This window comes from Nothobranchius furzeri, chromosome 11, assembly GCF_043380555.1.
Source record: "Nothobranchius furzeri strain GRZ-AD chromosome 11, NfurGRZ-RIMD1, whole genome shotgun sequence".
Classification (NCBI taxonomy): Eukaryota; Metazoa; Chordata; class Actinopteri; order Cyprinodontiformes; family Nothobranchiidae; genus Nothobranchius; species Nothobranchius furzeri.
The window spans coordinates 45,792,815-45,936,993 of record NC_091751.1 but is presented as its reverse complement, the minus strand read 5'-3'; the positions used below and the strand labels follow the sequence as shown (position 1 = coordinate 45,936,993).

The 144,179-nt window shown below is 40.5% G+C and overlaps 4 protein-coding genes and 1 long non-coding RNA gene across 13 annotated transcripts; 2 read left to right on the top strand and 3 right to left on the bottom strand.

Annotated features, from left to right (window-relative positions):
* Positions 1–30,398: 30,398 nt before the first annotated feature.
* Positions 30,399–34,759, top strand: ackr4a (atypical chemokine receptor 4a). Its single transcript, XM_054741936.2, has one exon. The coding sequence runs from the start codon at positions 31,715–31,717 to the stop codon at positions 32,810–32,812; it is 1,098 nt and encodes a 365-aa protein (XP_054597911.1). The 5' UTR covers positions 30,399–31,714; the 3' UTR covers positions 32,813–34,759.
* Positions 34,760–34,813: 54 nt separating this feature from the next.
* On the bottom strand, positions 34,814–50,569 carry e2f5 (E2F transcription factor 5). 4 transcript variants are annotated; one of them, XM_054741920.2, is made up of 10 exons: positions 50,429–50,569; positions 50,210–50,345; positions 48,966–49,075; positions 48,641–48,802; positions 48,099–48,207; positions 44,756–45,092; positions 42,008–42,145; positions 38,998–39,036; positions 36,215–36,252; positions 34,814–35,306 (listed from the first exon to the last, which is right to left on the bottom strand). In XM_054741920.2, exons 2-10 carry the CDS (start codon positions 50,336–50,338, stop codon positions 35,205–35,207), a joined length of 1,164 nt encoding a protein of 387 aa, XP_054597895.1. In that variant the 5' UTR covers positions 50,339–50,345; positions 50,429–50,569; the 3' UTR covers positions 34,814–35,204. The 4 variants fall into 4 exon arrangements, with proteins under 4 accessions (XP_054597895.1, XP_070412179.1, XP_070412178.1 ...); XM_070556078.1 differs by having other exon boundaries at positions 44,768–45,092; positions 48,099–48,208; positions 48,642–48,802; XM_070556077.1 differs by having other exon boundaries at positions 48,099–48,208; positions 48,642–48,802; positions 50,448–50,563.
* A 44-nt stretch (positions 50,570–50,613) lies between these two features.
* lrrcc1 (leucine rich repeat and coiled-coil centrosomal protein 1) lies at positions 50,614–68,392 on the bottom strand. Of its 3 annotated transcripts, XM_070556076.1 has the most exons (20): positions 67,892–68,392; positions 67,707–67,786; positions 66,376–66,581; positions 66,157–66,222; positions 65,892–66,059; positions 64,766–64,935; positions 64,289–64,498; positions 63,554–63,753; positions 62,771–62,945; positions 62,147–62,295; positions 61,101–61,305; positions 59,611–59,750; positions 57,751–57,985; positions 55,219–55,404; positions 54,825–54,999; positions 54,337–54,500; positions 53,920–54,128; positions 53,533–53,670; positions 53,097–53,232; positions 50,614–51,230 (listed from the first exon to the last, which is right to left on the bottom strand). In XM_070556076.1, the coding sequence occupies exons 2-20, from the start codon at positions 67,763–67,765 to the stop codon at positions 51,114–51,116; spliced, it is 3,108 nt and encodes a 1,035-aa protein (XP_070412177.1). In that variant the 5' UTR covers positions 67,766–67,786; positions 67,892–68,392; the 3' UTR covers positions 50,614–51,113. The 3 variants fall into 3 exon arrangements, with proteins under 3 accessions (XP_070412177.1, XP_070412176.1, XP_054597881.1); XM_070556075.1 differs by having other exon boundaries at positions 67,707–68,392; XM_054741906.2 differs by having other exon boundaries at positions 57,751–57,952; positions 67,707–68,392.
* LOC129163702 (uncharacterized) lies at positions 56,677–57,255 on the top strand. Its single transcript, XR_008563504.2, has 2 exons — positions 56,677–56,862; positions 56,998–57,255. It is a non-coding gene; the product is annotated as an uncharacterized lncRNA (long non-coding RNA).
* A 15,186-nt stretch (positions 68,393–83,578) lies between the features above and the next one.
* On the bottom strand, positions 83,579–130,888 carry ralyl (RALY RNA binding protein like). 4 transcript variants are annotated; one of them, XM_015956377.3, is made up of 9 exons: positions 130,750–130,888; positions 109,367–109,641; positions 91,671–91,746; positions 89,663–89,710; positions 88,903–89,093; positions 86,977–87,090; positions 86,610–86,767; positions 85,630–85,667; positions 83,579–84,431 (listed from the first exon to the last, which is right to left on the bottom strand). In XM_015956377.3, exons 2-8 carry the CDS (start codon positions 109,620–109,622, stop codon positions 85,635–85,637), a joined length of 876 nt encoding a protein of 291 aa, XP_015811863.1. In that variant the 5' UTR covers positions 109,623–109,641; positions 130,750–130,888; the 3' UTR covers positions 83,579–84,431; positions 85,630–85,634. The 4 variants fall into 4 exon arrangements, with proteins under 4 accessions (XP_015811863.1, XP_015811865.1, XP_054597915.1 ...); XM_015956379.3 differs by having other exon boundaries at positions 109,367–109,644; positions 130,750–130,879; XM_054741940.2 differs by lacking the exon at positions 130,750–130,888 and adding an exon at positions 130,334–130,737 and having other exon boundaries at positions 109,367–109,644.
* Between the last annotated feature and the right edge of the window lie 13,291 nt (positions 130,889–144,179).

Below are 144,179 nucleotides of genomic sequence, written 5' to 3'. Positions count from 1 at the left end.
TCCAAGAGCGGGCAGGTGAGCGCAGGAGAGCAGGCGGCCAAGAGAAGCGGTGTGGCTGGTGGACAGGAGATCCAGAGGCTCCGTGTAGTAACTGGTGAGAGTGCAGGTTGAAGAGCTGGTAACAGGCAGATGATGAGAGTACCTGGGCGGGAGAATGGAGGAACGGGACAGGTGATGACGAGGCTTAAAACAGGCAGAACAGGATGCAGAATAATCCGAAACAGGTCTAGAGCTGTAGTAAACTACCCAATGTGAGTAATCATCCAGCACTGGTGAATTGTCACACCGCTCCTTAAATCCCCTGCGAGCTGATGAGGGAATTTGCAGCAGCTGCTCTCCGGGCGCACCCACCTGCAAACAGGAAAACTCAGAGCGGTTAGCTACACCCATTGTGACAGTACCCCCCCCCCCCCCCCCCCCCCTCAAAGGCCGCCACCCGGCGGCCAGGCAGAGGAGGAGGAGGACCGCGCTGCATCAAGGTCCCGGATGAGGGACGGGTCGTCGATCCAAGATCCTGGAATCCATTGCCGATGTTCCGGACCATAGCCCACCCAATCGACCAAGAACTGGCGGCCCCGACCGCGGGGTCTGGCCTCAAGGAGGCGCCGGACACGATAACCGAGATCGCCGTTAGACAGACGAACAGGAGGAGGAGCAGGGGCTGGGGAAGGACACAATGGACTCGATGAGACGGGCTTAAGGAGGGAGACGTGAAAAACAGGGTGGACCTTCAGGGAGGAGGGCAGCGAGAGACGAACTGACCAAGGGTTGATGACTTTGCTGATGGAGTAGGGACCGATAAACCGGGGAGAGAGCTTCTTGCTTGTGTCCTTCAATTTAATGTCTCTGGTTGACAGCCAGACCTGTTGCCCAACCGTGTAAGGAGGAGCGGGACGACGGTGGCGGTCTGCCAACCGTCGGTTGCGATCAGCAGTTCGCTGGAGGGCCGCACGGGTCTGGGTCCACATCCTTTTTGCTCTGCGAATGAACTGGGGTACTGTGATAGTGGGGGGAAGATCTGAAGGGAAAAGTGGAGGTTGGTAGCCCAGAGATGATTTGAAAGGTGACTGACCTGTAGCTGAGGAAATGTGGGTGTTGTGAGCATACTTAATCCAGGGCAGTTGGGTACTCCAGCTGGAAGGGCTGGCGGAGCACACACAACGGAGCATGGCTTCGAGCTCCTGGTTGAGCCGCTCACACTGGCCGTTAGTTTGGGGGTGGTAACCGGAGCTCAGAGAAACCGTGGCTCCCAGGGAGGCAGCAAACTCCTTCCAGACTCTCGAGAGGAACTGGGGGCCACGGTCGGACAAGATCTCGTCCGGGATGCCGTGAAGTCGGAAGACGTGCTTGACCAGAAGTTCAGCGGTTACTGAGGAGGAAGGCAGAGATTTTAGTGGGACGAAATGACAAGCCTTAGAGAATCTGTCAATGATGGTAAGTATGACTGAGAATCCCTTTGAGGGGGGTAGACCGGTGACAAAATCTAGGGCGATGTGAGACCAGGGACGAGAGGGAATGGAAAGGGGACGGAGTAGTCCGGCGGGAGGCTGGTTCTCTGATTTATTGCGGGCACAGACCTGACAAGCCTTGACGTACTCCTTGATGTCCTTGAACATGGATGGCCACCAGAAGGACCGGTGGATCAGAGCGAGGGTGCGGGCCACTCCCGGGTGGACAGAAAATCTAGCTGTGTGGGCCCAGTGGATTACAGCGCTTCGGACCTGCTGGGGCACGTATAGCTTCAGGGGCGGTCCTTTACCTGGTCCGGGGTCCGTTCCTTGGGCATCCAGGACCTTCTGTGTGATCTCCCAGGTGATTGCCCCGAGCACACAGGATGAAGGAAGGATGGTTGCAGGTTCTTGATCCTTGTCGGATGCATATTGTCGGGACAGGGCGTCGGGTTTGACGTTCTTTGTGCCTGGACGAAAGGAGATGACAGAATTGAACCGGGTGAAGAACAGAGACCAGCGAGATTGCCTGGGGTTTAGTCTTTTAGCCTCCTTGAGATAGGCAAGGTTCTTATGGTCAGTCCAGATCACTATGGAGTGCTCAGCTCCCTCCAGCCAATGGCGCCACTCCTCAAGGGCCAATTTCACCGCTAGCAGTTCCCGGTCCCCCACATCAGAGTTTTTCTCCGCCGGGGTCAGTTTTCTAGAGAAAAAGGCACAGGGATGAAGTTGGTTATCAGAGGGGGAGATTTGAGAGAGAACGGCACCTACACCCGAATCGGAAGCGTCCACTTCAAGGGTAAACTGGCGAGCAGGCTCGGGGCGAGAGAAGACAGGGGCTTGAGTGAAACGGTCCTTCAACTCAAGAAAGGCGTTGTTTGCAGCCTCGGACCAGACAAAAGGGTGTTTAGTGGAGGTCAACTGGGTGAGTGGTGAGGCCACTTGACTGTAGCCACGAATAAAACGTCGGTAGAAATTGGCGAAGCCGAGGAAACGCTGCAATTGCTTGCGGGTGGTAGGGGTCGGCCATTCTCGGACCGCTTCCACCTTCTCGGGATCTGTCCGTAAGCGCCCACTCTCCAGAATGAAACCCAGGAACTTGACTGAAGGGGCATGGAACACACATTTCTCCGCTTTAACAAAAAGGCGGTTTTCAAGGAGGCGTTGCAGGACTGCTCGGACATGTTGGTAGTGTTCAGATGGGGTGTTGGAGAAGATCAATATGTCATCCAGGTATACGGTAACAAATTTATTTATGTAGTCACTTAAAACGGAGTTTACCAGGGATTGAAAAACGGCGGGTGCGTTGGTAAGGCCGAAGGGCATGACGAGATACTCGAAATGACCCAGGGGAGACTTGAAGGCCGTCTTCCACTCGTCTCCCTCCCGGATCCTGATGAGGTGGTAGGCATTTCGTAGGTCCAGTTTAGTGAAAATGGTTGCATTCTGGACTGGGTCAAAAGTTGAAGACAGCAGGGGTAATGGATATTTGTTTTTTACCGTGATTTGGTTGAGCCCTCTGTAATCAATGCAGGGGCGCAGGGATCCAGCCTTCTTAGACACAAAGAAGAAGCCGGCTCCAAGTGGAGAAGTGGATGGGCGAATGATGCCTGCAGCCAAGGACTCAGAGATATAGGTGGCCATACACTCTCATTCAGGCTTGGACAGGTTGTACAGTCTGCTGGAAGGTAGAGTGGCTCCTTGGAGGAGATCGATGCAGCAGTCGTACGGTCGATGAGGAGGTAGTGAGGCTGCTCGGTCCTTACAGAAAACTGCTTGCAGGTCGTGGTATTCAGGGGGTATTAGAGACAGGTCAGGAGGAGTGGGGGGTACGGGTGCCGGAGCCTGGGAGGACAGATTAGCAGATAAGAGACAGTGAGAGAGACAAAACGGACTCCAAAAAAGTATCTGGCTGGTCCTCCAATCAATGTGAGGGTTGTGGGTAGTGAGCCAGTCATGTCCCAGGACAATAGGTGACTGGGGTGAGGGAAAAACAAAAAATGACAATGTTTCATGGTGGTTACCCGAAACCTGCAGCTTGATGGGTACTGTTTGGTGAGTAATAGTGGTTAGGGAGCTGCCCTCCAGTGATGAGACTCTGATGGGGTTGGACAGGGGCGTCGTGGGTATTTTAAGTTGATCCACGATGTTCAGGTCAAGCAGGTTCCTCTCGCACCCGGAGTCCACTAGGGCTTTAGCGGGAATACTCTGCTGGTTAAAAAGGATGGAACAGGTTAACAGGCACCGAGATATCTTAGAATCAAGATTTCCACCCACCAATAATCTCGGTCCTACTGGTGGACTCTCCCTTTTGGACGAACGGGGCAGTTGATCAGGAAATGTCCGGACAGCCCACAATAAAGACACAGCCGAGAGGTGATCCGATGCTGCTTCTCCTCCGGAGTCAGACCGGCCCGGCCTATCTGCATGGGCTCCCCCTGGTTGGTTGGGGCCGAGGCTGGGCTGACTGGTGGCGATGAGTGGGTCGGCCGGTTGGGATGAAGTGGCTGGAAACACTGTTGGGAACGTGGTTGATGAGTCTTAAGCCTCTTCTCTATCCGTACTGCAAGACTGATTAGGTCCTCCAGGTTCTCTGGTTCAGGACAGTACGCGAGCTGATCCTGAATTCTCTCACTGAGAGCCTGGGTGAATGCTCCCTTCAATGAGTCGGCATCCATACTGGAAGTAGTGGCCAGCGTCCTGAAACTTATGGCAAAATCCTGAACTGTTTGTTTACCTTGTTTAAGGTTCCAGATGGTCCTCGATATTTCTGCTGGGGTTTCTGTGTGGTCAAAAGTTAGTTTAAATTCTGACAGGAATTCGCGCAGTGTACCTTTAATGAATGACGGGTCTCTGCCTCTAGCCTCCGCCCATTGTAATGCACGGCCCCGAAGCAGACCAATTATGTGCGAAATTTTTATCTGATCAGTGCAAAACACTTCAGGGTAGGTTTCAAAATGTAACGTGCACTGAAACAGAAAACCCCGTACCTGCTCAGGCTCACCGCTGTAGGTGACAGATGGGGAGGATTCTGGGACCCGGAAGTGCAGACGAGACGTTGGAAGCGTTTGAACGGGGGTTTCTTGGGCAGCCGATGAAGGCGCAGGAGGAGAGATCTTTTCGTGGAGTTGCCGGATAAGACTCTCCAGTTGGAACAAATGCTGATTGGTGTTAGCTTGCTGATCATGGAGGGACCGAATGGAGCTCTCGTGTTGGGACAGAGTTGTGGCGAGATCAGGCGGATGTGATTCAGCGAGTGGGTCTGTGTTTTGGCTGGATGATTCTGTCATGGTGTGGTCGAGTCTTTTGACCCACGACATGCAGAATCACGAAAGAGACAAGGTGAGTAAAAATAATATATAATTTATTGAGGTTGATGAGGCTGGGGAGACGTCGGAGGGGGACGGTTCTGGCAGCGTTCTGAGATAGAGAACAAGAATGAGAAATGTAATGCAAACGGGGAAGGTGCGATCGAATAGAGGCTTACGGATTCCAGGAAGGTAGTGGAGCGCGGAGAGGAGGGCGTGTCAGGTCTGAGTGGTAGCTGGTGGAGGAGGCTGGGAGCTGAGCACCGGTTCCAAGAGCGGGCAGGTGAGTGCAGGAGAGCAGGCGGCCAAGAGAAGCGGTGTGGCTGGTGGACAGGAGATCCAGAGGCTCCGTGTAGTAACTGGTGAGAGTGCAGGTTGAAGAGCTGGTAACAGGCAGATGATGAGAGTACCTGGGTGGGAGAATGGAGGAACGGGACAGATGATGACGAGGCTTAAAACAGGCAGAACAGGATGCAGAATAATCCGAAACAGGTCTAGAGCTGTAGTAAACTACCCAATGTGAGTAATCATCCAGCACTGGTGAATTGTCACACCGCTCCTTAAATCCCCTGCGAGGTGATCAGGGAATTTGCAGCAGCTGCTCTCCGGGCGCAACCACCTGCAAATAGGAAAACTCAGAGAGGTTAGCTACACCCATTGTGACATAAATGTTAATTAAAATGTTAAAATGTTCATGAAAACGTTCAAATGTCCATTAAAATGTTAAATTCTTCATTAAAACATTAAAATCTTCATTAAAACATTAAAATCTTCATTAAAACGTTAAATTATTCATTAAAACGTTAAAATGTTCATTAAAACATTCAAATGTTCATTTTCAAAAACGTTAAAATCATCATTAAATGTTTAAATGTTCATTTTTAAAAACATTAAAATGTTCATTAAAATGTTTAAATGTTCATTAAAACATTAAATTCTTCATTAAAAAGTTTAAATGTTCATTTTTAAAAACATTAAAAGGTTCATTAAAATGTTAAAATTTTAATTAAAACGTTAAAATGTTGATTAAAATGTTAAAATGTTTTAAAACAAGCAGACTCTTTCTGACATCATGTAAAAACAAGCAGATTCTTTCTGGCATCATGTAAAAACAAGCAGACTTTCTGACATAATCTAGAAACAAGCAGACTTTATGACATCATGTAAAAACAAGCAGTCTCATTCTGACATCATGTAGAAACAAGCAGACTCTTTATGACATCATAAAGAAACAAGCAGACGCTTTCTGACATCATGTAAAAACAAGCAGACTCTTTCTGACATCATGTAGAAACAAGCAGACTCTTTCTGACATCATCTAGAAACAAGCAGACTCTTTCTGACATCATGTAGAAACAAGCAGACTCTTTCTGACATCATGTAGAAACAAGCAGTCTCATTCTGACATCATCTAGAAACAAGCAGACTCTTTCTGACATCATGTAGAAACAAGCAGTCTCATTCTGACATCATCTAGAAACAAGCAGACTCTTTCTGACATCATGTAGAAACAAGCAGACTCTTTCTGACATCATCTAGAAACAAGCAGACTCTTAATGACATCATAAAGAAACAAGCAGACTTTCTGACATCATGTAAAAACAAGCAGTCTCATTCTGACATCATGTAGAAACAAGCAGACTCTTTATGACATCATAAAGAAACAAGCAGATGCTTTCTGACATCATGTAGAAACAAGCAGGCTCTTTCTGACATAATCTAGAAACAAGCAGACTCTTTCTGACATAATCTAGAAACAAGCAGACTCTTTCTGACATCATGTAGAAACAAGCAGACTCTTTCTGACATCATGTAGAAACAAGCAGTCTCATTCTGACATCATCTAGAAACAAGCAGACTCTTAATGACATCATGTAGAAACAAGCAGAATCTTTCTGACATCATGTAGAAACAAGCAGACGCTTTCTGACATCATGTAGAAACAAGCAGACTCTTTCTGACATCATCTAGAAACAAGTAGTCTCCTTCTGACATCATAAAGAAACAAGCAGTCTGCCTCTGACATCATAAAGAAACAAGCAGTATCTTTCTGACATCATGTAGAAACAATCAGTCTCTTTCTGACATCATGTTGAAACAAGCAGTATCTTTCTGCCATCATAAAGAAACAAGCAGTCTCCTGACATCATAAAGAAACAAGCAGTATCTTTCTGACATCATAAAGAAACAAGCAGTCTCCTTCTGATATCATGTAGAAACAAGCAGTCTCCTTCTGATATCATGTAGAAACAAGTAGTCTCTTTCTGACATAAAGAAACAAGCAGACTGCCTCTGACATAATAAAGAAACAAGCAGTATCTTTCTGACATCATAAAGAAACAAGCAGTCTCCTTCTGACATCATACAGAAACAAGCAGTCTCCTTCTGATATCATGTAGAAACAAGATATATATGTCTGATATATATCAGAATATATATGTGCTTGTTGAATATAAATCTTCATTAAAACATTTAAATGTTCGTTTTTAAAAACATTAAAATCATCATTAAAATGTTTAAATCTTCATTAAAACGTTTAAATGTTCGTTTTTAAAAACGTTGAAATCATCATTAAAACGTTAAAATCTTCATTTAAACATTAAAATGTTCATTAAAACGTTTTAATGTTCATTAAAACGTTAAAATCTTCATTAAAATGTTTAAATGTTCATTTTTAAAAACGTTAAAATGTTCATTAAAATGTTAAAATGTTCATTAAAACCTTAAAATGTTCATTAAAACGTTAAATTCTTCATTAAAACGTTTAAATGTTCATTAAAACATTAAAATGTCCATTTTTAAAAACGTTCAAATGTTCATTAAAATGTTTAAAGGTTCATTAAAACGATTAAATGTTCATTAAAACGTTAAATGTTCATTAAAACTTTTAAATGTTAATTAAAATGTTAAAATGTTCATTAAACGTTTAAATGTTCATTAAAACGTTAAAATCTTCATTTTTAAAAACGTTAAAATGTTCATGAAAACGTTCAAATGTCCATTAAAACGTTAAATTCTTCATTAAAACATTAAAATCTTCATTAAAACGTTAAATTCTTCATTAAAACGTTAAAATGTTCATTAAAACATCAAAATGTTCTTTTTTTAAAACGTTAAAATCATCATTAAAATGTTTAAATGTTCATTTTTAAAAACATTAAAATGTTCATTAAAATGTTTTAATGTTCATTAAAACGTTAAATTCTTCATTAAAACGTTTAAATGTTCATTTTTAAAAACATTAAAAGGTTCATTAAAATTTTTAAATTTTAATTAAAACGTTAAAATGTTCATTAAAACGTTAAAATGTTTTAAAACAAGCAGACTCTTTCTGACATCATGTAAAAACAAGCAGACTCTGTCTGACATCATGTAAAAACAAGCAGACTTTCTGACATCATGAAGAAACAAGCAGACTTTCTGACATCATGTAGAAACAGGCAGACTCTTTCTGACATCATGTAAAAACAAGCAGACTCTTTCTGACATTATGTAGAAACAAGCAGTCTCATTCTGACATCATAAAGAAACAAGCAGACTCTTTATGACATCATAAAGAAACAAGCAGACTCTTTCTGACATCATGTAAAAACAAGCAGACTCTTTCTGACATAATGTAGAAACAAGTAGTCTCCTTCTGACATCATCTAGAAACAAGTAGTCTCCTTCTGACATCATGTAGAAACAAGCAGTCTCTTTCTGACATCATGTTGAAACAAGCAGTCTCCTTCTGACATCATAAAGAAACAAGCAGTATCTTTCTGACATAAAGAAACAAGCAGTCTCCTTCTGATATAATGTAGAAACAAGCAGTCTCCTTCTGATATCATGTAGAAACAAGCAGTCTCCTTCTGATATCATGTAGAAACAAGCAGTCTCCTCCTGATATCATAAAGAAACAAGCAGTCTCCTTCTGATATCATGTAGAAACATGCAGTCTCCTTCTGATATGTAGAAACAAGCAGTCTCTTTCTGACATCATGTTGAAACAAGCAGTATCTTTCTGCCATCATAAAGAAACAAGCAGTATCTTTCTGACATAAAGAAACAAGCAGTCTCCTTCTGATATCATAAAGAAACAAGCAGTCTCCTTCTGATATCATGTAGAAACAAGCAGTCTCCTTCTGATATCATGTAGAAAAAAGCAGTCTCCTTCTGATATCATAAAGAAACAAGCAGTCTCCTTCTGATATCATGTAGAAACAAGCAGTCTCCTTCTGATATCATAAAGAAACAAGCAGTCTCCTTCTGATATCATGTAGAAACAAGCAGTCTCCTTCTGATATCATGTAGAAACAAGCAGTCTCCTTCTGATATGTAGAAACAAGGAGTCTCCTTCTGCCATCATAAAGAAACAAGCAGTCTCCTGACATCATAAAGAAACAAGCAGTATCTTTCTGATATCATGTAGAAACAAGCAGTCTCTTTCTGACATAAAGAAACAAGCAGACTGCCTCTGACATAATAAAGAAACAAGCAGTATCTTTCTGACATCATAAAGAAACAAGCAGTCTCCTTCTGACATCATACAGAAACAAGCAGTCTCCTTCTGATATCATGTAGAAACAAGATATATATGTCTGATATATATGAGAATATATATGTGCTTGTTGAATATAAATCTTCATTAAAACGTTTAAATGTTCGTTTTTAAAAACATTAAAATCATCATTAAAATGTTTAAATCTTCATTGAAACGTTTAAATGTTCGTTTTTAAAAACGTTGAAATCATCATTAAAACGTTAAAATCTTCATTTAAACATTAAAATGTTCATTAAAACGTTAAAATGTTCATTAAAACGTTAAAATCTTCATTAAAATGTTTAAATGTTCATTTTTAAAAACGTTAAAATGTTCATTAAAATGTTAAAATGTTCATTAAAACCTTAAAATGTTCATTAAAAGGTTAAATTCTTCATTAAAACGTTTAAATGTTCATTAAAACATTAAAATGTTCATTTTTAAAAACGTTCAAATGTTCATTAAAATGTTTAAAGGTTCATTAAAACGATTAAATGTTTATTAAAATGTTAAATGTTCATTAAAACTTTTAAATGTTAATTAAAATGTTAAAATGTTCATTAAAACTTTTAAATGTTCATTAAAATGTTAAAATCTTCATTAAAACATTAAAATCTTCATTAAAACGTTAAATTCTTCATTAAAACGTTAAAATGTTCATTAAAACATCAAAATGTTCTTTTTTTAAAACGTTAAAATCATCATTAAAATGTTTAAATGTTCATTTTTAAAAACATTAAAATGTTCATTAAAATGTTTTAATGTTCATTAAAACGTTAAATTCTTCATTAAAACGTTTAAATGTTCATTTTTAAAAACATTAAAAGGTTCATTAAAATTTTTAAATTTTAATTAAAACTTTAAAATGTTCATTAAAACGTTAAAATATTTTAAAACAAGCAGACTCTTTCTGACATCATCTAGAAACAAGCAGACTTTCTGACATCATGTAGAAACAAGCAGACTCTTTCTGACATCATGAAGAAACAAGCAGACTTTCTGACATCATGTAGAAACAAGCAGACTCTTTCTGACATCATCTAGAAACAAGCAGACTCTTTCTGACATAATGTAGAAACAAGTAGTCTCCTTCTGACATCATCTAGAAACAAGTAGTCTCCTTCTGACATCATAAAGAAACAAGCAGTATCTTTCTGACATCATGTTGAAACAAGTAGTCTCCTTCTGACATCATAAAGAAACAAGCAGTATCTTTCTGCCATCATAAAGAAACAAGCTGTATCTTTCTGACATAAAGAAACAAGCAGTCTCCTTCTGATATCATGTAGAAACAAGCAGTCTCCTGATATCATAAAGAAACAAGCAGTCTCCTTCTGACATCATCTAGAAACAAGCAGTATCTTTCTGCCATCATAAAGAAACAAGCAGTATCTTTCTGACATAAAGAAACAAGCAGTCTCCTTCTGATATCATGTAGAAACAAGCAGTCTCCTGATATCATAAAGAAACAAGCAGTCTCCTTCTGATATCATGTAGAAACAAGCAGTCTCCTTCTGATATCATAAAGAAAATAGCAGTCTCCTTCTGACATCATGTAGAAACAAGCAGTCTCTTTCTGATATCATGTAGAAACAAGCAGTCTCTTTCTGACATCATGTAGAAACAAGCAGTCTCCTTCTGATATCATAAAGAAAATAGCAGTCTCCTTCTGACATCATGTAGAAACAAGCAGTCTCTTTCTGATATCATGTAGAAACAAGCAGTCTCCTTCTGATATGATGTAGAAGCAAGCAATCTCCTTCTGATATCATGTAGAAACAAGCAGTCTCCTTCTGATATCATGTAGAAACAAGCAGTCTCCTTCTGACACCATAAAGAAACAAGCAGTCTCCTTCTGACATCATAAAGAAACAAGCAGTCTCCTTCTGATATCATGTAGAAACAAGCAGTCTCCTTCTGATATCATGTAGAAACAAGCAGTCTCCTTCTGACACCATGAAGAAACAAGCAGTCTCCTTCTGATATCATGTAGAAACAAGCAGTCTCCTTCTGACACCATGAAGAAACAAGCAGTCTCCTTCTGACATCATGAAGAAACAAGCAGTCTCCTTCTGACATCAGAAAGAAACAAGTAGTCTCTTTCTGACATAATAAAGAAACAAGCAGTCTCCTTCTGATATCATGTAGAAACAAGCAGTCTCCTTCTGATATCATGTAGAAACCAGCAGTATCTTTCTGACATCATACAGAAACAAGCAGTCTCCTTCTGATATCATGTAGGAACAAGATATATATGTCTGATATATATCAGAATATATATATATATATGCTTGTTGAATATAAATCTTCATTAAAACGTTTAAATGTTTGTTTTTAAAAACGTTAAAATCATCATTAAAACGTTAAAATCTTCATTAAAACATTAAAATGTTCTTTAAAACGTTAAAATGTTCATTAAAATGTTTAAATGTTCATTTTTTAAAATGTTAAAATGTTCATTAAAATGTTAAAATGCTCACTAAAACGTTAAAATGTTCATTAAAACGTTAAATTCTTCATTAAAACGTTTAAATGGATCTCTGGGACTTGGAGCTCCCCCCCCCGTCTCCTACGCGTCTTTGGGGGGCAGATCTGTGGTCCCTCACACTCTCTATTGGACGCTCCTATAGATAAACCTTACATAAACAAGCGCATGTACACACACAGGTGCTCACATGGTGCTCTCATAAGTATGGGCTTGGGCACGTTCAACACATGTCTTAAGACTATGGTGGGCACTCAATGCACTGTGGTATATTATCGTGTGACTGTTTAGTTAAACAATGATTGATTATATATTTCTTCATCAAGTTGATGCAGTGATAGCTTGATTTTGTTATATTGGTGTTGTGTCCCATTTTTTTGTTATGTTTTGCTTTTTTCTCGTCTCATTTTGCAGGTCTAGAAGCAGACTCTTGTTCATTATTGTTTATTTTTGTTGAATCCCCCCCCCACCTAACCCCCTCTCTCCCCACCTTTTCTCTTTTCCTTTCTCTTTCACCTCTGTCTCCGTGTCTGGTCGAAATTACAAAGCATTCAAAAACAATAACAATAAAGTTTTAAAAAAAAAAAAAAAAAAAAAAAAAAAAAAAAAAAAAAAAAAAAAAACGTTTAAATGTTCATTAAACCATTAAAATGTTCATTTTTAAAAACGTTAAAATATTCATTAAAATGTTTAAAGGTTCATTAAAACATTTAAATGTTCATTAAAACGTTTAAATGTTCATTAAAACGTTAAAATGTTCATTAAAATGTTTAAATGTTCATTAAAATGTTAAAATGTTCATTAAAACGTTTAAATGTTCAGTAAAACGTTAAAATCTTCATTAAAACGTTAAAATCTTCATTTTTAAAAACGTTAAAATGTTCATGAAAACGTTCAAATGTCCATTAAAACATTAAATTCTTCATTAAAACATTAAAATCTTCATTAAAACGTAAAATCCTTCATTAAAACGTTAAAATGTTCATTAAAACATTAAAATGTTCATTTGTAAAAATGTTAAAATCATCATTAACCTTTTGATGCATGAATTATGAAATCTTCAACCAGGATTTTTTTAACAATTTTTTTCATTTGTTTTTAGGTGTGAATGAAACAAATTTCAACAAATATTTTTTGAAAATTTTTTATAATTTACAAATAATTTAGTACATGTCCACTTCAGTGGACAGCGTGCATTCTGAGCATGAAATATGTTGGCTTGGATTACTGAAGTCCAAACGGAGGAGCTCAAATGCAATAAAGTCTTCAACAGCTGTGCTTAATAGCAAAAACAAATAAATAACAATTTTGAGTACCTGTCCACTGTAGTGACCATTATGCATCAAAGGGTTAAAATGTTAAAATCTTCATTAAAACGTTAAAATCATCATTAAAATGTTTAAATGTTCATTAAAACATTAAAATGTTCATTAAAACGTTAAAAAGTTCATTAAAACGTTAAAATCTTCATTAAAATGTTTAAATGTTCATTTTTAAAAACATTAAAATGTTCATTAAAATGTTTAAATGTTCATTAAAACGTTAAATTCTTCATTAAAACGTTTAAATGTTCATTTTTTAAAACATTAAAAGGTTAATTAAAATGTTAAAATGTTCATTAAAACGTTAAAATGTTCATTAAAATGTTAAAATGTTTTAAAACAAGCAGACTCTTTCTGACATCATGTAAAAACAAGCAGACTCTTTCTGACATTATGTAAAAACAAGCAGACTCTTTCTGACATCATGTAGAAACAAACAGACTTTCTGACATCATGTAGAAACAAGCAGACTCTTTCTGACATCGTGTAAAAACAAGCAGACTCTTTCTGACATTATGTAAAAACAAGCAGACTCTTTCTGACATCATGTAGAAACAAGCAGACTTTCTGACATCATGTAGAAACAAGCAGACTCTTTCTGACATCGTGTAAAAACAAGCAGACTCTTTCTGACATCATGTAGAAACAAGCAGACTCTTTCTGACATCATGTAGAAACAGACTTTCTGACATCATGTAAAAACAAGCAGACTCTTTCTGACATCATGTAAAAACAAGCAGACTCTTTCTGACATCATGTAGAAACAAGCGGTCTCATTCTGACATCATCTAGAAACAAGCAGACTCTTCATGACATCATAAAGAAACAAGCAGACTTTCTGACATCATGTAAAAACAAGCAGACTCTTTCTGACATCATGTAGAAACAAGCAGACGCTTTCTGACTTCATGTAGAAACAAGCAGAGTCTTTCTGACATCATGTAAAAACAAGCAGACTCTTTCTGACATCATGTAGAAACAAGCAGACTCTTTCTGACATCATGTAGAAACAAGCAGAGTCTTTCTGACATCATGTAAAAACAAGCAGACTCTTTCTGACATCATGTAGAAACAAGCAGACGCTTTCTGACATCATGTAGAAACAAGCAGACGCTTTCTGACATCATCTAGAACACATATGTCAGAGTCAAGGCCCGCGGGCCAAATGCGACCCGCGGAGCATTTTTATGTGGCCCACGAGATAAATATCAAAAATATATTAAAACTGGCCCGCTGGCCGATTTTACCGCAAAGACTTCAACTCCCATGATGCTTTGCGGCGTCAGCGCGGAGCCGACGAAGCCCCCTCCTTTGTGTTTTTTCCACCTGCTGCCGGTCTCTGCAGCTCCTCTGTCTCTGACAAACTGCACTCCTCTCACTCAGCGCCGAGTTCACTCAGCTATTTTCTGACGTTGAAGCCCAGAAACGGAGATTTTAATCGCTCAGTAATGTGTTCACGACTGAAAGAAAAAGTGTTCCAACTAACTTCCAGACAGAGCTGATAAAACTCCAGCGAGCAGCGACACGCTCAAACCAGCACGACTCTGTGGTTGTGTTTCCTCCCCGACACACAGCAACGTGGTCAAGCTGCTCAGACATGTTCATCAGCACAAACCTATGTGAGCACCTGTTCATCTAATGTTGTCATTATTATGATGAAGATGAACAAAACAACAGGAGTCTCCTCCTCAGCTCAGATCAACCCCATGATGCAGGTATCTGGCTGGAACAGGTGAGCATCACAGTAAACCAGTGGAACAAACTGAGCTTTAAATATGTTGGTTTTATGCTCTTTTTCTGCTCCAAAACATGAAAGTTAACAGGTGAGATGTTGCATTTTCATTTAAGATAAAATGATATTTTTATTTTGTTGTTGGCCCGTGAGAAAAGATTTAACCTACAGTAAACAGGAAGTGGAAAGGCTGCAGATAGATGAATAGAATAGAAAATCCCTTTATTGTTCCTCAGTGGGGAAAGCTAGATGTCACAGCAGCGATGACACGTATTACAGGCTAGGCTCCGTTTGCTAGGCTCCTGATCTTTTTTGGTTATTTGGTGTTTTTTTATTGTTTCTTCTTTATCTGGTGCAGAGTCCCTGCTAACATATGATCGAGACTTACTGTTGTTGATCAGGTCCGCGATGATCAACCTCCAGAACTCCGATACCAGACCCGCTTTCCCACCACCTCTGGAACCTGGCGTTAACCCAGGTCTCGGCCCTCTGTTACCTGTCGGCCTGCCGCTGCCCAGGAGGCCATGGAAGAGGAAACGGGGGAAGAGAGCCGGCTTCTTCACTCAGCTTCGAAAGATCCTGAGAGGCGAAGCTCTACCTGAACGCTGCTCCGCGGCCGTGTTGTGGCAGATCCAACAGAAACTTAACGGAGTTGGGCTGATCTCGCTGCTCAGTGGAGCCCCTGATGCGGGACGCTACCTGAAGGCGTGGGAGACAAAGAACCTCCGCGGGCGTAGCCTGGAGTCGCTACGTAGCTTAGCCCGCCAGCCGCCTGCCATTATCGAGCCTGCGGCACACACATCGCCAGATTCCTCCGCGAAAATGATGTTAATTAGCGCGCGCTCCATCGCCAACAAGTCTCACATCCTCAATGATCTGTTCCGGACAAAAAAATGAAACTTTTTGTGGATTTCTGAGTCGTGGCAGCGCGAAAATGACATCACTCATCTCCGTGAACTCTGTCCTCAAGACTGCTCTTTCTTCTCTGCTCCACGATTCACAGGCCGCGGTGGAGGAACAGCTGTTATCTTTAAGAAACACTTTTCGTGCCAAATTATATCCTCAAACTCCTACAGCTCATTCGAGATGATCATGATAAAAATTGGTCGAGTTCAACCAGTTTATGGAATTCTGGTCTATAGCCCACCTGGATCTACTTCATCCTTCCTGTCTGACTTTCAGGATCTCCTATCTTCAACTATTAAACTAGACAGGATAATCATTGTTGGAGATTTCAACATCCACGCTGAGGATCTATCTAACAGCTCCACTAGGGAGTTCCTAAACATGATGAACTCTTTTAACTTCTCTCAACACGTGTCTGGTCCCACTCACAGAGCAGGCCACACCCTGGATCTGGTCTTTTCCTACGGACTTCTTGTTGATAAGCTGCAGATACATGATGTTGTGTTCAGTGACCATAAGTCAGTTTCTTTTTATATCAACTTAAATTCTGAATCTCTTTTACCAGACTCTGCTAAGCAAAGACGTATTATCAACAGTTCTACCATATTAAATTTCTCCTCCCTCTTTGACTTTGTACCTCCTTCCTCTGATGACGTAGAGCTCCTTACTAACTCATTTAATGATCACTGCCTCAAAATTCTAGATCAGGACGCCCCTTACAAAACCAGCCGCAATTCCAGTGCCTCCAGTTCACCCTGGCTGAACAACCCGATTCTTAAACTTAGACGCTCCTATAGAAAAGCGGAATGATGGTGAAAGAGGACAGGTCTGGTTGTTCATCGCAAACAGGCCCGGAGTGGCTAATCGGGAGGGTCTGGAGAATTCCCGGTGGGCCGCGCGATGTTTGGGCCGCATGGGGCCGGTGCTCTCGTTTTTGTTTTTTATCATTTTATTTTTATTTTTTGGTGCCGGTGTTCAGTCATGGCACTGAGGCCGCCGGGCTGATCACATACGCTCCTCCCGGCTGTCTCTGGCTGGCTCTACCTGCAGGCTGCAGCTCGTTTTTTTTCCCCAGTATGCGCCTGTGCGCACCACGTGACCACGCAGTTGACGGAAAGATGGAAAGTAGAAAGAGCAAGGGTGGCGCGGAGAAGGCAAGAATTAAAAAGAGGAAAGCGTTGGAAACAGATGCAGCCAAGGCCGGATTAACCATATGGGCAACTGGGCAATTGACCAGGGCCCACGAACTCTAAGGGGCCCAGGGCAGCAAGCGCACGAGCAAAATACTGTAGGCATGTCTGTAATCTCCCGCATTATATTAAACTAGGGTGACCGTATGTCCGGTTTTCCCCGGACATGTCCACTTTTCACTCTCTGTCCGGGCGTCCGGACTGCGGGTTCTTGTATTGATGAAAATGTCCGGCTTTTCATCCAGGAGCAGGGATCGAATTATGGGGGAGCTGTATATCTTACACATCCAGGGGAGCCGGAAACAAGTTTTCTATCTATAGTACATCATTTATGGACTCTTCTGAGCAGAGAGCACAAAGAGCGGCACAGCGCGTTATTGCGCAGCGATCCAGGCAGCTGCGTCCAGCGCACGGTCCATTCTCAAAGTGGCGCAACCAAAAAACTATAATTAGCACACGATCGTTCATGTCCGCACATATTCTCTATTTTCTGTCTTATTTGTGCCTGAAGCGCTCTGCTGCTGCGCAGCTCATCACCTGTGCTGCACGGTGCTGCGGTGATTTCACCTCACTGACGCAGCATCGAAAGGCGCACTCCGCTTTGCGGTCAGGAGATCCATTTGATCTGCTCAAAAGTAACTGATGAGGTGAAAAAGTAAGAATCCTGGCAGCAGTTTTTTCTGGAGAGTTTAGAGGAGACGCAGGAAGACGAGAGACAGACAGGACAGGAAATAGTTCAATAAAAACAAGAAAACAAAACTAAGTGTAAAGTAAAATGTAGGTAGATTTATCTCCACTACAAGTTTTTACCAGTATAAAACAATAAGTTATACACATGTCATAGTTATACATCTGATACAATTCAAATCACCTTCAAAACTCAGTCACACACCCAGGGCCGTTTCAAGACATTTTGGGGGCCAAGGCAAAATGACCCCCCCCCCCCACCCACCCCATAACTGGGCTCCCCAGAAGCCTCTGTGTAATTGTTACCCTCTCCAGTATTGTTAGTTATCCAGTGTTTATAAAAGCTCCTCAGACATTACTGACATGTTCTAATATTATCAGATGAAATTGAAAGCCACTATTTGTGGATTCTCTGAAAGTTTCCATGGAGTGTGTGACAACTTATTTTATCATTGATCCTATCGTCTAATCTCACAGCTGAAACAAGCACCCTTAATAATCTGTGCACAGGAAGCGTACCGATGCTGTAGTAAAAAAAAAGTTATAATTTATTATTATTAAAACCTTGTTGCAGCACTAAAGCAGAAAAATGAGATTTTGCAATACATATGCTAAATATTTACATATGAATTGTTTTAGAGCCCTTTTATTGGCAGAATCTGATATTAATTTAGTTCTTACAAGAAAATGGGTCCCAACGTGGTTTGTGTGGTGTTGCCATAGAGTGACGTCATAGGCACAGATCCCCTGTTCTCTTGTTTGGAAATGGAAATATGATCACCCTGTACTAAACAAACTGTCCACCCGGGCTTTTGTGCTGCACAGACGCTTCGCTGCCTATGACTAAACGTCAGTTGAGAGTCAGTCTCATGCAGACTGACCAATGAAGAGAGGGCCTCAAGTTAAGACCCTCTCCTCATTGGTCAGTCCACACAAGGTGGGTCAAAGGTTACCCTGAGCGGGTTACGTGATGTCAGGCATTCAAGCATTGAGTATATTTACTGCATATTACAGTAAAATATTCTGTATGTGACCATATTATGGTGATCCTTGGGTCGTGATGATGGGGCCCTTGAATATTGTTGCCCAGGGTACAACGAAGTCTTAATCTGGCCCTGGATGCAGCTAAATGTGCAAAAATGAGCACCTTTTTTTCTCAAACAAGCTTGCGGTCTTTAACTTCAAATGAAGATAAAACGGGTAAGGCAAGTCAAGATGTTAAACTTTACCGGCTGCAAATCACCATTCAAGTTAATTAAGCATCAGTAATGAATTATATGGCATCATGACATAACGTTATGTAATATAATTTACAGTATGATGTGACTGATGCCACCAAACTGTCTTGTCAGAGTCAAACACAAGATCCAGTAGACCTAATAAGCACCAGGCAGAAACCCACAATTCCAGAGCGGGCATGTACTGGTAGGATTACTTATTGAGTCAGTGAACTGAATATTATTGAAATTTATATGATGAAAACTATCCTGGCTCTATATGAAAGTGTCCTAAAATGCTAGATGATTCAGCATTGATCAGAAAGCATGTAAAAAAAAGAAAATGAATGCTGAATTGTGACAATTTTCACACAATGTAGTGTCAGAAGAAGAGCCAGGAGCCAGCAGTGAGGGTATTGCTCCTGTTGGGATAGAAGGTGAGCCAACTCATGTGCAAACAAGCAAACATCAGTTTCATTATAATAATTTTAATGCCCAAATAATAGTAGTGACCTGATGTATTTCTGTTAGTAAATGCACAAAGCCCACAACAGATCGTTATTAGAATGAAAGTAAAATTAAATAAGCCTGCATATTTTGCCATAGAAAATATTTTAATTGGTTACAAAGATGTGTTTTCCATATCAAATGTGCCAAAGCTTTACAGATGATTATTTTAATTGTGTGCAGGTGAGTCTAGGGAAACTGGAAAAAGTGTGAAAGGGAGTGCTGAGTCATTTCATTTTAAAGGTTTGAAAATCTCAGAACAGCTGTTTGAACAGAATGTAGATTGTTATATTGTTAGAGAATGTGTTGTAAAGAACAATGGAGATGTGCACTGATGTTCAAATAAACCTACATTGTAAAGCAACTCTTTCTTGCTTTACAAGAAAGAGTTGCTCTTTCTTGTAAAGCAACTCAACTCTTTCAACTCTTTCTTGCTTTACAATTACAAGGCTTTACCGAGTAGTGTGCTTTTGTAGACTATACATATAAAGTTCTAACATGATTTTAATAATAATTCGTTAAGTGGGCCGGTCTGGGGTCTGAAACTCCAGGGCTGAAAATGTGTCCCACTCCGGCCCTGATCGCAAATATTTTAAAGAACTTCTAGAGTCATACAACGAAGCTGTAGAAAATGCCAGGTCTTCTTTCTTCAGCAACCTCATATGCCAAAATAAGAATAATCCTAAGGTTTTGTTTGATACCATCTCCAGCATCATGTCTTCTCCTCCGCAGCAGGCTCAGCTATCTTCAGCTGATGACTGTAACAGATTTCTCCACTTTTTTGCCAACAAGGTGCTGAATCTGAGATCCAGCATTCCACCAGCCCTCCCCCCCCCCTCAGGAGGGGAAGCCCCTCAGTGCTCCGAGTCTTTCACCTCCTTCTCCCCAATTACACTAAATGACTTAACCTCAATAATCAGTCAGATGAAACTCTCATCATGCTCATCAGATATCTTAACTCCCTCTGTTTTAGTCGGGTCCCTTGCCTCTATCAGTCCATCTCTGTTGACTATAATCAACAGCTCACTGAGCCAAGGCTGTGTTCCATCTTACTTTAAAAATGCACAACTGACTCCTCTCTTAAAGAAACCCAACCTTGACGCCAGCTCCACCAGTAACTTTAGGCCCATTTCTAAGCTACCTTTCATCAGCAAAGTACTTGAGAAGGTTGTTGAAACCCAACTCAGATCCTGGTTTTCTAAGTCAAAGATCTCTGACCCCTTCCAATCTGGCTTTCTGAAGCAGCACTCAACTGAGACTGCTCTAGTAAGGGTGCATAATGACCTCCTGATGGCTGCTGATGCAGGGAAATGCTCTGTCATGGTCCTGCTTGACCTCAGTGCAGCTTTTGACACTGTAGACCACAACGTTCTACTAAACAGGTTAAAGGCCCTGGCTGGGATTCTGCTCTAGACTGGCTCTCTTCTTATCTCACCAACAGAGCATTCACAGTGAAGTCCGAAACCTTGTCTTCAGATACTGCCTCTCTAACATGCGGGGTCACACAAGGTTCAGTTCTAGGGCTATTCACATTCTATATTCTTCCCCTAGCTGGCATCATTCAGTCTTTCCCAGACATCTCCTACCACATCTACGCTGACAATATTCAGCTCTATATGTCCTTTGTGCCACACCAGTTGGACAGGCTGGCCACCCTTGTACTCTGCCTGACCCAGATCAGTAACTGGCTGTCCAGCAACTTTCTTGTCCTCAATGCTAACAAGACAGAGACCCTGATCGCTGCACCCCCGGAACTTCAGCCAAAAATCGAGCAAGAAATTGCCTCTTTTTGCCCATCAGCCAAGGCCAACATTAGAAACCTGGGAGTTATTTTTGATCCAGCTTTAAGTTTAGGCTCACACGTCAAAGCTGTCTCCCGCTCTTGTTTCTTTCAACTGAGAAACATTTCAAAAGTCCGTAAACTGGTTTCTATTGCAGATCTGGAAAAAATCATCCATGCCTTTGTGTCATCATGCTTAGACTATTGTAACGCTCTTTTTACTGGTCTCAGCAAAACCTCCCTCTCACGCCTTCAAGCCATCCTAAAATGCAGCAGCCAGACTCCTAACCAAATCCAGCAGACAAGCTCACATCACTCCAGTTTTACAGTCCCTCCACTGGCTCCCGGTAGAATATAGAATTCAGTTTAAAGTTTTAGTCCTGACCTATAGAGCTCTTAACAACCAGGCTCCAAGCTACCTATCTGAGCTTTTATCCCCACACATAACCTCTCGGAACATTAGATCCACATCTGAAAACCTCCTGGCTATTCCTCGAACCAGACTGAAAACCAAAGGGGACAGGGCCTTTCAGACTATTGCACCCAGACTTTGGAACAGTCTACCTTCAAATCTCCGTCTCTCTAACACTGTAGAGGTCTTTAAAAATCATCTAAAAACTCACCTTTTCATCCAGGCGTTCCCTCCCTAAATGTTCAAAAAGATGGCTTTGTTCGGGTTCACACCTTCACTTTGTTTATACTCATGATTTTATTTTCTATTTTATCACTGCTATTGGTTTTCTGATGTTTTTATTGGTTAGAGGTATTTGCCCTGATCTTTATCATGTTGTACAGCGCTTTGTGATTTATATCTGTGAAAGGCGCTCTATAAATAAACTTTTACTGACTTTACTTACTTTACTTACAGGAGAAAAAAGGAGAATAAAAAATAAGAAAAATGAATAAACAACAAGAAAAAAAAATCCTGAATAGATTTTTAAAATGCTGATTATACCACAAGTAATGAATACCACTGATGCCTTTTATTTAAAACTGACTTGCTCGTGTGTAATTTGGTTATTCCACATTCAGTGTTAATACAGGAATATGTTTGTTTTCCAAATTTAAAGGTTCAAAATTGCATATATGTTGATAAAGAAAATGTGCAAATTTGCCGTCACTTTTTCAAAAAATATTAAGTTTGGCCCTCGACTCCGTCCCAGAGTTTCATTTCGGCCCCGTGTGAGTTTGAGTTTGGCACCCCTGCCCTAGAGGCTCTTCCCCCGGGCAGGCCAGTCCAGAAGTTGGCAGGCCCTCCTGCAGCGGCTCCGCCTCCACTCCAGACGTCGATGGTTTGGTCCAGAAGTCGGCGGTTCTGGCCCAGAAGTCAGCGGTTCCAGCCCAGAAGTCGACGGTCAAGAAGCCGGCGGCCCAGAGGCCGGCGGTCCAGAAGCCGACGCCCACGGACCAGATGTCGACGCCCCCGGACCAGAAGTCGACGCCCAAAGACCAGAAGTCAACGGTCCAGAAATCGACGATCCAGAAGTCGACGGTCCAGAAGCCGACGGTCCAGAAGCCGATGGTCCAGAAGCCGACGGTCCAGAAGCCGACGCTCCTGGACCAGAAGTCGACGCCCCCGGACCAAAAGTCGACGGTCCAGAAGTTGACGGTCCAGAGGTCAACGATCCAGAAGTCGACGGACCAGAAATCGACGCCCCTGGACCAGAAGTCGACGCCTCCGGACCAGAAGTCGATGGAGGTCAACGCCCCCCAGTCCTGAAGTCGACGCCCCTTCCAGTCCTGTGGTCGACGCCCTTTCCAGTCCTGAGGTCGATGCTCTCTCCAGTCCAGAGGTCGACGCTCTCCCCAGTCCAGAGGTCGACGCTCTCCCCAGTCCAGAGGTCGACGCTCTCTCCAGTCCAGAGGTCGACGCTCTTTCCAGTCCAGAGGTCGATGCTCTTTCCAGTCCAGAGGTCGACGCTCCTTCGTATCCAGAGGTCGACGTTCCTTCGTGTCCAGAGGTCGATGCTCCTTCGTGTCCAGAGGTCGACGCTCCTTCGTGTCCAGAGGTCGACGCTCCTTCGTGTCCAGAGGTCGACGCTCCTTCGTGTCCAGAGGTCGACGCTCCCTCGTGTCCAGAGGTCGACCCCCCCTCCAGTTCACGTTCCCTCCAGTTCAGAGGTCGACGTTCCCTCCAGTCCAGAGGTCGACGTTCTCTCCAGTCCAGAAGTTGACGTACCCTCCAATCCAGGGGTCGACGCCGTCTCCAGTCCCGTGGTCGACGCCGTCTCCAGTCCCGTGGTCGACGCCGTCTCCAGTCCAGTGGTCGACGCCGTCTCCAGTCCATTGGTCGACGCCGTCTCCAGTCCATTGGTCGACGCCGTCTCCAGTCCAGTGGTCGACGCCATCTCCAGTCCATTGGTCGACGCGTCTCCAGTCCCGTGGTCGACGCCATCTCCAGTCCCGTGGTCGACGCCGTCTCTAGTCCCGTGGTCGACGCCGCCGCCTCCAGCCCTGAGGTCGTCGCCGCCGCCTCCAATCCAGAAGTCAAAGACGTGTCCTCTGGTGTCTCTGCCTCCGGTCACCGCCAGTCCTGCCCTCACCAGGCGCAGGGCCCCAAGAGCCTGTCGTCGCCTCCTCCTCTGCCACAGACGCAGGCCCCCAAGAGCCCGTCGTCGCCTCGTCCTCTGCCACAGATGCAGGCCCCCAAGAGCCCGTTGTTGCCGCCTCTTCTGCCACAGACGCAGGCCCCCAAGAGCCCGTCGTCGCCTCCTCCTCTGCCACAGAGGCAGGCCCCCAAGAGCCCGTCGTCGCCGCCTCCTCTGCCACAGACGCAGGCCCCCAAGAGCCCGTCGTCGTCGCCGCCTCCTCTGCCACAGACGCAGGCCCCCAAGAACCCATCGTCGCCGCCTCCTCTGCCCCAGGCGCAGGCCCCCAGGAGCCCATCGTCGCCTCCTCTGCCCTAGGCGCAGGCCCCCGGACTCTACAGGTCCCTGCCTCCTCTCCATCGATCCCTTGGTCCCTCTTGACCCTCCCTCAGGTTCCCCCTCCTCCCGCCCTGCTCTGTGTTCCTGTGGGCGTCTGGAATCCGCCCTTTGAGGGGGGGTACTGTCACACCCTGTCCTGTCTCCCCATTCTGTTTAGTCCTGTGTCCATGTTAATTGCTCCCACCTGCCTCTCGTCTCCCAAACACTCAAGGTCCCAGCTCCTCCTGTATTTAAACCCTGTTAGTCCATTCTGTCTGGCTGGCTCATTGTTTCATTGTCTGCGTGTTCCTGATTAAAATCCCTGTTTTACTGTTCCTGTCTGCCTGCCTGCCTCCTTCTTCACCCGCGTGTGGATCCTCACTTCCATTTCACTCACCAGCACGCCTGACACTTTAAGCTAACACAAATTAAAAATGGAATAAACTTGTAAAGAATGAATAAACAGATTAGTACTGCTAAAATTAATAATTTATACTACTTTTGTTTATTTATTCCTGATTATAATAACAATTTGGAAAAACACTAAACAACTGATTGTTTTGAAGGGACATTTGATCTTTGTAAAGATTTAGTTGTGAAATGTTGTGAAAATGTAATAAAAATGTGCATGGGTCATAGTCTAATCGATCTAATCGATGAATGTTTGAATGCAAACATGGTCACAGGACAGTCACCCCTTCTCTCGGGTATCTTCTAGAGGTGGGAAAAATGATCGATTCTAAGATGCATCGCGATTCAGCCGTGCACGATTCCACATTGATGCAGCAACGTGACATAATGAGATTTTCTCCCTATGTCTATGTCTATGTCTATGTTCTGGACGCGCAAGGACAATAAAGTTTTGAGGTTTTACAACTACTTCTGGGGGCAGAGTTGCAATGACATGCGCACTGCGTTGCCCTAGCGCCAATTTAAAACAGAAATGGCGGACAGGGATACAGGGCGAACATTACCAGTGATCACAGATGTACCCGTTACATTTAAATCGAATGTCTGGGCTAATTTCGGTTTTGGGATCCTGGATGTGAAAGAATCGCTTAACACAGAATTTGTTTACTATTTTTAAGTTCAGTAGTATTCTATCTTAAAGCTGCTCTACCGAAAACATTATTTCTTATATTATTTAAGTAATTATAGGCAGCACACTTTAAAAAGTATTGCTCACTATAGTGAATAGATGAACGTTCTGTTTTTCAGGGATATCGAAATAAAAAAGAAATTGAAAACTATTCTACTGCTTATATTAAGTAATGAAAAATTTTGTGTGAAGAACCGTGATGCATTTCAGACTCAAATCGAATCTTTAGGCAGATAATCGGAATCGGTTCGAATCGTGAGGCAGGTAGAGATGCACACCACTCTTCCCTGAGATGCTTCTCCCTAACTGAAACCCATGATGCCAGGGGAAACGAGAGAACGCTAAACACCAGTCACTGTTTTCTAGGTCCTAACGTCTTTTGTTGTCCGTGACTTCAAATGGTGTTTTTCTTTATGAGACTCTGGTAGTTTGTCCTAAAGTTGAAGTGGTAGCAGCTGGCTGTTTCTTCTTGTTGTTGAGCTGTAAACATCTCACACTAGTGGTATTCTGTTGCTAAATATGTGAGTGCGTAATGAATGGAGGACCCAGGAAAGTGTGGAAGTGCCGTGGTTCTGCAAGAACAATAACCGGATGGTCTAATAGTTGCTTTTGGTCCAAAACATGTTATTGGTAGAGGTTCCATTTTTGGTTCTTTTATAAACACAGACAAACGGTGTAGGAAGTGACGCCACCATCAGCGTCAGCTCTGAAGATGTTTGCAGCCGCAAACGAAACGTCGGCAAGGTAAAGAAAAAACTTATCTGTGTTTAAGAAAAATGGAATTTGAAGACAAACACGGCAAGAACATACGAAAGATTGGTAGAGGTTAATAAACAAATGCGAGAGAACAACTTTGTTCACTTTTTTTTAATCTCCACAATATATTTATAGCTATAGTATGTTAAAACATCTGTTACAGGATTTGTCTAACTGGCTAAATTGTGATTGGAAGCTCTATGTGAATAGTGCGGGCATGATTTGTGCATGAGATGAACGTCAGGATGGGTGTGGGAAAAACGGCATTCGCAGAGGGCAGGGGAGAGCGCGGGAGTGCTCTGGTGTGAGTGAGTAGACGTAGAAGGAAGCGGTAGCGACCAGAAAAACAGTCTGTAAAAGTTGGGTTGATGTGCGTTTCAAAAAAAAAAAAAACCTGAAGTCTTCAGCAAACTCCATGTGTCTCCAGCAGTGTGTCACCACTAATTCAGCAACTTGTGGAACAGAAAGGGGGGTTAACCCCCGAAGAGGACAACTTCGGCCCTGGAGGTATTCTCCCCTGTGTCTTCCGTTCCGACCATGGTCAGGCGACTGAAACAGGAATGGTTAACACATCATTAAATGGCATGAAATAAAGTTTGAAGCTAATTTGTTCTCCAAATTTGTCATTGCAGCTCGCTGACGTCATTAGGTCCGTTTTAGGGGGGCTTCAGCCCCCCTAAAATAATCACAAGCCCCCCTATCATTTTGGTTTATTTTATTTTATTTTTTTCAGTTAACTTTTTTTTATTTGTTCACATCTACATGCTCAACACAATCACGACATGTGTAGTTGGTACATGAGTTTTTTTAGTCTGAAACAGAAATAATAATTAATGAATATAGAACTACACCGTCGCACACAGGAAGTATCAAGAAAGAACTTCCTCCACTTCCCGCAGCTTTGTTGACAAGTCAGGGGGCGGGGCGATACAGCAAAACCTATATGTCGATGAGCAAACCCTGCTCAGCGCTCATGTAAGTCACTGAACATCACATTAGGGTAAGACAGCAACAGCAGCACACCGTTAATATTTCAAGGTTATAGTTCAGACTTCAGAGAGAGGAAAATGCTACCGCACCGACATGCTAATGCTAACTCCGCTAGCATGTTTACATGCCGCAAACCATAATGAAAAGCTTTGATGTCAATTAAAATGGTCGGAAAACTCCCCTGAAGTGACATGATTAACGGGTCAGCCAGTTCATTGAGTGACTTAGTGCCACCAACTTGAGCTACAGTAATGAGTCTGCACAAACAGAACCTGCTCTGTGCTTGTGTGCAGCAGCTGCAGCCCTCTCTGTGGGCTCAACTCTGTCTCTGCGCATGCAAATCTCTCCCTTCTTTCAACAAGTAGCCTCTCCAACAGTCAATCACAGACAGCTCTGTTTTATCCAATCAAAGCATGTCCAGGGAACACTGCTTTACAGAAAAACACCCATTTAACAGCTTATTGAACTGCTTTCTGCTGCTGGTTAGCTACCAGTCACCATTCACTGCCTGCAAGATACTTTGTTGTAATTCATGTGTCATGATTAGGGTGACCATATTTGACTTCCAGAAAAGACACATTGCCTATTCCTAAAACTGTTAAATTGCACTCTTTTCAGTTAAAGAGGGCTTTTAATTTCAACATGTAAAGTGTTTCTTCTCTGTTTGGTTAGACATAAATGATCCCTTGATGTGTAAAAGGAAGTGAACAGTGGAAATGTCCCAGGAAAAGAGGAGGGTTAATCAACCTAATTAAATATAATTATATAAAGTCCTCTTTATCTGAAAAAAGTGCAATTTTCCTGGCAGTATTTCCTGGACATGCTTTGATTGCATAATGGAGAGCTGTCTGATTGGCTATATTGGTTATTCATTTGTTCTTTATTGTCACATTTCAGTAACATTTATAATTAAACAAGTTGTAATTAAACAAATTCAATAAATAACTACATCATTTCCCCCTGTTAAGTGCAGTAGACTGAAATGAATAGCTTTATTTGGAAATATAACATATCTAATTTTTAATGGACTTACATCAAATCTTTCTTCAACATAGACCCCACTAATTAACTGATTAAGTGTTATTTTTTAATAAAAGAAGAGAGAAAATGCACAAAGGTAGGAAAGGAAACGAAAGTGATAAAATAATAGGTTTTGTTAAATGTTCTTCATATAATGAATTAATTGACAGTTTTTGCAGGGTGTGACAAAAAATGTTCAAGGTCAAGCTCCTGGGGCTAAGCCCCCCTATATCTCAATCCTAGTGACGTCCATGTTGCAGCTTTACCCACATTTCACACATTTTCTGATTCATACAAAAACTGGTTTTATTGCCTCTACAAACATACTTATTTAAAGAAAAACCCTAACATGTGCCACCACTGCATAAACAAGTGCCCCACCTGGGCCACCCCATTTTAAAAAGCCTGGACACGCCACTGTTTCAACTACGTGTTTCTTTACAAGACGTTTTGCTTCGGGCTTCTTGTGGGCTCGGATTTTACATAGTGTTTCGTGTTTTACTGTGCTAACCCGCCTCTAGATCTCGACGACCAGCTTTTTTCCCACTCTCCGCCCACTCGAGGCGCGGTGGTGCACAAATCAAAGAAACCCCTGAACGTGCCCGGTTTTGGTCTGAGTGGATCAGCGCAGACGCTCACAGCGAACGACAGCTGTAAACAGTGAGTATTGATTCAACATATTTTTATGAACTAAAACTTTTGCCTGACTCGTTAGTTATTAATCTGACGTTTAGTCATAAACTCAATGAGAAACGTTTAATGTGTATTCACACTTAGCCACAGTCTAATGTCCACATTTCCACGCAATAATCAATAAGATAAAAGATATTAGAATTAGAGAAATTATTTCTGATAAAGAAGCAGAACTTTTGCATCACCAACTTTTTATTTATATTTAAAAAAAGCACCATAAAATTGTTTATAGTTGCACTTATAAGTTTGTGTGCTTTTTTAAATCAGCACATTTTTTATTTATAAATAAATGCTACACATTTTTTTATAAATGCAAAGGTAAACTAAACTGATCTAAAGTAATGATTTACAAAATATAAAAAACAGCTAAGATCATTTTAGGAAATTAAAGTTTGGTGGGAAGTTAACAAGCCAAGTTCTGATTCATGTCTATCACCACTTCTGACAAATTGTTGCAGGAAAATGAGACACATCCTGCCAGTAGGCTACAGCTTTGATTTTTATTCTTCCCTTTTTTAAACGTCTGGGACAATTACATGCTGTAATAGCTCAGTCTACAGCGCCTTTTGTCCACACCAATAATAATCACTTTCCATCATTTTGATTCACACATACTTTGAATAAATCCTTTTTTTTTATCACCAATTTGTGTTATTTCAGTTAGTCTAAGGGACTGAACCTACCATATTCCTGTTTCCTGTCAGTCCAGCACTCCTGACAACCTAGCTGGTCCATCACTCATAATTTTTGGAGCAACATTACTGACATTTTGATGATAGTGAATACCTGGCAAGATCTGCTCAGTTGCTTTGACTCGTGCTTATACCAATCATCATTCAGCCTTGGTCAGAATTTCTCATCTACTTAGTCTTGCACCTTTTCATCTGTGATTTCAGCTTTAAAACATCATGTGATTTCAGTGGCACAGTTGAATTATTTCAGCCCACTTCATGGGGGTTTGAGCTTTTCTAACATGCTGTGCTGTTCCTGACCCATTTAATTTCCCAGCATAAGCCATGTCATTTAGATTTACCTGGAAGAATGTAACAATCATGTGATGCAGCACTCCATCACACCATCATGCTTCAATGTCTGAATAAATTACCTACAATGTGATGCATCTCAGATGGTGTGAAAGCAGACATCTGTTTATCTTGACTGCATGCGACAATGACATGACAGAATCAATCAGATTTTGTGTGCGCTTCCTTTTTTTATTTAGCACAGTTTGCTTTTCCAGGTTAAGCTTAATGTACCTTACCATTCACACTTTAAAATTATTTTATTCCTCACAATGCCAGAATAAAAAGCAGCAATCCTCTCAAAAGACACATCACACACCAATTTTTGCCTCTTCCAGCTGCTGCCATCAGGCAAGAGATACAAGGCAATGTGAAACAGAAGGAAATGCCTTATAAATTGTTTTTTAGAGCCACCATGGCCCAAAATTCCTATTACAATTCCCTTTTTTCCTTTTCCCAGTGTGCAATAGAGAACCTAACAAAACCAATGCAATAAATATCTCTGCACTAGTGTGCAATGCACTATTTTCATTAGATTTTATATATATGTATATATATATATATATATATATATATATATATATATATATATATATATATATATATTCTTGTATGCCTCACACTGAGATAATTGTGCTTTCTAATATTCTACGTTTAACAAAACAAAATAAAAATTGGATATTTTTTCTGATATGGATAAATTTAGCAGTTCATCTGCTAAGTTTAATTATAAGATGAGACTTTTCAGGCTATAAGTGAGCTTATTAAACTGCAAAAATACGTTTTTTTCCCCTTTGAACATCTTAGGTGTGTTCTTGCAGTGTCGTTTCTCTAATTCCATGCTGCAGTTCTTATTTAACGTTTTTTTCCCCCCGTTTTCGTAACCGTTTTCACATGAAACAAATCATAATAATCAGTTAGAAATGTATTCTCTCTCTTAAAATTTAACATGAGGTAAAATTTTATGAGTAGGAGAGACATGTCCTGAGGAATTTTAGGGATTTATTTAAATCAGGTTCCTACTTGTGGAAACTAATCCTGGACTTTGCTCTTATCGCTCTGCAAGGAGGATGAGCTCACATTATTCATCAGTGAAGGTAAAAACCAGAAGAAGAGTTCAGGTCAGGACATCGTGAGCAAATAATAAAAAGATTCAATTATTTACCTAAACTCTTTTTCAGATAACAATATTATCAACAAACCAGAATAAAGTCTGTTTGTCCAACTGGGTTTCTTCTGCTCTGCTGTCAGCAGTGATGTTTACATCTGTTTTATTAAACTAAGAACATTTATTTAATCTAAACTTGGTTTTAGTTTCAGAAATCGTGGGAATAAACTACAATTTATCTTTGCCAGTTTCTAATGAAGGATATTTACTGATATTCCCATTTCCTGTCTTAATTCACTTGTTGATATAGTCACTTTTTCAAATATTTTTATGCAATTCAGGATTAGAAAAATACTAATTTAAAGGCTGAAGTCATTATTTCTACTAAAATGCTATTTGGGATTTGCATAAATTCCCACAATCCAAATGGATAACCTAGAAATTTCCGGTTGTTTACATTGTGTTCTGTGCTTCAAGCACTAAAATAAACTTATAGACACAAGCTTATTTTGAGTTAAAACATTTGAAAACCTGGTTTTTCAGGCAAAAAATATAACTGGACTCCACCAAAATTCTGTGAAATTCCACAATCCTTAATCAGTCACTGTTAGAACATGTGACAACACTTAACTTCAACCCAGCAACCAGCGTCAGGGTTATTTCTCCATCTCCCTTTTCTTTACTTTTTGTTGTTCACAGTCATTTTGCTGGAATTTAGTCATTAAGGGTGTTGAGTCTTCTTAACAAGAAGCTACGTAGCTTTTCAAAATCTGATAAATTAAACAAATGGACACAAATAGTTTAAATTTCAATAAATGTTAAAGCTGATTTTTAGTTAAATTTATGAAATATTCCCTATTTTTCTCTAAATACACATGTGGTATTGTCACATTTGGAGCATCATGCAGTTTTTACATCTATGTTATTGCCATGTTATTGAAGTGCTGTTGCAAAAACTGTAAACATTGAAGATTATTAATAGAAGATGTGCTCTTTTACAACTTTATCAGACAACCATGGCTGTCGTCGAGGACGACGACTACTACTACTATGAAAATGCTTCCTTCAACATCAGTTATGATGACTATCCCTCCGTCTGCGAGAAGGGAGACATCCGTTCTTTCGCAGCCTTCTTCCTCCCTATCATGTACAGCGTATGTCTGGTTGCAGGACTGGCAGGAAACATACTAGTTCTGGCCGTCTACGTCTATCACAAACGCCTAAAGACCATGACAGATGCCTTCCTGAGCCACCTGGCTGTGGCTGACTTGCTGCTGCTCCTCACGCTGCCTTTCTGGGCTGCTGATGCTGCTAGAGGCTGGCAGCTGGGGGACATCGTCTGTAAGGTTGTGTCGGGCTGTTATACGCTAAACTTCACCTGCTGCATGTTGCTACTTGCTTGCATCAGTTTAGATCGTTACTTGGCATTAGCCAGAGTGCAGGGTAGAGCCCAGAGAGGGCAGCTGCAGAGGCTTTTCATTAGGAAACACTGCTGGAAGTGGTGCTCAGCTGTCTGGGTGACTGCCTTCCTTCTTGGTCTTCCTGATTTAATCTTCTCAGAAGTGATTAAAGCTTCCACCAGGAATGTGTGCCTTGCCATCTATCCACCATCCATGGCTCAAGGAGGTAACGCCATGCTGGAGGTGGTCGAGGTCCTTCTGGGGTTCCTGCTTCCTCTGCTGGTTATGGTGATCTGTTACTGGAGCATGGGCAAAGTGCTAAAAGACCTTCCTGTTGAGAGCAGAGGCAAGAAGTGGAGAGCTCTACGTGTTCTTCTAATAGCAGTAGGGGTGTTTGTCATCACCCAGCTGCCATATAATGTGTTGAAGGTGTACCGTGCAATGGATTCAGTGTACACATTAGTGACCCACTGTGGAACGAGCAAAGTGCTGGATCAGGCAGCTCAGGTGACAGAATGTCTGGCTCTCACTCACTGCTGCATCAACCCCGTCCTTTACGCTTTCATGGGGTCTTCCTTCAAGCAGCACATGATGAAAGCGGCTAAAAAGTTTGGAGAAGGGAGAAGGAAAAGGACAAAAGAAACTCCGGCAGAGGAGGGAATTGGCATGTCCTTTAGCTCCCACAATGAAGAGACAAACACCTTCTCAATATGAGTTATTCTAAATAATTGTTCATCACAGTGGAATAGCATGGATAATTTATGGAAAAACCCTTTTATATTACTTTACACATGTACTTCTAGTTTACAAATACAATTGTTTTTTATGCATCACTTTATAATGTGCTCTTAAAAAGCCTTTTGTTCTTCAATGAAAAATGTTTAGTTGAAAATGTACATTTTCTGCAAAAATGTTTGAAATAAATGTATTTTTTCCCTTTAATCCGTAAGCATTTATTTTAAATAAAAATGTAAATTGCTTTTTTTCCCTTCTGTGGCGCAGTAATTAGATTATGATGTAATTTGTACTATTAAAGGTCAACTTCACTGAAAAACCTAATTTTAATTATTATTTCTGTTTATAATCAAGTATTCTGAGTTTTTCATGCAGGCTGAATGTGAAAATCGTGTCCTACCATTTCCTGCATTAGCTTGATAGAAAATAGATGATGAAATGCTAAAATTTGAAAATCCTGACAGATCTACGTCTCACTCTCACTTAACATTCATGAACTCACCCATCTTGCAAGGAGGATGACTGTTGTTGATTTAACGTCCAGCAAACAGCAAAGAATGTCTCGGCTAGTAGAAGCTAACTGTTAGCATTAGCAACTCCACCACACGGCAGAACTCTTTCAGACTTGTGTCATTTGTGGAGAGAAAACATCAACGTAGCAGAGCAAACAGAGTCAGCAGTAGAGTCGTGTTTACTGTTCTCCAATCCAAGGTGAGATGTCCAAATATCAGGGAATAAAAGTCCAAATCCTGCCGTTTGAAGCTCAACACTGATGTGGCAATTTGTTCTAGTTCCTGAAACTGGTGCACTTGAACTTTTTTCCCCAGAGTATGACTTACACGGCATTCATTCTACAAGAGACCACTGAAACTGGAAACGTATGGATTAAATAAGTGAAGCACATCTTTAAAGGAATAAAAAGTTAAACAATTTAAATGAACAACTGCACATTGGTATTGCATTAAAAAAAGTTAAGGTGTCTAGGATAAATTTCAAATGTCAATAAAGATATGTTGATAAGAAATGAGCCGATAGATTATTTCTAGAATTAAGTTGAAATCTTGAGATTTTTTTTATTATTTCCAGAAGAAATAACCCATGTATTTATTATTATATATTCTGACTTCCATAACAGACTTTCCTTTCAAACTTTACAATAAGAGTCTCAAGCTGAGTGCCATGTATGGCTGCGCTTCTGTCCTGCCTGTACCTGTTTTGTGTCGTGTGTTTATTCTTGGTAAGGTTGTGCTGTGGAGTCAAATTTCTTTGTTCTAGCACGCTGATGCAATGACAATAAAGCTGCTTGTGACTCATGGCCATACCATTAAATATCTGAAGCATTTGGATTTATTTTTAATACTGTTTTTCTGTTAAACTAGTTTTGTTTTTACTTTTGTCTGAACATGTCCATTTTAATTTCAGCACTCCCTCTATTGTTTTCTTAACAGTAACACTCCTGTGTAAAATGTATTTAATCTGAGTGGCTCCTATTCATCTCTTAAATTGTGCTGCTTAAAATAAAATAAAAAATTGGCAGGTATTTTCTGAACCTTGTCTTAACTGAAACAGTTTAAAAACTTTAACTGAACTGTTTGTAGGTAATTCTGATATGACCAACAGATATTTGTCTTGGATCTCATAGAAAATGTTAATCTCTGCTCACACAGCCCAACGTGCACAAGTCTTGAACTTTAGACTCCCAATAACAAAGACAAGTTTTTTTCTGCTCATTTAGAAAAACTCTGATAATTAAACGCTGGTTTTAATTATTATCAAGTGAACAAATACAGCCGATCTCCTTGATGTTACAAATATGCTATCTAGACACACATTCCTTTACTGTGAGTCCGACCGAGCAAAGTGGTCTTTAGTATTCTTCTGGTTCTTGCCTTTAGAGTTGGGTTTCATTTTTTAGCTGGGCATGAGTCTAACTTTCAGAAGATTAAAAGATAAAAAAAATGCAACCAAAAATTCTTCAGGGAACTTTGATATCCCGAGGGATTGAACTGTTTATTGTGGACAAAAAACACACAGTTCTCATTTCCTGAATTCCTCTGAACATCTAAATAACTGTACACACACACACACACACACACACACACACACACAGCAAGCAAACTGAAAGACACTTTAATAACAGGATAATCATATCTAACATTTTGTCACTGCAAACTTTTTAAAACTATGATAATAAATCAATGTGTGGCTGAACTGTAAAGAGCACAACACTTAAATGTTTGATTTCCTCCATGTTTGAGAACATTAACAGACACATATACAGTAACATAAATAAATAAAAAAGAAAGTATAAACCAACTCCTCATTAATGAGATTCAGAGATTTCTGTCTGGGTTTCTGTTTCCCAGCTGATTCAGATCAAGTTTTTTTTTTTCTTCAGGTCATTCTTTCCTTGTGCTCTCATGTGGAAAACATCTGACTGAGGTTCGGCATCTGCTGCAGTGACAGCAAAACACTTTGCTCAGCCAAAAAAAAAAAGAGAGAAGCAGAAGAAAAAGTTTCAATTCATTGTTAAATGTTGGGTAATTTATCATAAACAGTGCCATCTGTATAATTTCACAGATTCACAAACAAATACTTTTTTCCCTTAAACTGTGCTGCTTTTTGAGTTGGAAAATTTCTTTAAAGCAATTGTATGAAAACTATCTTATGTGCAACAAAAACAACTTCATTTAAATGAACAAAATGTGCCATTCAGGGTTTATATTACTCATTAGAAATATGAAATATTACTCACAATCAATAAAAAGAACTAGAACCTTTTTTAAATATGAAATGTCGTTATATAAAATACAACTGTGATTTTAAAAAAAAGCAAGGCCTTTAGTGGCAGTGTGAATTATATACATAAATAAAATTTGTTTTTTTCCAAGAATAAAATATTTACTCATTTAATGTAGGTAGAACAAAACTATGAAACCTGTGATCAAACTCACAAACCCTGTGAAAAATCTTTTGGTAAAGAGTTTTTGCTTCTTTCCTCTTATTCATCTCATCTGTGCTGTGCTGTGTTTACCTAGAAAACCATTAAAATATCAATACCATATAAATAAATAAATAGCAGATATTTAAGGACTTGGGTAATTTTTTTTTTTTTTTGGCAGTAGGCCAGTGTTGTAAACTGAATGTATAGGATGTCTGATGTACAGCTGTGCAGACTACGGGTGTTGTGGGCATTGTTGTTTTGTTCTGTTCTGGTTTTGTTTTTATTAAAAGGCTACAATGTAAGGTATTAGTTGTGCAATTACAACTAAATAGTAAAAATGCCAATTTATTTGGGTCTTTTGGGCAAAAAGAACAGTTTCTCGGAGCTTCAATCTGAGATCAGTAATTAAGGATCTGCACGTCAAACAGGTCGCTCACTCCCTCACTGTCGTCCAGATTGAAGCTGTAGTCAACACCTGTAAGTGGAAACAGTCAGTTAGGGTACTAGAAAAGCATGTCTATCATTAAAGCATGCACACACACACAAACACACACTCTAAAGTTTCAGTTATTTGTGTGGCTCCAGGGAGGCTGTTATCACACCTGCTCTGCAGACCTACATTTTGGAAAAACATTCCAGACGAGGAGTGGAGTATTCACTCCAGACATGTACCCAACATTTTCCAGAGAGAAGCTTTGGATCATCATGATTATTTTATAATGTAGCAGACGTTGTGTGAGTTTATTTTCAGTTCATCAGACCCGTTTACGGTTGGTATGATCGTATATCACTGATTTGGACACACGTGGTACTACTGATGATAAAATGGTCATTAAAAAGGTCCATCCATCTTTGTTGTCAGACCCCTCCACCCACTCTTGTATTTCCAGCTGTGAGAGCTCGTCTCCGGCACCAAAGTTTACGTGTGAACAGCAACTGCTGAAAAAGTCCAAACCACATTGTTTTCATTCACTCCCTAAAATTTCAGGAGTTCATGTTTGTGACGCACACATTTACAAGAAGGGGCAGATCGGGGTAAATCTTCATTTAAAGGGAAAAATTATTTAGTTTGTCACAAAATGTCTAGTTTTAACAGCAATGATACAATATTGAATGAGGAAATTATCAAAAGCTATCAGCTAGGTCTGTAGGAATGCAAAAACATGTCTTTGCCATCAAAAGATGTTGTAAAGGTTCTCCTGAGAAATAGGTCTGACTCTACACCATCTTAAGGCACTGTGTTATTTTTTAGCATTTGCCTAATAATGATAAATGACCAGTACATGTATCGCAACTTTGAGTCAGAAGCATCTAGCCCTTTACACTACAGTGAATCCCTCATCCATTCATACACACACACACACACACACACACTGGTAGTAATGAGATACAGTGTAGCCACAGCTCCTCTAGGGCTTACTTGCAGATGTGTGGCTGCGGTGCGTACACGTGTAGGGTTTAGGAAATTGAGTGCTTTAAGAGCCCAATAAATATATTACCTCTACTTATGACCAATAAGCTGTGATTCTCTATCTAAATATTGAATCTCAACTCTGCATGGTCTTTTATTGTGTTTAATCAGAAGATTCTAGGATTCTTTATTTATTAGGGGATTGTACACACTTCGTTTTGATTCAGAAAAGAGTCAGGTTTATAAAAGTAAGAATTTATTTTACCAACAATTAAAACATGACAAGTTCACTAAGCATTTACTGTGATGATGAACTTCCTTATCTAGGAGAGCTGAGTTCTGGATGCAAAAGAATTTGGTTTGCGTTAAGCTATGAAGTTGATTATTATCAAAACACATCAGACGCTATCTGTCATGTCTACTTCACCCATTCTCGGAGACCCTCTTGGTGGATCCAGAATGTCAAAGTCCTCGGACTTCCAGGCACCGAGGTCCGTAGATGAAACTGCGGCCCCACTAAACTGGTCTTAGAGTTGTCTCCAGGTCACAACAGTCGGATGGTACCGCGCGTCTGGGACTCTGAAGGAGTCTAAACAATATCAGCTCGTTCTGCAGGAACTGTTGCGGTATCAGCTTCGCAGGTGCAAAAAGGTTTTGACGACGTGTCAAAAGCTTTGATGGTTAAAGAGGTGTTGCTTCAGGTGGCTGGTCTGAAACTCTCTTTAGAACCGCTGAATCACCCAGAGTGATCCAGTTTTAAGGATCTCATGCTATGATTTCCGTAGCCAACCAAAGGTTGACAAGTTGAGGAATGGTTACCAAGACAACCTCAGAAACACGCCTTCTTTGATATGGAGGCTCTGACTAGGGTAAAAGACTATGTATGTGTCAGAGTTTAACTTTACCATACTTTGTCCTTGTGTGAGTGCAAATGGTGATGACCTTGCCATGTAAACAACATAACATAGCATTCATTTCACACTTCAATCATTGAGCACAGATTAATGAAACATTTCATTATATTATAATTATTATAAGTAGCAATAAACAAACGTTTATTTAATGATTATTTTGCTTGTAAGTTGTAGAAGAAGTTCATATTGATTTAGGAAATCATTCTTTGACTTAGCAACTAATCTGAGCTGGAGTGTTCCTTATATGGAGGCATGAAGACCTGAAAGATTGGACCTTGAGGAGAGAATGTTATTGTTGACATTTCGTAATCTGTGTTTAGAGCTGCAGGCTCTGAGCTCCAGCTGATGGGATGAAGGCAAGCCAATTTAAAGGGAACACATGCAGTCTTGTGTCTCCTTTTTGACCAGATGTTGAATAGATGTTGAATGGTCAAACTGTACCTAAAAACTGACCATTGCTGGATGTTACACATGTGCCACCAAAGTCTCTGAGAAACGGTTTGTAAGGAGGATCATAGATAGCTGGGAGCATGACTGGAGCAGCACGGTTAAAGTTTCTTGCCCAGGGACATAACAGTAGAATTCCCTGGAGGGAGCTGGGGTCGATCCGGCCGCCCTCCAATTACTGAACAACAACACTCTTCCCCTGAGCTACTGTTACCTCCTATTTATCAATAATTGTTCACATTTGACAGAACAGCTTAGTATCCCTCAGAAACATCTACTGAAGCACACCTTGGAGTTGATTAAGAATGCATGTACACTGGCTGTAATTTCCACTATTTAAACTGTGGCAGGAACTTTAGTTATTTTTATTTAATGTTTCAACCTGAGAAAACAGCCTCAGCATCATTCTGCCCTGTGTTGAAATATAACCAGCTGTTGGGTTGCTCACCATTAGCAGACATCAGCTCATCAATTAGGTCAACAGCTCCTGAAGAGAAATGGAAAATGTGTTTTAAAGGCATTGGCCAGACTACATGAAATTTGTAGCAATGAAGTTTACCATCTATATAAGGATAAACTGTATTCAGTTTTTCATTTTGTTTAACAATTTTGTCACAAATCCTTATAGAAAATCAAAATTCTCTCCTATAATAAGTAAAGAACTGTGCTGTGCATACATCACTCGAAAACGTCTTACCGGGAAGCTACTGCAGCTACTTAGCTCTATTTTGTTCAACTTCGAGCTCTCAGTGGTTACGGATAATCAGGTTTACAGCTGCAGCAAAAAGTCTGGACCATATGTTCGAGTTAGGGCTGGGCGATATGGCAAAAATAGAATATCACGATTTTTCCAATATTTTATCACGATTTCGATTTTATCACGATTTTTTATCCATGAATAGCATAACTTCAATTGCGTATTAAAGAAGAGAAACATTGAATAAATAAACATTTATTCATATTAGGGATAATCAGCACAGTGCTAACACACTTATATTTTAAACTCACACCAGAGATGATAAAAGCCCTGAGAGAAACAATTACAAAAATCAGTTTTTCTCGTTTTTCAAGTAACTTAACATAAATTAAAATCGTAAACATATTTAAAGTGCAAACATGTCAATTGCAAACGTATTGTGCAAACATTAACTTGTTCAAAATACTATGTAGCTCCCAGTTGCTCATGTAGTGGATAGTTAAGCTCAAATACGGCTCTGATGTGCGGCTGGACCAGAGATCGCTTGTGGTAGCAAAAAACTGCGCATTCTGAATATTTTCTGCAACAAGTCTCTAAATAAAGTAAAATTTTCCAGTGCAGATTGGAGACAACCCATAGAAGCACTGATTTGATCTCATTTCAGAGAAAAATAGAACAGGTTAGATGCACCTAATAAATAAAATTACTAACAAACTCAGGAATCTTTCTTTGCTTCACTGTTCTGGTGCTGAGAATATCACTAATGCGGGTCAAAGGAGATACACAGATGAATGCACGTCTTATTATTTGGAGACTACATTTACTGCAGCTGGCAGAGGCAGAGATTGTTTCTATTGATACACGGATTTACAGAATCATTTTAAATGTTAATAGGGGAAGACTGCAGGAGGGAGCGGTAAAATACAGGGGGTCCCCCAGCAAAAACAAGAAACTACGAGTCTGATGAAACCCGCTGGTTTTCCATCAGGCAGTCATGGGGCAGCTCCAACGACCCAGTGACCGAGCTCAGTCCGGTACCGACACCGGCTCGGCAGAGGGTGGACGAGCCGAGGCGACGTCGTTCTCTGCAAGCGGTGTTATTTTCCTGCTTCAGAAGAAGCATCCAACGTGATTTTACGCTTTCTCCGAGACATGTCACGTCGCTAAGTTGTTAGCGCCGCGCGCTAAGGAAACCCTGCGTTCCTCTTCGGAACGAAAACCTCGTTGTCGCTCAGCCGCGGCGAAGCCATGTTTGTTCACACACAGGTGAAAACAAGCGGGGCACTAATATATTACTATGACTCACTCTGATTGGTTAAGGGTCAAACAAAGGCGTGTCATTCGCCTGGGGTAAGTTCCCTTTTCATTCAGAGGCAGAAATTCAACAGCAGAGCTGTGAATCGTGATAAATCGGTCTCTCAAAAATGACAGACCGTCAGATGTGTAGATCGTAAAACGGTCTAAAATCGTCATATCGCCCAGCCCTAGTTCAAGTCCTATACACATTTCTAGCATAGCAAAAGTAAAGTCACCGAGAAACGGTTTGTAAGGAGGATCATAGATAGCTGGGAGCATGACTGGAGCAGCACGCTTAAAGGGTGTTAGCTCCAGTAAAGAAAGAAAAAGTCATTTGTGAAAGCCACGGCACGCTCAAAGGTTGGATCTAAAAGATGATCCACATGTTCCGACAATTTATCCACCCGAGACCGGCAGAGCTCCAGCGTCGGCTGGCTTGATCGCAAAGTGTCGTCTCAGACCACAGTCCCTCTTGGATTACTACTAGCTGAGCCAATCAGGAAAAGCGAAGGTATTCTGGTAAGCTATCGATTATTGTTTTTACAAAATGATTTCAAAATGTACATTCAGTGATAAAACTAAGAGTAAATAGTTTATTTTTCTGTAGATAACTGAAATATACTGCCAGAGTGTGATGCAGTCGCTCTGAATGCGGTGAATTTGCTCGTCCACAACACAGAAACAAAACACGGACACAATAAAAGTAAATAAACGGTACCGACAGGTTCTGAAGACGTTCGCCATCCTTCCACATCGACTTTGCCATCAGCACTCCAGATTGACTTGCATCTTGTCTGAGTCTGAACATGTCCAGTTGTGTGTTTGCCTCGTCGGCTAACCAGCTTGCGGCTAATCCATGTCAAGCCCCTTCGGGGCTCTCCCGATATCCATTCTCCTCGTCATTTTCCAAAGAAAAACAATTTGACCGGCTAGCAGAGGTTTCAGATGCTACATCGGACTCTGATGAAACATTGTTGGTTGCCATAATGCTAACACACAAAAAAAAAAAAAAAAACGGAGCTACGTATTGTTTACATTCGCTTCCTGGGAGAGGTTCTTGGTATTACGTAAGCATCTGGGTAGTGCTCTGACCAGAAGCTATCTTATTTTTGCCATGCTATTTAAAAACATCAGATTTTCTTAAAACTCCAGCCCTGGAAATCCAAAAATAAGGTTTTAGAACATTTTTTTTACACATGCCAGTGAAAGGAAATTTGCCTCTGGCTAATATCTGAAATTAAATTGTACAGCGATTGGTGTACACCATCATATGGGTGTATGAAATGATCATCTTTCACTAGACTAGTGTAACACCAATCAACCATAAAATTATTTTAGGACCACTAATAGCTGATGTGGGAAACCAATTTTTTAAACGCTCAAGGTTTTTAAGAAGAGGTTTTGGAGCAATCCTAATCCACGCCACACCACCTCTGAGCTTAAGTTCAGTAGGCTTGTGGCTCACCTTCTTGATCATCCTCCACGTGGTCTCCAGGGCTGCTGAGCTTCAGCAGGTTGCCAACATCCAGCATCGTCTGGAGATCAGGATCTGTCAGGTCTATCTGATGCTGCTCCAACATGGCTCCTGGCTGCAAGTGACAATCTGCAGAAAGCATGAGACATTAAACAACAATAACGAAAGGTTCAGACATCTGGAGCAAAAAAACTGTATCGGAACTGTATTTGTTTACTTTCTTAGAGCTATAATGTCACTGCCAATAGCAAATAGTTCACAGCTCACTGTGAGCTGCGTAGAATGAGGACCATCTCACATGCTAAACTACTAGTAGTCGTTTCTAGAACAGTATAGTGTAACAGGAAAAAAAAGCATGTTTTCTGTTAATTCCTAGGTTTTTTTCAGTAAAATTGTCTGAGTTTCACTTGGACATCATCACTACTCGTAATTTCCAAGTTTCACCAAATCTTAAAACAATTATTAAAACACTAACCATTCCTTTTCTGATCAGCTATTTACAGAATATGGAAGTGGTTTGTCTCCAACTCTGGGACAAATATAAACCGTTTCATTCGTTCTCATGGCAGGATTCTCAAAGGAAGTGAGGCTCACATTTTCAGTCATATTTACACTATCTAGAGAAAATTGACTAATTTGCAGAAGAAACCTTTCCAATTTAAAACTGAGGGTTGAACAAAGAAGTTATTTTTTGTAATAAAATGTCACTTTCAAATAATGTGACCCAAAGCCTGCCTGTTTGACTCTCAGCATCAAGAGGCTTGGATGGGGGGTTTAAACTACCAAATAGTTCCCGAGTACAGCTGTGTCTGCAGCTCACCGCTCCCCCATGGAATGGGTCAGATGCAAAGAATAAATTTCACACATCAGTGTGACAACTAATGGAACTTAAATTTTAATGCAGGAAACTATAGAAGCATATTCGTTGGACATTATCCTAATTAAACTGAAACATGAGACACTGTTAGTGCAGACTCTAATCATGTATGCATAGAAAACAACTAAAGAAATCCGAATTAAAACAGCTGCCGTTGGGAAAGCAAAGCTAAACGGATCATTTGGTGATAACCATCTAATGCTAACTGTTGGTTGGGTTGCTGTGTCACAACCATGAATCTGTTTGATGTTCTGACTCATCAGATTTGGCTCACTGAAACTGCTTAAGCCGGGCGGACACTGCGACTTTTTCACTCGTAGCACTCAGCTTCAGCTCAGACTGTACGACTTCCTCGCACAGCACATCTCACGAGTCAAGTGCTCACACTGTACGACCCAGTTTTCGGATGCGACCTGACTGCTCACACTGTACGTCTAACGGTAGCAACACGTCGGACCTAAAAATATGCCAAAAATTGCAGTTTTTACACAACACGTCGGACTATTTTTTTTGTTGTTGTTTTGCCTGTTGTCCTTCGGGAGTGCTGCAGGACACACAGGGATTTATGGGGGTTGGATGAGGAAAACGAAATAAAGAAAGTAAATCTGTGTTTTGTGATCAGTTTAATTTGACATGAACACGACAAACACGCTTTCTTGACAACCATTGTGACTGTGTGTAAAAGACGTATAGAAATAAAAACGAACAACGTGTGTTATTAGGGAAATAGCAGGTGAGTGGTGTTGACGCATGATTGCGCCGTGAGCGGTTCTGGTACTTTTTGGGTTGCAGCCACTCTCTGTGCCTCTTCAACCCTCACGAGGAACGAGCAAAATATCAAACACTCCAGTAGTCCATGCGAGCTCACGATTGGTGATCGGTAGCTGGTCAGGTGGTGTTAATTGCCTCTCGTAACCCCCTGTACACTACACGATGCTCAGCGCAAAACTCGCCCCGATCTTGTGGATTCTCGCAGGAGTGGAAAATCGGCTCAAAAAAGTGAAAATGTCGCACAGTGTACGCCCGGCTTCTGATAATGTGACCGGCAGAGCTTTTTCCCCCTGTAGTTCCAAGATACAGAAACACAAAACTTCCTTTAATCTCAGTGACCTGTTTGTCTTTTACAGTTGTTCAAGCTGCTTCGTCATCAGACATTACTGCATAAGACAAAACAAAAACTGAAAACATAAAGCAGGCAGACAGAAGAAAGTCAGCTCAAATCTAAAACGACAACTCAAGAGCTACTGCAGCATGTTGCAACTGGTGAAACACGCGCTAGAAGAGAAGCGTAATGAAGAATGATTCATTTAATTAAAAGCTCTCTGCTGTTTGTTTTCATTATGGATTTAATTTCTTGTTTGTGGTGTGTTATATAACACACCTCTCAAGATACATATGTTTTCCTGTTTGTGGTCAATTCCCAACTTGAAAGACATCTCCAGCCAACAGAATAAAAGCAACAGTACATTTAAATGGACCTTTTTTCTTTCTAAAAATCAACAATTTTGCACAAGTAGGAAACTAGAGCATTTTACTCTTAAACCTTAACATAAAAATGATCTGTACGTCACGTCTAGTGGGAAAAGAAATTGCAAATTGTGGTCAGCAACCTTGTCCAGGAACATTTCACCTAAAAGACCCATATTTAAAAACTTAAACTACTGCCTAAAAGTACTGAGAACATTCCTTTAAACAAGCTACTAAAATTGTGCAGTTAACATAATTTGTGTATCCAACTCTGCAAAAACAACTGGATTCTAAATGTGAACTCAAATATCAGTTCAGTAAATTCTGTTACTGCTTCTGAATGTCACTAAAACTCAACATGGTGGTTGAACGAGATATTTAAAACATTGAATTACCTCTATTCTTACCCATTTCCTCATCATCACCAGAGGTGGCTGCTGCTGTCAGCACTTCATCGAGGTCTAGCAGCACCATCTGGTGGTCTGAGCAGATTGAGTCCTGGCTGCAGTACAGAGGGGTGGTGGTGGATGTGGAGCAAGCAGAGTTTAAGAGGGGTAACCTCTGCAGACTGGCGGGGGTGCTGGGTGGAGTTGGCATCAGGCAGATATCATCAGTGGGTGGTAGAGGAAGGACCACTGGTACGCTGTCTGAACCTCGGCTCATAAGTGTCACTTGGATGGGAGCTGAATGGCTCCGCAGGTTCACCTGGTATTTCCTCTGACCGCTTTTCTGCTTTAAAATAAACACATAAAATGATTTGTAGTAATCAAAGTACCTTTAATCAGTCTGCTTCTATTGATGACTAAATCTTGAAACCTGTGAAGAAATTGTGAAAACATATTTACATGATTATCACATTTAACACTAATGCTGCTGTGAGGAGAATCTAATCTAACGCTTTAGATCCAGGGTGAAGCTTTAAAAAAAGATAGCATTAAAAATACTTTAAAGGTGTGAGTCACTCGCTTACTCAATACATTTGCAATGGCCACTAGTAGGAATGAACGCCTTGTAAGTTGGTTGAGGGGAATATACCGGTGCACCATTTCCAGGAACAAGCAGTTACCCACATCACAGCTGAGCTTCAGATGGCAGATTTTGGAGTCTTATTTCCTGATCTTTGGACATCTTGCCTCAGATTAAATAATAGCAATGCAACTCTACCACTGACCTTCAACGTTGATGTGTTATCTCCACAAATAACACAAGCCTGGAGGAGCTCTGCTATGTGGTGGAGTTGCTAATGCTAACTGTAATTAAAACAATTACAAAAGCTTGAGTCAACAAAACATACTTAAAACCAATAAGACAACTATTTTGATGTGGAGACAATAATAAGCCATGTATCTTAAAGCCACCAGTTAATGTATTAAAAGATTTAAATAAAAATGTGGGTGGAAATGTATATTTGTTGCTGTCAACATTCAACGTTGATGTGTTATCTCCACAAATAACACAAGCCTGGAGGAGCTCTGCTATGTGGTGGAGTTGCTAATGCTAATTGTTAACTTTACTAGTAGACATTCTCTGCAGTTTCCTGGGTGCTAAACCAACAACAGCCTTCCCCCTCGTGAGTCAAGATGGGTGAGTCCATGAATGTTAAGTGACAGTGTGGCGTCGATCTGTCTGGGTTTTCTAATCGTAGCGTTTCACCGTCTATTTTCTATCATAAAACTAATGCAGGAGATGGGTGTAGGAGACTATTTTCATGTTCAGCCTGCAAGAAAAACTCAGAGTGACCGATTGTAGTTAGAAATAATAATTAAAAATGGATTTTCAGAGATCCACACCTTTAAGGTATTTCTTACAAAAGCTTGAGTCAACAAAACACACTTAAAACTAATAGGACAACTATTTTGTTGTGGAGACAATAATAAGCCATGTATCTTAAAGCCATCAGTTAATGTATTAAAAGATTTAAATAAAAATGTGGGTGGAAATGTATATTTGTTGCTGTGTGATAAGTCACAACCAGCTGAACTACAGGGAGTGTAGAATTATTAGGCAAATGAGTATTTTGTCCACATCATCCTCTTCATGCATGTTGTCTTACTCCAAGCTGTATAGACTCGAAAGCCTACTACCAATTAAGCATATTAGGTGATGTGCATCTCTGTAATGAGAAGGGGTGTGGTCTAATGACATCAACACCCTATATCAGGTGTGCATAATTATTACACAACTTCCTTTCCTTTGGCAAAATGGGTCAAAAGAAGGACTTGACAGGCTCAGAAAGGTCAAAAATAGTGAGATATCTTGCAGAGGGATGCAGCAGTCTTAAAATGGCAAAGCTTCTGAAGTGTGATCATCGAACAATCAAGCGTTTCATTCAAAATAGTCAATAGGGTCGCAAGAAGCGTGTGGACAAACCAAGGTGCAAAATAACTGCCCATGAACTGAGAAAAGTCAAGCGTGCAGCTGCCTAGATGCCACTTGCCACCAGTTTGGCCATATTTCAGAGCTGCAACATCACTGGAGTGCCCAAAAGCACAAGGTGTGCAATACTCAGAGACATGGCCAAGGTAAGAAAGGCTGAAAGACGACCACCACTGAACAAGACACACAAGCTGAAACGTCAAGACTGGGCCAAGAAATATCTCAAGACTGATTTTTCTAAGGTTTTATGGACTGATGAAATGAGAGTGAGTCTTGATGGGCCTGATGGATGGGCCCGTGGCTGGATTGGTAAAGGGCAGAGAGCTCCAGTCCGACTCAGACGCCAGCAAGGTGGAGGTGGAGTACTGGTTTGGGCTGGTATCATCAAAGATGAGCTTGTGGGGCCTTTTCGGGTTGAGGATGGAGTCAAGCTCAACTCCCAGTCCTACTGCCAGTTTCTGGAAGACACCTTCTTCAAGCAGTGGTACAGGAAGAAGTCTGCATCCTTCAAGAAAAACATGATTTTCATGCAGGACAATGCTCCATCACACGTGTCCAAGTACTCCACAGCGTGGCTGGCAAGAAAGGGTATAAAAGAAGAAAAACTAATGACATGGCCTCCTTGTTCACCTGATCTGAACCCCATTGAGAACCTGTGGTCCATCATCAAATGTGAGATTTACAAGGAGGGAAAACGGTACACCTCTCTGAACAGTGTCTGGGAGGCTGTGGTTGCTGCTGCACGCAATGTTGATGGTGAACAGATAAAAACACGACAGAATCCATGGATGGCAGGCTTTTGAGTGTCCTTGCAAAGAAAGGTGGCTATATTGGTCGCTGATTTGTTTTTGTATTGTTTTTGAATGTCAGAAATGTATATTTGTGAATGTGGAGATGTTATATTGGTTTCACTGGTAAAAATAAATAATTGAAATGGGTATATATATGTTTTTTGTTAAGTTGCCTAATAATTTTGCACAGTAATAGTCACCTACACACACAGATATCCCCCTAAAATAGCTAAAACTAAAAACTACTTCTAAAAACATTCAGCTTTGATATTAATGAGTTTTTTGGGTTCATTGAGAACATGGTTGTTGTTCAATAATAAAATTATTCCTCAAAAATACAACTTGCCTAATAATTCTGCACTCCCTGTATTTAGGACCTTGTTTCATGAATATTACAGCACATGCTAGCCTGCATAAACCGAAATTGTTTGCTTGAAGAGCTGACCTTGTATATTACCACAAGTGAGGTATAAAATAGCTGGAAAAATGTGATAAATATTTGACTTTCTGGAGAATGTCGACATTAGAACAGAGCAGAATAAAAGCGTTCATATTGGTAAAAATAAACTACCGTTTTAGGAAGAGGAACTTCCAGCTGGGTTCCAGAAGGAGCCACAATGGCCACTAGGGTGTCTTCACCAAAAGCACTGCAGATGTCCTCATGTGTCACAAACTTATAGGTAGAGTGGTGTTAAGGAAAAAAGGATTAACTTTGGAAGAAAATGAAGACAATAAACTGGAAAAAACAATGTCGTAAGCATTGTGTAAGTCAGGAAAAGCCAGGACGCTATTTCACTGGCTGACTATACGGATTTCACTTATAATCCTTCCTGTTCAGCCCTTTCTCTTTTTAATAGGAAAACAATGTTGAAAGGCTAAGGCAGGCATTTCTTTCCCATGAGATGACTGTCTTGGGAGAATAAGATTAGCAAACCAAAGAAACACTTTCAAATCAAATATACATTTTCCTGGATGTAAAGTTAACACAAGATCTCTGCGGCGAATGTGTGCGTCCAATGGGAAATCTTACAGTACAATATAGGATGCAGGTAAACTACCAACAAAAATAAGACATTTAAGAATATCAAGAAATGAAAAGATAAGAAAGGATATGCACTGGTGACAGGATCATGGTTGAGATGTTTTATGTTTTCCTCCAGCCAGGCACTCTGCTCATCCAGCTCTTTTTCTTGAGTCTCGAGCTCAGAGATTTGGGCCTTTAAAGCTTTGACCTGCCCCAGTACCTCCTGAGTTTGGCTGTTTCTGTCTTGACCTCTGAACAAAAACAGAATAAAGAATCAGAGAATGTAACACTATCAGTCACAAAAAATTTCTATACCAATCAAAGATCATGAATGTGTCAGCTGTGAAATCTAAAGTATGTGCAATGCTAACATATAAGCATTTAATCATTATACAACAAAACATGTTGTCACACCTCCACTGTATCACATTTTTGTTTTTCTTCTCAATCAGACCCACACCTTCCAGCACATTGGTAATGTCGTAAATCCTCCTCTTTTGCTTGACAGCCAAGCTATCCGCAGCCTGTAGATTCAGACAAACGTCTCCATAAGTGGTGTAGCTCAGCAACAGTTTGAGATGAATTTGTGTTGACAAGATATGCAGTTACTTTACTTGACATTTAAAAGAATGAATATATGTAACAGTCTGTAAGAAACGTAAACAGGAACTGAAACTGGTCCAGCAAAATCAAGGATTTGGCTAATTGAGATGCACAAGTAGTACGTAATTTCTTTGGCAGTGGAAGACATTTAGGCAATAACAAAGGAGGAAGGAGGAGGGGGGACAAGAGAGTTAGAGGAACCTGCTATGTAAATATTACCTAGCTTTGGCGGGCAAGAGGAGAGGGAAAATTCTCAATGTTAAAGTAAAAAAATACATTCCTATGAAAAATCGTTCACATTTTAATTTTGCTGTTGCAAGATTTATGTGGGATAAACTGACTGATAAAATTTTTGAATGCAGTAATATATAAACTGCATTACTAATACTAATGCAGTTTACTAATGCAGAATACTAATATATAAGTATATCACAATAATATATTTGTACATATTCACATAATAAATATGTCTGTTTACATCAGGGGTCACCAATTCCTTTCCTCTATTGGGCTATTATCCTACATATTTCAGACCACACCTGGTCATATAAAGAAGTGATAAACAGTTTCTGTTGAACTCAACTAGATGAGGTGATGTATGAAACCATTCGATTTTGATGTGCTGAAGCTGGAAACATAACACATGCAGTATAGTAGCCCTCGAGTACTGACGTTTGGTGAACCCTGGTTTAGATTCACAAAATTATTCTGGTGGTTCAAATATGTCCTTAACGGACTAACTCCGGAATAAAATATGAATATATGTTGCCAGTAGCAAGATAAAACCTTACACTTGTGGATTTTTGTCACAAGAACGTGCTTTATGTTTTAAGTGTGTTGGCATTTATTGAACAGTTTAGCATAACTTCTTTAGCTAACTTAGGAACCCAACTAGTTATGTATATTTTTCGATCCACAAAGGGAGAAGCTGCATAATGGCGGCTCATGATTAGTCCACCTGTTATTTCAATGCACCTCACTTTCCCACTTTGTTCAAACCTAAAGTGGGGGCCTTCAAAAACAACAGTACTGAACCCATCTTCTGTTTCACTGACCACTTTCAAATCAAGGACGCCATCCTTAGTTTCTTGTAGTAGACAGACAAACTTCATCGTGAGGAGCCCCAAACTTTTTTCATGTCGAGTCGGGGTCGAGCGTAAAGTCTCCGTCGTCTCAACCTCCATCTTCGTTCTAAAAAATGAAAGCTCGCTTTTTTTTACTCCGCTACTTCAACGAAAGTCAAACAATGTGTGTCTGTAAACAGTCTTTGTTACCTCAACGGGACTGTAGTACCTGTGGTCCTTTTGAATGAACGTACGTTACGTTAGGTCGGTTACCACGGCAACCCTTGGTCCCGCTCGTGCCGAGCCGAGGCAGTCCTTCCTTTTGGCAAAGCCCCGCCCTCTTTGAAATACATGTCGTAAAATAGCCTGACACTAAAGTGAAGATACAAAAACAATTTAAAAATATAGCTTTATTAACCTCTATCTCAATCTTCAGCATGTTTGACAAAAACTGGGATTTTACTCGTCGAAATTACTTTTAAAATGCAGTTTTTGTTTGTTTTCAACAAAGCAAAAATGATCTGTTAAAAACTAGAAACATCTCCAATTTTAAGGTTTTTGCATAACAAATAAATCTTAGTACTTCAGAACTGTGAAACCTGTAAGTGAAATGAGAAAAATGTAACCTGCAAGAGCCCTGACAGAGTAAACATTCACTATACTATGTTTTCTTGGTTGACCAAACAGAGAATTGCAAATTCTAGTAACCTGAGCTGAAACCTTTTTCTGCATCTGACTCATCCTCTTTATTATTGAATAAACACCTCAATTCTTTCAATATGAATTTATTAGATAGCTCAGACTAAAGCGCAATAAATATTTTACCCAATTTACAGAAAATACATTTGTGTTTGAAAACTGTTTCAAAATTCGAACTGTCCAGTGTTCTAATAATTCATGTGTTGAAGTCTTTTAGCACACTCGTGAGACGTTTCATTTTCTCCTCCATGATTCTTTTGTTAGCTTCTGTCTCCAGGAGAAGTTGACGCATTTCCTCTTCTACTTCAAATACCTGTGAAAGGAAAACAAAGACCGTTTCAGCTGCAAACACCCCAAGCAGATGTTTCCCAGTCTTTGAATCACTCAAAACTTAACAACTACCGTATTTTCCAGACTATAAGCCTCTACTTTTTTCCCCACGCTTTGAACCATGCGGCTTATCATGAGGTGCGGCTTTACTGAAGATTTTCTTTCACCTGCCAGGGGGCGCTTTAGCAGAAAGTGAAACAGGTGGAAGTCAAAAGTGGAAATCGAAGAAAGTGCTCCTTCTAATTTAGCACATGCAAGCAGCCAGCGCGACAAAGAATTTTTTTCAAATCCATACCCCCTCATCATGGTAACTACAATCTGGCCGTAAAGGAGGGAAACAGTGCTGCCACACATAAGCTTGACATGAATGAATCCATGGTTCGGCGCTGGAGACGTTAGCGGGAAGAACTCATTCAAGCCAGCTTCTCCTGGGGATGATGACAGCAACACGGACAGCGACACTGACATTGCCACAGAAAAGGTATGTGACGAAGCTCTTCTAAGGCTGTTCAACTCCGACACTGAAGAGGACGACTTTAATGGCTTTAGTGCGCAAGAGGAAGATGAGAGCGAATGACTTTTTCTGGTAGGCAAGTGTGTTTTATTTACTAACCAGGCATGTTTTATGTGCAGTTTTTTATTTTCTAATCATCCGGGGCTTATTAATGCTGTGTCAGCGCTGTTCTTTTCTTCTAAACATGCATGCAAATTACCGGTAATAACGTGTCAGTTCTGTTTTTATTTCATAACCATCCAGAAATATGAATGCTATCAGTGCTTACCCGTGTTTAAAATTCGGTTTGTTGAATTAAAACAACAACGAAAAACCTCTGTGTAGCGTATTTCTGTCTAATGATCTTATGTTATGGCCGTACATGCGCTGTGCGCCGGAGACCTGCATGTGGCTGCTGCTGCGCCGCGGCTTGTATTCGAGTGCAGCGTGTGTGTAGAAAACCCTTTTTTTTTTTTTTTTTGGAGCGGCTTATATTGAGGTGCGCTCTATAGTCCAGAAATTACGGTAATAGCTATTTGGGTAAAATATAATTAAAACTTTGGCACAATGTGGCAAAAGGAGAAAAGATTCAGTAAAAATAATGAAAAATCACACATATATGAATGTTAAACAATAAAACAACTTTTTGAAACTCTTTCATAATTTTCCAGAAGCTAAACTTTTATTTTAAGAGATTGATAGGAGGGCTGCATGGTGGAACAGTTGGTGGCACTGTTGCCTCACTGCAAGAACGTTGTAGGTTTAAATCCCAGCAGCGGCCTTCCTGCACAGAGTTTGCATGTTCTTCCAATGCATGAGTAGGTTTTCTCTAGACTCTAGTTTATTTTCAAAGACAAAAAGCACGCATGTCAGGTCAACTGGAGACACTAAATTGTCCCCGTCTTGTTTGTCTCTGTGTGGTCCTGCATTGGACTGGCGAGTGTCCCCTGCCTTTTGCCCGGTGACTGATGGAACTGGACAACAGCTCCCCACAAACCCACTGAGGAAGACATGGTTAGCTAAATAAGCTAGAGTGATGAGTAAAAATAGACATGGAGACAGGGCCATCCTTTGACTGACACAATCCGTCTCATCATTCACAACAAAACATTAACCCAACAGTGAAGCAGTCCACAAAAGCTTTGACTGAAATATACATGTAGCTATCCTCTCATTCAGCTTGATAACCTGTGATTACTTTCAAGGCTTCCTGTTTGTGATCTGACTATATAGACATCTACATGATGCTTGTGTTTACATGTCTCATTTATGAATAGGCAGACTAAAAGCAGCTGTTATTCTCTATAATTTGGAGACAAGAAGAAAACATTCTGATGCATGCAGTCTATAGCTTACCTTCTGATTAGCCTGTTCTATCTGTGTTTGTTTTTCCTTAGACAGCCCGAGCAGCTCAGCTTGATGCGCGGCCTGGACAGACTCCAGTTGTTGACGAAAAGCATCATCCACACAGCGCAACTTTTCCACGGCAGCTCTAGAGTAGAGAGAACCACTATCTGGTTTCAAAAATGGCGTGGTTAAGAAACTTTACCTAAACTCTGAAAAGGGTGATATGAGCAGAAGCACTGCTGAACAACAGTCATCTTAAGGCTAAGGGGAAAATCTGATGAGAACAGATTTGTCAAGCTGCATTCCTCAGAAGACAAATAGATTTTAAATTCCTACACTCATCAGCGATTGAGACATTAGCCACTCTGAGGCTTAAACTATGTTCAGTTGTAATAAACTGCTTGATAAGACTCAGAATGACAAGATGTGTTTCTGCTAATATTACTTGTGTGCATCTGCTGCTTTATCTCTTTCCTCCAGCAGCTGGCGCTCCTTGGAATCAAAATTTTCCTTCATGCGCTTCACTTGGCTCTCAAGTCGAGTGAGTAGCTCTGCCTTCTCCTGCCACTTCTTGTTGGAGTCTCTAACAGAGGAGAGACACAAATCATATTGTTTTATTTTGAATTTCACATTTTACTCAGCAGTGGTGACAGCTACAATGTGAGCTTGAAGTCTGAGCAGTCCAAATACATATTCAATTCAAGTTTATTTATATAGCCATCTATATAAATATATATTACCATATATATCACCATCTTTCAATACATTATACAGCTATTCACAAAGAGCTACTTTTTCTTGTCCACACTTGGTTCTGTTAATGAACACTTGCCTGTACACTCGTCTGATCTCCTCAAGTTCTGCATCCTTGTCTTCCACCTGCTGTTTCAGCTCATTCTTATGCAGATTCAGATGTGCCAGCTGCTCCTTGAGCTCAGCCTGTTGGCCTGTTTCCTCCTCAAGCTGCTGCTGGAACGTCTTTTGGATCTGCAAAGCTTCCTCCCTCAGCCTACGGATCTGATCGTCACGCTCCTGCAGCGACTGAACAGCAGGAATGTGATGGATGAAAAAACAAACAGTGTCAAGATAAAGAGAAAAACTACAAAACCACATAAATGTACATCAAATCCAAACAGCTATTAGGCTTTTAATGAGCAGAAACAGATCATAGTAAAGCAAAACAGTGCGGGTGTGAAGTTTTAAAGGAGTGCTTTTCTATGTAGCTGCAAAAAAAAGTAAACTACATCACCTGTTTGAGTTTGCGAATAGTCCCTGTCTGGTCATCCATGATTTTGGTTTTTATTTTAAGGGCATCTTCATCCCTCTGATTCTGTTTCCTCTGAGATTCCAGCTCATTGGTCAACACCTCAATCCTAGCCTCCAGGCGCCCCCGATCCTGCGCCAGAGATGCACCTGGAAAAAAAATTATATTCTGATTCTAATATTATCATTAATATATTTAAATTCAGACTACATAATGGTTATTATTAAAAGGACAGTGCAAAAATATTTTTGCCGGGCCTCATTATTGCTCACTACTGAAAGGCAAGAAGAGAGACAACTGTGTTTTATGAGCCCTTCTTCATAAAAATTTGATTTTAGGATCTCTCAAAATTCCTAACGACATTGACAATCCAACTCATTTCAACTAGACCTGTCTTTCAGAGTTTTTCATGCTCTGTAACCCTGACTCATCAGTAAGGACGCTTCACATGTGATATATATTTATTTTTTTACCTTGCTGAGCGAGCTCTTGGCCCCAGATCCTCCTCTCGGCTCTAAGGCCGTCTATCACAGACTCCTGAGCTGTGAGCTGAGACATGAGCCGTGCCTTGTCTTTCTTAAGAACCTCGAGCTGCAGTTTCTGTCGCCGGCTCTGTTCCACCTCTCCTTCCAAGGAGTACAGCCGGTTCTGGTAGAGGAACAGACACAAGCTGTATTAATGATGAACCTCCAACTGTCACAGCTGGCAGACGGTGAGGCAGCAGGATCATTCAGTATTGAAGAAGCCAGAAAGTAGTCCCTCTCCTACACGCTCAGAGTGACCACGATTAGAAAAAGGAGGCAGCTGAGTCTAAAGCAGATACTTAGCTTTTTAAAAAGTACATGTTGTTGTTGTAAAGCCTCACACCTTGAGATCAGTGACAGCATCTTTCTTGGCTTTGATGAGCTCAGAGATGCGAGTCTTCTGTTCTTTCACCATAGCTGTGAGTTCTGGCACCAGAGAGGCTGATTTCTTCTCCCTCTGCTGAGACTCAGCGAGGGCCGCCTTGAGCTCCATCAGCTCTGCAGTCATGTGATCACACGCCTCCTTCATCTGCAAGAAAAACAAAGCATTTGACACAAAAGACACAATAAAGCAAATGATTAAACCATGTAGAGAACTTTGGTTCATGCAAAACTCCACATTTGTATCAGGTCTAATCTAATATTACCCATAATGTTTAAAAAAGATGGGGCGAGCACTTCGTTTATTATTCAGGCATTTCTTTAAAGTGGAAATGTGCACTGACGTCAAGAATGAAAGTGTGCAAGAGGTTGCAATCAACGGAGAATAATACATTTTGTGCAAAGGCTGAATTCAAATGCAATCTTGGAGTAAAGCTTTCTTCCTGTGGCAATCAAAGACTGCTTGTCCTGAGCTCAATGGTCATAACAAAGTCTCAGCTTTTACCATTAATCTGCAAAAAATCTAACAAATCGCTTAAAGATGAGGTCAATTCCTGTTCAATGAGTTCTCTTCTTTAATGAAAGACAGAAAACTCAGTTTAAGAGTCAGGATATAATCAGAGTCAACATTTAAATACAGCAATCATCCAATCCAATTCTAAATTATAACAGTTATACTGTTTACTGCATGTTAGAACTTTTAAATTTAGTTTTCAAATTATGGAGCATAGTCTATTACTTACACCCACATCAGTCCTCCTACACAAGTTTATGCAAATCCAAATATTAATTAACACCACATTGTTCAAACCACAGAGCATTGCTTTGATGCATCTCTTCCTGACAAGTCTTGACATTTTCTTACCTGCAGAATTTTCATGCTGAACTGACCCAGAGGGATCTGCTTGAATGGTCGTTTATGTTGGGATTCTAGTGGAGTAAAATAACTAGGTATGCACGACATATCGGCAGCAATATTAGTATCGGCCGATGTTGGTAATTTTTTAACATATCAGTCCGATATGTAAAATTGGGCTTTGAAAAATTGTTTCTATTTTCTGAATTTCTATGAATCGGTGCTGAAAGGCAAAAAGTAGACTATAAAGTCTGTGTGATCACTAGTGAAATACTTCATGAACCACTGGACAGATTTTAAAGAAACTACTGAAAGCAGTGAACATTTATAGCTGATAAACATTTGAAGTTAACCCAGAAATAGATGGTAGCCACATCCACCTGAAATATAAATACACAGAGCTAGCTAAAACTCAGTCAGTTCTACTGATATTGAGCTATAGAGTTATTCACCACTTACTCCAAATCTTGCAATGAGATTGTGCCTGATGTTATTTTTATGATTTTACCTAAATTACCGATATAAGATTATCTTACTTAGAAACTTTTACAAGAGATTGTTGTGTGACGGGGTGAGTACTCCCTCTTCTCCACAACATCTTTGTAAGACTGTCATTCCAGGAGAGGGCACTCACCAGCTGTGGGGCATTACCGATCAGCGGCAGCTGCAGATCCTCTAATCAACCGCAGCAGAGCTCTATTTAAGAGGAGAGGGAACCACTTCACATCGCTGGATGATTAACTACTCACGGTAGAATCTTGCCACTCAGTACTAGGTTTTACTTGGTCTCTGCTCAGACATTTGTGCTGTCTCAGTTTTTGGATTTATCTGGTTTTTTGTGCTTGGATTTTTTGGTGTTTGGACTCAAGTCTGTTTCATCTTCAGGATACTTGGAATCGCTGAACCACAGATGGATGTACCTACCTGGAAGTCACCATAACCCGCCTGGATTACACACTCAAGGTTCACCTCTCCTCCAGCTTCACTTGCCCTCTGCCGCCATCATCTGGCTCCCTCTCCTGGACGTACCCCGTCACACCGTTTGCCCTCCCTGCTGGCTTTTGGACTCTTGCCGACTACTTCACACTTGGATATCTCCAGGACACTTTCAGTTAGGGTTAATAAATCATTGTTTGAACTTTCTGCCTTTGTCCTGTGATGGTTCATGTCGTGGGTTAAACACCTTCCCAGGAATATGACAGAGATGTGGCCGGTAAAACTTTAACTTTTTTATTTTTAATAAAACTAACTAGTGGATTTCAATAGAGCCATTTGAGCTCGATTCCAGCTCCCGCCAGGGGTATTCTGCTGTTGTGTCCTTGGGCAAGACACTTCACCCAACTTGCCTGTGTTAGTGGTGGTCAGAGGGGCTGACAGCGCCAAATGGCAGCCTCGCCTCTGTCAGACCTCCCCAGGGCGGCTGTGGCTACAAGTAGCTTACCATCACTAGCAGTGTGTGAATGTGAGTGTGAAAGCATCTTTGGGTGTCTAGAAAAGCGCTATATAAGTTCAATGCATTATTATTTAACAAAAGAAATCTCAGAACACAAAATAAGGTAATTCAGAGAATCAAGTCTTAATCTGAAAATGTTTCTGTGTATGTAAGCATGGGGATTTCAAGTCAGCTGGGAGACAGACCTCAGAGAAGCGAGCAGCCTCGATGGTTAGCGCCATGCGGAACTCATCCTCCAGAGCAGCGTACTGTTTCCTGCCCTCTGTCAGTTTTTCCTGCAGCTCTGCCTCCTTTTGTTTGTGTTTCTCATCCACCAATGTTACTTCCTTCGCCACTGCCTCCCTGAAATCTGCCCCACCAGGCTGTAACCGCAACTCCAGCTGCCTTCTGAGGGAAGAGGACAACGAGCCAATCACAGACCTGTTAACACAGCAACTGTTTACTAAACAGAAAACTACACTAAACAAACATCTACAAGTTTCAACATGAATTTGCATGTTTTAATAAAATGAAAAACTACTTTGAAACAAAACAAACTTGCCTTACAATAAAATACTGTAATATAGAAAAAATATTTTAGGGAATCTTTTTCAGGAGGTAAACCCACAAAATCTAATAATTCCTCAGAAGAAAAGGCTAAAAAATGTTTATTTCAGGTCAAACAAAATCTTTAGTCATAAAAATACTATGAATGAGCTTTTAAATCTCACTGAAACGAGAGATCACAGTGTTTCCTTCGGGGGGGTTTGATTTTTAAACACAACTTTATGACTTTAATACTCTTAACTTGTGCTTTAAAATAAAAGGTGAATAAAAAAACTAATGAGGGATGAAAGCACATCAGCAAATGTGCAGAAACTCTGGATCAGCGCCATTCTCCACAGGCTCAGACGAAGTCAGTTTTGCACTGAAAAGACAACAAGCACGTGTGTTATACTGATAGTAGCATGACTGTGTTAGCTTGTTAGCCTATAGGGGACTGTTGTTTTTTTTCTGAAACGTTAGAGCCAACTGCTACATTAATGCAAATTACTGGTTTCTTTTCTGACAGGGAACATTTTGAGTTTGTGATCTGAAGTTTTAGCTCTGTGCCTTGGTGGTGATATCCAGTCAGATTTCAGAGAAGAACACATACGTCTCCCTCTAAAGCAGGGTTTCTCAACGGGGGCTGTAGCGCCCCCCAGTGGGCGTTCAGACTACATAAGGGGGCGGTGAAAGTTTTTTGCCACTGAAGGGGGCGCTGAGATGCTAATGGTGGGCGCTAGCAGTACAGAACATTCATAACAGACAATGGCTCAGAATAAAAAGAAGTGTCGACAGTACAATGTGCACTACCTTCGGTATGGACGTATTCCTTCACCCACGAATCCACAACTCCCCATGTGCTTGCTTTGTGAAAAGTTTTTTGAAACGAAACGATGAAATCCTCCCGGCTTAAGGAGTCCAAAATGCATCCAGACAAAGCTTTAAAGGAACTGAACTATTTTCAGGTAATTAAAGAGAGACACTCTAAAAGAGGTAGCATTAGCAGTATGTTTGCTCGAAGCTCAAATTTACTGGGCCGAGGATTATTAGCTTCCTACAATATCTTGTTGCTAATAGCTAAAAACACTTTTTATGATACTTTTTTATGACATATTTGTATGAAACAGTTTCAAACTCAAGGCTGAATTGTTTATTTATTTATTTTTTTTATTATGATTTTTATTTAAAAAAAACTTTCCATTTTTCTGCATGGGACATTGGTGGGCAGTAAGGGATTTCAGCATGACTTGGGGGGGCGTTTAGCTGAAAAAGGTTGAGAAACCATGCTCTAAAGATTTATCAATTCTCTTGTGATATAATTACCACAAATATGAGCCACTCAAATCAAACTCAGAATAGTTTTATTGGCCTAAAAAGAAAAATATTTGAGTGAAGGGGATGCACAATACTGGAAATGACTGAAATTGATCAGGCTTTGACAGAAAATGCACACCTAGAACAATGCTGTTCATTAAGAGAGCAGATTTTACTGATTTATAAACTGTGTGGATGAGATGTACCTGTGCTCTTGTTCTCTAGAAGCCAGTAGCTCATGCAGCTGCTGCAGTTTGTCTTTGTGCTGGTGGACTGAGGCTCTCTGAATGTCCAGCTCTCTCTTCAGAGCTGCTGCCTTGTTTTCCAGCTCCTGGTAACGTTTCATCTGAGAATGGTCAGAATAGGGTTTGTAGCACTCTATTAGAGCTTAAAGGGGCATTATGGAAGTTTGACAGCCAAAACATGTATAGAAATAATACATTTCTTCTTCATACATTCTCCTGCAATGCCCTGGTCCTGTAAAATGAGCCCTGGCATTTTTACTGTGATTGCCTGTTTTTCTGTAAAATCACAGAAAAAGAGAGTTGCTCGGGTCGAGCAGGCTGCTTCATGCACGTTCACACTCAGGCATAGCCCGTGGCATTTGCTATCCGTAGTTCTAGCAGCAGAGAGAGGTAGTGCCAACTCAGCGACTTTGTCGCTGTTCCTAACGCCTAGTGATGACCCTAGCTACATTTCTGAGGACCCTTAGCTACTTTCTGTAGAACTTTCTTCTAGATATTTCCTGCAAATTAGCAACAAAATAACCATTTTCGCTCCGAACCATTCTTTGGATTGACGTCGTTTCAGTTGTCATCAAGGATATAAAAGTTACAGATGCTATGAATGTAACTGGTGTGTAGCTCACCTTGTAAGATGCCTGACTTTCATGTAGAAGACCTGGGTTCGATTCTGAATGTGAACATAGTTTATTTAGAGTTTATTTTTTACATTAATGATATATTTTTTACAGTAAGGTGCCCAAATTTTTATTTGAGACTCGCCGAACGGCATTGAATTCACAGATAAAAAAGATATGGGTTCAACTTTCATTTTGGAACAATTTTTCAAGCAAGGGAAGGGAATGATCTGAGCATGCAGGAAGACTGACCCATCTTAAACCTTTGTCGGCTGTGCTGAAGAGAAAGGTACAGAACCAAATTATTTAATTAATTAGCTGCGCGTTCTCCTGTCCTCTGTCCTCTGGGCCACACACACACACAAGGGACTGTCTCAGCTGTCATTTTCGTTAAGGAGTGTGCACGTACAGCATGCGCGCCTCGTGCATGAGCCTACTACTGAAGCTGCCTGTTACACTTTTGGCCTGAGGGGGCAATCGCAAGCATAAAAATTCAAAAGTCCGTAAAGTCCCTTTAAGGAGTTTTGCTGCCAAATCTTATTACTGCACAAATTAGAGTCACGGTTAGACTTACAGGAAGATAACGAGGTACAGCAGAAGCATTCTGACACAATTATGTTTCTGTGACTCTAAATAAACTTGTTTTGTGGCACCAACTTTACATTAGGAACTAATGAGCATCACCTTACTGCCTTTCTGTCAAACTGATGTGTTCTCAGGCTAACAATCCTGTGTGTGTGTGTGTGTGTGTGTGTGTGCGCGTGTGCGTGTGCGTGTGCGTGTGCGTGTGTGTGTGCGTGTGTGTGTGTGTGTGTGTGTGTGTGTGTGTGTGTGTACCTCTTCCGCCTGCTGGCAGGCCCTGAGTGCATCTCTGTGGGTGATGCTTTCCTCCAATCTATGCAATGCAGTCTTGTGTTGCTCTTCACTGCTGCGGGCCTGCTCCAACTGCTGGGTTAGAGACTGACACCTCCTCTCCAGCTCCTCAACATGAGCCTGTAGCTCAGAGCGTCCTGATCTCTCTTTCAGCAGCAACTCCTTCAGTCTGCAAGGGGTGAAAATATGATGAGATTCTGCAGGGTGCACAGTTGAGACTAATTTAAATGTGTCAAAGGAAAATAGGGAAGAGAGGAAATTTCAGATGCTTTGCTGTAAATTTGATTGAGTCTCAGTTAGGAGAATTTTCAAAATCTAGAAAAGAATGGAACGGTGTTCAAGTGGCAGGAAAAAGCAGGAGATACACACATCAGTTAGACACTCATCCACAGTTGTTTCTAATCTGCCTTGATGAACCACTTTTGTGTAATCTGCCCTGCAGAGTGGAGATGTCAACAAAAACAACAGCAGTGTTTGCTTTTAAAAAGTGACAGGTGAGACGGATTTGTGTAATCCTGCCAACATACGTGCACCACAAGCCTTTCTTTAAAATGTGGGCTTGTCTGAACAAAGATGTGATGCAAACAAGGAAAGCACAATAGACTGACACCCCTCTCTGCACGGAGAAGGCACAAAAAACAGAAATAAGAAAAAAGTATAATATAGAAAATGTTTGCTTCTGAAAATCTGAATGGGTGGGTAAATGAATGATGTTTACACTAATTGTGGGGTAATGGTGCTAAACACTAGTGCAAAAGCCGTTGGATTCTGAGACTTAATGATTGTGTGGAAACTCAGAACAAAACTGGCAGGTGGCTCTGCTCTCAGGTGAGCTCACATAAAAGATTATGAGTAGATCTGAATGAGGATCCATTATTCAGCTGACAGCTAAAATCCAGAGATGAGTACAATTATCCTTTTTTAGTGTGACGTCTGCTTTAGAGTGCATAGTAGATTGTGTGAATGTTTGTGTTTGCAGAGTAGACATGTCCATCTGCACTCCCTCTTACCTGTCTGTGGTGTGCAGAGCCATGCTCTGGAGGTCCTTCTCCTCGCTGACCTTTGTCTGCAGGCACTTCAACTCCTCCGTCAGCTTTCGCACAGCTTGCTCCGCCTTCCAACGTCTCTCCATTTCCTGATCACGCTCTTCCACAATCGTCTAAACATACGAGTCACCTTATGATGGTTTACCAATGCACTTAGAAATTGTTTACATCTCGCACAAACAATGCTGCAAACTATTTATTTGCAATTAAATATTAAGGAATCAACTGTGTTGCAACAAGTCTGAGTGATGGTGATTTACCTCTCCTGCACTGTTAAGATTTTAACAAATTTTACAAATCAAGTTTGTCAAAGAGAGGAAATGCCTTAGTTTTCACAAATTACTACTGCAAATGTTTTGCAGTTGTTTCATTCTGTTAAAAAGTTGGTCAAAATGCTCAATAACGGCACAAGGAAAAACAATCAAAACACTAAAAGATGAAAAAATATAAATATTAAACTGTGCTGTTAAAATAAGCTCTATAAATATCCCAGTTGAACTGAAATAATCATCTTTGTTAGAAATTCACTGGAAAATTTCATATAAATTTGCAAGCATTCAGCCTGCAGGAGATCTATCCAGAGCGTACCCTGTAGGTTTCTTCTCCTTGGATGGACTTTGCTTTGACATCGCCTGAAGCCTTGGCTGCTCTCAAAGGTGCTTTTCTTGTTTGTGCTGCTGCCTGAACCCCTCCTCCAATAGCACTTTTTCTTCTGGGCCCCAAAGCAAACTTTGAAGTCTTGAGTTTACAAATTTCATGATCGCTGCAAATAAAAAAAATCACAAGTATGTAGCAGGCTCTAATATTTATTCTGAACAGGATAGTTCTCCGGTGAATGTCTGGTTAAATAAAGGTCAGACTTGCTGTTTTTTTTTTTACATTAAGCAAAGTTTGAAAAAGTTTAAGCTAAATCTAAAACTCTGAGCTGTTTTATAATACCTTTGCAAGCTTGCTTTAGTTAGACTAGTGCATTTTCAGCATTTGTTTTTAGTGAAGGAAGATGAAGGTGCAGACAATGGAAGTAGAGTCATTAATCACCAAAGTGAGGTGGTGAAAGGTCAGGGAGGGACATTCATCATCCTCTTCAGCTAAGATATCCTTTATCATTAAGATAGTAAATGATATCAAGTTGATAAATGATAGGTAAAATGATATGTTCTGCTACACAAATTATTATAGATGCAAACCCATCCATGTTTGCATAAATCTAATTATTCCCAATTACACATTGTGCTAGAAAATGTATTTACAATCTAGAGCTCAGATGACATGTCTTAGCTAATAGTAATGTAATAAATAAAAAAATCACTAAGTCAAATGTAATCACCATGTTTTTGCATTATGAAATAAGCTAGCAGCTGAGCGACTCACCTGTCTGATCTCGTGCTCTTGGTCTCCTGAGTGGACGCACTTGAAGTCATGATGCTACTTTGTTTGAGTATCCTTGTGTGATTCTGGTTTTCCTTCCCACTCTCACACTCACTTTCTGATGTATGATCTGTGTCCCTTTTGGCTTTCCGTAGCTTAACCACAGACTGGGTAGACATAGTTGATTTTTCACCCACAGGGACCTTCAGTGTAGATTGCAAAAAATTGCATGTGTTAGAGACACAATCACGCAATCAATATTTGACTGCATGATTTCTACTGCTGAGCTATTTATAGGTTATAAAAGTAAAGATATACATTTTTTGTGTAATTTAAGAAATGTTTCCTTAAAGGTTGTGCATGTCTGGCCGGCTACAGTGAAGGATGTTTCAAGCATCTTGTAGATTCAGATGCTAAGCTAAAAGCTCTATGGTTCTCATACAATCAGGTTTAGCACACTGACAAGAGATCCTTGTGATTGTGGCTGTGTTATTTGGCTTCTGATTAAGGCAAATTTTAGACCTGATCAACACTTTCCTAATGGTATTATGTGACAGGTGAGAATGTTAAACAGCTATAGCACATGTCTAAAACATCTACAGCTAGAATGCAGTCTTACTGACTTGTCAGCCACCTTCTATACCCTGTATAAAACAGGTGTGATAATCAGTCAATGCAGGCTTACAAAAATCCATCTGGGTGAGTGAGTCAGTGGCTTCAGCTGTGTTAATGTTGCACCTGCTGGATGAGTTGGGACACCTGGTGCTCCAGTTTCCTAAGTCGTTCTTCATTAATGGGATGCGGTAGATCAGCTGCAGTGGAACGAACTGGCTGGGAGCTCTGACTGACTGGCTGTGTGACTGGATCTGTGGCTGCTTCTGAGGCAATCTGCTGACGAACCTGGGTAAGCACCTTGTCGATGCGGGGAGTCGCAACAGCCCCCTTAATCTGTGGTAAAAGTACATTTAAGGGAGGAAGAAATATGGAGATCTCTCGAGTGAAAAGTTGCAGAACACATTCGAACTGAACTAACACAGCATGTAAATGATTTTTCAAATCCCATTTGCTACATTAGCCTTCAGCTAACCAAAAATTAACTCACATAGTGTTATTTTGACATGTTTCTCAGCTCTATAAAGGTTGATTCAAGATGAAAATGTTGGATAAAGTAGGAAACTAAAGTTAAAAATATAGCAGAACCAAATCCAAATTTACTGCTTCGCTGTGACTTGTATCTGAGGAGAGCAAAAACTCCACGTAGTCCTCCAGGCCTCCAGGGATGTCACAGAGGCTACTGATACCAGGAGATGGTGGATGTCTCAGTCGATCCAGTCTATCCAGAACAGAAATTTGTGGCAGCGACTCCATAACCACATCCCAGTAACCTTCAGTAAAAAACAGAAAAACATCTGCATTCAGAAAATCTGTCAAATGCTGGAGCAACATGGTTGTCCCTGAGCAATGGCAATCAGCCACATCGGGTGCTATAGTGATCACACTGATTAAAACCAAGTTTTAATCCATAAAAAACCTCTGTCCTTACATGTACTAGTGATGCAGCTTATACAATCTGACCTGAGAACAGCTTATGCAAGTACATCTGCATACACAGACAGAAAGGATTGTAAGAGTGAGTTAAGTACAACTTGTCTGAGATGAAAAGAGGCACTTTCTCCATCTGCTGCTGTGAATAAATCATGAACAGAACTACCTACACACTGAGTGCACAACACAACTGAAAGGATTTTTTTTACAATTATACTGCTGTCAACCCAAGATGAAGGGCCATAAGGTGAACAGTAACCTAAGATTGTAGTCATTATTTTTAGAGGCTGTCAACCTGAATGAGTTTGATTTTCAATAAGTTCACAAGAAAAGTTCATTTGCACTTATTGTGTGCCCAGCTGTTTAGAGAGAATATTACATTACCACTGGTATGTTAGAAATGCTACCCACTAGAGAGGTGATTAATATATTGTATACCTGATTGCTCATTTTTCTTTTTTGTTTTGTATTGAGATCAGCTCAAAAGAAAAGGTTTTGAAGATAGCTTTGACAAAAAATAATGACATATATATACAAGTTTTGATGTTTTGCTGCTTCATCATAAACTTGTTGTTGCTGATTAGTTTCCTGTGAGGAAAAGCACACAGAATAAAAATGGTAAAACAATTAATAACAATTCTACTTTGTGCTAGTATAAAGCTACTTTTAGCCTGTTTTTTAAATATTATTTATACTACTGCTTGTAACAACAATTTAATATTTCTGATGGTCAGTCAGCTTGCTTTACAAGAAATCTATGTGTGAAATAAAACACACACCAAAGTTCTGCTCCTACCTGGTGAACTACAGACAGGGTTGTCTCCACCATCCTGACTTAAAGTGATGTCCCGTAAACCTTGTAACCCCAAAAGGCACTGCAGAAGATGATCGATGTTGTCTAGGTAGTTGCTATGGAGACTGAGGTGCTTGAGCTTGTACTCCGTGCCATGGAGATACAACAGACCTAATGAAGAGATGGGGAAATCAACAATACTGAAGTTCTGCAGATAGTTAATCTTTGCCTTTGAACCTGAATAAATGGAAACTCCACTTAAACTCACCAGTAAGATTATTAATCTGATTGTAGGACAGGTTTAATCTTGTTAAATTCACAAGGCCATTCAGTCCTATTGCAAAAGGAGCATTCACAAGTGAGTGATTTCACAGCTCACAAAGAAGTGATGGTGAACACAGGCTACAGTAAAAAATAATTATTACTTGGAGAGCTCGTGCAGAGACAAAACATTTATTACCTCTGAAACCAGTGACAACAGACCTACCTTCAACCTTAGTGATTAAGTTGGATGATAAATTCAAAGTCCGCAGAGAAGTGAGGGAATTCAGACCCTCAATCTTAGAAATGCGATTGGAAGAAAGGTCTAAGTGTCGTAGATGCCAAGCTGAGGACAGACCTTCGATCCTTGTTATGTGATTGCAATGCACATTCAGTGACGTCACAGCAGGACTCAAGGGAAGACCCAGCAAACTATTGAAAAAAAACCAGCAACATCAGAGTCGCAGCAAAAGCTATAATCTCAAGGAATAGAAATGTTTTATTAATGACTTCATAGTTTCTTAACTAAAAAACTGATGAGCGTGATTGTAAAGATGACCTGAATGTCTTTTATTGAAACTGATGCAGTTAATTAAAGGCACTTCACGGAGTAAACATTCCAATACAGTTCAGTTCATTAAGCCAATCAGTAAAGTTTCCTGTACAAGGAACCCAGCAAACTGCATCGAGTCAAATTCTAATTCAAAGATACCGACTTGTGTCAGAGTCTTTACAGCAATCCTCATACTAAGCAAGCATGCAGCGACAGTGGAGAGGAAAACTCCCTTTTAACAAGAAGAAACCTCCAGAGGATCCTGGCTCAGTATATACAGCCATCTGTCATGACTACTGGGGATCGAGAAGACAGAGCAGACACACACACACACACACCAACACCCCCCCCCCCCCCCCAACTTTATTGTCTTTATGTCACTGAATCTATAGTTAATTCAATCTAATCACCTGTTAATATCTCATCCAAATTAAAGACCAATAAAATTTTCATTGCCAACATTCTACATATACTGATTATTAAAAAGGAAAGGAAAACAGACAATTAAGATTAGCATGCAGTGCACATTAAAATGAAAGATTTGTTATTTTGAAACCCTAAAATGATCTTGAAGATTAATGCTTAAATATCAGATTTACAGTGCTTGAAAACTTATTTGAAAAATATCATATTTACTGCTTGAAAACTTACATTGCTACTACTCTACACTCCTGTGAAGTATCTACTTATAATGCCGTGAAGGCCTTTTATTTTTACATAAATATTTTAAAGCCCTGATGATAGAAAGCACTGCTGCTTTGTTGTGAAAAACGAACTGAATGCATTTATTTTAAGCTGTTGCACTGTTAAGACATGTATTACTTTATTGTGTTTCCTTATAGTTTTACGTGTGTGTAGTTTTACTAGAATTTCTGTTTGTAGAACAATTTATTATCTTTACATTATAAAAAATCGCAATAAGTGAACGAAGTTTTGCAAGTTTTCAAACAATTTGTGGATGTCAGGAATTAAATGGAAAAGAGAAAGCTTTGATTTCTCATTACCTTGTAATCTTCTTGTCAATAAGGCAGATTTCTTTGTCTCCCATAACGGCGATATTCATGCACTCGTCCGTTTGTGATGTCTGTCAAACGATTATATAATATAAACCAGCTAACAAGAGCCATATATTTCTGCCAAAAGAAATGAACTGTGCAGACAAATTGCTGGAATTCAGAGGAAAATATACCCAAAGTCGTTAGCCCGGTGACTAGCCTAAAGTTAGCTACCAACCGAGGAGTTCAAAAGAGATAAAACCATTACAAGCCGTCAACATGCAGCGGTTAAAACTGCCACAAATCCTATAAAATAACCAAGCATTATTTATTTATTTAGTAAAACAACATATTGTCCGTTTCTAATGGCAATAGTAGTGGTTCAGCTGGAAAAAAAACTTAAACTAGCCGCTTCTGAGTTTCACTTCCTTGTTTGCATGACGTTGCTAACGGTCACATCCGGGGAAGGGTTTTGGCGTTCCGCCCACTAAGGAGCCCGTCCAAACTTGTCTAAACGTGAAATAGAATATGAATTTTAGAAAATGGAACATTTTGCAAAAGATGACTTTTCGTGTTACACAAAAAATATTTACGGTGATTATTTGCAAACGTATGATGTTTCTCGATTTAAATAATCAACTTTTCATAATTTGTTTGATTTCTTTTACAGTTTTCTTTCAGCTCATCTTAAAGAGCAAGTCACCCCCAATTTGAATTTAAATCTGCCACCGCTATTGGCTAAGAGGTATGCTATGATATAAACTGGTACATTAAGATGTCACAGTGCCGTTGTGAGCCTGTGTGTGTGTGTATTTGTTAGTGGCTCCGCCCTCTCGGTCTGCTAGGCAACCGCATTTGTTGCATTTTTCAAACATGAAGAGGGAGTGAAGTAAGTTTCTTGTAGGGGGTGACTTGCTCTTGAAGGCTGCCAACTCTCATGCTAGCCTGAGAAACACGCTGCGTCACTCTACTGTACGTACTGTATGTACACAGTCAAATTCAGATTATCTTTTAGCGAAAGGGAGGATTTATCGCCCTCTAGTGGCAAAATGCTAGAACTCAATTCTGGTTCTGTTAAAACGTGGTTAAAACGTTAGATTATGATGCTGGGAATAAATATGTCTCCTTTGAATGTTAAGAAGAGAAGACGAAAGAGGAAGATGAGAATATGAACCTAAACTTATGAAGTTACAATAGTTAGTACAAACAGGTTTCTAAATAAAATGCAACAGCCTTTTGGCGTTAGCAACAGGGTCTCATTCGAACAGTCTTTTTCTTTTTTCACTTAGCTAGAAATGAAATTTCTATTTATGTATCATTGTTCAACACGGTGGTTGTGTGCAGTAGTGGACTGAAAATCAGAAGTACAGGACACAATAATTTTCTGTTATGTCAACTTGATGGAAATACGAGAACTCAATTCTTTAATGTGTGGCCTTCGAGATAAATGTTTTATTTTTTCTTTTACCGCGTCTAGTGGACGAAAACTACTACTACAGGTAGCCAGTGTTGCCAACTGCTTTTGACTGAAAGTAGCTGAAGTTACCCCCAAAGTCGCTAGATGTCGCCAGATGACGTCCCGTAATAATTTACATATCGATGATGTCATCACGCCACATTGGCATTCATTTTCCCCATAGCATGCTGTATATATATGATGAAAATAAAAACTGTGTTATGTGTTAAAGTTATTAATTTGTATGATTAAAATGGCCCAAATTGCTTTGATATGTACAATAAATTCCAAAGGTATCAATAAAGTGACATTAAGACAGATATGGTGTGGTGATCCAACCAGTTCTGTTGTAGGATATAACTCAGACCTCCTGCTCTCATTCTCACAGACATTTTCCTAAAAAGCATTTTTTTTACACCTCATAGTTTCCCAACTTCTCTGTTGTGTATTCTCTCCATCGTGATAATAACGGCGCTCCGAGCAAAAGGGAGCGGGTGTCTCATGGTATAACCATCCCTGTGTCACTGAAGGAAATTCACATGAGCCACAGAGCTGCGTGTGTAAACGGGACGGTAGTTGAAACTCTCCTTGACTTTATTTGCCAAATGCAGGAAAAACCAAAGTGTCTGACGGCTGCAGAACCAGAGATCGCACTTTGACACCTGTGCCATCTCCAGTAGAAGCGTGAGCCTGCAGCAGCAGCAGACGTCGGTGGTCTCCAGCTCTGCAGCTGTACCTTTTGGGCCATTCCTATGTGTACCGGGTCGGCCCGGGCCGGGTAGCCCCAGTCGGCCCCAGCCTGGCCCGGTTGATTCCACACATCCTTGTCTTAAGCCCATGTGGGCTGATTCTACCCACCAATCAGAGACTTGCTCTAATGGAAGGTGTGAATTTGCTGTCAGCAGTGGGTGTGTTGGCCCTGGTCGGCCTGAAGCAGACCCCCTCGAGAAGAGGGCTGAGAATGAGCCTTGGTTGGCCCAGAAAAATACCAGACCACCCAGATATGTAAACAACCTACGCTACCCGGCCCGGGCCGACCCGGTACAGATGGGAATGGCCCATTTGTCTTCGGCGAATCAGCCCGGCCGAAAACGGTTTATGATTGGTCAGTCCTCGTGCACATGTGCAGATTGTTTTCTTTCCTTACTCCCGGAAGAACGGTTCAGAGTGCAAATGGTTTCTTTGTTGCTAATCTGTAGGGATTATCTACAAGAAAGTTTTACAGAAAGTAGCAACGGGTCCAGAGAAATGTCGCTAAGTTTGTCACTAGGCGCTTTTTGAAAAAAAAAAAGTCGTTGAGGGGGGTCCAAAAGTCGTTAGGAACAGTGACAAAGTCGCTGAGTTGGCAACACTGCTCCCAACCTCCCTCCTCACCCCTTAATTACTTCAAGATTTACATAGAATTTGTCCAATGTTGGTTTTCCTTTTGCAGATGCTAATGCTGACATGTAGAGGTCCCGGCCATCCGATGGTTGATACGTGCTACCACGTTTTTTGGGCCAATTTTCATGGCTGATATCTAAACTTTTTCTACCTTATATCACTAATACTAACAGTTAACATACAAAATTTTTAAATCTGAATTTGTCATGTTGTGTGGTAGATGCCTAACCCACGACATACAGAATCAGTCCACAGAGTCAAAGAAGATTGCAAACAATAATTTATTAGAAAAGGAGAACAGAAGGAGCTGCTAGGAAGTCTAGCAGTATTCGGCAGAGAAGCGAGGTTCGGGTGTGGAGAATCCTGGAGGAACAGGGAGAGTTAGGTCTGGCACTCGGAAATCTGAATGTTGGATCTGATGGAACTTACAGGTTGGAGGTGAGAGCTCGTGAGAGAGGGAGGAGTGACCGGTCTGGGGAGGGCAGGAGGCTTACTGGAGGCTGATGAGCTTGGAGTCCAAATGAGGAGGGAGCTGAGCATGAAGGGTAATGGTGATTCAGGAGGGAGGGTGGGCAGCCTGGAGTGGGAAGACCAGAGGAGGACGCTGAGAGACGAGTGGACAGTGAAGAAACCAGGTTGGTAGCAGCAAACGAGGTGAACTGATAGGTGATATCTGCAGGAGGCAAAACAAGCAGTCAAAAACACAGAGATCTCAAAAATCAAAAATCCATAACCCAGAAATTCTCAAAATCAAAGCTTAGTTTGGATTTGGCTGTTAGGAGAAATACCCAAGTTGAGTTAATCATCCAGCAAAGTGAAGGCGTCTCTCAGGAGCTTAAATATCCCTGGCCAGCTAATCAGCAGATTACCTGCAGCCTCCCAACTTCCAGGCACGCCCACCTGCAGAGGAGAGATGAGACTCTACACCAATTAGTGTGTGAAAAAACCCCAGACCGTGACAGTACCCCCCCCTCAAGGGACGCCACCCGGCGTCCTGGCAGAGGAGGAGGAGGCGGAGGAGGAGGCAGACCGGGCAGCCTCAAAATCCCTAATGAGGGAGGGGTCGTCAATCCAGGACCCCGGGACCCATTGCCTGTGCTCGGGCCCATAGCCCTCCCATTCCACCAGATACTGGAGACCTCGGCCACGACGCCTAACGTCCAGGAGGCGCCGGACCCGAAAACCGAGACCCCCATCAGCCAACCGAACCGGAGGAGGAGGAGCAGGAGGAGGGCAAAGGGGACTGGAGGAGACAGGCTTCAGGAGGGAAACATGAAAAACCGGATGTACCTTCATATGAGGGGGAAGCTCCAAACGGACAGACGAGGGATTGATGATTGAGGAGATGGTGAAGGGGCCGATGAACTTGGGGGACAATTTCTTGCAGTGGCCCTTCAATGCAATATCCCGGGTCGACAGCCAGACGCGCTGACCAGGCACATAGACTGGAGCTGGCCTCCGGTGACGGTCGGCTAAACGCCGGTTACGGTCAGCAGTCCTTTGCAGGGCCTTCTGCGTGGCTGACCAGGTACGTTTTGCACTCCTGAGGAACTGGGGAATGGAGACGACTGAGGAGGGAAACTCAGAAGGGAACAGGCAGGGCTGAAAACCAAGGGAGACCTCGAAAGGAGACAACCCGGTAGAAGAGGAGACATGTGAGTTATGGGCGTATTCGATCCAGGGTAGTTCTAAACTCCAGCGGGAGGGGTTGGAGGATCATCAACAACGGAGCATGGCACCTAGTTCCTGATTCATCCTCTCACACTGGCCATTAGATTGAGGATGAAATCCGGAGGTGAGGGCGACCTTGGCCCCGAGACAGGCGGCAAAATCCTTCCAGACTCGAGAAATGAACTGGGGACCTCGATCAGAGAGTATTTCGAATGGAATGCCATGTAACCTAAAAACGTGTTTCACCAAAAGTGCAGCTGATTCTGCAGCTGAAGGGAGGGCCTTTAAGGGGATGAGATGGCAAGCCTTAGAAAAACGGTCAACTACTGTCATGATTACTGAGAAGCCACGAGAAGGAGGCAGGCCAGTTACAAAATCCATGGCGATGTGGGACCATGGTCTAGACGGAACGTGTAATGGGTTGAGTAAGCCAGAGGGTGATTGATTACTGGTCTTATTGCGGGCACAGGTCTGGCAGGCGGCAATGTACTCCTTAGTGTCCTTAAACATAGTTGGCCACCAAAAGGTCCGTCTGATCAATGCTACCGTACGACTAACCCCAGGATGGACAGAAAACCTAGCTGTATGCCCCCAGTGGATTACCTTGCTTCTGACCGAAGGGGGAACAAATAATGTGTTTGGGGGTACCTTGCTTGGGCCCGGAGTGGTCTTGAGGGCCTCAAGTACTTGGTCTCGGACCTCCCAGGTTACAGACCCAATGACACAGTCAGGAGGGAGAATGGATGCTGGTTCTGGATTGGAGTCAGCCGAAAACTGTCGGGATAGGGCGTCCGGTTTGATGTTCTTAGTGCCTGGTCTGTAAGAGAGGACAAAATGGAACCGTGAAAAGAACAAGGACCACCTAGACTGTCTGGGATTCAACCTCTTTGCCTCCTTCAAATAGGCTAGGTTTTTGTGGTCTGTCCATATGATGATGGGGTGCTCAGCTCCCTCCAACCAGTGCCTCCACTCCTCCAGGGCGAGTTTCATGGCCAGGAGCTCCCGGTCCCCCACATCATAGTTTCTCTCGGCTGGGGAGAGGCGCCGGGAAAAAAAAGCACAGGGGTGGAGACGGTGGTCTGAGGGAGAAACCTGGGATAGGACGGCACCCACACCTGTATCCGATGCATCCACCTCGAGCGTGAATTGCCGAGAGGGATCTGGTCGGGTAAGAACCGGTGCTTGAGTAAACTTGTCTTTGAGGGCAGAGAAGGCACTCTCGGCTGTGGAATCCCAAACAAAAGGTCTCTTGATGGAGGTTAACTGAGTCAGCGGACTGGCAATCTGGCTGTAGCCCTTAATGAAACATCTGTAGAAATTTGCAAAACCCAGAAATCTTTGCAGCTCCTTACGTGTTGTGGGTGTTGGCCAGCTCTGTACCGCTTGGACCTTCTCAGGATCTGGTCCCAGTCTCCCACTCTCCAGAACAAAACCCAGGAACTTCACACTCGGGACATGGAATTCACACTTCTCCGCTTTCACGTAGAGGCGATTTTCCAAAAGGCGGTGGAGAACAGCACGGACATGTTTGGAATGCTCTTCAGGTGTCCTCGAAAAAAATCAAGATATCATCAAGATACACAGTAACAAACTTGTTCACAAAATCAGCCAAAACCGAGTTCACCAAAGACTGAAAAACAGCTGGGGCATTGGTGAGCCCAAACGGCATTACCAAATACTCGAAATGTCCCACTGGTGTCTTAAATGCCGTCTTCCATTCATCACCCTCCTTTATTCGGACGAGGTGGTATGCGTTCCTCAGGTCGAGTTTGGTGAAGATGGAGGCATCTTGTACAGGCTCAAAGGTTGACGATAACAAAGGTAATGGATATTTGTTTCTTACTGTTATCTGGTTGAGTCCTCGATAGTCGATACATGGTCGGAGAGTGCCATCCTTCTTTGTAACAAAGAAGAACCCCGCTCCCAGAGGGGATGTAGACGGTCGGATTATGCCAGCTGAGAGTGATTCTGAGATGTATTTTTCCATACACTCACGTTCTGGTCTTGAGATGTTGTAGAGACGGCTAGATGGAAGAGGAGCTCCAGGAAACAAGTCTATAGCACAATCAAAAGGCCTATGGGGGGGTAAGGAGGAAGCTTTATCCTTTGAAAATACCTGCAGTAGGTCGAAATATTCCTTGGGGACACCAGTGAGATCGGGAGGTGGTTGTTCAGGGGTTCTGCACTCAGAGCGGATTCGAGCTGTGCCCAGACAGGAAACGTGACATTGGTTGCTCCATTCCTCCACCCTGTTAGACACCCAGTTGATGCGGGGATTGTGGAGACTTAACCAGGGATGCCCCAAGACGATTTCTGACTGGTGACATGGAAAAACAAAAAAGGTCAGTGTTTCATGATGATTGCCAGAGATCGAGAGGTTAACCGGAACAGTTTTATGGGTTATAGAGGTTAGGAAGCTGCCATCTAAAGAAACAACCCTCGTTGGGGCCTCGAGTGGAATAGTGGTTATGCCGAGCCGATCAACTAGTAGTTGGTCTAATAGGTTCTGTTCACATCCAGAGTCAATCAGGGCTCGGGTGGATATTGAGGTTTTACTGAAGGTTAAAGAACAGTCTAAAGCACACCGAGACTTCATGAGTGCAGATGAACCGCCCACCAGTATCCTAGGTTCTACTGGTGGGCTCTGGAGTTTAAAGTCTTGGGACAGTCAGACACGAAATGGCCAGCTAGGCCACAGTACAAACAAAGACCAGATCTCATTCTTTTATCTCGTTCCTCCTGGCTTAGTCTAGCCCGGCCCAACTGCATGGGTTCGCTGGGGAGAGAGGATGGTGCTGGTTGGGCCGCCCTGGACTGAGTATGGGTCTGAAGATGAAAAAACGAATTGTTACCTTTATGACGGTCATTCAGTCTCCTCTCGATCCGGTTGCAGAGCATTATCAAGTCCTCCAGGTTTGTGGGTTCCTGGCAGAAAGCCAGCTGGTCTTGGAGGCGCTCGTTTAAGGCTTGTGAAAACGCCCCTTTTAATGAATCCTCGTCGAGAGTGGAAGCCGATGCCAGGGTCCTAAACTCGATGGCGAAGTCAGCCACTGATTGCTTGCCTTGGCGGAGGTTCCAGAGCTGTTTTGCTAGCTCTGAGGCGGGCTCGGATTTGTCAAATGTCAAGTTAAACTCGGATAAAAACTCAGTAAATGGGCCCGCAAGGAAGTTCGGAGAGCGGCTCTTGGCTTCTGCCCACCTGAGGGCCTTGCCGCGCAGTAATCCGACAATGTAGGAAATCTTGGCTGCGTCGGTTGCAAAAGACTCCGGGGAGCGTTGGAAAGCCAAGTTACACTGGAGGAGGAAACCTCTACAAACGTTTCGATCCCCGTCGAACGTCTCGGGGGGAGGAGACAAGGCAACCCGGAAGTTGGCCGGGATGGATGGTGCCGAGGTAACGGGTCCGGGCGGACTCGGAGCAGAGGGTTCTGGATTGGTGAGCTGTTCACTTAATTGTTTAACCATCGCACCCAACTGAAACAGAGTCTGGTTAGCGTCTGACAGTTGTTTGGTGAGGGAATGAAGGGCTAAACTGTGTTGTGATAAGGTTTCGGTGATAACAGGTGGAACTGATTCGGTACTGAGGTTAGGATTCTGGCTGGATGATTCTGTCATGTTGTGTGGTAGATGCCTAACCCACGACATACAGAATCAGTCCACAGAGTCAAAGAAGATTGCAAACAATAATTTATTAGAAAAGGAGAACAGAAGGAGCTGCTAGGAAGTCTAGCAGTATTCGGCAGAGAAGCGAGGTTCGGGTGTGGAGAATCCTGGAGGAACAGGGAGAGTTAGGTCTGGCACTCGGAAATCTGAATGTTGGATCTGATGGAACTTACAGGTTGGAGGTGAGAGCTCGTGAGAGAGGGAGGAGTGACCGGTCTGGGGAGGGCAGGAGGCTTACTGGAGGCTGATGAGCTTGGAGTCCAAATGAGGAGGGAGCTGAGCATGAAGGGTAATGGTGATTCAGGAGGGAGGGTGGGCAGCCTGGAGTGGGAAGACCAGAGGAGGACGCTGAGAGACGAGTGGACAGTGAAGAAACCAGGTTGGTAGCAGCAAACGAGGTGAACTGATAGGTGATATCTGCAGGAGGCAAAACAAGCAGTCAAAAACACAGAGATCTCAAAAATCAAAAATCCATAACCCAGAAATTCTCAAAATCAAAGCTTAGTTTGGATTTGGCTGTTAGGAGAAATACCCAAGTTGAGTTAATCATCCAGCAAAGTGAAGGCGTCTCTCAGGAGCTTAAATATCCCTGGCCAGCTAATCAGCAGATTACCTGCAGCCTCCCAACTTCCAGGCACGCCCACCTGCAGAGGAGAGATGAGACTCTACACCAATTAGTGTGTGAAAAAACCCCAGACCGTGACAGAATTTGTTTTTGAAATCTGAACCTAACCAACTGGTAAATCTGAATTTATGGCACTGCTCAGTGTTAAAATCAGATTTCTAACTAAAGTTAATCAAACAAACAAATTAACTAACTAAGATTAAATATTCTAAACTGGTTTGTAAAAAAGAACAAGTTGAAAAAAAATTTCTAGCACCAGCTGGGGACTAGAAATGACTAGACTAAATGAAGAGAAACTGGCAGGCTGAGATATGATTTTGAACTACAATAGAGGAATCAGGAACAATACGACTAGTGCACACATGCAAGCGACTGGGAGACAAAAGAGACAGGCTGAGGCAGATTTTTTGGAAAAAAGCCTTTGAAACCAGTTCTTCTTTTTCTTTTTTGTCTTTCTGTCTTTAGTTTCCTTCAGAATTTCCTCCATTTGTTGGAGTGTACTGCCTAAGACGCTTCCCAAAGTTTTTGTCTTCTCAATGTTCTCTTTTATGCCTTTAAGTGAATTTTCGTCAAATAGGACTGTCTTTTGAAGTGCATCCACAATACGTTCTGTGGACTGTTCTTGAAAGACAGTTTCTGCTATCGTCTCCGGTCTAAAATCTGATAATTGTATCTCAAAGACAGTTTCTTGAACCATCTCCGCAACACAATCTTGGGTTTGTTCTTGAAAGACAGTTTCTACTACTGTCTCTGTGCTACAGTCTGAAATTTGATCGTCGAAGACAGTTTCTGCTATCGTCTCTGGTCTAAAATCTGATAATTGGTTACTAAAATCTTCATTTTGGTTTTCAAAGTGTTGATTTCTGTTAGAATTGAACCTCATTTTGTGATAATTTTTAAGGGGCAATGGCTGTGAATTATGATTCCTCAGATACCTATGGTTTTGTGCCAAAGGCGGTCTCTGAGGAAAGTTTTGGGGACCAAAATGTTGAATTCTGTTAGGATTTACCCTCATTTCATGATGATTTGGGTGAGGTAATGGCTGCCAGTTAGGATCCCTTGGACCTGCGTATATTTGTTTCTGAGGGGATCTGTGATGATATGGTCCCTGCCATGGCTGGACTCTGTTGTACTCACGCCATGGGCCAGGGTGAGGCCCAGAACGAACGTTTTCCATCTTCCAATGATGAATTGAATCGTGGTTCATATTATGTGGAGGACAGTGATTTCCGTTGTAATAAAATCGTTCCTCATTATGATATGATCCCTGCCATGGCTGGACTCTGTTGTACTCACGCCATGGGCAAGAGTGAGGCCCAGAACGAACGTTTTCCATCTTCCAATGATTAATTGAATTGTGGTTCATATTATGTGGAGGACAGTGATTTCCGTTGTAATAAAATCGTTCCTCATTATGATATGATCCCTGCCATGGCTGGACTCTGTTGTACTCACACCATGGGCCAGAGTGAGGCCCAGAACGAACGTTTTCCATCTTCCAATGATTAATTGAATTGTGGTTCATATTTTGTGGAGGACAGTGATTTCCGTTGTAATAAAATTGTTCCTCATTATGATATGGTCCCTGCCATGGCTGGACTCTGTTGTACTCACGCCATGGGCCAGGGTGAGGCCCAGAACGAACGTTTTCCATCTTCCAATGATTAATTGAATCGTGGTTCATATTTTGTGGAGGACAGTGATTTCCGTTGTAATAAAATTGTTCCTCATTATGATATGGTCTATGCTGTGGTGTAAATCTGACACCTTGACTACCAGAATAGTTCATCATACTTGGTCTGGGATTTTGATTGAAATTCCTTTGAATTTTTCTGTCAGTGTAGTAATAGCTGTTTTTTTTCCCAACAGAGGTTGTTGGCACTGAATGCATTGTGTCTTTGTTACAGTTCTGTGAAATTGTATGAAAATCGATTAGCTCCTTTAGAGGTGTTGACAGGACCGCTGACTGGCTGCAACTGCTGTGCTCAGACCTATATGGAATGATGATGTCACAAAGGGACAATAGAGCCAATTTGAATAGAATGTGTCCTTTCCAAATAAAATGAAGCTGAAATCATACCAAAGAATGCTTTTATTTTGAAATCCTTTTAAACAAAAATTCTAAAAACCCTAGAAACCATAAATTTCTTTTAGGCTCTTTTAATTTAAACTAATATTAGCAAGGCAAGGAAAGGCAGCTTTATTTATATAGCACATTTCACACACAGAGGCAATTTAATTTGCTTTCCTCGAGCAAGAACATTAAAATCAACGTGACAGAAAATACAGTTTAAAGATTAAAAAGAAATACAAGCAAATACAGTGTAGAAGGTGCAGCATAAGAACATATTCAAAAGCTGAGGAAAACATGAAGGTTTTCAATTTTGATTTAAAGGTTTCTAGAGTTGGGGCACCTTTGAGGTCATGAGAAAGCTGATTCCCTGTGTGCAGACCTCAGAGCCCTGCTGGGTGTGTGCACCCGAAGGAGATCTGACGTGTATTCTGGCCCCATGCCACTTAAAATTGATTTCATTTTAGTTAATCAGTTTATTTATTAAGGAACCTGCTGCAGCAGCAGCAAGCAGGGTCCTTGCTGTTATGCACCTGGGGAGTTTTCAACATTAATGTCCTTTATTTTTCTTCTATGGACCTTAATGCGGCTCCAACGGCAGCGTGCATCCCCACAAATTATACATCAAAACGAACGGCTCGGCCGTGGGAGGTGTGCTATTACTTTATAAGCGATCCGATGGTGAAATGGTGAAATTATTAACAAAAAACTTTGAAAAAACTTTCAGTGATTTCCAAATTCTCTAAAATGGAAAGTTGCTGTTTCCACAGGGTAATTCCACTTTAGATCAACAGTATACAACCCCACAGTGATACCATATCAATATCAAGTCATTCTGATGTTGCCTTCCAAAATAAAGGCCTTTTTAAATTGTCCACAATTGACCTACCTTTAACGATTTCAAAATGCTCTAAAATAGCAAATTGCTGTTTTCACAGGTTAATTCCACATTAGATCAACAGTATACAACCCCACAGTGATACTATATCAATATCAAGTTATTCTGATGTTGCCTTCCAAAATAAAGGCCTTTTTAAATTGCCCATATACGACAAAACTTTCAGTGATTTCAAAATGCTCTAAAATGGAAAATTGCTGTTTCCACAGGGTAATTCCACTTTAGATCAACAGTATACAGTTGCGCACATTTTTCCGCTAAGTTTTCTTTCATAAATCCCAAAGTTCGCATGGAAAGTTGCTTACGCAGTTTTCCGACCCCGTTTTGTGCGTAAGCAAGCTTGATAAATGAGGCCCCAGGACTTTGGCTCTGTGCTCACCTCAGATCTTTGAAGTGATGCTCACTGTGAGCTTTACATCTTTTGCACGAGCCTTTGGTTAATCACAGCTGATTAAAAATATCCTGACCCCCAATATTCTCATACGTTTCCAGCAGTTCCACGTGCCAGTGATGGATTCAGCTCATCATAGCAGAGCATTGTCCATATAATGGGAGCTGCATGACGGATGACTGTAGTCACTGGCTGCTGGCCAGCTGTGATAGAACTAAATATACCCGCAAACCAGCCAGTGGCCCTCCTTAACCTGTAAAAATGATGATCTGGTGCTAACAAAGTGACTGAATTAGAAATGCCAGGCCACCATGTCTCATTTTCAAGGACACCAGATTTAAAAAAAGGAGAAAAGGTTTATTTTCGTAGAGCCAATGTGAATCTGAACGCATTAATCTTTAGTGTTTTAATTTTATATTTAACATTATTTGTTGTTTCTTTCACATTTCAGTCCTATTACGATATCAACTACTGAATAACTTAGATGTAGCCTCATATTGATGTCAATTTTTAAATGCATGTAATAATTTTTCTCTATTTTTCCTCTCTGCAGAAGTTCACCCTCAAACACCACTCTGTTAAAAATGCCTGCATTGAGCTGATAAAAGGCTTTAAAAAACATAGTCCTTGTTAGCACAGAGCTGTAGATCCCTACAAGTTCACACATTTAGTTTGTATTTATTAAACCATGGCAGATTCATTTTTAGTGTTTTGTAATGTTTTACTGCTGCAGTTTGAAAGCAGAGGGATTAAGGGAAGGCAGCGGCTGTGTTTTATATTTTAGGTGGACATGTTTAGTAGTTTTAAAGACACCTACTGTAAGTAAAAGTATGAACTACTGAGTCCATACTATGAGAGCGAAGCTTAAATAAATGCTTCCGGCTATTCTTATGAGTTTCACTGATTTTGAGCAAGGCAACGTAAGGCAGCTTAATTTATAGCTCATTTCATACACAGAGGCAATTCAATGTGCTTTTCATTAGTAAGAATAGCAAGAGCATTAAAATCTACGTGACAGAAAATACTATTTAAAAATTAAAAAGTAACAAAGTCTAAGTTAAATAGTGAGCAAATACAGTGCAGAATTTGCAGCATTCAAAGGCTGAATAAAACATGAAGGTTTTCAAATTTGATTGAAAAGTTTCTAGAGTTGGGACACATTTCAGGTCATGAGGAAGCTGATTCCATCAGTGTGCAGCATAGTAGCTAAAAGCAGCTTCACCCTGTTTGGTTCTGACCTGAGGTTCTACCAGCTGACTGTTTCCTAAGGATCTCAGAGCCCTGCTGGGCATATATACCTGAAGGAGATCTGACATGTATACTGGCCCCATGCCACTGAGTGATTTATAAACTAGTAGAAGTACTTTGAAATCAATTCTGTAGTTTACTATGAAATGTGGGGTCCCCCAAGGCTCAATTCTTGGACCACTGCTCTTCAAATATGCTCCCCCTGGGTCAGGTCATGCACAACAACAATATTGCTTATCTTAGTTACGCTGATGACACTCAGATCTACCTAGCTCTACCACCTAGTGACTGTGGTCCCCTAAACTCACGCTGTCATTGTTTGGAGCAAGTTAATGACTAGGTGCAGTCAAACTTCCTCCAGTTAAACAGAGACAAGACTGAAGTTGTTGTCTTTAGAAATAAGAAGAATAGGATGGAGGTTATTGCTCAAATTGGCTTCAGAGGAATGAAGACGGGGGTGAATTGTTGAAATAATTGCAACTTCCTTGTTGGCTTCATTTTCATCCCAGAACTGCGGGGGCCTGGTCCAGACCAGACATAGAGAAAAAACAAAGAATTTTCCCAATGAAGGGGAGATTAGAGATTGGTTGGTAGTCGTTCATCACTAAGGGGTTTAATTTCCTTTTCTTCAGAAGAGGCACAGCAGTTTTCAGTGATTTGGGAAAAATCCCTGATATTAGGGAATGGTAAACAATTTTCAGTACATCAGCTTTTAAGCAGCTAAAAACATTTTTGAAGAAGTTAGTTGGTTGTCCAGAAAGCAAGTAGTTGAGCAGATGAGCTTAAGGTCTTAACCATGTCCTCTAGTGTTTTAGCACTAATCACACTGAAAGCTGGCATTCAAGTCAGAGAGTTGTCGTGTGGCTGTAGCTGTGGTCTGGTTGTGTTGGTGGACATGGAGTAATAAATGGCTGATCTGATGTTTATTATTTTCTCATTGAAAAATGATGCAAACTCATTAGACTTAATTTGGGATATGAAATCAGGGTTTAGCTGTGTTGGGAGATTAGTTAACCTCTCAATAGTAGCAAACAGAACACAGGAATTGTTGATATTATCAACAATTACTTTGGAGAAAAGGGCTTGTCTCGCCTTATTTAATTCAGAGTTGTAAGTGCACAGCTGCCCACCAAAATAATTGGCGTCATAAAAGTAGTTAAACACTATAGAACATTTGTTGGACCACCTTTAGCTTTGATTATGGCTCACATTCACTGTAGAATAGTTTCAACAATGCCACATTGCTTCTGCAGGGTCACAAGGTTGATTTTCATCCAGCATTGCATTAACTTTTTACTAGATGTTGTATTGATGATGGGAGAATCCAATGTACAAATTCTGACTTTGCGGTGGTCAATCCATGCGTGCAAATAATGGCTCAGGCTCATTGAGCTCTTTTGTTATTCGAGTCCTTTTAATCCAGCCTTTGTCTTCTTGGAATATGCCCGTGCCATCAGAGAAGAAACAACCCATTCATGGATTAACCTGGTAAGTAGTCATCTGACTTCATTCTCTGGGAACTTAATGTCGTTGAATCTAGACCTGACCAGCTGCAGCAACCCCACATCATAAATATAAATAGTGATTTATTTGGACAGCTATGGACTTTTGAAAACACCAATCTGCCAATCGATCTAGCGCTCCTTCTTTCCTGCGCTTGTGAAAAAGACCCCAAGATACTTAACTCTATCTCGGGGTCTTCTTCACGATAAGCGATCATATAGGCAGATTGGTGCTGCATCTGCAGTGATGCGGGCGTTGTACCTGTCTATTGTGGTGAAGAGAGCGCTGAACCGGATAGCTCTCGATATACCGGTCAATCTACGTTCCTACCCTCACCTATGGTCACAAGCTTTGGGTAGTGGTTGAAATGAGGTTGCAGGTACAAGCGGACAAAATTAGTTTTCTCCGCAGGGTGGCTGGGCTCTCGCTTACAGATAGGGCGAGAAGCTCGGTCATGAGGGAAGGGCTTGGAGTAGATCCCCTGCTCCTCCACATTGAGGGGAGCCAGTTGAGGTGGCTCGGGCATCTAGTTAGGATGCCTCCTGGATGCCTCCCTGGTACATCCAAACAGAAGGAGACCTCAAGGGAGACCCAGGTCACGCTGGAGGGACTACGTCTCCCACCTGGCCAGGGAACGCCTTAGGATTCTCTCATAAGAGCTGGTCCAAGTGCTGGTGTCCGATACATACAAGTAATGATTGCAGGTTTATTGCTTTTGTTGCAAAATTAAATTGTTATATCTTCAAGCATTTTAACTACAACTCCAGACATACTGTCCAAAACTGTAAAGTCAAAGTTTTTATCCACACATGGCAACTCCACCCCATCCTTTCATTGGTATTTCATACAAATAGAGCAGATATATCTTCAACACTTGATGTCAAGATGTGTCTCAAATATGTTAAATTGTGAAAAAAAAGGAAAAATAAATCACTGGAAATCTTGTTTTAAGACAATAAAAACTGCAATACTCACATTTTTTAAGACGGTGTCAGTTTATGTCAAAAACTCTTAACACCCATGGCTGTTTAACAGATAGAAACAAATCAAATCCATTATATTCACATATTAACATGCCAGGAGAAAAAATGTGACCTTTTGTATCACCATAAACATAAGAATTTAAATGCTTACTGTGAAAAACAGATGACAAACATGAAATGCGTACAATACAGAGAGCAGACACTGCAGCTAAACAATACAGTGAAGAATAAAATAAATAACATCATAATCAGCTGCAGAAAACACAAGTTCTTTTTTACATTCATATTTAACTCACTCCCTGAAATGTGGTTTGTCAGTTTTTAATCCACAAAAACAAAAGCAAATGAGAACAAAAGAAACCTTTTCTTTTCTTATAACTGTATGTATGTATGTATGTATGTATGTATGTATGTATATATATATATATATATATATATATATATATATATATATATATATATATATATATATATATATCTGTGTGTGTGTGTGTGTGTGTGTGTGTGTGTGTGTGTGTGTACAATAGAGACCATTATATAAATATTAAGCACACAATATACTGTTTTGTCCCCATTTTTCAGAGAAGCAACCATTCAGATTTTTCATTGCTCTTTGAAGCTGATCTTGCAGAAGTCTGGATTTTTAAACCCAGCATTTGATTTTGATGAAGAACGCATCAAGAGAGTCATGTTTCGATGAGGCCAACAAGCTACAAAACCTCTTCTGCTACTGCCAGTCACTTCCCTGGTTGTTTCCTTTCATTTAAACAAACCTCCTTGTTCAAGAAGGTGTTGCTGGTATCCGCTGTCACAATTTATTTTTCTTCATTTCTCCACTCAACCTTAAAAACAAGAAAATTAAAATCAAACTGTAGTGAAATGTAATCACTTATGCCACAATAAACAGACACATGAAGGCTGCTTGCACTTTTAAGTGTTTATGGGGAAATATCTTCTACCACATGATGAAAATTAGTTCCAAATCATTCTGATCTTCTATTCTATCAGTTTCTAAAAGCTCTGAATCTTTTCCTAAGAAAGGTTTTTGTTCACAAAGGCACTTGAGGACAGCGGAGAGGAAATGCCAGCCAACAGTTAAGTTAAATCGTACATTCATTTGTTCTTATAAAGAAAATCAGTGGAGATTTAAATGTCACTTGAAGAGACATGGGGATGATACAAGGTCCTGAGTCTGCAGCTGCTCTGACAGTCATCAGTGATCGCCGCTGCAGAAGAGCTGCCTTTACTTTTTGTCCCCACAGAGACAGAATGACAGGTCATTTAGAAAAACAGTGAAGTGGATTAAACTGCAGAGACATGAGCTGTTTCTCTCCGTCTCTCTGTAAAAATGGAAACTGTGGGTCTCCAGTAGTTTGGATCAGTGCTGAGCTTCTCAGCCCGTTTCTCTACAGAGCAATTATGCTTACATTAAAGAGATTAAAGGTGTTGAAAATTATTTTAATCAATACATTTGCAGTGGTCTCTAGTAGGAATGAATGCCTTGTAAGTCATACTCAGGGAGGGGGGAGCCCAGAAGCGCCTGGATCAGCGAGGAGGAGTCGGCAGGAGCAAAGAGGCAGAACATGGCATGATATTTGGACATCTCTTCTCTGATTGGCTAATAGCAATGCAATTCTATCAACGAATCTGTTAGCTCTGCAACGTTGATGTTTCATCTCTACAAATAACACAAGCTTATGGTCACCACCATCAGTCATCTCGCCAGGAGTTCTGTTGTGTGGTGTAGTTGCTAATACTAACGGTTATCTTCTACTAGCCGAGAAATTTATCTGCCATTTCCTGGACGCTAAACCAACAACAGCAAAGATGGGTGAGTTCATGGATGTTAAGTGACAGTGTGACGTAGATCTGTAAGGCTTTTTTAAATCCTAGAGTTTCAACATCTATTTTCTATCAGAAGCTAATGCCTGAGATAGATGTAGGAGACTATTCCCATGTTCAACCTGCATGAAAAACTCAGAGTGACTTGATTATAATCAGAAATAATCACTTCAGTGATCCACATCTTTAAATACTCACCATCCTCAGTTGTCAATGTCTGATATGTGGTTTTCTATCTGCAACACAATCCAACAAAATATATAATAAAGCTGACTGAAGCTATAGAGGATGCATCATGGACGTCAAACAGCAACAGGAACACTAGAAAAGACTTTCATTTACATGTTTTTGTGTCATTATTACAAGCAGATCTTAACTTCAAGGTGGGCTTAAGGTCAAAACCACGAACAAAACCGTTTAATCTTATATTAATTCACATACAAATTCTACAATTGGGAAAAACTGAAGCTTTTGATTTGTTCCGACTAAATATACTTTTCCCACTCGTTGCTTCCAGTCATCACCTGTCTGATCACATTATCTACAAACAAATCATTTACACTTGTAACCATCTCAAGACAAAAGTTCTCGTTTACATTAGCAGAACTACTGATTATTTGAAAGACATGTATATATAAATAAATAATCAGTTTCTCAGGAAAAATAAAGTAATTTCTCACAGTTTTTTCTTTGTTTGCCTTTTCAACCTTTTATTTGAATCCGAGTAAATGTCAGCTTAATGATTTATTTATCTCCTCAAAGAAATCAGTTGGTTTTTTTAGATTCTAAAACATGATTTCAACTAATTAGCTGCATAGTTTTCATATATTTTACAAGAATTAACATTATTCTATCATTTTTAATGGTTTCTGTTTTAAAGTCATAAAAATAATACTTTCAGAGCAGAACTCGGACCAACGTGTCTTAAATGAGCTGCAGTTACCAGATTTTCATATTTGATTCATATTTACAAAGTAAGTGTAGCAGTTTTGATGCATCCAGGGGTAGCAAGAACACCCATGCTATGCAAAATTACCACAAGTTTAAGGAAATCAGAGCTGTTTTAGGGAAATCTATGGAGGCTCTTGAACAAGCCATTTACACAAATTTACACATCAGAAGGGCTGGAAAAAAGTCGGCGTTGCTCGCTCTGCACATGGTCACCTCGACCTGCTCACCATGTCACTGGTGCCTTCATCTTCAAAGTCATCTTCACCACCGTCAGTCATCTCGCCTGCCTCCACCTCGGTTGTCCCTCCCACCTCCTCTCCTCCAGAGTGGTCCTCTGCATCACCATGGAAACGCTCACACATTTCCTCCTGTTTCCTCTGCAGCTCTGGTAAAAGTAAAATACAGACAGATTTCAGTTGACAGCAGAACACAATTTATTTCTGTACTATTTAAAATCTGCTTTAATTTGATATGATGTGATTTTTATCTCATTTTTAATAACATGCAATCAAGGTTTCTTCTCCAAGTGCACATGGTAAATATATTCATGGCTTCTGCTCCAGCAGACAGGTTCCCCCCCCTGCCACGTCTCACCGGCATCAGAGCGATGTTGCCTTTCGATCTTCTCCAACCTCCCGAGCAGCGAGTCAATCTTTGTCTTGATCTGCGAAAGCTCCTTCTTGATTGTTAGGAGCTGGTCTGTCTTCACTGTGAGAATAAAGATAATCACATTCAAAAGCATGAAAAAATGTGATGCAGCAGCACCATAGTTTTGCTGCTACATGTGACCGAGACACCGTTGGTTTATTGAGTTAAAAATATGTCATCATACTCTACGTAGGTTTAACAACACCGGTTCATTTTTCTTCACCAAAAGGCTTTTCCCACTGATGAGAACCTGAATAAAATATCATTTAATGACACAGAAGCATCCAATAAACAAAACAGAGACCATCAGTTCTCAAGCTAGTTGCTTATTTTGTCTTTCTGTCATTTTATGTTCAGGCAGCTGACAAAAGGTGTTCAAATGCTATAAGAAGAAAAGAAGTCAGGTGATAATTACCATCAACACGGCAAGAAAAACATTCTTTTTACACCTCACCGAGTAAATTGTTCAACATTTATATGACGAGTAAACTGGGGAACCTATAAGCATCTTGTCACGGTTGGGTTTTTGTTTTCAACCCTGAAAAGGAGCTGAACATTGTTAAAGTTTAAACAGAAATAACTGCAATTAATTAGTACAAATTTTTACAGACTTTAACATCTGCAGATGTACTCTGTTGGGAAAATCAAAGGTTTGGTTCTCTCGGTTATTCAATAGATTTGTATTGGTCTTTTGTGGGAATGAATGCCTTATAAGTCGTACTCGGGGTACAATAAGCCCTGGTGCACCTGTTTCAGAAACTAGAAGATTTCCAGATCAGAGGAGAGCTTCAGATAGGATTTGGTGTCTTACTTCCTGATATTTGGACATCTCGCCTCTGATTGGCTAAAAGAAACACAAACTTACCACTGACCATTTACTTTGCAACACTGATGTTTTATCTCCACAAAGAACACAAGTCTGAAGGAGTTCTGCTGTGTGGTGGAGTTGCTAATGCTAATGGTGAGTTTCTACTAGCCGAGAAGTTCTCTGCTGTTTCCTAGATGTTAAACCAACAACATAAGCATCACGAGTCAAGATAGGCAAGTCCATGAATGTTAAGTGACAGTGTCATCTGTCAGACTTTTTAAAACCTAGAGTTTCACCATCTATTTTCTATCAGAAGCTAATGCAAGAGCTAGGTGTAGGAGACTATTTTCATGTTCAGTGTGCATGAAAAGCTCAGAGTGACCTATTTTAATCAGGAACAATGATTAAAAATGGGTTTTCAGTGAACCACACCTTTAACCAAATGCATTACTTAAATTATCTTTGTAAAATCTTGTTTTTTGGGGAATATGCTTCAAACAAAATGGGGGAAAACTACAGCAGGCTATAAAATAAACTCTTAGTTGGTCCAAATCAAGCAGTTTATGTCTCTGAGCTCATTTATGCTTAGAGAAAACAAATAAAGCATAATTATAGTTTATTTCATTACATCTTACATAAGAACTAAATCAGCTACTTTTACGGTTTCTCTGACCTCCTTTCACACCTGTCAACAGACCTGCGCTGATTACTCAGCCTGAATAATTGTTTTTTCTTTTATAAAAATTAAGTCTTTGCTCACCAAACACTTCAGCTTAAAAAAAACGTCATTTTTGTCCTGCAATGTTTTGTTTACGTTGATCCAAGAAATGGGAATCTATGAATAATGTGAAGCAAGTGAGTCACACCTCTGGGGTGACAGGAAAATCAGTTGATGACAAGCTATTTGAAATCTTTTGCTGTCAGACATGAAGATGGTTTAGAAAGTGAGTCGTGACTTTTTAGCTGACATTATGTGGGCTCAGAAAAGCAAAAATACAGATTATTATGATGTTTTTTTAAGTGACAAAAAGCCAAAATGTGATTTTAGAAGAAAGAAAACATACGCTTGTGACCGGTGATGGAGGAGCCGATGATTGCTCTGGAGGATGAAGAGGAGGAAGAGGAGGAAGAAGAACAGGTTCTGATTGGAAAGGAGGATTTGGCTCTGCGAGTGGATGGGACAACGAGCCGTGAGCGTTTGATGGGGATCACAGCTCGGGTCGGGGGAACCACACGGCCGTGGTACTCGAAGAGTCTGAAGGCAAACAAATAAGAGACAAAGAAAGGTTCCTAATGGCTTTGTTTTTTTTAAAGGGTGGTGATGTGACCGTGAGCAGGACGAGTTTTTTCCAGCATGTTATATTGAGCCTAAGGTAACATTTGATGACCTATGTATCTGTCTTCAGCAGTAAAATCCTGCTTCGGCTCTTTGAGGCGTGTCAAATTGCCCAAACAGCATTAATGACCCAAAGCTAAAGGTTTCAACTCTCCTGGATATTAAAAAGCAGAGGAAGTAAACAAACCAATGAAAATGTCAGAATGAGGATGCATTCCCTCCATCGCTGGCACAAATGACCAACCAGGGGATGGTCTGACATTCAGCGGATAAAAGCATCATTAGCAAGGCCAACAGAGAGAAATAAACCTTCTCAATACTGAACTCATTATGTTTGTTATGATGTAGTCATTTTACTTCAGAGGAGAGAAATGGAAAGTCTGATTATATATCATTTCTATCCAAGAGCAGGAGTGAGGAAAAATGATTTGTGCGCTAAATAACAAAAAATATAAATAAAAATGAGTAAAAAGGAAAGAAACACATACCTGCTGTAGAAATCATCCCTGTAGTAATCATAGTCAAACTCGTATCCGCTGTGAGGCACAAAACAGGAATATTTTAATAAAGTTGAATAAAATAGGAAAAATTAAACATAATAGACATTTTGGCTTTGTAATGTTTTCACAGGAACTTATGAAAGTGACATTTGGACTAGTAGAAAGCGCCGATTTTTATGTCTATGCAGTAAAACAGAGTATTTATTTACATGGTTATTTAAAAAAAAGTATTTTTCAGATTTCGTTAGTTTTTGCTTTTTTGTCGTTCTTAAATGTTTAAGATCAACAAACTAAATTCAAAATCAGACAGATACCCTGGGTAAATGGAAAATGCAATATTTGATTATTATTTCATTTATTTTAAGTTTTCCAACAAAAACCTGGCCCTATGCAGAAAACCAATTGCCCTTCATTTTAAAACACAAATCAACTGACTAAACACATTGATTGTAAAGATTAACGTCTTAACATCCATCCCTGATTACTGTCAGATCTTCAGAGGTAATACATCTTCAACAGAACCTGTCCGGCATCATAAATTAGGCTAAAAGACTTGAAAAAGCAGCATACCATGCCCTGTTCTAAAGAAATTCAAAAACAATTGAGCCCGGAAATAAATCTAAAGAAAGAGCAAATATTGCCTCCATGTGAAATTTCCAAGATAAAAGTCGTTGCTAAGCAAAACATATAAATAAATAATAAAAACACAAAGTCTCTCCTCTCATTTACCAAAAATTGCATTGATGATGTCCAAGTCAGTCAGGTTCCCGCTTCAGACAGGGAGATTTGGAGTCTTATTTGCTGGATTGGATAACAGCAACACAACTCTGCCACTGACTTGAAGCATGGATGTTTTATCTCCACAAATAACAAGCCTGGAGGAGTTCTGTTGTGTGGTAGAGCTGCTAATGCTAATGGTTAGCTTCTACTAGTCAAGATGTTCTCTGAGGTTTCCTGGAAGCTAAACCAATGTAGATCTGTCAGGCTTTTCAAATCCTAGAATTTTACCGTCTATTTTTTTTATCAGAAGCTAATGCAGGACATAGGTGTAGGAGACCATCATCATGTTCAGCCTGAAAAACTCAGAGTGACCAATTATAAATCAGAAATAATGATGAATAATAATTAAAAAAAATGTTTTAAGGATGATTGTGTAGCAAAAAAAAAGAAAGGGAAAATAGAAGAAATCTGTAAAAAGTAATAAATGTACATGAAGGACTTTTTAATCTACTATGAATGTTTCACTCTTTTAAAGGCTTGTGCTGAAAAAGCCTAGATGTTTATGAGTCCCTCTTCAGTTAACTTTATAATCACAGCAAGTTTAATTGGAAAATAACTTCATTAAAAGCATGAATTACATTTTCGGCACATCATAGCAGAAATTTGGGAAGTGGTGAAAAGCGTATGATGATGGTGATGATGGTGATGGAATGAATCTGGAGAGTAAAGCTCGAAAATCACCACAAAAACTAGTCTATGTGGCACTTTCAACGTTAAAAAGATGTTTTTTTGTAAGAATCAAGGATTTTTAAATTCATCTGAAGTTTAAAAAAATCCCAATCTAACTCTAAAACTCAGAACGTTGGTTTTTTCTTTGTTTTTACTTGAAGTTGTCAGACAAAACTTCCCAAAAATTACTATTTATTTTAGTTTACAGGTTCTTAGTGTAATCATTTAAAAATTAGTGTGCATTTTTTCTTTTCTTTTCCCAGAGAAAGGATCTGAACTCTTCCAATGTAATAATGAGTCACCAAGCTAACCTGATTCATCGTCCTTCAACAAAGAAAAGTACAGATTTTAAAGCAATGATTTCAAATTATTAAAAAGTTCATTTATACATTTATTTGTTGCATTTGTCTTTTATTTTCAACTCTGAAACAGAGAGGTGATGTTCAACAGCAAGGCAGAAGCTCCAAAGCGGTCCTCTCATTTTAAATTCACTGATATGACGAATGGAAAGACGAGACTGAGAGTAAAATAAACTTCTGATGCAGACCTGTACAGAGACGAGAGAGGTCTCTTGGAGCCCATCTTTGGCCTGTATGGTTTGGGTTCTCCTGCCATGTTGATATCTGTAGACAAACTCAGAGTCAATATCTTTAAAAGTTCAGAGGATACAAATCTGGACATGGCTCCTATACTGACGGTTTCTACTTGCATATTCTTATTTTCATTTTAAAGCAGTTCCATCTTAATTCTGTCTTTTGACCTTTTGACACACACTTTCAAGATATGTTTTTACATAAACCCATGGCTGATTTAGGCATGAGAGAAGAAAGCAGATTTTTCAATGAAAAACTGTTGACGTTTTGCTGACTTCTCTGGAAAATAAGGTATAAAATCATACTTCACACAATAGCTTCACAGCAGTCCACTGCAGCGCTCAGTCAGGGTCAACTTTGCATTTTCAAGACAATGACAAATAAGATACTGATTATGCAAGAAAAAAGTTTCAAAGTCAGTGTAAGGACACTGAAAACAAAGCTGTAAAAACAACATCGAGCTAAGTGCATTATCAGACTGCTGTGACTGATTAGCACGCTCCTCACGGCTCCCATCATGACTGACACTCCTCTCAGCCTGCCAAGTATTGTGCTGCGTTAAACCCGACTTGTATCGCTGCATTTAGTCTGTCACCGCCTCTGCTCCAAACCAGCTCAATGATCCCTGAGTGCTGCTCAAGGTCACACAAAGACAAAACAAAATTCAAACACACACTCAGACATATAACTCACAAGGGCTCACTCATGGATGAGACACCTTTGAGTTGCTCAGATATAACACCAGCTTTGGGGATCATGCTGTCAGCTGTCATAATGGGAGCTGAAGTGTTGCAGCTGCAGTTTTATTCTTGTTTTTCTTCCACGGGAAGTGGATATAATAAAGTCCTGAGCTACAGTGTTAATGGGTTTAAATTAAGAAATGCAAAAGATCTTAGCATCTACATTTCCTCTGGAAAGTCCTTTATCTCAGAGCTGCATTAACACCAGCTGCTGCATTCGGATCTTCAGAAACACGCGGGCTTTCTCATCCTCTCCTATTCTTTAGATTCCCCTCTTCCCATCCCTAATGGACAAATGGAGTGGGAACGTGCCGTTGCTCTCAGGTGCACCACGCAGTTGGGAAATTATCATTAGGACACAGGAAGACATGCTTCACATAGTAAAGCCCACTCTCCTCTGGTCCCCTGCTTGGGTCATTGAAGAATGAGTGGTGCATTAAAGTCACTCTGTACCCCAACACACACACACACACACACACACACACACACACACACACACACACACACACACACACACACACACACACACACACACACACACACACACACACACACACACACCCTCTGATTAATTACAGGCATTATTCTAACCATATACAAAGTGGCATGAATGTGTTGTGTGCACTTGCAGATACAACAATTTGTGTGTGTGTGTGTGTGTGTGTGTGTGTGTGTGTGTGTGTGTAACTGTAAAAAGTTTAATCTGGATGGAGAGGAGAGGTGTTGCTAAGCAATAGCCACTCGATGTCTGGTGGATACTTTTAGCCGAACCACATTGAGGGGTAAATATTACAAATTACTACATGATGTTTCAGTCATAATGAGCGATCGGACTGCAGAGGAACGTGCAAACTCAAAAGTACTAGAAAGTCACATCTAGCCACTAGTAGGGCTGATCGCGTATGAAGTATAATCATAAACACAGCTTTTTTTGGGGGGGGGGGGGGGGGGGGGGATTTAAGCCATAATTATGTAGGACAAATAGGAGCTGTTCAGAGTTCACATTTTAAGGAGACTAAAAATGCCATTATATTATGCATTAGTTATGCTGTTTATTGGAGATTAAAACATACCAAAGTAGGAAATCTGAAGCCAAGATTACTTTATCTATCTGAATAATGCACGGGCCTAATTTAAAACATATGCAGATACAAACTAATTTGAACTTTCTTTGATCAGTCACATAAACCAAAGAAGAGTAGACCTGCTTAGGAAGCCCAGGTGCCTGGGCGGGCCTGGCCATGTTAAGTTTTAGAATTAGAACTGCATGGAAAACAATCTGGACACTAAAATGTCTGGGAGCCTTCAGGGTGAGTCACATAAAAAAAATTAAAGGAAATTAAATTGTTTTACTTTAATCTAACGCCACTGGTGTGTTTGGCCTCATTCTTGTATCTTTCTACCACAAGACACACGTGAGTGTAGTAGAAGCAGAGGAAGTGAGCGTGAAATGGAAGGCCTGTCAAAATAAAAGCATGTTTGCATTTAATGCCAACAATAAAAGTTCATTGTTAGTAATCCCAGTCTCTTAATTACAAGTGATGGTGTAATGCTCTGGTTTGTGGCGATCAAAAGAGCTGTTTTTCATGATGTCACAAATGCATCAAACTTCCATTGTCTGATCTAGTTCTGCACAACATTAAATAAACAGGAAATTGGGATTTTATTCTTGATTATTGCATTGACAACAATGTTATTTGTGACTCATGGTGTGTTTTGGCAGCTCAGCTACCATCATTCTTTATGACTAGCATATCATGGTGCCTCACCTGGAAAACAATTGTGTTACAATTTATTTTTATCCAACAAGTTTTCAATCTTGTCTCAGATGATCAGCTCAATAACTCAGTTAATAAAGCTGTGAGAACACTACAATGTTGTATGTTGTAATCATTACAGATTAGCCAGGAGGGCAGGCGTAAAATATTCAATATACATTCGTTCTTTTGGATGAGCTTGCAGAAAAAGAAAACAAAAATTAAACTACCATAAATGCTTGGAGTTTCTATTGAGCATGAGCTCAACTTTGGTCCAACAGCAATTTTCCACATGAGCTCCATTTCATCAGACTTTTCTCAGAAACTAGGTCTTTCCTCACTTTCCTGTGTCTACGGTGCAGACGGTGTGATGCAACAGCGCAATCACTTCAGAAAAAATTACAACAGATAAGGAGCTTTGGTAATATTCCCTGAGAAACAAAATGGAAGATATTTCCTCCCACTGCTATTGTCTAACACAGTCTTTTGTCAGGAAAAGGCTTGTTCCTAGCACAGAGCAAACTCAGTCGAAGTGATGATATGCATCCTGAGAGCCGGCTGAGCTGTGTTTGATTAAGAGATGATCCAGGTACCTGCATGAATACAAATGTGCATTGGAGAGACATCCTGCATGACACCAATCGACTGATTTCATCTACAGTCTGTTTCCGCTGCCTGTAAATCGACAGACGAGACTTGAATAATCTCCCATCTCGGCTGAAGGGCACAGGCCCCTTTTATTACACCTGAATGTGTGTTTCCTCAAACAGGGCAGTGTGACTGATGGGCTCAAAGAGCCAATGCACGGAGTGTGTCCTATCTGCTGCTGTTTGTGCCGACGTTTTTAAATGACCTTCAGTGCAAATTACATTAAAGTGTTACCTTTAGAAGTTGCAATGACAGTGCAGCTGAATTCAGAACTTTAATCATCTACATTTCATTTGCACCTTTTAAACAGAAGGTATTTCACGTGGGAGTAAGGGGAATAATCCTTGAATGAACAAAAAAGGTTTAGAGATGAAATATTAGCATTTTTCATTTTGTAGACTCAGTTACAAAGCTGAACTTTGGGACCTTTTTATGTGAACAAACTAAACACCACAAACAGTTCATTACAAAATATGTAACGTTTTTTTATAATAAAAATAAAGTTCATGAAAACAACAACTAAGCTTAGCTGAGATTAATCAAACAGAACATAATTATAACATCTGAATATCTGTGGTGTTTCTGAGAACAGTCATCGAAGTGTTTCCACTGTGATTGATGAGCTAACGGCCAGTCAGAGTACAACCAAATATCCATCATTTTGTTTTATTTACATAAAATTCAGAATATATTAGCACATTTTATATATTCACGCAGAAACAAGTATAACAAAAAAACTATGTTTTTTAAGTAACGTTTGCATGAACTTTGTGTAATAGGGTGGATAGATGCATTTTTATAGATTGCAGCCTGCATTGAGATTTGCTGACAGCTCATCAGTTCTGTCAAACAGACAGCGTGTTACTACTTTATCATGTTTAGACTGGAGCACACTTTGAAATAGTCCTGAAGTAGATTTTTTGCTAAGCATTAATGTTGTGTTACATTTTTTCATTAATATGAACTATTGAAAATTTGGTACCATTTCTGGAAAAGTGAACTTTGGCAAGACCCAACAGCATCAGAAACTGCTCACAGTCCGTTTCCTGTGTCTGCCTGAGAGGTGAACAGAATCTTAGTGATTGATTTTTCTAGAGAAAAAAATGTACACCTTTCTATACATGCCACAAGTTCTTAGTAACCAGTGTTAAACTAAGACTTTAAATATTTATCCCAAAACAATAACAGATCAGAAAAGGCAGATTAACTGGTCACACTATCAAAACTTATTGCAAACTAAGATCATATCAGTTGCATTTCATATTATTAATGCAGGGTTTAAATCTTGTTGGATTCTGGCTTGAACAGCAACGTTTTCTCTGATCCTTAACAGGTTAGAAAATGAGTAATGGCCTAAAGTAACAATGTGTACTTTTGACCAAAAATCTCTGGAAACATCCTTCAAAATGTTGAAAATTAAATGATTCCCAGTTGTTGAAATATATTGGCGGCTTCATAACATATAAACATAAAATTGGGTCTAAAACACATGGGAGCAGGGTTAAGTCTCTGGACATTGTCCTATAAGATGCAATGTTTCCTTCTACGGGAGCCCATGAGGACAAAATGCAATTACTGATATGTAACAAGCGGTTACAAAACCTTCACCATTCATAAACATTTTACACATTTACCTCTTCACCCATTGCCAGTGATAAAAGGGAATGTGATGTGCTTGTCATTTTGCTGGAGGTTGTGCTCCAGGGATTTTTTACTCTAATGGTCATCCATAGGTGAGGTCTTACTCTAACACAAAAATACAGCTTGCTTGCAATTATTTAGCTATGCCCCCGATTGCCTGGGAAAAGACACATCGTCACTTTAAATGTTTCCACTGAGAATTTCGCTATTGCAGCTTTTAGCGGGTGCACCTTAAAAAAAATCCACTTGCAAGCCTGAACACGAAGTTCTCGTACAATCCATATGCAAAATGTATTTGCTTGAAATCATAATGAGACTATTACCATGGCTACATAAGTTTGTTTAGTCTTTCATCCCTATTAATGCACTTTCCATTTTTGGCATTTTTTCTTATGATGTAACGTTGTGGCTTTTACGTGCAACGCTGTGAAAGACTCGGAGCTGGTCCTTCACTTCCACCTGACCAGATGCTCGTTAATCTCTGCTGGCAGCTGGGGAAAAAAAAAAACCAGCAGCTTCCACCTGCTTCCAACTAGACTTGTACATCTGCTCCAGAATGAAACTGCTTAATTCATGGGGCGACTAGAAAAACAGGCAGCTGTGCAAGACCTCAGAATCACACATTGGCCCTGTGTCACATCACAGGACACAGTTGTTTTAACAAAAAAACTATGAGATCAATTTGTTTAACATTTAAGCAGATCCACCAGTCATTAGGAAATTAGATCAAACACTCTGGACAAAGGTTCAATTAAATATATGCAACAAAAAACAGTTCCATTTAAAAGTTACTGAAAAGATTCCAAACACTTCATTATTTTTTAGGAAAGAACATAATTTTCTGCATGTTTTTTATACCAACCGACAAGATGGAAATGATGGTAACAATAAATTGATGTAATAATAGCAAAGAAGACTTTTTAAAATAATTGGCAGTTTGCCATTTTGCATTTATGATACTAATGTCTGTGATGCAAACCTGAAAAATCACCCTCTACCATTTGAGTTTGCTTGAAAAAAAAAAATGCAGACACTATAGGAGTCATGATGTGTTTGGTTTCAGAACGATGTGAGGATGCTCATTGAATTGCAGGAAGACAAATACAGGAAGCCTCTCCAAACAAACTGGTGGCATAAAAACCAAAACAAAATATTAAATGATCAGAAAAACAGAAGAGATCATAACATTTTTTATTAGATTAACCTTGTGTGCTAAATCATGGTGATCTGGCAAAAATGTGAGCTAGCATTTTTTTTCTTACTAATCAAACAATAAATACATCACTGGACTTTGAAATCACTTTTAACATGTTGCAGCAGCATACTCACAAATGTATAGTTCATGTGCAAAAATAATAATTTGTCCTTTCTCAGATTCACAGATTCTGATTATTTAGACAGACGTTAATTGGATGAATATCTATTGCTTTTCCTCATTTAAACAAACCTTTGAGCTTAATAAAGAAAATGTATTTATTATTTTTCCTGCACCTGATTTGTGCTGTTGGTAGCAGTTCCCAGCATCCACTGCAGTTTACAATCTGAACAGGTCAAGAGTCCATCACAGTGCATGAGAGATTCATTAATATTATACATTATTCATCAAACCACTGAAAACTGCCCTTCAGTACGCACACCTGGAGCTGACATGCATCCACTGAAGTCGCCTTTCTCAAAGACATCAGTAAAAACATTTCTAAACAGATTTTGAGGAACAGTTTGCTGTAATCAACAGGAACTTGCAGGCAGAAAGGTTGATGAGGACATTTTATCCAGCAGGATTTATATTATAAATAACAAAAGACCTGCTATAAAATGTTGATTTAAAATTGTCTTCAAATCAAACTGATACAGAACATTTTAAAGTACATAGCAAGAAGAGCCAATTAAACGCACTTGAGTTGATGAACTTTTCATCTTTCTCTCAAACTTCAACTCCAACACACATCGATCCACTTGTAGCACAAGCTCTCCTCTCCTCCTGCCCGGTACCGGATTCGGCTGATACTCACATCTCTGGTTACGACGCCTGCCTTTGTACATGGCCATAATCAAACCCGGTGATGACGTTGTCGGAGCAGAGCTGCCTCCTCCTCTGCTCTCCTTCCTCTGGTAAACTGCAGCCGGAACGTCTGCAGCTCCCAGCCAAGCAGAGCTGTTCTGGACTGAACCATTTATCAACCTGATCCAGGGGAGCCAAAGCCTTCTATCAGGCATCAATTGATTTGTACTCCAATTAACAGATTCAATCCACACCTATAGGCAATTATATGAAGGCAACAGAATAATAGAATTTGACTTAATAAATAATACAAAAGATCTTTTCAGTTTATAGCCTAAATGCAATTAGCAAAGGTTTCTTTCAAAACTAAAACTGAAGATTGATTAAGTCCTTGCGTGAACTCTGTCTTCTTGAAATAAAAAATATTTTAAATTTAATCTGCAGCTGGTTTTTCTCACAAAACCTTAAAGTTCACTCAGTGTATTTTTTTAAATAAATCTCTACATCTTAAAAATATATTAAAATAATCTATTGTTCTGTTTTTGTATGATGAAGGCAAAGTGAAATAGTCCTCAAAAACTATGGAAATGCTATTACAGTCATTCACTTTGGCCCTTTATACCAAATTAGTATTTTAATTCATATAATTGGAAAGCCTCCTTGGTCGGCAGACTGAGCAACACCCAGCAAGTCTGCTAAAATCTCCTGCATGCTCAAAGTAAAACAATTAACAGGTTGTCAAGTTTTATCTTCTAATCATATTTTATCAGCTTGATGGTTTGTCCAAAACACCCAAATAATGATAGTCAAAGATGGGAATAAAGACAAATTAAGAAAAATACACTAAAATGTCTGAAAGGCATGAACGCTTTGACCTGAAAAATGCCTATGTCATGAAACAGCAAATATTGCAGATGCAAGGGACAGTCAGTCATCAAATCTTTACAATTAATTGCAGCAACCCAGGCAGCAAAACAATGCAAAACTAGCTGTAATCCAACTGAAATGCATGCAGACACAGGAAGGTCTGACAGCAGACTGAACCTTTTATTCATGACTGCATGGAAACAGGTTAGTTGATTACAGATGAGGAGCAGGTGTGAGTGGAACAGGAAACAAGGAGAGTGATGGCTGATGCGTAACATCACAATACAAATCCATCATATTGTGACAAAATTGGCCTTTTCCTTCCATTCTGGACTAAAGAGAAATTTTAAAAAGCTGACAAGCACAGAGATGATGCAGCTCACTGATTCTCCAGCTGCTGCAAAGGTTTTGGAAAATCAATCCATGTAGTTGTGATTTCTAATGACAGCAACAGCTCTGCAGCTGTATCATGCTTCACCTATAGTCCACCAGTGTCATTCCTTTAATTGGAAAAGAAACTGAAAGCTAATTAATTCTGATTATGTACTCGCTCATCACATCAAACCCAGTTGCATCTGAAAATGAAAATCACTCACTTTGACCTCTATGCAAATACATTGCATATGTAAATGCATCAGAATTAGTTTTGTTTTTGCAAAGAATACAAAAACAGATTATAAATCAGAACACTTTTCGAGTTTCTCTAACTGAAAACTTACCTGATGGAGAAGATTATTCATAACTTATTGAATACTTTAAAATAAAAATGCAAAATCACGTCTAACTGAATGATTCACAAATGTAAAGATTAGATATTCTGTAAAGTGTGAATGCAGATGCTCCCATTTGGACCGCAGATAATCCAAGTCTTTTTGACATGCTCTTGGCACCACCTAGTGGTCATGCAAAAAGATGCATGAGCAAAGAGGTCCAAAAGTAGCTTTATTTGCAGCATTGAGCTGTTAATAAAAGACAAATAATTTATAAATTTAGATAATTATTTTTTTGGTGTGTGTGTGTGTGTGTGTGTGTGTGTGTGTGTGTGTGTGTGTGTGTGTGTGTGTGTGTGCGCTGCATCTTTATGTCAAGAATGTTTAACATCTTGAGGAATCCTAAAGAAATGCTGATGCGATTTTTAAAAAATCCTCATGATTTTTTAATAATTGTTTATTCCCTTTTTTATCTTTTCACTTATGTTTGTCTACCTCTTTCTATCCATCCTTATAGGGTTTAATATGAGGCTATGCAGTAGGTGTTTTAGCCACAGAGAGGCACTCAAACACTACCAAAGAGCAGTGGCACACAACTTACAGACAGCTCTTCATGATGCAAAATTAAAATCATGTTTCTCTATTACTTCTCGTAAGCGACTTATCTTAGGTACTCTCTACCGATCTACCCGTTCCACTACCTTAGCTAAATTGAACCCCATGCCACCTGTAGACATATCATGCTCATGACACATTATTGCGTGTTGTAAACTTCATCTGTATTTTCTTCACATAAGAATCAAAGGATAAGGCACTGGTGTATTTTTACATACAAAGCCATTCTAGGAAAATGGCCATCATGTATTTGGATTAAGTTCAACGCACTCCAAAACTTTGACAACCTAAGCTGGCTGCAGTTTCAGGTCCCCTTTGTGAGCCAGGAAAGTGAAGTCTGTCCAATTTTGGCCTGTGGTCCTGGACTGATCTGCACTCAGGTTAACCCCGTCTTTCCACTGGACGTGGAAGCAGCGCTTAACGTAACAACTGTGTTTTACCAGGAAGCTCATTCCCAACTGGGAGCATTTCAGGCGTTAAACGAGAGCAAAAGCTTTCCACACAGCTAATCCAGTGAAGTCACAAAATCACGGGAGAATTGCAACACCATGCGTGATTTCAGAAGTCCACACAAAGTAACAAGCAAAGAGAAAGACAGCTACATGTATAGAAAAACGTCTGTGGTTTATTTTCTGTTGTGTTTACATCAGCTTTGGGGTTTTTTTTAACAGGAAATTATTCACTTTTACCTGCATCTGACTTAAGTTTCCAGATGTTTTACATTGCTTTTGTGTTTGACTTCCTGTCTGGCCTGATCTAAACTGCAGAATTTGATGTGTTTTGGAAGTGTATAGACTCAAAACGTATTGATAGCCTCTCTTTGCTTCTGGGGCACATCCAAAATGTTACACTTTGCTGTTGATGCAAAAGAACTCATCCACTATAACGGAAGCTAATTGTTGCATGGTACATTTCGAGACCGCTTCGCGATGCTATCATGTGCGGTGGAAAGAAGGAATAAGTCTGGAGTGTCTTATCCTTTTATTTTATTTACCCGTTCCACTGCCTTAGCTAAATTGAATTTTCTTTTTCTTCTTCCGGCTCTTGGAGGGTGCAGACGCTTTTTTTCTCCTCTCCTCCATATCTTATCCTCAAGGCCTTTGTCTGTCTGTGTGTGCTGGGTGCACGGCTGCTTCTGCATTTTTCTGGAAACTGAAATTCACTAAAATGGATCTCGTCAGTTGGTCACTCAACGCGATTGATAAAAATTTTTCAACGATGAGAACGGGAGAAGGGGCCCCCGGATGCCCCGCTGGGACGTACCCAGTTGGACACATCATGGACTCCTGGAAACAGTGGAACTTGATTTGTTTATCTCAGCTGTCTGTGGAGGACTCTGAAGACATGTGGATATTTGTGGTGTTGGTGTCAGGTTTCCTGCTCATTGGCCTTGGAGGCTACCTGGCTTACCGGAAAATTAACGAGCTGTCGAGGAATATTGGCCTGATCCCGTAGCTCAGAGATGGTTTGCACCACGCTGTGAATTCACAGACTCAAATAACTGTCGAGATGAATCGTAAGCTTGGAACTTTGGCGGAGATTCATTCTTTGGCACAAAAGATGGATGCCATCAAGGAGAGAGTGGACGAATCAGCATGGATTGGGATAGATTAATGTCCATTATTGGGATTTTGAGAGGTTGAGGACCAACAAACTGTAAGACAGAGAGGAAATTATCTCTGTCTGGCCCCAAAACAATTTCTAATCAGAATCTGGCGCCCTTGAGCCTGCAAGGCTCCAACGAATACTCCCCCCTCAGAAGATATGTGGAATGTGCCGTCGCTATGGCAACTCAACTCTGTATCCTTTCCCAGCCTGGGCGGGACTGCGGGAAGGACGCTGAAACGTTCCAGGGTCACTGCAACCCCCTCCAACTTTCAATGCTCCTCCCCCTATCCACACTGAGATGACATGCGCTGCTCATCGTGGCTGCAGGAACTGAAGTAGGGATCGTCCCAACCCACCACCCCACCTAGTGGACACTTATGTTCTGTTGTCTGAAGTCTGTTGCATATATGTTTGAGGTGTTTTTTTGCAGAGCAAACCTGCCCTCTGGTGGGAGGGTAACTCTGAAGTGCCTTTTTTTCCCTCCACCTGAACCAATCCTCATGTAACCCTCTTATCTCTATTAAGGTAGCGCGACTCAGGGTTGCGAATGAACACAGTCACCAATTCTTGTCATGTGTCTTGCCCATGTATGTCTGATCTCTGAATTGTGTGTACTGAAACTCTAATTTCCCTCTGGGATTAATAAAGTATCTTTGATTGATTGATTGATTGATTGATTGATTGGTTTATTGATTGATTGATTGATTGATTGATTGATTGGTATTGGTTTTAAACAAAAACTGACAGAGGTTGCAGTCACCAACAGGGTGTACATTTTAAATATCAGGAATTTAAATGGTTCTAAATGTTGAAATTACTTTTTTTATGTTGTATTCTGTGAAAATTGACAGTAATTTTCATTTTTTGCTCTATTGGCTTGTTTTGCTCTTTTGCACACTACTGTTTCTCATCTTGGCCAGGAAATCCTTGTAAAAGACATTTTCTAGTCTCAACTGACTTTTTTTTCCCTGAATAAATAAAGATAAAAAAAAATAAAACCAACCCAGATGTAATCTCACCAACACCTGATTATAAAAATGAGTGTGGGCTTATTATCTTGGTTTGAATAGTAGCCACAGAGGCAAAAATTATGATGAAAGAATGCTGAGTAGCTGAATTAGTAATGAAAGTCATGTGCTCTTCTTCCTCCACAAGTGTCTTCATCAGCTGTTATAGATGACCACTATGTGCTCCAGCTACTTAAAATCATTGTGTAGTAAATCCAGTCATGTTCACAAATATTAAAGTAACTAAAGTAGTGGATTGAGCTTCCTCTGGTCATTAAATCCACCCAAGCGTGGAGCGCAGAGACTAGAAAACCAAGTCCAGGTTTGACTCTGATCTTCCTACCACATGTCATACCATCACATGGCTGTCCCTCTTGTCACTCCTCACTGAGTGTAATTTAAAAACTTCAGAAGAAAATATCACAGAATCTTACCTGGTGCAGGCTGCACACACCGCTGGAGCCTAATCAAATATCAAGTTCATGTTTAAAAGATAAGGTGTTGAGGGCACAATTTCACAGAGGCAGCAGAATAAAGGCCGGGGAGATGATTTCCAGAGCAGAGGGAGACATTACTGTAGGCCCGTATAGCCCTGACACTTATGGTTCATTGTTAATATACTGGATTTATTATGTGTTTGCGTGGATGTTCATAGATGCTGTGTGTTTAGAAGGATGCAGTGGACCTGCAATATGGCGGGATATTTCTAACACCAGCTTTGACTGTACTCTTAAATGATGGTTAAAGCAACCTTGGGGTCGTTGTGTTTCTCTAGAAATATATTCATGTCAGCATGCATAGTAACGAGGAGCACCTCTTTAAGTGGATGCAAATTGGACATGAGAATTTGTGCTGACATTAGTGTGACTATTTATGGTATGCACAGAAACCCTGCTTCGTATCTGTGAAACATTTTTCTTGTTAATTAAGTCCTGCTAAAGTTGGTTCTGTAGAAGCTCCAGGTTCTCACCATTATTCATCGCTAAAACTTTAATATAAATGAAGCTAAAACCTCAAATGCATCTTTAATATGGTATAAATAAGCCTCACCTTTGACCTTTAATCACAGAGCTGTTGATCAGTGTAGCTTTGTGAATTTTACTTTTTCTCCAGTCATTCTAAGGTAAACCAGAAACAATTAGCAAACCTTTGCTTTTAATTGAAGAGAAAAACATCTTTGATATGGGGTAATGTGAATTTGTGTGGACAGTGTGACTGTTTAGGTAGAATAAAGAACATTTTGTGTGTGTTTGGTTTTAGTTGGCTAAAGTTAAGGTTCATTCTAGCTGAAACATTTTTATATGCTAAAATAAAGAGCTAGAATAAGAAATCAGCACAAAAACTGGAGAAATTAATCCAGGATAAAAACAGCAGGCCTAACTTCAGTTGACTAGTTTGGTATATTGGAAAATCTCATCCATGTTTCTCGTCCCAGCTTACACTCCCCTCAGGAAACAAACAAAGCCCACAACACACACCATCACCACCTAACCTGCTGAAGCCCTCCCACAGCTACAGGACTGCTTTGCCTGCACAGACTGGAGAGTGTTTGAACAACAGGACCTCGAGGCACACATAGAGCCGGTGCTATCCTACATCAGAACCTGTGTAGAAAATGTCACAATGACCAAACAGATTCGGATCTTCCCAAATAGGAAGCCCTGGATGACATCAGAGGTCCAGGCTCTAATCAGAGCCCGCAATGTGGCCTTCAAGTCAGGTAACAGCAACTTGTACCACATAGCCAGGAAGATGTGGAAGGGGATCCAGACTCTGACCAACTACAGAGGCCACACTCTGTCCAACACTGGCAGCAGCAGAACACAGGCAGAGGAGCTAAACAACTTCTTTGCTCATTTTGAAAGCTGCCGGACCAGACGGCATACCGGGGATCGTGGTCAAGGAGTGTGCCAGTGAGCTGGCAGGTATCCTCACCAAGTTGTTTAACCTCCCCCTGTCTCATGCTTCAGTCCCGAGCTGCCTCAAGTCTGCAACAATTATTCTCATCCCCAAAAAATCTTCCAGAGACAGCTTAAATGACTATCGACCGGGTGCCCTCACACCTGTAATCACAAAGTGTCTGGAGTGACTTATCTCCAACCACATCCAAACCTGTCTCCCCACCTCCTTCGACCTCCTTCAGTTTGCCTACCGGGGAAACAGATCAACAGAGGATGCCATCGCCCTGACGCTACACACAACACTGAGCCACCTAGAGACCAGAGGAAGCTACGTCAGGATGCTATTTGTTGACTTCAGTTCAGCTTTCAATATCATCATCCCAGACATTCTTATCTCAAAACTGCTGAGCCTTCAGATCCCTCCCTCCACCTGCCACTGGATAAAAGACTTTCTCACAAATCGACCACAGCATGTTAAACTTGGCTCCCATCTCTCCTCCTCCATCCTGCTCAGTACTGGCTCTCCTCAGGGCTGTGTGCTTAGCCCCCTACTGTACACTCTGTACACATCGGACTGTACCGCTTCCCACCCATCCACTGCTATCTTCAAGTTTGCTGATGACACCACTGTGGATGGCCTCATCACAGACGGAGATGAGGCAGCGTACCGGGCAGAGGTCAGTAATCTGTCAAGGTGGTGCTCAGATAACAACCTCACTCTGAATATACAAAAAACAAAAGAGCTCATTCTGGATTTGAGGAGACACAGTCACCCCCCCCCCCCCCCCCCCCCCTCTCTCCTCATAAATGGAGAGCGTGTGGACTGTGTCCCCTCCATCAGGTTCCTTGGCACCATCATCTCTGCTGACCTGTCCTGGTCTGCCAACACCAGAGCTCTGGTTGAAAAGGCTCAGCAGCGGCTGCACTTTCTTGAGAAGGTGTGGCCTGGATCAGAAACTGCTGCTGGCTTTCTACCACTGCTCCGTGGAGAGCACCTTCACCTACTCTCTGAGTGTGTGGTATGCAGGCTCCACTGCTGAGGACAGGAAGGCTGTTCAGAGGACAATAAACACTGTCCAGAGGATTATTGGCTGTATCCTGCCATCCCTGGAGGCCATCTCCAGAACCCGCTGCCTGAAGAGAACCGCTGCTATCCTCCGTGACCCCACCCACCCTGCCCACTGCCTGTTTGACCTGTTGCCCTCAGGACGCCGCTTCAGGTCAGTTAAATCACACACCACCAGACTTTCCAGCAGCTTCTTCCCTTGGGCCATCAGAACATTCAACACAACAACGCCATTCAACCCCCCACATCCCCGTCAGTAATGTGGACTAATCTGTTTTAAATCATTTAAAATTATTGTTTTAGCAGATCTGAATCGCTGGTTGCACTGCACTTTCTTGGTTGTTGCTAAATGTTTTTAAATTGTTTTTAGTCCTCTATGGTTTTGATATTTATTGTTATTTATTGTCTTGTGCACCGTTGATGGCGGACCATCTGTAATTTAATTGCCATGAGCAATTACAATAAAGTCTATTCTATTCTATTCTAGCTGGGAGGCAAAGGGACTCCCTGGAGACACAGCTGTTCGCCCACATAACCCCTCAGCAACAGAGCACTGACACAATTTTTCCATTAGTGGGTTCAAGTGCAGCAACAGAAGACATATTTTTACTACCTTTTTCCGAACACGCTGCTCTCATTGTTTATGCTAAGTGATTCACTCCCTGGCTCCAGCTTGTTGAAAGGATTTTATTTTTAAAAAATTAAACTTCTTCTTTACAGATCAAGTTCACTCGTTTTTTTCTTTAAACACATTTCCAGTGTTCTCTAGAATAAACAAATGCCTTGTGAGTCATTCTCTTTTGTTTCGAGAACTAGAAGTTAGCCAGAGCAGAAGGGAGCAGAACACAGCAGGATTTTGAGTTTCCTGATATTCAGATATCTGGCTTTTGATTGGCTAACAGAAACATGGCTCTGTTTGCTCTGAAACACTGATGTTCTAATTTCATTAATAAAAAAAACTGGAAGGAGTTCTGCCGTGTTGTGGGGTTGCCAATGCTAACTGTTAGCTTCTACTAGACGAGATTACCTCTGCTCTTTCCTGGACTCTAAACCAGCAACAGCTTTCTCTGTTGTGAGCCACGATGGGTGAGTCCATGAATGCTAATTTTCAGTGTGACATACTGACTGGCTTTTCTAATCGTGTATCGAGGCTAATGCTGGAAATAGGGGTAGAAGTGTATTTTCCCGTTCAGCCTGCATGTTAAACTCTGAATGACCAATGTCAGCAGTGTCACCTGCTTTATTTCCATCTGCTGTTACATAAATGCTTCACCAAGATCGTCCATTGATGATGGTAGAGTCTGACCGCTGCACAAAGCCTTCTGCAGCACATCCCAAAGATTCACAATGAGGTCTAGGTCTGGACTCTGTGGTGGCCAATCCACGTGTGAAAAGGATGTCTCGTGCTCCCTGAACCACTCTTTAACTATTTGAGCCTGATGAATCCTGACCTTGTCATCTTGGAATACGCCTGTGCCATCAGGGAAGAAAAAAACGTATTCTGTATTTCTCATATGCTAAAGCAGAAGGCTAGCGTTGAAATCTAGACCAACTGAAGCAATAGCAAAAAGATTTTGCTCTGCAAGTCGGTCTAGCCTCAGCAGCTCTACCATTGCAGTTTTGTGTCTTGCCAATCTCAGCACTTTACAGTTTTGGGGCAAACAAAGCACCAGAGAAATACTACAAAGGTGGCATCGACTCAGGAACGGTGCTCATTTTCAACAGCCTTGGCATCAGCTTTGTAAAATTTAGACTTGGGTTTTCTTTGATACATGAGCATATAGAGGTACTTAGGTCATTAATTTAGAAAAGTATGTATTTACTGTTTCGTCTTCGACGGTATACGGTGGACTACCCTGTTGACTGATTCCCGTAGCGACAAATACATCACACTGTTCATTGTTCTAATTGGTTCTAGCTCTGTCCAATTGCATGCAGAGACAGACTGAAAGAATACTGTAGATTCTGCCTCACCACCGGGGTTTTTAACGAGTTGTGGCCACATAATGGCCTTCCACGCTAACAGAAGGTTGAATAAGCAGAAAATGTCAATTAGAAACTTATGATCAATTTTTAAATCTCACACCTAAAACCTGCCAGTTTCACAAGCCGTTATCCCAGTGTGATACTTGCAGATCACAGTTTGGATTATCATGATTTTGAGCTTTTAGTTTAACCTGATCATTTCACTTCCTTCATCAACCTTTCCGGTTCCCAAAATTAAACACACAATTATTTATACTAACACAGCACGACTCTGCTTTGCAGAGCTGCCACCACCACATGCAATTTCATGGACAAAAACTCTTGAAGCTGGGCAAGCACAAGGTGGTATTGCAGACGTGACCCTGCGGCGCTTTCATTCATATTTAATGATAGAGAGGGGATTGGAGAGGATTTTTATTTTCCATGAAGGAGGCTGTGAACAAATCAATAAGAAATATGAGAAAGATTTATAGGGATCTATTAGATTTACAACAAACTTCTAAACCTCCTCCATGTGGGGTCTGAATTTTCCCTTCATGATGCTGAAGGACGTCACTTCTTCACCACATTCCACGCTATAAGTGTTGTATTTAATTCATTTAGCACTTTTGACCCTTAGAGAGGTCTGGAGGTCCTACTGGCTGAATCTGGATCAAATTTCTCAGAAGCTAATTTTTCTACTTTCGTATAGATTTCGACCTTGGTATTTATGAAACTTTGACTTGTTTTTGTATGTGTTTTACAAGTTTTTAAAATGTTAATTGAACCTCAAAGCTTTAAAATTCTCCTACATTATAGGATATATATTTAATATAATTAACTGAATCTGCATTTTTGTTTCTAGTACTTAGTAGATTGTCTTGTTTTGAGGGAGTGATTACAACTTCAGCATAAATATCAACAGTTATAATCTAAGCGCAGTGATCCTGAGCAGAGATTAAGCAGAGCACATTCGTTTAGGAGTTTTTGCAGTGGTGCAGGTTTGGGGAACGTGAGCTGGAAATAAAGCAGCTTTTTGTTCGCCTGCAACACACAGATTACAGTCTCGCAGCTCTGTTGTTTACTGTAATCTAAACTCCTGATAAGAAACATATTTTCTTACCCAGAGATTGTCCAGCAATGACTCTTGTGTTCTCTCCGGCCACGGCAGCTCGAGCGTTCCTCTCGCTGACGTACTGAACAAAGGCGTATCCCTTGTGCACAGAGCAGCCCACTATCTTGCCGTATTTGGCAAAGATGGCCTCAATGTCGGCCTTGGTGACCACGGCCGTGTTGAGGTTCCCGATGAAGACTCTGGAGTTGAGGGAGCGTGGGTCATTCTTGTTGGTCACGTTGCTTGTCTGGGTCTTCCCAGTCATCCTAGTCCTGGAGCAATGTCTGCTGGGAGACACATAGACTGCAGAGGTCACGCTCAGAAAGCCAAACTGGTAACAGCAGCAGGATGTAACCAATGAGCACAGTTTCAAATATTACACGGGGTTTACAGGGTTAATGAAATGTCAGACCCCCACTGCCCTCTGTGGCCAGAATATTGCACTTGCAACTTCAGAGTGGTGGACCACTCCCTGTTGGACTCTGTAAAGCGGAGCTAACATGCTTGGAAAGGGAGTCTGCTTCCAGCATGTTTCCTGCATGCTTTAGAAACTAATGAAGGCTGAGGAGACAATTTAAAAAGCTCTTTTTTTACCTAAAATAACAGACATGATTTTAGATTTTCTATCATCAAGGGAACAAAATTCAAACCAATTTTCAACAGTTTGATATTAGAAATAATTACAAGAAAAAAACTTGTTTGATTCTTTTCATAATTAGATTGTAAGGTATTGTTTCTGACATATTTAAGAAATTTTAGATTAAACTAAAGGACTTATTAAAGTATAGTATTTGTCATTAAAATTGACAGATAATTTATAAAAGTTAGCTAAATACTACCTTTATTCTAAGCAATAAATCCATAAAAATGTAGATTACAATCATAGAACACTATAAAGATCAGAGAAAATAAACAACATCCATGTGGCTCATTTATTTAAAAAATTATTAAAATAAATATATATATTTTTATTTCTTACTGAGATAATTACCCAAACACCTTTTCCAGCATCTGATTTTTATCCAGATCTAATTGTGTTTATCTGCGTGGAGGCTGTGACAGATTGTTATCAGAGGGAGGAGAGAGGAACTCTGACATGAAGGCAAACTGTGATTCAGAGGTGAGAATCTGATAAATCTCAGCGTATATGTGAACTGCGTTCTCGTGTATGAAAATAGCTCACTACACCAATGTCTCAGGAATCCTCTCACTTGTTTAATTAATATTGTTCAGAAGGAAATCATTTTAAAATTTTTATATTTGAAAAATGGATTCAAAAGCTGATGTTAAACAATTTTTGTCATTTGTTTAATTTTAAATGTCTTTCTCACATGTTTATGATAAATTAGGATTTTCCCATAAAAAAAATTAAAAATTAGATGAAACCTTTGTTCTCTGTTCTCTGTTCCATCTATCCCTTCCACCACACCTTCCACAAAATGCCTCGAGGAGCATTTCAAGCACATTTGCCACAGCTCTCTTTAAATTTGAAGTTGCTTGCATTTCACTCAATGTCATTATTTACCAGTTAGGATAACGTTATGAGTTCATATTGTGCAATGTGACACAACCACATCAATTAAAGGACTTTGCACCTTATAATGATGTCATTTCATGGCCCCCACCTACAGGATGTCATAGCTCTACATGAGCAATAAAATGCAATGTACTTCCACACTTTAGTCTTTTCCCTGCAAATTTCATTCAAGTGCTTATAAAACACAAGATTAGCTGCATATTTTGAGATAAACTTCCCCCTCTGCAGCAAACTTCTTTACTTTCTTGGATGAGAAAAGAAAAAGGTTGGACATAATCTAGAATCACCTATCATCTCTGAAGCCATCTCTTTCCAAACATCAGCAGTCCCTCGTGAGCATTTAACACCCTCTAAAGATGTCACCGTCTTTCCTCCCATCATGCCTCATGTCTCCTGGGACGATCACTGAACATCAGGAGGAAAATATGGCTCAGAGAGATGAAAGAATAAACTCTCAGGTTCTTGCTTCTTGGAGTTCCCTGTTGGTGACAATATCTATGTTTATTTCTGTGCATGTGAATACTCTTCTATAATGAGGCTTTAATTTTTTTAGACCCAATTTCAAATACCGAAGAGGTATTTTCACAGGAGAAGCTCTTACGAGGCTGTGAAGGCAGAAGAGAGAGAGTTTTTAACCCTATTACCTCACATGGAAGAGAGGTGATGAAAAAGTGGATCAACAATTTAACTGAAAGTTGAATCTATTGCCATATTCTGTTAAGCAAATGTCTCAGCCGGGCCGATTTGTCAGTTTTCTGTGATGATACAACCACTATCTTTGAGATTTGAACTGCATTTTTAATTAATTTACGCAACACTGTTGCATTCCTAATGCTCGACTTCCCTTTCATGTGTGTTTGCTAAATATGAAATCATAACCTGCAGCTGGAGCTTTTCATGGCTGTGTTCCGTGCTCAGAGCTGATAAAACTCTGGAGGTGTTTCAGGTAGGTTTCATGTCTGTTACTGTTTTTTCCCTGACTGATGTTTAAGTAGGCCAGCTTGCTTTAGCTGCATTTTACAACACAATTTTATCATCTAAAAAAGAACAGATTTCTATAAACACACCATTCTAGGTCACTAAACTGACTAAATGTGTGTTAACAGTTTTTTTTTGTGTTTTATTCTGTTATACATTTACAGAAATACAAACGAATACTTTGCATTTTCAATGCAGATTCCTTCTAATTTAGCTTTTTTGTCACTTTTATTTGTTTCAGATCTTTTTTTTAAATCAAGCCACATTGGAGGGTTTTCCAGCATAAACGGCCCATTTAAAGTCAAAGGTCAGACAGTCTGCTTCAGGAGTTCATGTTTCCATCAATTAAAGCAAGTCATCCAAGTCCTGAAGCAGTCCCAGATCGTCACACTACCACCACCATGTTTGACTGTTGTGTTTTAATTTGATGAAACCAGAAACAAACCTTTTAAAAAATCCACTCTTATCGAATCAATCCACAGAATGATTTCCCTAGAAGTCCAGGTTATCATTAATTTCTTTATGATCAATGTGAGATGTGTGTTTGTGTTGTTTTTGGATGTATTTCTGGAGTTTTTGCTCTTGAATTTCTTTAGAACGTGACATACTGTTTTGCCTTTTGAGATCTTTTAGCAGTCTTCATGTTGTCTCGAGAAATCCCACACATGCACGGGAAGGACATGCTATCTCCATGCAGAAAGGTTACACTCAGGTTTCCAGCCTGCAGCCTTTTTGCTGTGAGGCAACAGTGAGGCAACTGCACCACCGTGCAGCCTTAAGTGTGACAAAGTGACAAAAAAGCAGAACTAAAATACATGTTTTTACTGTGTATTAAAAAGTCAATATATCAGTCTTTTCCTAAAAAATATGTCTTCACATTGTTTCTACTTGAGATGAAGGTGTAACCATGCAGATTTGTGTTTATCTTAAACATTTTCACACATGCTTTCTGCAGCCCATCTTCTCTCCTCCTTCATTCACATCGCAATTTTCCCCATCCTACCTCTTCTTTACCTCCATCCTTTGCCTCCACCCACACATAATCCATTTTAAATCCCTCTTACTGCTCTTGAAAAAAAAAAACTCTGCCTTTCCAAAACCCAGAAGGGAAGATAATTGAACACTGATGAAAGCCTCGTAATGCCGCAATGCTGTTATTACGTTTTTAGGAGTTAATTGCCCTAATTAGCGGCAGAGAGAGAAGTGGAGAACAAGTGAAGAACGCACCAGTCAATCCAGTCAAACACCAACTCCACTTTACTTTTCTACCTTCAAAGCACTGCAGTAGCCAAACCTGCAGTGAAATGTTGAAGTCCATGGAAGACCTATTTTCATGTAAATGTGATGCCATTAGATGGAAGATGTTTTATCAAGTAGGAAAATAGCATTTTCAACCAATTTAACAGAAGAAAATACGAGTTTCTAAACTGTGCAATAAGTTTTTTTCTAAATCTAATTAATTGTAAGCTGCTGTTTTTAGATGTAGAATATTTTATTTTAATAAACAGTTGTTCTTTCAGCACGTTCTCACTCCACACTCTTCTAAATAGGGCTGCCAACTCTCACGCTTCACACGCTCTCACGCCACACCTCCAATTTCTCAATGAGAGTAGAAGGTGGCGACACAAGTTTAAGTCAGAGTCAGTATAGGATGAGTAGGGGAGTGAGAACGTGTCAGGTTTTTTTATGCTATGAGGAAAGCAAGAGACAACAATTATCAGGTCAGCAAATCAGAAATATATTAAAAATGCTGACTTTTATTCTATCTCCAGATCTAATGAATGCACAAAAGAATAATTTGCAAAGAAGAGATTGATCATCTGACTTTCCACCAAAGTTGTGCGACAATTTTACCTGAGCTTTAACCTCTCTTGAAGATAAAAGATCAAACTTTTTTCTAATGAACGTAATAGATGAGATAGGTTAATAGGTGACCATCTTCTCCTTATAATGTCCCAGAATTCCAGGTAATCATAAACTCAGTCGCATAGGCCAATCAGATGCACACCTGCCTCACCTGTTAGCTCTGTTAGCTCAAGTCCAAGCTTAAGTGTTTCAGCAACATTACAGAACAGATTACCACGAAACGTTCTTCACATATTCAGAGCTCCTAATGCTTGACATTTTTGGTTTTGAACAAAAATTGCTCCCACTAATTAAATGATTGTGAAGAATGTACGCTCCTGACATCAAATAACTCGACGCATTGCCATTAGATCATTTCATACTACTTTACAGACTTTTCATTAAGCAGTCATTCATGATGATAAACCTGTACAATCATTAGATTTCTTTTTTCCTTTTTTTTCACCTGACATGTCTGTAAAAATCTTTAGATTCTCTTTTAAATCTAGTAAATGTCTAAAAACAACAAACACTAGTCATAGATTACCCAACTTTTCAAAGTTCCATTTGGAATTATTCATGGCTTTCCTCTAGAATTTTAACAATAAAATTGCATTGAAGAAGTCCGTTAGCAAGTGATGTCTTAAGATCCGATCATGAACAAGCAGAAGTTGCTGTTTCCACACCGAGAATTCCAAAAAGGCTAAAATGAAATGAAAAGATAAACATTTTTTTACAATTCATCTTAGGTGTGTTCTTGCTGTGTCGTGATTCCAATTCCATGCTGTCCTTCTTTTTTTAAAACACAGAAACAGTTTTGTTACCTGTGTTCCCGCTACGTTTCGTCTGCGGCTGCAGACTTCCTCAGGCTGACGCTGATGGTGGCGTCACTTCCTTTTCCGTTTATCCTCGGATAAACGGAGAAGTGGGGGCAGCGTCAGCCTGAGGAAGTCTGCAGCCGCAGACGAAAACGTAGCGGGAACACAGGTGCCATCATTTTTGTCCAGGCCTGTTCCATGAGTTTATATATTTTTATCAATAATTCCATTCAATTATGGTTGAAAAGCAATGTCTGACTTTCACTGGTTAAACTTCATAGAATTTTTATTCATTATTACTTTTGTCAGATTGAAGTTATTTATGTGAGCACTGTGGGTTTTTCTTTCATTGACTGAAGGATACCAACAATGTTGTCCACGTCTGTATTTGTGTCCTTGTCATGTCTGTGTTCATGCATCTTTAAAATTAGAGAAAAGAGCTTAAATTATTTATATATAGTGGAAAACAGTATACAATGAAAATAAATGTGAGAGCTCATGTTTGTGCATTTATTTGCATGTACATTCAAAATATAGCTTCAGTTTTGTGACAGAAGTAACCTGCTTCAAATGTGTTTAAATTTAAATCTTAAACAGCTATCATGTGAAGATAAAACATATGCACTGGCACTAAGCCCCAATGAGAACCGACCCGATTTGTTCTCTGAACACTATCACAACACAATCAAGTGGATTAGTAGATAAGTCAGGCACACGTCCAACAAAACACAAGTAGCGTGAAAAAAAAGGTATTGGACTTTTCATTCTCTAACATCAGCATCAGGGCAACAAAACAAACACAGACACAAAAAGCGTATTGACAGCAACAACAAGATCATCTGGTTCAATCAAATTTCAGTGAATATTGTCAATAAACAAGTCAGGGTAGTAAATAAAGTTGATAGTCCATCACTATGTTAAAGGCATACTATGCAACTTCTTCATATTTTTAAATCATTTTCTTGAGCCAGTGTGCACTAAAATGATGCTTTACAGGGTTAATGAAATGTCACTCAGACCCCACTGATCTCTTTGGCCAGAATACTGCATTTACAACTTCAGAGTTCTGATCCAGTCTGTAAAAAATTGAGCTGACTACATGTTTTAAATCATGAACACAGCTGATTTATTTCATTTAGTTATGAATTCCTTCTGCACAAACTAATGAAGGCTGGGGAGATAGCCTAGTGATCTAGACCAAATTCTTGCTTTGCAAAGTTTGGTCTGGGAGCGTTCCATTGGTACCTCTGCAGCCCCTAGCAGTGTTCTCGCTGGCCAATCACAGCTCTTTAGAGGGGTTTCAGACACATAGAAAGCTGTGATTGGTCCATAATGGTGGGACAATCATAGCACTATATCTGCTTTCTGAACCAATCACAGCACTTTATCTGTTTGGTGGCCAATAGGGGCCCTCTATTCGTCTGGTGGGCGGGATGATGCAACAGAGTGGAACAAGATGGCAACAGCTAGTTTGAAATAGCCTTTACATCAATTTTGGACCATTTGGACTTCGGTTTTATTAGAATCAGGAGTGGATTTTTTTTTTTTTTAAAACAGGATGCATTGTCGCTTTTTTCAACAGCGGACCGCCTCATTTACCACCATCCGTTGCAGTGAGTACATCACGTTGTTCATTGTCCAGTAGCATGCGGAGATTGTTTGAAAGACAAAGGTGGAACCCACCCCACGACCGAGAGCCGTCAACGGAGCGTTGCCAGACTAAAAAATATATTTATTTTGTCTGGCTTTCCAGGCTACTGGGGAGGCATTTCAGCATGCGCAGCAAGGAGATGAGTTTTGCTTTTGGTTCTACTAAACAGACACTAGGGGGTGCTAAATGCAAGCCAAAACTGTCTAGTCTCCCTTTAAGAAAAATCGTTTTCTTTCCCACTCTGGAAACAGCAAGAAAATGCCCAAAGTCTCTCCACCGGTGTGTGTTTTTAAATTTCTAAGCGGCTGATCACATACTCACATTTACACTCAAAGCATTAGCTCAACAAATGGTTTGTAGTCTCTAAAGTCTGTAAACTTGTCATGCTCCCATCAGCGACTGACAGCACTAAGTGCTGGCTGAGGAACTGCTGCATCGCAGCTCTAAATGACCGCCAGCTGCACGAGGTAGAAAATAACCACAAGGCATCTGGAGCCTGACTATGAAGGTCTTTACAACCTCTCTTTCTCCAGAACCATCACCTCGCAGCATCACTTCGGGGACACTTTGGGATCATCTTGTCAATTACCTCAGAATTACACATTTTTAATAAACATGAACGGAGTGAAAAGTGTTAGTCCTCTAGCTCAGTCAGTTGGAAAAAAAGATGACTTCAAAGATGATTCTGTTACAATATTCATGAACCTGTAAGAACCTTGGAGCTTTTAAAGAAGAAGCCAGCAGAAATGTAGAAATGTCCCAGGCCAGAAAACACACAGAATTCAAAGCAGCCTAATAGGCAAGACAGGAGGGGGGAGGGGGATTAGGCTGGGTTTATGTTGGCATGCTTAATGCTGCAGAAATGAATGCTAAATAACATCTGCATGAGTAAAACAGTGAGTGCATCCTGGCTCATCACTGGCATGTCTTTCCCCACGCACGCTTTCTTCCGTCTCTGAAAAAGTCTTTCTATAAACAGTATTGAACGTTTGACAGCGATGTTCTTTTCTTCCTCTGACACTTCTACAGCACCCTCCCGTGTTGCAAAGTTCCAGGTTTAAGTAATTCTTGGATCCTCTTTGATTTTTTCACATCAACTGTCAGAGGCTTCCGAATCTGAACTCTCCAGAGATAAAGAAGCAAGGAACCGGTGAAAGTAATCATTTTAGCACTTCCTCTCTCTCTGATCCCTCCTCACTGACTCTTGTATGAGAGAAGAAGGAGGAGGAAAAAAAGATGGGAGCTGCTCAAACACGCTGACAAATACTAGTGAAGGATGCATTCAGGCCACATTCACCCTCGACTGCTAAAACGTTGCACTGCAGCATTTTATCTTTAATGTGTTGACAGCGTACACAAAAACGACAGACTTCAGCTGCCATCCGAAAAAGGAAAATAGACTCCTTTTCTGCTTTGTTTTGCGTATAATGTTATAGACTTGTTCTGTCAGAGCAAGGAAACCTTTTGGAAAAATTCAACTTGAGGTTCATCTCTGGAAAAAAAATTCAGAAAATCTAAATAAAAACACCAGTGCACCATTTCCAGGAACTAGTAGTGACCTACATCACAGCTGAGCTCCAGAAGGCAGGATTTGGTGTCTCATTTCCTGAAATTTAGATATCTCCCCTCAGATTGGATGACAGCAACGCGATTCTACCATTGACTTGCAACGTGGATGGCTTATCTTAATAAATCCCACAAGCCTGGAGGATTTTCTGCTGTGTGGTGGTGTTCCTAATGCTAACGATTAGCTTCAACTAGCCCAGAAACACTGAGCTCGCTCTTGGACACTAAATCAACAACAACCTTCCTTGTTGTGATTCAAAATGGGTGAGTGGGACATATATCTGTAAGGCTTAGCAAATCCTAGAGTTTCAGTCTATTTTCTATCAGAAGCGAATGCAGGAGAAAGTTGGAGGAGACTATTTTCATGTTCAGCCTGCATAAAAAACTCAGAGTGACTGATTATAATCATAAATTATAATTAAAAATAGTTTTTCAGTGTTCCACACTTTTAAATTTTCAGTTTGGGAAGAAAAGATGAAAAAATAAGCAACCACGGATTAAAGCGCTGCTATAAAAGCTGAATGCATTGGTTAACTTCCCATAATGTAGACTAGAGTGATAGACCATAACATATTTTTGGACATTTTTCTATAATTTACTCATTTTAAAGTATAGATAATTAGAAAAAAGACAGTCTTTCTGAAACAAGGATGGGAAGCTACTCTTTGGGAAAAGTATATTTAAAACAACTGTTTTAGAAAGTAATAACTAAAATGAAAGGGATTTTTTACTTATTATATTCAGCAAATTCTGGCAAATGTTTTCAAAAAGACAGATAACTAATGCACGACCTAATCGTCCAGGCTTTTATCAGCGCTGAAATTACAAAATGGACTCAGTAACACGTCAATGCTCCAAATCTAAAATTTAAATGAAAAATAAACAACACATATGAATCTGGTCATCGTAGAATTGTATCTGAGCTTTCAATTATTTTCTATAAGGACTTGAGAGCATGTTTTTGAGTGTTTTCTAGAAACATTTTAGAAAATAAGAGACTGAAAATCCATTTAAAATCTGATATTTGTTTAATCCTGCAGTTTGCAGCAGATTTCTACTCCCCCACCTTTCTCTGACACGTCTTCAGCATCCACCTATGTTACAAAAGTTCCAACTTCAGGTATTTCTTTTTGGGATTCTCTTTAAAAAAAATTCATACAAACTCGTAAAGAATTCTGAGTCTGACTTTTCAGGATATAGGTGAAAAAAACAAAAACAATTCATTTCCCAGGTTTGTTTAACTTTATCTCCGATATTTGGTCGGAGGGACCGGTGGCGCCAGTGCTCGGCAGCCTCGCCTCTGTCAGTGTGCCCCAGGGCAGCTGTGGCTACATCGTAGCTCATCCCCACCAGTGTGTGAATGTGTGTGTGAATGTCTGAATGACTGATTGTGTTGTAAAGCGCCTTGGGGGTTCCAGGACTCTAGAAGGCGCTATATCAAATACAGGCCATTTACCATTTACCATTTATCTTCAGTCAACTTCAAATCATGCTGCGTTCACTGCACCATGAAATTCAGAACTCTTTGGACATTACTTTGTGTTCCGCTATTTAAAAAAATCTGTTCAAAATCTAACTCAGATTTTTGTCATCGTTCTCGGGTCGAGGTGAGTGCTCCTCCTATATTAAATATCTTTGGGGTTCTGTGTTCCACAGGTAAGGAGCGGAGGGGCACCAGCTGTGCCGAGTTAATCATTTGGAGCTCGGGTTTAAAAGGAGGATGGAGACATCACTCGAAGCCGGATGATTACTTCAGTTATGGAAACGCCTGCCACTCGTATTCGTTTGCTCCTAGTAGTTTGTTCTCGCGTATTTGGATTATTTGGATTTTTGACCTTGGACAGTTTTTGGATTACGATTGTGAATTTGCTCCTGAAACCCTGTTCTGTTTGCCCTCCTAGGATTTTCACCACACCTTCACAATTCAGCTAAAGAACTACGGATCTTCATTTCCACGTCCATCCTCCTCCTCAGCTCCTGGATCTCCCCTCTCTGCTGCCTCACCTCCCGCCCGGCTGGGTCTCTACTCTCATCCACCTCGGCTCCCCACTACCCCACAGCTTGCTGAGCTAGAATTTTGGACTTGTCGCCCACGGCATTACTCACTGGTTTTCCAGTGCTCCTTTAGTTCTCGTTTGTGAATAAAAGACTAACTTCTTACCTTCTGACTCTCGTGCTGATTCTGCATGTCTTGGGTTAAACGCCTCCCCCAGCCATGACAATTCTTATACAGCTCTGATCTCCTAAAATCGATTATGGCAAATCTAATTTATCTCATGGAACTAAAATGAACAAAATACATGTTATTTTTTATTCTTCTGGTTAAATTTATATTTCTGAAGTACACCATTCAGGAGCCCGGGAGCCGCTGTGGCTACACTGTAGCTCATCACCATCAGCATGTGAATGTGTGCATGAATGGATGAATGATTCACTGTGGTGTAAAGAGCTATGGAGTCCTCTAAGGGCAGGTTATTTATCATTTATAATTTAAAGGTGTGGGACACTCATTTAATCAAACATTTGCAGTGGTCTCTGGTAGAAATGATTGCCTTGCAAGTCGTATTTGGGGGAAACAAACGCTCAGACGTGCTTGTTTCAGGAACTAGCAGAATACCGCATTAGAGGAGAGCTTCACACGGCAGGATTTGGAGTCTTATTTCCTGATATTTGGACATCTCGCCTCAGATTGGATAACAGCCGCACAACTCTACCACTGACTCTGTTTGCTCTGCGACATGGATGTTTTATCTCCACAAATAACATGAGCCAGGAAGACATAGGTGTAGGAGACTATTTTCCTCCTGTGCCTGCATGAAAAACTTAGTGACAGAATATTTTCAGAAATAATCATTAAACAGTTTTTGAGTGTTCCACACCTTTAAGAAAGCCCACACAAAAAATCTGTTAATGCTTGTGTCAATTGGTGCTTTGTGATGGTGAGTTCAAAGACTGGGAAAACTGTCAGACTTTTTCTTTTGATCTATGACAGTGATACACCCACAAACCAGATTTCTATGTTTTTGGTTGCTCAATCATCAATTAAACTGGCCATGTTTAATAACAGATGACTTTTTATTTGTTTTTGTTTTTCATAATTTTCTGATTTTAATTTTGAACAGCAACGATGTCGCATTTAAACATCTACGTACATCTTTTTTTTTTTTTTGCATTTTTAGCTTTAATGCTTCACACACACAAGAATGCTGTCAGTGAGCTCATTTATTTATAAGCAGACTATAAGGCTGCAGCCCTGTGAGAGTTCATTTCTCAGTTTTTTTCCTCCTTTGAAAAACACATCTAATATTAACCTTAAGGATTTATAAAATTACCTCTTAAAAAAGATTGGTGTTTATTACTGACAGTGTTTAGAGCCCGAATAAATATTCTATCTGAGACGACTGTTTTGGTTTTTAAAGCGTCGCTCTAAAACAAAGAGAAAATTCCAAATGCAGATCTGCCGCACGGACCAAATAATATGCCTCATCAAGAAAGATTAATTTAGAAAGTGGAATGCTGAGTCAAATTGCATCAGAGCTAAATTAAATGTAATCACAGAACATAATGAGTTCAACTCAGACAAATGGTCAAAATTTGCCATAAAACAAGAGCAGTATAGATTTATAAGTGATAACATGAGGTGGCTGTGTAATTATAATGCCACGCAGGCACCACTGCCCTTTATAATAGCACTTTCCCACCCTTATCCTTTTTTTTCTACCCATAAATTACTCAACTAATACCCCAGTAGTGGCAGCTATTGCTGAATCATTCAAAGACCCCAATTAGCAATTAAGAGCCTAATGAATAGAGGTCCATGCAGGGCCATTTTACTCCCAGCCCAGAGGAACCTAATCCATCCTGCAGGACTTGTACAGTAATAACAGTTTATCAGTGCAGAGGAGACACAGAGTAGCCTATTGCACAAACATAATGAGCAATCTGCCACGCATTTTTGAAACAACTCTTCATGTAGCAGGAATTTGCTGTGGAACCTATAAGATTGACTGCAAGCCTTTATTTTAGCTTTCTGTCAGTTCTCACATCCCATTACTTTCTGCATAATACCTGTTTGAGGGTGAACTCAGGAGGGAGAAAAGAAAGTGGCAACAAAAGGAAAGAGTATGATAAACAGGAGGTGGGTTTGAAGAAGGGATTGCGCAAACTTCAAAAAAATGAAGAAGAAAAGACATTTTTCAACGCCCAATCACCTTCTAGGAGCTTAGAACCGGGCCTCAGACTGGAATATCAAAGATTGAAAATGCAGGAGTACATGATGCGCTAGGTAGTGCTGTAGCCTATCAATTATTTCAGTGACTCCATCCTTTTAAATCACCACTCCATCACCCTGTAACCATTTACATATTATTCATAGACTTAATAAAGTCACTTTTTCAACTCAGGAGGCCTTGCCGTGTTTGAGCCCACAGATGTACGGCAACACAAAGTAAGAAAAATACACTCCAATTTTCATCAGCTTTATCTAGCCCCCTCTGTCACCCTACCTCCTCTCATTTTCTCCTCCCCCTGCTGGGAAAATTTATGGAGGCTCTGTGAAGCATGAAGACGGAGGGCAGACGATCACTCGCCTAAAACTGGCTGCACCATAATCGGATTGGAGGAACCTATAGCCCCAACCGGCAGGAAGATAAAACACAATGTGACCTATACGGAGAGACAGGACCAAGTCATATCTCTGGGAGACGTTTTATCTTGCGTTGAACAATAATAGAAAAGCTGATTATCTTTGGAATCAGAGTGCACGCCTGAAACCTGAAGCTCCAGGTCAGCACATGCCTTCTCACCTACTTAGATCCCTCTTTTTAATTGCTTATTTATTTATTTATTTATTTGCAGCTTCAGCTTCTGATAACAAGCAGCTCCTGCTTTCAGGAGTTCAGTAATTCTCTGTTGCATCACAATTGTTGCCCTCTGGGTATTCTTAGAAATTTTATTTCTCATTCTCTTGTAGATTTCCCCACTTTTACACTTGAAATGAGGGACTACTCCCACATCTTTTTGTCTGAATAAGGGGGAAAAAACTGCCTCTACCTGCTATTGCAGCAGGGCATTCCACAGGTTTGCTCCAGGGTATTTGAGCATGCGGTGTACTTTCACATACCTCTCGCTGCGAACATATTTCTTCATCTCCCTAATTCCCCTTTTGTATTTCTGCCAAATATAGCTTCTGCTCCACCACGCTAAAGTAAATGGGTCACTAGAGTTGTGATTAATTAGCTGATAACAAAAAGATTTGCTTCATGACACCAGCAGGCTGCAAACTGAGAAGGCATCAGGTCTGAAGCGAGGAAGGTCAGAGGTGAAGCATCCAGACAATCTGCAGGATTCATCAAATGACAAGGCTAAGCTGGATGTGGTGTGAATGCTAAAAACAACATGACTAAGAGCTGATTATAATTTCATTTGAAGAGCAATTTGAAATTTCAATGGGAAACTGAGCTTGCGTCTTGCTGTTAAATGTTGCAGGCTGACTGTGTTCTCGGTTTAATGTATAAAAACAGATTTTGGAGGCGCCGTGACAGCAGGGCGGATAAAAGCAAACACTAAATAATGCTCGTTTTCATGCAAATGCACACCCACCAGGAGGGAGCCAATAAAACAGAACAAAAACTTGACGGCAGGCTGGATGTTTTGTTTTCTTCTCCTCCAAATGATCTGTTTGCTTGCAGGCTTTTATATTTATTGACAGATTTCACAAGATCTGACAAAACAAAACATTACAACACAAAACCGCAGTACATTTCTAAATCCCGTGGTGTTTATTTTGTGCTGGAGACCTCTGAGCAGTAAGTGAAGGGGATGAATAGTTAAATTAGAAGGAAAGTATCTCTTTTATCATTTAATTTCTCAGCCTATAGATCATCATAATTAAAGCCATACTATGCAACTTTTTCATATTTCATATTTTTCATATTTCATATGGCCAGAATAATGCACTTGCAACTTCAGAGTGGCGGGTCACCACCATGTGGAAAAAATTGAGTCGATATGCTTCAGTCTGCTTCCAACATGTTTCCTGCATGTTTTAGATCAAGAACACAGCTGATTTGTTCGACTTAATGATGAATCGCTCCCATAGACACTAATGAAGGCCGGGGAGATGTTTCAGCTGTTAGATTAAGGTGTTAAAAAGATGAGGAGATACGTTTTGCTTTTAGTTCTTCTAAACGGACACAAGAGGGTGCTAAAAGCTGACAGTTTGCCTTTAATTAAGAGTTTGTATATTCTTGATTTGGCTCCAAAACCCAAGCAATGTGTAGCAACATGAATGGCCTCATTTTGTGTCCCAAAGGTCACACTTCCCCGGCTAGGTCGAGCTGGGTCGAGCTGAACTTCTGTCCCACAGGTTGTCCATCACAGGAGCCGTACAGTCTGCTGAAACTATATTTTATCTGTCTGCTGTTCCGTCCCAAGATGAAGGACACTTCAAGATTTTAAAATAATCATTTTAATAAACTCTTTTTACTGTTTATTACAAGGTTTATTATAATCATCATGGTTCATTATAAATGTATTTAATTACTGAGATTACATTATTCTTTGGTTAATAATAATTATTGCTTTTGATAATCAGTAACGTGTGATCAGTAACCAGAAGGTAATGTGCACGTATACACATGCAGAACTGAATCCAGGGTAAAGGTAACCACCTCACATGTCTTTGCTCCATAACAACAAGCTTTCTGACGCTAAGAGGGCGTGTTCTGAGGTGTTATTAAAACCAAAAACTCCTCAGTTCAACTTCAGGTCTTGAACCAAGCAGATACTCTCCGTGGTGAGAGAGTACCAGAGGACGAGGGTCGGCCACCCGAAGCCTCACTAAGCTGTACTGTCACGCCGATAGAATCGCTCCGAATATACGCCACCTGTAACCAGCTGACGCAAAACTCCTTCAGAGTTAAGTTAAGACACAAGCTCAACACTGTGTACCATGCGGCAACTCTTGGACCAGAGAGTCGGTTTCACTCGGGTCTTCTCTACCTGACCAAGTACCCAGAGGCTGACAACATCCTCCGGACCTCCGGATCCACATAGAGGGTCGTCTGATGGGTGAGGTAGCACACAGATTGCGTCCGATGCTGTTCTCTCTAAGAAACAATTTAGTTAGCTGCAAAACAACTTTTTCCACCCAGAACACATTTCTCTCTCTGAAAGAAATCTTCTGAGATCCATCCACGCATCCAACATACGCATTTCATTTTAGTTTCCATTCAAACACAGGGTTGCTTTTAATATCAAGTTTTAATATCAAAGCTGTTATAAATTGTCATTTCTAAATTGTCATCTTTAAATTGTTAGTAATAAATTCTTAACATTTTAAACCTGACTCTTTGAAATGAAACACAGAATGGTGTATATTTGGTTATTGAATAAGCAAAGAATCCATTAAGTCTTCTGTTTAATTAATACACTTTTGCTATTAATTTAATTATCTTAAATTAAAAATTAATCTTTGGATTAAATATAGACCAAGCCCGTTGGTGTATGAACTTCTATTGATTGCATAAATGTCCTAGATATTTATGCATGATATAAGTTCATATGCTAATTTGTCTGATCTTTCTCAGAATCTAATAAAGCTGATAGCAAACAGCGCTAATTCTAGTATACAGTCTATCTACGCTACAAATGCCAGTTATTTTTTAAAGGTTTTCAATATTTTGTTTTGCAATAAAACATGAGAAACATCTGTTGGGGGGGGTACGAATTACACAGGCTTCCGGGGGAGCCGAGTGAGAGGGGAGCTTCATTCTTGCCTCGGAAATGCCTTGAAACGGTACTGGGTGTGGGACTGAGTTTTTTAGGTGATCTGAATTGTATCACATATATAAATTTTACATGCTTATAAATTATTGCTTCATAAAGTTAAAAAGGTGTAGTGGGGTGAATTTACCTACATTTTCCTTTTCAAACACTTTATTTTATTGTTTTTAATTTGACTATTTTTCTGTCCTGTTTGTCTCTGATCTTCCTGCATCTCCTCTCAATCCTACAGAAAAGCTGCTGCCTGGCTTCCTATATTTTCACCTCATGAGTTACTTTTGAACTTAGCAAAGGGATCCCCCTGGGTTGTTGAGGGCTTCCAGGAGAGCCCATCACCCTTTTGGATGAGCCAGGCTCCCCTTAGCCCCCCACCCCACCCCCCACCCCTCCCACAACAATAATAACTTTTGTTTTCTGTACTTGTGGATTTTTGTTCTACAGCAAATTTCCAATCCAAATATAGTTACAACTTTTAGTATCTTTATTAGACCAAGTTAGTTTTATGGTTTTGATGAAGGTATGTGTTTGATTATTTTGTTTTATTTTAACTAAAAAGTATAATTTACAGTATAATAATGTTACATAATGTGGATCAGGTGCAAGTTTTTGTTCATTTAAGTGAGCTACACCTCACAACATGAAATCAGAATTATGTGCGCAAATGCTAAATACATTTATATCATTGACATCATAATGTGTGCGATACAGGAGGCTCTCCAACTGTGTTGCTGTGCAACAACTTGTTTTGCTCCACATGAGCTAATCCGAACACAGTTTGATGAACAGCTGAAATATTTTCAAATGATGTGCATTAATATTTAACTGTTTGCTTGTCTTTAAAAAAGCTAAAGCAACTAAGAAAAAAAAATAGTATTGCCTATAAATCACCACTCATGTAGTAGGAATTAATGACTTGTACGTTGTTCTCTGGGGAAAAAGAGCTCCGGTGCACCTGTTTGAGGACATAGGCTTCAGCTGGAGGAGAGCGTGGCGAAACACGGTAGTCTTATTTGCATATATTTGGTCATCTCGCCTCTGATTGGCTGACAGCAACACGACTCTATCATGTTTGCTTTGCAACGTTTGATGTTTTATCTCCACAAAAAACTCAAGCCTGAAGGAGTTTTGCCATGTTGTGGAGTTACTAATGCTAACAGTTAGCTTCTACTAGTCAACCCATTCTCTCTCTTTCTTGGACGCTACAACAACAACAGCCTTCTTTGGGTGAGTTCATGAGCCTTAAGTGACACTATGACATAGATCTGTCAGGATTTTCAAATCCTAGAGTTTCACTGTCCTTTTTTAGCAGAAGCTAATGCAGGGTATAGGTTTAGGAGACTTTTTAATGTTCAGCCTGCATTAAAAAACTCAAAGTGATTTATTAAAATCAGAAATAATTAACAACAAATTGTTTTTCAGTGAAATTTACCTTTAAAGTGACGATGTGTAGTTTTTTTGCCATTAATCTCTGGAAATATTCATTGAAATTTTGTTGTAAATGAATGAAAAATTCCCAGTTGTTGAAAAATGTTGGCAGTTCCACAACATATATGGAGATATTTTGTATATGAATGCCCCTGCTAAATGTCTTCAGTCACTTGACACAGTGAATCATGCTGCTCAAAGGTTCATCACTAACCATACTCTCAGTGACTCATCGTTGTGAGTTGTACTCTCAGCTGGGATGGCCTGCCTTGACCATCAGGAGGAAGTTGCACTTTTACAGATTTATATACAATGCAATACTCGGTCTGCTACCTTCCTACATAAGTTCCCTACTAAAAATGAAAACCGCAGGTCGCTACTCTCTTCGTCTGCAAGATAATTTGTTGCTTTCTGTTTACTTTGCATGTAATGAACTAGGAAAGACAGCTTTTGTCCACTCAGCACCATTGGCTTGGAATGAGTTGCCGACAAAATGGAAGATGGCAGAGCTTATTTTGCTGAGTGTTTTTAAATCTAAATTAAGAAATCTTGAGAGCACCTCACTGATGTGTAACTGTTTTAGTTAAATTGTTTTTACTTAGATTGTTTTATAGTTTTAAATGTACTTGTTCTATATGGTTTTAATTGTGTAAACTTTGTCTTGTATATTTATGCCATCTTTGCTGCAGAACTCCCTTGAAAAAGAGGTTTTGAATCTCAATGGGCTTTTTACTAGGTAAACAAAAGTTAAATAAAAAATATAACCAAATTTTCACCAATAATAAACATTGTTGTTTTACACATTTACCTCTTCACTCACTGCCAGTGATGAAAGGGAGTCTGATGTGCTGGTTATTTTGATGAAAGATGCAGTCCCAGGGTTTTTGGACCCTAGTGGCCATCTGTTGGTAAAGTCTTATTTAAACACAAAAATAATGCTTGCTTGCAATGATTCAGGCATGTACTGCCCCCTATTGCCAGGGAAAAAACACACTGTCACTTTAAGCCTTCCCACAAAAAACCCATCCAAACTGTAATCTAATTACTGTTTGAATTGTATTTTTCTATTTAAAGCCTATTCAGAAGAGTTGTCACAATCTGCACCTGTATTTTTGTTAAATTTCAATTGGAACAGTATGCACTTAAAAATAATTTTTGTTTTAAATTGTTTTACTGTTTTTTTCTTCTCCCATCCTGCAAAAACAACCACTGTAAATCCATGATTAATTTGTAACTCTATTGCTTCAATACCGCAATTTATAATTATTTTCTAGAAATTGCAGCAGAACACCGTCTTTTTTTATATATTACCTCCCTCATCAGTTCCCCAAGTTGTAAAGTCCTTATCATTTATAGAATAAGAACAAACTGCTCTTATATGTATTTATAGTACATTATATGCTCCTCTTCTCCCTAATCCCATTGCTCCCCTGTTTCGGTTCACATATTCCAGCTGCTGAGTTGTATTTTGCACCATTTTAGGACATATGTCCTCACAACTTAACACAGAGAGGGTTTTAGTTTTGGTCCTTGTGAAATTAAATTGAGTTTTTCTCCAGCATTTCTAAATCCTGTTTGAACCCATTCGAGAGGAGCATGGTCGTTCTGTTTCTTATCTGGAGGTGAAACCTCATTCCTTGCTTTGTGAATGGGAGGCGTGAAGCTGAGAATAGCTCGGAGTAAAACATGTGCGGTGGAGAGGCCACGGGGTTAGTGACTATAACCACTCCAGACTTTCAGGAGAGAATCAGCTCGCTCCAGCTGCCAGAGTAATGAAGTGCTGGCAGCTGTCCCTGGTGCTGAAATCAACCTCCATCTCTTTGAATGGGGAATAAAGAGAGCCGGCCGAGGCACGGAGATACCGATGCTTCGAGGCAAATGGCACGTCTCAAAACAGAACTGAGAGGATCAGGTGCATGCACAGGCATAGGCACTGGCCTAATCTGCTGCTTTACAAACACCTTGTCCTGAGGAATATGTTTTAAGTGACCCATATAGGTGTGAATTTGTGCTCTCTCTCTCTCTCTCTCTCACACACACACACACACACACACACACACACACACACACACAACAGTAGGAGATCTAATAAGGAGAAGAGGGTGTTGCCACATGCATAATGTAACAGAGATCTATTTTATGTGTGTGAAACATCCACACATCCCATTTCTTTCCACTTGTCTGAGTCTTTCATCTGTTTTTCTCTTTGCTTATCTCTCACATGCAGGGACATAAAAGAGACAAGAAGAAGCTGCTCTCCTAATCTGTTCTTTGACCCAAAGTCTGCAGGCTGGAGGTTCTCAGGAGGAATTCAGGTGGACTCTGTAGTGAGTGGCTTTAAGGCAGCCCACATCGTGCACCTGCTAAGGGTCAACGATCATCCCAGCCCACGGGCGCTGAACAGTGAGGACGTGCGTCAACTGGACAGTGACAGATTACGGGTTAAACTTCAGTCCTTCCCTTCCCATCTCTGGGCGTCTTCCTTGCACGTTTATTCCTGAGCCAGCCTCCCACTTCATCCACAGTGAGAGATAAGTATTGTTTGCGTAGCAGCATATTTCATGCTCGGCTTCCCCCACCTGTTTCCTGACCTGCAGAGTCTGAAGGCAGAAGCTGTCCAATGTCCCTGCACATATCTCTGGAGTGAAATTGAAAGTGTTTGTCTCGAGCTGTCATTTTTTTTTTCTCATGATGAAAAACAGAACTTTCCTCAAGGATATCAAAGAGGTGAACCCAGTGGTCATTTCAAGGACTCTTTGTCGGTGTCTTTTGAATTTGTCAGCTGCAGGTTTGAGGTGAGTTCTGGCAGCATGACAAGGTCAAACTATTAATCAAATATATCATCTTGATTTGCATAATGATCTGCTGCAGAATTTACCCTAAAGTTTTACCCTTTTGATCTCAGTCCTTTAAGTTTTGTGTCCTGAGTCTAAATTTGTATTTTTCCTGCTTCTTTTCCAAACACCACAAGGTCCACGTGTGAATGTGGGCAAAGAAAACAGGGGAGCACAAGGATTTTGTCATTAAACTGGAGGTTTTTGTAGAATTTATTTGCTTTGTAAAGTATTAAATGACATTTGTAGACTTTTTGAAGCTTTTCCAAATGAAAAAAATATATTTAAAACCAGGTGCATTGTTTTCTTTAACATTTTTAATTAGCTCTTAAAAACAGCACCTGGACAAAATAAACAAACATGTCTATGCCAGACTGATTGTGAAAACCTTCTGTTGTGTTGCTTACTTGAAAAAAAAATATTATAACCTCCTTTGGTGCAAATCCAGATTTGTTTTAATCACAGAAGCAAACAGTTGCAGCTGCATGACGATGCACAACAAAATCACCAAAACAAACTCAAAGTTATATTTCTCACCTATTTGAAAAGCAAAATCCTTAAAGATGAAAATCAAAAATGTTATTGTTGCGCCCTCGAAAAGGCACAGCCTTCCACAGCAGAGAAACGCTTCAAAATCAGATAAAATCTCACCAAAAGAAGCCATCATGAGACAAAGGTGCGGAAAAAGGCAGAAAACAAGCAAAATGTTGGAATTACAACTGGTTAAGAAGCTGCGTCGGGAAAATAGAAGAAGAAAAGAGAGAATATAGGAAAGGGGACAAAAATATCAAGCACGTATGGGGCTATTTGATGTTGCCGGAGCATCAACACTCGGCATCCAAGATTTGAATCAGTGCATGCAGAAAACATTTGTCTCCATGTCGGAAACAGAGGAGAAGGAAAAACGAGGTAAAAAATCAGCTTAAGAAAATGTCAGTGGAGAATGTACTCACCGGGCGGGAGTAAAGGGGTTCAGTTAAAAAGAAACTAGGCGTTTGGCGACGGAGGGTTTGGTGCTGCGCAGCCTTGTGCTCACTGAGACTCTGCGCTCCTGTTGGCTCCGCTCGCTGCCGGTGGCGCGGTCACGTGACGCGGGATGGACGGAGTTTTTCAATCAGTCCGAACTGATGTGAGCTCTCTCTCTCTCTCTCTTTGTGTCTCCATCTGTTTCATTGGTTTTCTGCTTCGGATTTTGCCTTCAGAATATTTCAGGAATGAAGACATCAGTTGATGTCTAGAGGGCCAGATTAGGGTCACTCCCAAGAAATAAGGCAACGTTTGAAGTTTAAATCTCGAAAATGTATTTTCAGAATAAAGTTCATAAGACAAAGAAAAGATGAAGAAATCAAGAAAATTAACATGAAGAATAAATAAATAATGTGTTGAGAATAACGTTTGAGGGTGAGAAGACAGTTTACAGGTGACATATTTAGATTTTGTATTAAATTATAATAGTTGAATTTTGAAGTTCTTTGCACTAGCTCCCTCTCACATTAAGTGATTTCAGCAGTTTTATTCTTAACAGATTCTGTACTTTCCTGAATGAGCCATTTCAGAGCTCTGTCACTTTAAGAAAACAAGATGGAGCTGGCCACGCCCACTTCTCCCCCACTCAGGTTGCCATAAGATGAGAAGCTCTTGATATCTGGGAGGAGCTCAGAGTAGAGCCGTTGCCCCTCCAGCAGTTGCTCTCTCTTGCACGTGAGAGGCAGTTTGATTCAAAATTTCCTGTTTGTGATGTCACAAATGGCGACTATTTGAAACTGCTTGTTTTAGGCTCTTAATTACTAAAACAAAACACTGACAGAAAACAGATGGATTTGTTATGTATATAGAGGCAGTAGAGAACATGGCAGCACAAAATAATGTAAAAGGTGAGTTGTGCGTTATATGTCCCCTTTAACAAAGCTATCCTTAGAGAAAAGTTAAACAGAATTTGTTTCAGACCCCAACTCTATTTGTTCCTTTTTAATTAGTATTGTAACAGATCATTGTGGTTGTCCTTTCCTGATTTAAAGTATTTTAGTGACTATAAAGTGGAGTCATTTAGCCATTTTCTTCAATGAAGTATTTTGAGCTCATGATGATTGCCAGAATGAGTAGGACTAAGAAAATGAAACACAACCACAGGAGGTTTTTGAACAGTTTCTTCAATGGCTTGAACAAAACATGTTGCCATACTGAATTCGTATGATTTGCCTGTCAGTTGTGGTTAGAATTGGACATTACCTCTCCAAACTGATCGAGGTTTATCCAAAGAGCAACAACAAGTGAGATAATAACTGCTCATGAACTGAACCTCAGTTCAAAATATTTAAACTATGACACAATTTTTTAATTCATTTCTATAAAAACAGAGTTGGCTGTGCAGTGACGCAGTGGTTAGAGCTGTTGCCTTGTAGCAAGAAGGTCCTGGGTTCGCTTCCCAGCCTGGGATCTTTCTGCATGGAGTTTGCATGTTCTCCCTGTGCATGCGTGGGTTCTTTCTGGGTACTCCGGCTTCCTCCCACCGTCCAAAAACATGACTATTAGGTTAATTGGTCTGTCTAAATTGTCCTTAGGTGTGTGTGTGTGTGTGTGTGTGTGTGTGTGTGTGTGTGTGTGTGTGTGTGTGTGTGTGTGTGTGTGTGTGTGTGTGTGTGTGTGTGTGTGTGTGCATGATTGTTTGTCCTGTGTGTCTCTGTGTTGCCCTGCGATGGACTGGCAACCTGTCCAGGGTGTACCCCGCCTGATTGCCCGTTGACAAAGCAGGTTCAGAAGATGGATGGATGGAAAAACAGAGTTAGATGTGTTGTATAATTCTGTTTGTTATAACTCTTCAAATGTGAATGTCCATAATTTTATTGTTTTTCCTCTAAAATCTGCATTGGGATAAATAGAAATGTCTGTAAACAGCAGATGCATCATTTTCCAGGATAATGTTACAGAAAAAAATCCAGGGTGTCATATCAGATTCTGATACATTGACTAAGTATGATACACACACTCCCTAGCAACACAGGGGTCACCATACACTGGTGAGTCCTAAAAATGGCAGTTATCAAGGAATTAGCCATATAATAACAGGAAGAGCTGCTGAGAAAGATGATGGCCTGTGGGAAGAGTCCTGCTCTGTGGATGTTTGTGTCTTTTTTAAGAACCAATAACTCAACAGACCAGAGTGTAAAAGATCAATGTGATTCTTGAAGTGTTCAGGTTCTGGAGGCAGGGCAGGGGGACACCAGTGACTCTTTAAGCCAGGAGTGGGGAACCCTGGTCCTCAAGGGCCGGTATCCTGCATGTCTTTGCTCCAACCCTTCTGAATCAGCGGTTGATTCACCTGTTCAGCATCTCATCAAGCTCTACAGAAGCCTGTAAATCACCTGCTGATTGAAGTCAGGTTTGTTGAAGCAGGGTTGAAACTAAAATATGCTGGATACCGGCCCTCGATGGACTAGGGTTCCCCACCCCTGCTTTAAGCTGTCTGCACTTTTTTTAGCAGACTCAACTTACTCAGTGGTTGCAGGACGAACATCCTCTGCTGGGCCTTTTTGACGATGGACATGTCTTGGAGAATAGTACCCGCGAACGTAAATGCCATTGCAGGTGACACATAGCAGCCTAGTAGGATGCTAAAGAATGGGGTTGACCTGAAATCAACTGAGATCCATAGGATTAAATATACTGAAGAAACTCAAGGAATGACTGCATAAATGTTCTAAGTAACTTCCTTATTTATTTTTAAATTGTGCCTTCATTGACAATTTGTAATTTATGAATCTTGAACAAGATTTCTCCAGGTTTTCTGAAGATCCTCTTTTAACTTTGGCTGTTTTTATCTACTCATCTTCACATCAGCTTAAATCTTCTGAGGTATCAGTGAGGCCTTATAGATTATCCATCTAACAAAAGTTTGGGTTTTGTGTTGTCTTCAACATTTGCATGTGTTTTAACGGGGATAGACTTAAAGCTGTGGTCCGTACCATGACGGCATCAAGGAGAGTAGGAGATTTTGAAATTTCAATGACTATTCTCCCGCCCCTTCTCCCCCTCACATTCTAGAAGGAGCTGAAAGCCACACCTCATATGACGTAGAGGGCAGCCAAGGAAACTTTAATTACTGTGTTTGCTTTTGCTGCTCCATTGCAAACCTCTGGCTTCATCTTCTTCACTGGTGTGTCAAGCATGCCCCGTAGTACACGCTGGGGGACTGCAACGCATTCTAGTTGACTAAAAGCTCTCTCTTCTGGACTTGCAAATCCAATGGAAAAAGCTAGACTCACGTCAATTATTTGTTTTTCTGTAGAGGCCAGGGAAGGGACTTAGGGAAAATACGAGCTCTGAATAATTACCTAGTTCATACAATCCCAATCAAAAGTTTAAGACAATGTGAAGAATGGCAAAAATTCATATTTTGCATGATTGAATCTTGACGAGATTGAAAGTAGAGCTTCAATATGCAACATGAAGAAATTATTAATGATTACTGAAAACAGTGCTTAAACTTGAACAGGCTGTTTTACAGCTGATCAAAAGATTAAAACCACACCTCCAAAAAAAACTAATAATAAGAAAAAGAAAGTAAACCCGCCAAAACAACATTTATAGTTCAAAACATGAACTCAATTACAAGTACCATTATTGTCAGTCATGAGGGATGCTTTCTGCAACATCTGGACATAGCCAACGATTGCTGTCTTGACAGACAGCCAATTGGGCTGCATGGTGGCGCAGTTGTTAGCACTGTTGCCAGCACAAAGGTTGCAGGTTCGAAACTCGGCTGCGGCCTTTCTGCGTGGAGTTGCGTGTTCTCCCCATGCATGTGTGGGTTTCCTCCGGGTACTCCGGTTTCCCCCACAGATGACAACATGCCCTATAGGTTATAAATTGTAAGTCGCTTTGGATAAAAGCGTCTGCCAAATAAATAAACATAAACATGATTGAATCCTCTGGCTCAGTGTTGGTGAAATTTGTTTGGATCTTCCACTTGATGTTTTTGTTCCCTATTCCTAATGATCATTTAAGAAATTATAAATGAATGCCTTACTGCATCACACCTTAGTAGTGATGGCACACCACGAGAGTCAGTTGTTTTGCCATCACGTCATGATATTGTTCCACCTATCAAATGCTTAGTTGTGTTCTGTATACAAAATTTATTTCGTGAGATAGTGCTGTCATTTGGGAATTTTTTCAACAAAAATATAACCTAAAAAGAAAAACAGTATTACCCAATTTTCTTTCTATCTACATTTATCTGAGTTTCTAAATAGCAGCATGTACTCATCAGATATCTGCCAATTAGGTTAATTCTGCATGCTCAGTATTTAGACTGATTGTAATATTCTTTGGTTTGTTAATACTATCTGAAATAAAGCCAAATGAAATGTCAGAAATCCTGAGCAGAATCAAAGCTGCTCCTTGCAAAGGACAAAGTTCAGATACATAGTTCTAAAACATGTAATTTAAACTGCATCTGTAGCGATTAAAGTTATTCCTCTAAAAGTAAAAAATACTGTTAATGTTACCAAGGCAACCACTGCACACGGGTGTGTTACATCTGCATTATTCTAACTTGTTTGAACAAATCTTGGTTGTCCCTGAGTGTTCTGCAGGTCAGAAGGGTGGTCTGTAATCTGAAAGGATTAAAATTTGATCTGAGACCAACTAAAATGCTTTCATGCAAAGGATGAGCTAATTGGGCTCACTGAGCTGAGAAATTATTGTCTTATGTCAAGAAGATGACAGAAATCTCAGTCAGCTCAGTGGACTGGAAAGAAATAATATTTAAGAAGGTTGACATGAGTCAGAATAACAGAATCACAAGAGATCATGTAAAACAGCTACGCCTGATAAAGCAGCTCGGCAAGTTTTATTTGTTTATCTATTTGTAGATAAAAATGATGCTGGCTGTTTGGACCTCTGATGAAGACATCATCAGTTTATCATCTCAAGTCTCTCTCTCATTAAAAACTACTCTAGGTAATCAACTGAGCTTCTAGTGGGCCTTATGAGAATATTGATGATCAATGAGGATGTCGGCATCTGCAGCTGTCTAACGGAGTTTAAAGCTCACTTAATGCGTGCAGCCCTCAGGTGGGAAACAATATTGACTGAGCGTTTTCCAGATCATTAAGGTAACTTCAGGACATGAAAGGCGTAGCCTTCCTTTGGTGCAGAAAACTTTGGCCCAGCTTGTCATCATGTTTCATTTGATCGGGTTCTGTAAGGCTGACAGCTCCAGGGTTTCCAACTCATCCTTGACGGAAACGCGAGTGGTCATGCTGTCAGCGAGGAGGAGAAGTCTTTGTTGTTGCTGAAGCGTCTGCCGGGCATAAGAGTAAAGGGTCTTTATGGATCAATGACTCCTCTAAGGGTTGATGAGCGGAGGCAGGCTGACGGAGACAAGAACGCTCACCATGACTCCCTGTTTTCCTCCAACAAAGACACGCAGCATGATGGATTTTGACAAACATGGAAACATCGTTCTTTGGTACGTTTTATGCAGCTCGGAGGTTTGGGACATGTTATTTACGGTTTTGAAATCTTTTATGTACATGTTTGACAGAAGAAAAAACATTTATGTGATCATATTTGAAGAAAAAAAAAACAAGATAAACAACTATATAGGAATTAATTTGCATGTATACATATTTGTAAGTATAAAAATAAAAGATTCTGTTTAAAGTGACTGTTTTTCTGTAAAAATTGTACCAGCAGGAATGTCTAATTTGCCTCTGAAGAAACCATTTATGGTTTTGTATAAGTGAGAATCCACAAAGTGTATTGTGTCATATTTTGTATTGTTTCCCATCACATCAAATCAAAGATCAATGAGGATGTTGGCTCTCTGATCATATTAAAGTACATTGATTTTTACCATAGTACATCGTCTTGTATCATATTATTTCATGTTGTATTTTATGGTGTTAAACTGCGTCATGGGCTGCATAGTGGTACAGTTGCTTCACAACTTACTTCATTGTCTGTTTGTTTTTTGTTTTTGTTTTTTATTTATTTATTTACATGTCCTGTCTGGCTGTGAAGCAAACAGAATTGATGTCTGAATGCTGGTGACAAGCCTTACAGATTTATTCTCAGGTGGAGCATCAAGCGTCTGCTTTTAATGTCATGCCTGATACTTAGAACTTTATTGTTATTGTTTTTGAATACTTTGTAATTCCAAGCAGACATGGAGTCAGAGGTGAAAGAGAAAGGAAAAGACAATAATGAACAAGAGTCTGCTTCTAGACCTGCAGAAAGAGAAAGAAGAGAAAAAAATGGGACACACAACAATACAACAGGAGCAAACTATCACTGCGTCAACTTGAAGAAATATAAAATCAACATTGTTTAACTGAACAATCGCACGATAATAAATCACAGTGCATTTAGTGGCAACGACAGCCTTAAGACATGTGTTGAACTTGCCCAAGCCCATACTTATGAGAGCACCATGTGAGCACCTGTGTGTGTACACGCGCTTGTTTATGTAAGGTTTCTCTATAAAAGCGTCCAATAGAGAGTGTGAGGGGCCACAGATCTGCCCCCCAAAGATGTGTAGGAGACGGAGGGAGCTCCAAGTTCCAGAGATCCAGGCGCTGCCCCAGAACACAGGAACCCAAAGGGGACTGCAACCAAAAAGGCCCCAGCCCCCCTTGAGAGGCGCCGCCATCAGAGTCCCGGGAGACATCAGCGGCAAGCCCACAGGCCAACCCGCAGCCTCCCACCCCCTAGCCAGCCGAGCCCAGGACCCAGCGACCCGGGACCCAGGGGCGACCACCCCCCGCCGGGGACCCAGCAGAGCCCAGGGACCCAGATCCCACCAGACAGCCACCGGGATTGATCAGGCAGACGCCGAAAATCTTAAACCCCCTGACCCGGGAGCCACAAACATTCAGGCAGACCAAGGCACCGCACTCCGCACCAGGTGTGGCAGGGGGAGGGGAGACGAAGATCTATAATATCAAAAGAAGTCCCAGGAGAAGGGAGGAGTCAAAGGTCCCACCTGACATATACAATCATACACAAACACAGTCATACACTCCCTCCCTCATGCTCACACATGCACATACAACCAAAGACTTACAAAAATGCATGCCTGACACCCACTCATGTTCCCCATACACACCCTATTCACTCTGGTCCTGGTACTGCTGCACATGGGGTACAACCATCACCTGTTCCCAGAGTTCGACCCTCTCTGCTGGGGTGCTGATGAGCAGGCTCCCCCGCCCAATGCTGAGCACAGCAACCCACCACCACAGACCCAAACCAGACAGCCAGATCTCCCTCTTAGCCTCCAAACCCAGGAAGCAAAGCGACAACAGAGGTGTGCTAAGACCCCTAGTCTCCCTCTGCCTGCTCCAATGTAGTGTTAGTGTGTGTTGATGAGGTGTATTCCATGGCTGTGGTGAGCGGGCAGTGCGGGCATCGTCTGGCCTATGCCAGCTGATGCCACCACACCACCCCACTTGCACCCACAGCCCTCGGTGTCTAAGTGCAGTTTAAAATTGGAAGTGGGAACCGGCACTCGGGATGAGGCTGAGAAATCCCCCTGCCAACTGCCGTTGAATGTGCTCACTCCCAAGGCCGTAAGTGTGTTTGTGTGGAATGTCGTTGGTTGAAGTGTTTAACGTGCAAATAAAATTGGGGGTCAGGTTGCCACAGGAATGCGGAAACGGGGTCCATACCCGCACCCCCTGCATTGTCCACCCCCAAGACTCAAGACTCAAGACAACTTTGTTAGTCCCCGAGGGGCAATTCGAGACAGCATTGTGAAGCAGCCGGCACTAAAATCTCTAAATTCTAAAAACACAACCAGTTTACACATTTGCAAAACCCATAAAACCTATAAATTGGGGGGCAGGTTGCCACAGGAATGCGGAAATGGGTCCATACCCGCACTCCCTGACTTGTCCACCCCCCAAAGTCCTATGTGCATGTGTACGTGTGTTTGTGTGATGATGTGAGGGAGCAGGAGGAGAAAAATGTGTGGGGATGGGGAGGAATGGCTGTTTGGGCTTACTTCATTGTTGCTTCAGTGCAGGAAAGTTGTAGGTTTGAATTCTGGCTGCAGCCTTCATGCATTTAGTTTGCATGCTCTTTAAATGTGTGGAACACTGAAAAAACATGTTTCAATTATTATTTCTGATTATAATCGGTCACTCTGAGTTTTTCCTGCAGGCTGAACATGAAAATAGTCTCCTACCCCTAACACTGTCACTTAATATTCATGGACTCAACCATCTTGGCTCGCAATGGGGAAAAGCTGTTGTTTGTTGAACGTCCAGGAAACAGCAGAGAGCGTCTTGATCAGTGGAAGCTAACTGTTAGCATTAGCAACTCCACCATGCAGCAGAACTCTTCCAAGCTTGTGTTATTTGTGGAGACAAAACATCAACGTTGCAGAGCAAACAGGTTCAGTGGTAGCATCATATTGCTATTATCCAGTCCGAGAGATGATGTCCAAATATCAGGGAATAAGAGTCAAAACCCAGTCGTCTAATACAGCCACTTCGGGGCTTTATTTCTCCTGAGTACGACTTACAAAGCATTCATTTCTAGAGACCACTGCAAATGTATTTACACACAGCTCCACTCCACAGGTCAAAAACATCCATGTTCAGGTTGGTTGGAGACTCTAAATCGAGTCTAGTTTGTGTGAATGGCTGTGTGTCTCTACATCTGGACCTGTAATGGACTGAAAATCGTTATGCACTGTATTATAGTTTATTGTATTTTATAATTTCATATTATTCATTTTGTATCATATCATCTTATTGTCTCAAATAGTATCCTGCATTGCATTGTGTCTTATTTTCATGTCATGTACATTTTGCTGTTTGTATTTAAGATGAACATTGTTTTGAACAAATACAGTTTCAGGGTTTTTTTTTTACACAGAAATCATAAAGGCATTACAGCATTTTTTTTCAATACCTAGAGATTTTTGTTTTGTAACAAACAATAATTTTTAAAAAAGGAACAGTTTCTTTGTTGAAGTTTTCTTCAGCCTAAGCTCTAGTGAAGCTTATCCAAGTTATCAGTGCAACAAACCATCTCATGTGTCAGGTAACTGTCTAGTTTAAAGAAGTGTTTTAACCCTTTCACATCCACATCAGCAAAAAATAAAGAGTAAAACAATTTTCTGAAATAAATTTATGAAAATAGCTGATACGCTCTTTTACAATAGTTTGATAGTTTTTATAGGATTACATGGCCTCTACTAAGTAGTAAAGTGATTAGCATGCCTTAAATTTGAGCCTAAAAATTTTTTTTTCACCAGTATTCTGTCTTGTGTTGCTAAATCATTTTCAAATCAGTTTGCCTGTGGCTCACTATCAAGGATAGAAACTTTTCACACCACTTTCTTTTTCAGTTAAAAGTATTTCTAAAGCAATAATCAAGCAACCCGGCTGAATTTATCACAAAGCATAGTCATATTTAGCTGAAATAGTTTCTACAGCATTAAAGAACACAAAGAAAAAGGTTCACTGCTCCTCCACACTCATATAAATGTGAAAGCAAACATCACTCCGGCACAGTTTGAACCAAGGAGCTCTGTCTCCATTCATCTGCCTCCACCCCAGCATGCATGGTAATTCTCTGGCTGAGATCCTGAGCTCTGTGGTCCAACAATATCTGGCACACACCTCTTCTTCTGCAGCTGATACACTGGCTGACACTTGCAGTGCTGAGCCATCCTGCATGAGAAAATAAAGCAAGTATGGCAGGACAGTTGTGTGTGGCGGGCTGAGTTTGTTTTCCTGTTTATCCCGACCACCTGATAGACTGGAGTTGTTCCCAGCCTCAGGTCGAGACATGCGTCTGAGCTCTGGCAGAGCAGAGCTGTAATTATAATGAGGGGAAAGTACATGTAATGCAACGTTAATAGCAAAGGGACTGATGGTTCGCCCACAATGTCCCCTCTTCAAACACAAATAGTGCATTAGCAGCAGGAATGCTCCCTCTGTGCTCTGATTGAAGCTGTTAAATACAATTTAGGAAATGAAGAAATGGAAGTGGAAGCAGGAGGCTGAGTGATGCATCCATGTGCACCATAGAAGCTTTGTTCTGTTGTAATGCTGCCAGTATTATTCAGAATTCGCTTGTTAGGGGGAGGTGGGTGGAAGCATTTAATGGAGTTGAAATTACAGCTCAGAAAAAAATTTGAGTGCTCTACTCCCGTGTTTTTGTTATTTCTGCTCCTGCCTAAATTTTCCACTCTTGCTTTGCATTTTCAACCCTTTTCCAACCAAAATTAAGTTGCAAAGAAAGTAATTTAGGTGTCTGTGGGATTCATGAAGATGCTTTTTGTCACTGTTTACCCCAAAGAATTGATTAGACAATAGGGCATTTACTGGTGCAGGCTCTTTGTGTGCATTTGTGCTGCAGAAATAATCATTTGTGTTTTTGCTAGCGAGCATCCAACTCCTTCATCTCGTGCGCTTGCTGATGTGCATGTGGCTGATGAAGCATAACCTTTTAATGTGTTCACACAGTGACATTTCCAAAGATCTGTCATTTTTGGCGGTGAAACTAAAACCCTTGACATTCTTCAGACTCACATTTCCCTGAGCTGACGGTTCTGTCAGCGCTCACGCCATGCAGAGCCTGCATCAACAACATATTACATCAGTGTCAATGCCTCATCTGCCTCTGTCAAACTTGAGCCAGTGTTTTTGTTTGAAAAACATAATTCTAAACCATCTTCTCACTGTCTGTGAGCTGTGTGATCCTGCATATTCCCCGCACTTCAGGAATTAGTTTAAAATGGAGATTTTTGTAAATGAATCTTGTTATTCTTTCTAAAATCCTGAAGGATCAGGTCTGCTCTGAATGTCCGCCAGCTTCAAATTAAAATTAGGCCCCCTGATTGAGCTCTGACATCTAAAGGACTGTAACTTTAACCCATCTGTTCATTTGGATTCGGAACATGGTCACCCATATGTTGCGGGTCTCTGGATCACACTGTGAATTGACCTGGTGAACTCACTGATTCACTTTGAGGTATTATTAATCTGCGTGAACGCAGGACTAAAACAGAAACTTTAAGTTGAGGCAACTGCATTAAAACAAATAAGTTCATGCATGTTTATTGTGTTTTAATGAGTTAAACTCATTACTACATTTTTTCATGCACACATTAGCATATTTACTGCACCATCACATTTGTATTTTCATTCTGGATGCCAGTTCTGTTCATTTGTTTTCCTCACATGCATCTGAGCTGCAACCACACTTTCTGACTCACAGGTTTTGTGAATGCAAAGCTGAGATTCGGCAGAAATAAATATCTTATTCATCCGTTTTCAACTACAAGTGAAATTTTAAAAATTAGAACATGGTGCAAAAGTTATTTAATTTCTGTATTTCTACTTAAATGGATACTAAGCAGTCTGGACTTGATTTTAGCACGTCCAAGTGTCTGTTAGTAAAACCAAAAGTGAAACTCTTCTGCTTGCTGTGCGTTTGTCTTTTTAACAGTGGCAGCTGGTGAATTTTTTTGGTAGGTTTGGAATTGTTTTTATATAGAGTATGAGACAACTGACAGACGCTCATTAGTATTAATGTCATATTAACTGACCGATACGATTTTAACTGTCTGTTACGTGATAGTAATCTGTACAATATTGTGATGTTAGCACACGAGTTTAAGCTGACATCGTTAACTCACAAGACACCTGCTGCTCCCCCGCCGCTTCTCCTCACATTGCAGCACAATCTCTCTGCTTTGGCCGATCGTTTCTCCCTCTGGTTTGTCTCTGCTCTCCGGGGCATGCAGCAAACTCATAACTATATGGTTACAATGTAGCCACAGCTGCCCTGGGGCGCACTGACAGAGGCGAGGCTGCCGAGCACTGGTGCCACCAGTCCCTCCGACCACCACAAGCAGGCAAGGGGGTAAGTGTCTTGCCCAAGGACACAATGACAGCGACAGACTGAGCAGGGCTCAAACCTGCAACCTTCTGATTACTGGGCGAGCACTTCACTCCTGTGCCACCGTCACCCACAAAAATGTTCAATATTCTAGGCTCAAAGTGTCACACTCTATTCAGCTAATGAATCCAAAACACCTGAAAAGGGTTCCTGAGCCGTTAGATGGTTTCTCAGTTTGTTGAATTGTTGAAATAAATGAACTTTTTCACCAGCTTCTGACTTTTCAAGTTTCACCTGTATTACTGTCTTTTTGTGCATACTCACATTGTAAAATGGCTTGATTTTGTTCCTTTCAGATTTGCAGAAGATCTTTGCATCAAGGCACAATTCAACAAAGTCTTTAAGTTTTTAAATAAATATCAACACCAAAAAAGAGAAAAGAATAGAATTCATGAGAGTAACACCTGCTGTACTGCTGTGGAGGCAAATCTTACTCACTCGATGGATTTAAAGTCCAACACAAGTAAATCCTGCCCTCGTGGAAGCAGTGTGTTTTTGCTTAACTCTGCTGTTTGGATTTTGAATATTAAAAAAGCACCAATCAAACTGAAAATAAAACATGGAAAGCCCTGTTTTGTTAAAGTTAAAAAGAGACTAAATTTCACAATTACCCAAGCTGAAAGAGATAATTTGAAATAATTATTCCAAAGTTATAGTTGATCTTATTTGAAAAATGTGAACACACAAAGCAATGTAAACATTTTAGACCCAGACATTGACGTGTAGGTTGACCCACTAGCAAAGGCTCCTATATATGGATTAGGGTTATTACTGACAAGCATTTTAAGTTAACATTGACTTTCTATCCTCATGAAGTTTCTTACACTTCCAGCAGGTGGCGGTTTTCTGCAGATCCAAAACATCAAACCCCAGAATCAGAACTTGTGTTTTACAAGACCAGTGTAAAAGAATATCATGTATTATATATATTGTAGTGTGATGGATGTAGCTCCACTTAAATGGGGCATTATGGAAGTTTGGCAGCCATAACATGCATAAAAATAATAAATTTCTTCTTCATACATTCTCCTGCAATGGCCTGGTCCTGGAGAATGAGCCCTGGCATTTTTACTGTGATTGCCTGTTTTTCTGTAAAATCACAGAAAAAGAGATCTGCTCGGGTCGAGCAGGCTGCTTCATGCGCGTTCACGCTCAGGCATAGCCCTCCGAACGGTTCTTTGAACGTTGTTTCAGCTGTGATCAAGCATATAGATGTTACAGATACAGAAGATGCCACTGGTGGTTTAGCTTGCCTAGTAAGATTTCGGGCTTTTGTGCAGAAGACCCAGGTTCAATTTCGGATGGGAACATGGTTGGTTTAGAGTTTATTTTTTACATTGATGATATATTTTTTTACAGTAAGATGCCCAAATTTTTATTTGAGACTCGCCGAACGGCATTCAATTCACAGATAAAAAAGATGTGGGTTCAACTGGAACAATTTTGCAAGCAAGGGAAGGGC

Coding starts and splice junctions, on each gene's coding strand:
- ackr4a (XM_054741936.2), top strand. CDS start 31,715: ATGGCTGTCGTCGAGGACGACGACTACTACTACTATGAAAATGCTTCC.
- e2f5 (XM_054741920.2), bottom strand. CDS start 50,338: ATGGAGGTTGAGACGACGGAGACTTTACGCTCGACCCCGACTCGACAT. Junction 45,093..48,098: donor AAGTTCCTCTTCCTAAAACG/GTAGTTTATTTT, acceptor TTTATTTTAAAG/CAGAAAAGCGGTCAGAGGAA. Junction 36,253..38,997: donor TGAGCTGATGTCTGCTAATG/GTGAGCAACCCA, acceptor TTCCACTTACAG/GTGTTGACTACAGCTTCAAT.
- lrrcc1 (XM_070556075.1), bottom strand. CDS start 67,765: ATGAATATCGCCGTTATGGGAGACAAAGAAATCTGCCTTATTGACAAG. Junction 64,936..65,891: donor CCCTGTCTGTAGTTCACCAG/GTAGGAGCAGAA, acceptor TTTTTACTGAAG/GTTACTGGGATGTGGTTATG. Junction 64,499..64,765: donor ATACAAGTCACAGCGAAGCA/GTAAATTTGGAT, acceptor CTTTTACCACAG/ATTAAGGGGGCTGTTGCGAC.
- ralyl (XM_015956377.3), bottom strand. CDS start 109,622: ATGACTGGGAAGACCCAGACAAGCAACGTGACCAACAAGAATGACCCA. Junction 89,711..91,670: donor CCTCTCTCGTCTCTGTACAG/GTCTGCATCAGA, acceptor TGTGCCTCACAG/CGGATACGAGTTTGACTATG. Junction 89,094..89,662: donor AGGGATGATTTCTACAGCAG/GTATGTGTTTCT, acceptor GTTTGCCTTCAG/ACTCTTCGAGTACCACGGCC.